Source organism: Pelodiscus sinensis, chromosome 31 (genome assembly GCF_052426305.1).
Source record: "Pelodiscus sinensis isolate ZL-2025 chromosome 31, ASM5242630v1, whole genome shotgun sequence".
In the NCBI taxonomy this organism is placed as follows: Eukaryota; Metazoa; Chordata; order Testudines; family Trionychidae; genus Pelodiscus; species Pelodiscus sinensis.
Window position 1 is genome coordinate 12897673 of NC_143082.1, and position 135175 is coordinate 13032847.

The following is a 135175-nucleotide window of genomic DNA, read 5'->3' on the forward strand; positions in this document are numbered from 1 at the left end:
CCTGTGCGAGGGAGCAAGGGGCAGCTATGAGGAGGGGGCCCTGCATCCCTGGGATCCCCCCACAAGGGGCAGCCAACATCAGAGCCCCTCCACAGCTGGGTGATGTCCCAGCAGCTCGACAGGAATCTGTATTTGCCACACCCCCTTGCTCCAAGAGCTTCTGCCAGGCAGCCCAGTACTCCAGTGTCCCACCTGCAGATGTGGGGCTGGGAGCAGAGGGGAGTGTCTCCGTGGGCCACAGCGCCGCCCCCCCCGCAGCACCTCACCTTCCAGGATCTGCTGGAAGCCCTTGATGGTTTCCTTCAGCGGGACCAGTTTGCCCAAGTGGCCTGTGAAGACCTCGGCCACCTGGAAGGGCTGGGACAGGAACCGCTGGATCTTGCGGGCCCGGGCCACCGTCAGCTTGTCCTCCTCTGACAACTCGTCCATGCCCAGGATGGCAATGATGTCCTGAAGGGACTTGTAGTCCTGCAGGGGGAGAAGTGCTGCTGGCCATCACCAGGCCAACGCCGCGGCAGCTAGCAGGGGCTCCGGGAGGAATAAGCCTTTGGCAGGCAGGTCCCCTGGGCTGCAGCCCAGAGCTTCCCCTTCCCCCAGCGTATGCCTCCAGGGCGGCTGCTCCCAGACCAGCCTGTGGCCCTGAGCAGGGGCCCCTCAGAGCAGAGCCCCCGAGCACGCCCCACTTGTGCTCCTACCCCCATCCAGATGGACAAAGGGACCAGTCCCAGCTCCCATGGCAGGGAACCGGACCCCACGGCCCACTCATGTCCCAAACATTGGGCCTTTAGCCCCCCCCTCCTCTGCCTCGCACCTGCAGGATCTTCTGCACCCCGCGGGCCACGTCGTAGTGCTCCTGCCCCACGATGTTGGGGTCCATGATACGGGAGGTGGAGTCCAGAGGATCGACGGCAGGGTAGATGCCCAGCTCAGCAATGGCGCGAGACAGCACCGTCGTGGCATCCAAATGGGCAAACGTGGTGGCCGGGGCAGGGTCGGTCAAGTCATCGGCTGGCACGTAGATCGCCTAGGAAGGCAGGGAGATGGGTTGCCAGGGCCGAGCGCTGCCAGGGGGGCTGACTATGGGAAGCCTCTCGGCGACCCCACAGAGGCCTGTGTGCCCAAGGGGGCACTGGCCAGCCATTCCCCAGAGCACGGTTACCTGCACGGAGGTGATGGAGCCCTTGCGGGTGGTGGTGATCCTTTCCTGCATGGTACCCATGTCGGTGGCCAGGGTGGGTTGGTACCCCACCGCCGAGGGGATTCTACCAAGCAAGGCGGAGACCTGAAAGGAGCCGAGAGGGGTCAGGTGAAGGCGCAGAGACTCGGGCAGCCTTGCTGATGGGCAGGACCAAGTGAGGCCGTGCCACAGCCAGCCTCAGACAAGTCCCTCCCTCTCAAGGTCAAATCTGCCTGGGGTCTCCCCACAGTGTCTGCAGCTCTTCCCCTCCCTTGCATCCAGGCTAGTCTTAGCCCACCTGACTACCAGAGAGCCAGGGCCACTCTCCTGGAGGGAACCAAACCGGGGGTGGGGCCAGGAGAACACATGAGTGTGGACACTAAGCTCATTGGCCATGGACCTGCCAGTCAGGCTGAGCAGGTGACCTTGGCTCGGGTGCCCTTTGCAGCCCAGTACCTCAGAGCCGGCCTGCGTGAACCGGAAGATGTTGTCTATGAAGAGCAGCACGTCCTGACCCTCCTGGTCCCTGAAGTACTCAGCCACCGTCAGGCCGGTCAGAGCCACTCGGGCACGGGCGCCTGGGGGCTCGTTCATCTGCCCGTAAACCAGGGCGACCTGCGGCACAAAGCGAGTCAGCGTGTTAGCAGGTCCCACCCCGTGGTGAGGGGCAGCCAAGGACCACACATTCCCCCGGGGCGAACGCAAAGCTCTAGGCTTGGCCAGGGCACGCTGCACAGGTCCGGGACCTCGCCTTGTGTCTGGGCGAATCCAGCAGAGCAGCTTGGCCCTCAGAGGCGCCCCCTCACCTTGGAGGTGGTGTCTTTCAGGTTGATGACCCCAGACTCGATCATTTCATGGTATAAATCGTTCCCTTCGCGGGTTCGCTCCCCGACGCCAGCAAACACCGAGTAGCCGCCGTGGGCTTTGGCCACGTTGTTGATCAGCTCCATGATCAGGACAGTCTTGCCCACGCCGGCGCCTCCAAACAGACCTGGGCGAGGGGGAAGTGGGCGCAGCGGGTTAGCACAATCACACCCCGACCCAGCAGCTGCTTTGCCACGAGGCTCTCCCTGTCCCCCCTTTTCCTTCTCAGGAGATTGGCAGTTGCTTCAGCAAACTCAGAAGAACGAAAGTCATCAGGTCACTCATCACTGAAGGAACCAGGGCTGGAAAGGACACAGCATCTGCCCCGGTGACAATGCTTCGGGGTGGCTTCCTAAGCTCTCAAAGGGAGTCCAGCTCCATGAACCATGTGACGGCCCCCTCCCAGGGTCAATTCTCACACCTGGAAACCAGCCCCGTCCCACCTGACCCCTTTGATTGGCCACGCACCAATTTTGCCACCCTTGGCGTATGGTGCCAGCAGATCCACCACTTTGATGCCGGTGACCAGGATCTCTTGCTCTACGCTCATCTCCACAAATGGAGGGGCTTCGGCGTGGATAGCAGCAAACCTGCAATACAGAGACCCAGGATTACGTCCGCTCGACAGGCTGGGAGCCCTGGGAATGGAACAGCAACTGGAAGCACCAAGGGCCAGTGAGGTTTCTCTTTTCGAGGACAGCTCTTAACGGAGGCAGCCCTGTGCCTCCTCGCTGTGCTCCCTGCGTTCATGCAGTATCTAGAGCAAGGGGGCCCGCACCTGGTTGGATCCAAGGCGCTACAGAAACCTAAGGGCGAAAGCCACTGACTTTGGAAAAAACCCCTGAGGTTTGGCAGCAGCCAAACTGAACAAGGCCCCATATCACCATGGAGATGGTGCTGCAAACTCATGACCATTTAAATAGTGTGTCACAACCCCCCCCCGCCCCACATTCCTCCATGCAGCCCAAAGTGCTGTGCAGTCCAGCCCCTTTGTAGGGGCTTGTACCCTGGTATATCCACCCACAAGGCCAGGGAGAGTTTGCACTTACTGTTTGGTCGTTATGGGGCCTCTCTCGTCAATGGGCTCCCCAATCACATTCATGATTCTACCAAGGGTCTCGGGGCCTACAGGGATCCTGATTGGGGCACCGGAGTCCAGCACTTTCTGTCCTCTCACCAGGCCTTCGGTACCATCCATGGCAATGGTACGAACCGTGCTCTCACCTGCCGGGGCAGGGGAAAGGAGGGTGACATGGATGCTACATAAGGGCAATCACAGATAAGACAGCTGCTTAAAACCTGTCTTAACTGACTACTGCAAGCACCAAGGGGGGTGCGGGGTGGGGGGGGGGGTGTTTCTCCTAACTTGGTGGGGCTGCCTGGCTCGTGGTTAAGGCGCTAGGTCATTCAGACCCTGGTTGGACAGGTTTGTATGAGCTTGGCTTCTGGTGTGGGAGGCTGCCTCAGTCCCCACCTGGCAGGTGACATGCACAGGAGACCCTGGGAACTGCTTTCACTGTAGCCCTCCCGGGCAGCCCCAGACCAGCAGCCCCCTCCTCAGATCACAGAATTGGCTTCAGCACGCTCAGAAGAACGAAAGTCATCAGGCTAGATCATCAGTGGAGGGGGGAGGCCGGGCTGGTTGCAGACCCCTGAGGGACTCTGGTGCTTACCCAGATGCTGGGCCACTTCCAGCACCAGCCGGGTGTCTCTGCCCTGCACCTCCAGGGCGTTCAGGATCGGGGGCAGCCCCTCGTCAAACTGGACGTCCACCACGGCGCCGATGACGGCCACGATGCGGCCCGTGGCAACCCCAGCCTTGGCGGCGGGGGCCGTCTGCGCTGCATAGTCCCGTCCTGGAAAGGGGCGGAGGAGACACCAGTCAAGGTCAGACACGGGGGCAGGCAGCAACCTCCCCCGCCCCCCCCCCACACACACAGTGAGCAGCTTTGGGGGAAACAAGCGGCTAGGCAGAGGGGCCCGCCCCCCATAAGAAAGCCTTGTGGGCTCGGCCAGTCTGCAGCCTCCAGGGGGGACAAGGGGGGCTCGCAGGACAGGCCGCAGGGCCCAGTTCGCCTCTCCCAAAGGGGCGGGGGGAGGGGGGGGAAGAGAATCTCTCTCTAGGCCTTCCCCAACCAGGACCCCCCCACCTAGGATCCCCCCCCCCGCGGCTAGTTCCCCCCAATTGCTGCCAAAGCCCAGGTTCCCCCCCGGGATACTCTCCAGCCCAGCCCCCCCATTGCAACCAGTCTACCTCCCCCACAACCCCCACGCGGCCATTCCCCCCGGGTTCCCCCCCCAGCCCTGCCCCTCCCCCCCGGGTTCCCCCCCAGCCCTGCCCCTCCCCCCCGGGTTCCCCCCCCAGCCCAGCCCCTCCCCCCAGCCCTGCCCCCCCCCACGGCCAGTCCCCCGGGATACCCCCCCGCCGGGCTCCCCCCAGCCCCGCCCCCCAATACCCGCGTCCCCCCCCCCCCAAGGTGACCCCGGCCCGGCCCCGCCCCCACTCACGGGCCCCGGCGGCGGCCGCCCCGCGCAGCAGCAGGTCGCGCAGCGGCCCCGCGGGCCGGGCCGGGCCCCGCAGCAGGGAGCCGGCGGCAGCGGCCGAGCAGCGACCCACCAAGCCCAACATGGCGGCGCAGAGTGGGCCCGGCTGCCCGCCCGCCGAGACCAGCGCCGCGGGGGCGGGCCGCCAGGGCCGCACGTGACCCGGCCGGCGCGCGCGGTTGGACGGCGGGCCTGCCAGTCGGGCGGCGCCGCGCGCTCATTGGGCCACAAGCTCCGGCGCCTCCGCTCTGGCGCGCCGCTCTCATTGGGCGCCAGCCCCGTCACTCAGATAAAGCTCCCTCTTTCCCGTTGGCCCGCTCGAGGGAGGGCGGCTGACGCGGAAATTGGCGGTGATTGGCCGGCGGGGCTGGAAAAGGCGGGCTCAACGCTTAAGGGCACAGATATCCCCCCTCCTCCTCCCGGAAGGCGTGACCACGTGTCCTGCTCTGTCCTTGCTCCAGGGCTGGGCCTGGCAGCTGGTTTCTGCTCCAGGGGCTGGTCTAGGGAGGGGGTTAGCCTGAGCCCACAGGCCTTTCCCAGCCCCTGGGAGCCTCCAACCCAGCCAGGCCCTTGGCCTGGTCTTAAGCAGGATGGTCCCTTTTGGCCTGGCCTTGACCCCTGCCACTAGATGCCAAAACCACGCGGGCTGGTGGGCACTATGAAGCATGCAAAGTTCTTTTCCCTGCGGCTGTGCCCTCGGAGCGGGGGATCACCTGATCCACCCTGCCCTGCAAACCCGGCTCCTGCAGGGCTTGTGGGGTTGGCGCTGCCACGCCAAGCGTCAGGGTCCACGCTGCTGCGTTGCAAATCTGGACTTACGACTGCTGGGCCTGGGTTGTTCTGCCAGGCGGTTGTTTGGCCAGGCAAGCCCTTGGGACTGTGACTGGAGCTGCATCTGCACTGCAGAATGACAGCATGGGGAGGGGAAGTGATTTGTCCAAGGTCACACAACAAGGCTGTAGCGCTTCTAGAACAGAACCCAGGAGAAATGACTCTCAGCTCACCCAACACAGATCTGGGGAGACAACCCAGGCATCCTGGCTCCCATTCTCCCTCCTCTCACTGCCTCATTCCCTGCCAAATTAACAGGCTTGATGTATTCGTGCTTCCCTGGCTCTAAGTCATGCCACCATTTTGACTTTTTTTTTTAATTAATAAAAAGGGAATTTTTGTAACTGAAGCCTGGCTAGAAACCACAGTGGTTTGATCACTGTATCTGTGATATGCATGGCTCACAACACCGTGCTCTCCCCTTTCGGGTCCATACCGACTTCAATCTGTTCATCTTTATGGGTACGTCTACACTACATGGCTCCATCGACGGAGCCATGTAGATTTGTTTATTGGGCAAAGGGAAGTGAAGCGGCGATTTAAATAATCGCCGCTTCGTTTAAATTTACATGGCCGCTGCGCTGAATAACGGGGAATAACGGGGCTGCCGACAAAGGGCTTTGATGTCGGCAGGGGAGCGTCCAGACTAGCGCGCTGAGCGGACAAACAGCAGCGCAGCAGCCATGTAAATTTAAACGAAGCAGCGATTATTTAAATCGCCGCTTCATTTCCCTTTGCCTACAACCCTCATCTACATGGCTTCGTCGATGGAGCCATGTAGTCTAGACGCAGCCTAAGGGGCTACAGGACCTCAGTGCTCTTGCACGCCATTAGCCCATGCGTTTTTGATGCCCTGAGCTCCTGTGTTCACTAAAGTTTCCCTGCTGCTTTTTGCATTTTAGAGTATAATGGAGAAGTGAAGTTAACCCACAAGAAGCTCATTACCAAATTGGGGATCGTAATTCTTACCACCACCAACCCACATCAACTTTCAACAGGGTGGGCAGAATTTTATTTTATTAATATAATTTTAAGAGAGCACTTTATGCATTTTTCTTCATTTATTTATATAGTTGCGTGCAAAATTATGGCTTTTAAAGCCTGTTTACATTTTGTATCGATTTTATAGGGACTGTGGAGGTTGAGAATCAAAACATTCAAGTTTGGTAACTGTTAAAACACAAGAACAATTTGTTAAAAATTTGTTAAAACACAAATTGCCAACATCACATCAAAATATACAAAGTAGATCTCCCTAAATCTACTTGCCCACCGCTGCCAGGGGCCCAATGTGCCTCACAATTTTGGAAACATGGCTGGAGGCCGAGAAAGAGCCAGAGTTTGGCTTCCCTGGGCCAGCTTCACCCTCCCTCGTGCGGTGCTGTGTACCAGGGGCAAAGCAATTCTGCTTCAGTAGCATTCTGCTCATGCAGCGTTGCTCCTAAATCCAGGGATCTGTTAAAGCTTTGATGGCAGGCAAGTCTCGACTGCCCTGGAAGCGCCGGATTGTTTTCCCTTTGCTTGGCTAAGATTTTAGAACCCGGAGGTCTGATTTCAGTTTCTGCAGCTTCCCCTTAAATCAAAAGCTCATGTTCCACAAGCAGCATTCTTATGTTGCCGCTGTACATTTCAATCATCGATTGAATTTTGTTTGTTTGCTTGTGGACGTGTAGTGGAACCAACATTTACCAATAAAAAATCCAATTCTTCCAAGCCTGACTTTAGATGCAGATCAAGGGCTTTCCAGCAAACAAAACAACCATAAGATCCTTAACTCTGACCTCTGTGCATGAAATACAGACACTAGAGAAGCTCTGAACAAAAGCATTTCCTTGAAAGAATGGTTATTGGGGACGGATGAGCATATTATTAGTTTTTTCACGATCCTTCATTGTGCTAAAGGAGATCAAATTGGTCTTGGGCCTGGACTGGTAATTTTCATGGGAGTTTTTTTCAAGGTTGATAATTAAAAGATGTTATTTATTAAACTCCTCAGGCTACACAGTTTGATTTTCTTCGCCTGTCTATTGTTTAGCCTGCCCTGCAATTGGAAATGCAGCCACTTTGATAAATGGCCCAAAAGGTAAACTGATTTTACAGGCCCTTCTGTATTGTGTCCTCTATTGAAATGTTACTTTGTAATGTCTACGCCTCTTGTAACAACAACACATTAAGTGAATTTTGTCCTGAGTTTTCCTGGCCCCTTTCTACATCACTATCAATAGCTCCTGCTAAAGAGCAGACCTAAAATTAGAACCGCCGGGCAGCATGTAGAACTGCCCTGCGTTTCTGATGTCTTTTCCGCTCCAATAGTCCCAGGTATGCTCACTTCTCCACCACCCATCCTCACCACACACTTAGAGCAGAGATCAGAAAGGGCAGGCACAAGATGAAGGCAGCTGGCTGGAAAGTGAACCGTGACTTTTGTAGAGGTTTAGCACAATGCACGAAGGGGCTGAGCTATAGCACGCTGAAGTCAATGAAAATAACCCTCCTCCCATGAGGCCCCTCCTCCTCATCTATAGGGCAGTATTCCCTCAATTGGTTTCTACCTGTGTGCGGAATAAATTGTGTTCAATGCACTAAGGCATGTGCAGATGTGCACCACCAGGAGACACGCATGCAGGCAGCTGTATCAGCGGGGCAGCACCTGAATCTCTTCTGGGTGGCTGCCTAAGTGCTCAGCTTACAGGGAACACTGCTATAGAGCCCTGCAAACCCGTGGATATCTACTTTATATCTCGTGGTAAACAGTGTCTGAACCATAGCACACTGGAGTCAATGAGAAGTAACATCCAATAGGCCTCCCCTCTTCATATATAGAACCCCTCAAGTCCACGGAGATCCACAGGTCCCCGCAGCCGCTGACGCGGATATTCGTGGCTCATTTTTAGAGATACAAATGTTGTGTCTAGAACCTTTCAAATGTGTAGATCACTTTTGCAGGTGCAGTGCATGGATGTGGATACCAGTGTTGTATCTGTGCAGGGCTCTATCCATCTGGCACTTGCTAGTTTAACTGGTAAGATTAGCAGGAGCAATAGCCTCAACTGGCTAGAAGTTATTCCGCACTTTTTATTCTATTTTTAGTCTGTGACTACGTGGTGGCAGAGCTGTGGTTATGTAGCCCTAGGTCAGCAAACTGCTACATCTTTTTTATCTTCCTCCTCAAGTTTACAGTACGGCAGGTGGTTCTTTCAAGCTTTCCTTGCAAGCTGCAGGGAGGGAACCACAACAGAGGGGAATTATAAAGGACTTTGCATACGTCTGGAACCCGACCACAGTTCTTTTATGTCTGCCACCGCACAGAAAGAATTAAAGGGAGCGCACATTCATATGGATTCACACTCAAGCAGATCTGGACGAGGGAGGTGAACAGGTAACCCGTAAGTATCACCCTCACCCATACCAGATGATGCTTACTGGATAACGGTTAACCAGACTCCAGCCAGAGTAGTCACCTTCTGGGATCTCACTTAGTCAACTGGTTAAACGTTAGGGTAACCGTACATTTAACCAGTTAACCGATCTATCGGGATTTTACATCCCTAATCTGGACTGAAAACAGCAGTTAATAGAATCTAAAATCAACTCTTTCGGTTACCATTACATACAGGTATACACAGGTCCAAGCTGAACTGGCCCAAGAGGCAGCAGGCCCTTTTGGAAATGAGTAAAAATTATCTCGGCCTGTTGGTGCTTTGGGGATTTCCTGCAACCAGAGAAGTTTGCAGCGTGTAAAGAAACACCATTCGCCTCGGTTCACTTTGCACTCCTCGAGGAATGGCGCATCCCGGTGCTTGCAAACCACAAAACTGTCAGAGGAAAAGGGGCTACCACTCAAGTATTATTCTAATGTCTCCAGAGTCCTGTCCCTGTTTGACACACTGGGACTCCTAGTAAACTGATAAGCTACGTCTACACTGGCATGATTTTCCGGAAATGCTTAAAACGGAACAGTTTCCCATTATAAGTATTTCCGGAAAAAGAGCGTCTACATTGGCAGGACGCTTTTCCGGAAAAGCCCTTTTTCCGGAAAAGTGTCCGTGGCCAATGTAGACGTGCTTTTCCGGAAAAAAGCCCCGATCGCCATTTTCGCGATCGGGGCTTTTTTGCGGAAAAGACTACTGTGCTGTCTACACTGGCCCTTTTCCAGAACAGTTTTCTGGAAAAAGGACTTTTGCCCGAGCGGGAGCAGCATAGTTTTTCTGGAAAAGCAGCTGATTTCTTACAGTAGATCGTCTGTGCTTTTCCGGAAATTCAAGGGGCCAGTGTAGACAGCTCGCAGCTTATTCCGGAAAAGTGGCTGATTTTCCAGAATAAGTGGCCCAGTGTAGACACAGCCATACAGAGCAGTACTAAAACCAGTACACAGAGTTGAGTTCATTGGGGCAGTCTGCCCCTCCTCTCCCCAAGCCTCTGCTGTAATGCAGGACTGAACTGACTTGGACTTTTCAACTTAGAAAAGAAGAGACTAAGAAGGGATAGGATAGAGGTCTATAAAATCATGACTGGTGTGGAAAAAGTGAATAAGGAAAAGTTACTTACTTATTCCCACAATATAAGAACTAGGGGTCACCAAATGAAATGAAATGGACAGCAGGTTTAAAACAAACAAAAGGAAGTTTTTCTTCACTCAGCGCACAGTCAACCTGTGGAACTCCTTGCCAGAGGATGTGGTGAAGACCAGGACTTTAACAGGGTTCAAAAAAGAGCTAGATAGATTAATGGAGGTTAGGTCCATCAATGGCTATTAGCAGGGCTTGACAATTAAGGCAATCTACTTGCCCGTGGCAAGTAGATTTTAGCCTGGCGCGGTCTGCGCATGCGCAGCGTGTGCTTTTGCACGGCTGGCAAGCAGGGCTCGCTGCCACTTGGCGAGCCCTGGCTATTAGCCAGGATGGGGAGGAATGGTGTCCCTAGCCTGTTTGCCTGGAAATGGGTGACAGGGGAGGGATCACATGAGGACTACCTGTTGTGATCCCTCCCTCTGGGGTCGCTGGCATTGGGCACTGTGGGCAGACAGGACACTGAGCTAGATGGAGCTTTGGTTTGACCCAGTCTGGCCGCTCTTATGTATGTTCTCTAGCTGTAGCCATCAGGATCAACATCAGCTGTTACCATTATCTGGTAACGGGCAAAGCAACTTCCCTGTAGCTGTGTAGGCTGCTAGAGTAGCTGAGAACTGCTTTGTCCGAAGGGGCTGCAGCGATCCTTCAGGGGACAGCGCAGACCAGGCCCACGATCTCTCGAGGCAGCAATGCCCCGTGTTTGGGGCACTTCTCTCATAACACAACCTCGAGAGGTTGTTGAGGCCAGAAACCCCGCACCCATGGCAGGACCAAGCACTGTCTAGAACTCTAGATCATCCCTGACAGGTGTTTGTCTAACTTCCTCTTAAAAATCTCCAATGAGATTCCACCTGCCCCCCCAAGATAATTAATTCCAGTGCTTAACCTCCCTGACAGGAAGTTTTTCGTAGTGTCCAACCTAAACCTCCCTTGCCGTAATTTGAGGCTGTTGCTTCTTGTCCTATCCTCAGTGGTTTAGGAGAATTTTTCTCCTTGTAACAACCTTTTAGATACTTGAAAGCTATGCTGTTCCTCTCTGTCTTCTATTTCTGGGTACATCTACACAGCAGGGCTCAAGTCAAATTAAGCTATGCAACTTCAGCTATGTCAACTATGTAGTTTAAGTCGAAATAGCTTAATTCGGCTTTTGGCGTCGGCCACACAGCAGAAAGTCGAAAGGAGAACACTCTGCTTTCGATTTCCCTTACTTCTCATGAAAGGAGGGTTACCATGAGCTGGCGTAAGAAGTCCTCCAGTTCGACATTTCATAATAAAGATCGTAGGCTATGTCTACACTGGCGCGATCTTGCACCAGTAGTATGAAATGAGGCTAAGTGTGGAATATTGCCGAGCCTCATTTGCATATCTAATGAGCCGCCATTTTCATGGAAGAGGCTCTTGCGCCAGAAGGAGCGGTCTACACTGCCCCTTCTTGCACGAGAAAAACCCTCTTGCGCAATGCCTTATTCCTGGCACAAGAGCCTCTTCCACAAAAGTGGTGGCTTATTAGATATGCAAATGAGGCTCGGCAATATTCCACACTTAGCCTAATTTGCATACTTCTGGTGCAAGTTCACGCCAGTGTAGACACAGCTGTAGTGTAGACATAACCTTCCAGACTAAACAAACCCACTTTTTTCCATCTTCCTTCATAACCCAGGTTATCTCGACCTATAATCATTTTTGTTGCTCTGCTCCTGAATAGGTGTGCGCAGGCACTCAATGACTAGTCACCTTCTCAGAACCGGTAGCTATCTGACTTTCCCCCACATTTACCTTCTCTAGTTAGGCCAAATCTTTCCCATTTGTCTTTATTTAGTAGAAGGGTTTGGGCAATTGCTAGTAACCAGCACTGACTCTAATGAAGTGGGTCATTTGGTGCCTAAGCTAGATATAGGAGCTAGATTGCTACTATCCATATTACAATATTTAGGACCACTTTAAAAGGAAAGTTTGCTTAACTAGACAGCTGCATTGAGCAGAGGGCTACATTGCTTGAGACTCCAAGGGACAGTCACATATCTATGACACAACCTGAACCAGCAGGGTCATGGCTCAGTAATCAGCTGCATGAAGCCTGATTTATGGCCTGTGTGGAATAGGCCAGCGGGCTCCTCTTCTGTAGAAGGTGCCAGGTGAAGTTGTGACGACAGCATCAGGCAACATTCTTCAATGTACCTATTGTCAGGTAGCAGCAGCTGTCATCAGCCCTACACGCAGTTCTGTTAATGGTCTCTGGTATCCAGTGCAATCTTATGAGCAAAGCACAGACGACAGGAATGATGCAGAGGGCTGTTCCAGCCTACCCGTGAAGGGCACCAGCAACTCCTTGATAAAGGCATAGGCCTGGGACATTTCCTCCCAGAGCGAGGCTTGCTGACTCCTCTTCAGTGCCTTTTGACAACTCATTACCCCTCTCGCAGCTGATTGCATCAAGACTAAGGCCAGCACCAACTGGGTGTCAGGGCAACTGAGTGATTCATTGGTGTTCACCTTCTCCCTTCTGTGGCATGCTCTCTGTTAAAGGAGCACAGGTTTTTCTTTCCAGAGCAGTCAGCGACCCTTCCTAAGACTGATCCAGCCACATTGATTCATGCTCTTGTCCCAACCTGATTGGACTACTGCAACACACTTGATGTAGGGGGCCAAGATGAGTCTCTGGAAACTTTAACTGGTCCAGAACACAGCTACTTGAGTTCTAATACTCACTATACAGAGTGCATTGTGCCAGTGCTCTGGCAGCTGCACCAGCTTCTGCTAGGTTTGCAGGCACAATTCAATGTCCTGGTTATAACCTATAAAGCCCTAAATGGTTTGGGAGCTGGGAACTTGAAGGACCATCTCCTCCCATATGAACCTGCTGGGGGATTAAGATCAGCTGGGGAGGCCCTGCTCCATGTTCCTCCCCTTCTCAGCTTTTCTCCCAGGCTATGGAATTCCCTCTCTGGGGATAATCAGCAGGCACTGATACTGGCATTGGGGTCTTTCATTCTACTTTTTTATATATTGTGTCTTAAAATTTTAAGCCACCTCCAATATTTTAGAGAGGCAGGGTAAACATTTTAAAATAGGCAATGGGGAGGACACCTTTTGGCAACCCCCCCCCTCTTATGGGGTTGGATTAACCCTGCTGAGTTCTGTCAGTGCAGTAGCATCTTTACTGAAGGGTAACACTATAATTAAGTGTGAGACTGACCCTTTGCCACTGGGAGGAGTCTTGTTTTGAGAAGTAGGAAGCAGGAGCCTCCTACTGGCAATTGGAGAAACTGCTCTGAAGACAAGTTGCTTTTTTGGTTCCAAGGATGTGGACTTAGCAATACCACAAGTAGGGGTGCAAGGCATGCTGGAGCACCCCTAGGTTTTCTACCCTGCTTCCCTGTGCCCCACCACCAGATCCACTGTCCTTGTGTCCTGGCCTCCCCTGGGGGCCTGTTGCCAGCCATCCCTGCAGCTTGCCGGCCATAAGGTCCAGGCCACTGGCCCTGGATGCTGTCTTGCCATTCTGGGTCCTGCCACAAACCTGGACTCTGCAGCTGCTTCCAGCTATGGCTAGGTTGCCAGCTTTCCTGGACTGGACTGACCCCGTTAGCAGCAATGGCATCTGGTCCACAAACCTAGGTGTGACCCCAGCCTGGGGTGGTGAAGGGTGCCAAAAGGTCAGATGGGGGAGGTGACAGCTCAGCACCCTCACCCTAAAATAGTTCCAGAACCCCTGCACCACACTGTCCCCTAAGTCCCAAAGCTGGAGCAGGAGAAAGGCTAAATGCTTGCAGGGTTCAATCTCAGGAGACCAAGTTAGAGCCTATTGAATACGCAAGTGTGCATGGCAACAAGGCTAGGACAAGTATTACACGTGTGCTATAGCCTGCCCTAGGCCTGTCTGCATCAGTAGCAGCACAATCCAGCTATAACGGGGCAAAGCTTTGCGCTTGGGAGTTCAGAGGTAGATCATGACATGAAAAAAATTCACTCAGTATTTTGACAAAGCCCAAGAGCCATTTAAGGGAGCTAAAAAGTGCCAAAACGCAACAGCTCAAAGATTTAGGAGGAGGACAAAACATTGTTTTATTTTAGTCAAATCACAACACTTCTCTTTTTTAAACTGTTGTCAAATTACAGATCCACTTTTTTGAAGGTTTGCTGGGAACATTACAACTTGCCTCCTTCAAACAGCCAAAATAATCCCACACTAGTATTCCAACTAAAAATAAAAATATCCATTCCAGCAAAGAGTAAGAATACATGAAGTTACAGTCAACCAGACAGTTAAAAGGACAGCCATGGAGTCTTCAACAGTTTATTAGAAAGAATGTAGACATTAAAAAAAAAAATCCCCTCTGCTCTGAACACAGATTGAGGTTTTTCAGTCTTGTAATAAGCTGGTCAAAATAAAGGAAACAAAAACCCAATAGTGTATTAACGTTGTCACTCGTTTCCATACCAACAGTGCAAATACAATTTGGTCTAAATGTACAGATCGACAAGCAACAATGTACAGCCAGCCACTTTCACCCCTCTGTATTAAGAGATGTAAAAGCTTGAGGGTCAAACGATACCAAATGTACAGGCTTCACCCATTTAAGTTAGGGGGTCACTAGTTTTAGCTGGGATACATCTGGAACACTAACTAGTGATTAAATAGAAAGTGAAGCTTTTTTCCCTTCCTTTTTTAATTAAAACATTAGTGGAACACACCTGAACACAGCGCAGAGGTACAGCCCGTTACCAGTTTAATTTTGTAAGCCAATTAAAACATTGTTTCAGTCAGTTGAGTTCCAGGTATAAAAATCTGAAATTTTAAATGATCTGTAGTCCACACTGAGGGGAAAAAGGCAAATTTACCATTTAGTGTAAATTGAAAATTTTCCCATTGTAATTAAGTCTTACGATGAGGCAAGGAGGCTCTAAGCCCTTTTTATTGCAACTTGTTTGTAGCGATTGCCTATACCTCAATTGTTTTTTGGAAGTCTGGAAAAAACTTTCATGCATAACATTATTGCCTCATGTGGCTTAAGACTGCCCTGAACAATGGTACACACCAACCATCAGTGAAGCCATTTAAAACAGATTGAAAATGGGTTAAAGGATGCAATATCTGCCTTTAGAGCTACCAACTCAGGAATTCTTCTGTTATGAAATGTTGTGATGAAGTTCTTTCCCCAAACCCTGAAGACGACAGTTCTCCTTACTCCAGATCTGGCATTTCTGAGAATAAAGTTAGTGCGTTAGTGTTTGGGTTTTGTTTTAACACCCAGTACCACCCAGAACTCTTGCTGCACTAGGACCTGTACAAAGGTGATCCCCAGCCCTGTCTTGGCACGCAGCACCGCTCTGTAGGAATGCATGTGCTACAGTTTGTCCACCGGGGCAAAGACAAGTTAGGGTTTCAAACGGGCAGAATTTGAGAATGTGCCCTTGTAATTTCTGCATGATATTCGAGACATCAGTCAAGCAGCACCATGTTGGAGAGGCAAGTCAGCCTACAATGGCTGATGGGAACTGCAGTAGTCTGGGAAGTAACATGCAGCTTTTGGGAAAAGTCTGACCCTGCAACGTATGGTCTAGTGGACTGTCCACCCCAGACAACAGACTTGAGAGTTAGGCCTGTAATACACACTGAAGGCTAACTAGGAATGCAGTGACGTGTGATGACATGCAAAACTCTGCAGTGTGCTGGCAAACTCTCTAAAAGGGTCCTACTTTGGGTGAAAAAAAGCTTACACAAGACCAGAGTACAGAAAAATCTGCATGCTAGAATGAACTTACTTTCATCATCGCTGTCCGGTGAATCCTGGAGGGAGAAGAAAAGTTGGAAAATGTCAGGCAGGCTCTGAAGCGTCTCCTTCTGCCCTGACACTAACCCTGTAAATGCCATCACTGACTTCAAAGGAGGCTGTTTAAGCCATGCTTTGGATCAGATCTACTGTGACGTCCTTCAGGAAGGACTCCATACCCTCTGGGAAGCTTTGCCTACTTAAAGACAATTACCAAAAACTACAGCTTTAGCAAGGCTCGTTCAAGCACAACAGCTCTACTCTGCACTAGTTAGGCCTCAGCTGGAGTACTGTGTCCAGTTCTGGGCGCCACATTTCAAGAAAGATGTGGAGAAATTGGAAAGGGTACAGAGAAGAGCGACAAGAATGATTAAAGGTTTAGAGAACATGACCTATGAAGCCAGGCTTCATGAACTGGGCTTGTTTAGTTTGGAAAAAAGAAGATTAAGGGGGGACATGATAGCGGTTTTCAAATATCTAAAAGGGTGTCACAAGGAGGAAGGAGAAAATTTGTTCCTCTTGGTTTCTGAGGACAGGACAAGGAGTAATGAGCTTAAAGTGCAGCAGGGGAGGTTTAGATTGGACATTAGGAAAAAATTCCTAACTGTCAGGGTGGTCAAATATTGGAATAAATTGTCAAGGGAAGTGGTGGAATCTCCCTCTCTGGAGATATTTAAGAACAGGTTAGATAGACATCTGTCAGGGATGGTGTAGACGGAGCTTGGTCCTGCCTTGAGGGCGGGGGGCTGGACTCGATGACCTCTTGAGGTCCCTTCCAGTCCTATGATTCTATGAGCTGCAGCGGTAAAGCCACTGCCATTTAATGTCACTGCAGAGACACAAAAAGGCTTTCTCCAAATCTGATGTACTGTTTGTGCACAAAGGAAATGAAGAGCAGGAGCCCAGATACTGCCCCTAATTCTAGTTAAGCTTCTAAGAATTCAGAAGTGGTGTTATGAGTTGACCTGAGCAACTTGATACAGCTGCTGAAGACTTAAGTCTTTAAGGAGTTCTCCATAAACTACTTACATCATCTGCTCCATCTACTTCTGGCAAATCTACATCTTCATCTCCACCCATATTGTTCATCATCTGTTGTAAAGGGAACTAGAGTTAAATTGGCTTTGTCTGACATTTTCTCATTCACTCTGTAAAACCCAAGGAATACTGCATTCCAAGTCCAAAACAAGTCCCATTTATCACAAAGCCCTGTTCCACTTGATCAGCCTCCATTGTGCTTTCTGTAAACCCTCCTACACACATACGGAAGTTAATAAATCTTAATTAAAAATATTTCATGGGAAGAGCCCAAGTAGGAATGCAAATAGAGTAGCTAGATTAGTATGAAACTGAACATGCTATATTGATTTTAAGTTACCTGCATCTCAATCTGATGCAAAATCTAATTAATGCATTAGCCATCTACCCCCAGAGAGCCACATTAAGTACAGATTTGATCACAAGCACAAATAAAGTTGGTAATCTCAGAGTCCGCAGCAACACACAACAATGACACTACACAGCTCAGAACTGGCAGTCTCTGCTCTGGAGAAGACATGCCTCTTAGCATCACCCAAGTGCACTTACTCTACAGTGTGAGTGCTGTGTAGGCTTCCCTATGCATGAGGCCTGGCTCTTCAAAGCACAATTAGGGTGCATCTATACAGCATCCTAAACTCAAAATAAGATACGCAATTTGTGTAGCTCAAATTGCGTATCTCTAATCTATCTTGAGCCAACCCTTATCCGCCATGCAACAAGGTTTACTGGGATGGCGAAATAGTGTGCGTGTTATTTCAAAATAACAGGCAACGTGTGTAGATTCAGGGTAGCTATTTCGGGATACCTTTGGTATCCCGAAATAGCTATGCTGTGTAGACATACCCTTAGAGATCATAAGGAAAAATGAAACATACAGAAGAATCAGCTAATGAAATGGTTTTTTTTTTTTTTTTAAAAACTATGATCAACTATAATATGTATGAAGAGGCTACAATTTTAAAACTGTTTTGCTCTATGGAACCTGCCAAGTGACCATTTCATGCTGGCAACAGCTGGGGTTCAAGATGTAATGCGTTTGCATGGCTACTGATGGCCAAGGAGCTACACCAGCTGTTAAGACAACTAAGGAGGCCTCACCACTTAGCTATCAGCTACTGCTTGCTAATAAAACCCAAAAATGGAAGCTAGGCTTCCTAGTTCTCATCTTCCCTCACCTCAGAGAAGCGATCGAAATTGGACAAGTCTTCATCTGAATCATCTTCCCAGTCTTTCCAATTGTTGAAATCCACACTGAGCCAGTTGAGCTACATAGCAATACAAACAGTTATCAACTTGAGGGATGAGTACATGTGTTGGGACAGAGGAAATAAAAGGGGGAAGTTTCCCCTCACACTAGGAAAACGTAGCCAGGTTCTCCAAGAGCTGCCACTTGTTTGGAGAGAGGCCAAATGAGTGCGCAGCTACTCCAAAGCACACAACAAACGCTCAATCTGTTCATCAGGCATTACATTTGGATTCGCCTTAATCCGAGCAGCAGTGACCACTGTTTTCATGAGTATAACTCACCCCTCCACCACTCGGCCCCGAACAGATGCATACCTTTGCCCTCTCTTTTGTTAGCCTGGGCCATGACTGGCCAGATTCTCCTTTTCTTAAGCAACACAAGATAGATCTGTCTGTTCTTTTATGCTTGGATTCCTGGAATGACAGAATTATCCTTTATAACATGATAAAGTCAGGAGATAGGCGCAACTTCATTAAGATTTGCACATCTGCATTCATTTGCCCATTTGAGAGGTCACCACTTAGTTATGTTTGAGAGGATGAATAAAGCACATACTGTAGCTGTCCCCCCCTCATGTGGAACTCTTTAGTTATCTGTTCAAGCATTCATTGTAAAGTCCACTGGAGCGTTTATGGAACATTGCATTGTGATGATCTACCACATACCAAAGCAGTCTGCCGCCCCCACCATTTTGGACTAGTCACAGGATTCAAACTGGGGAGAGGATGATAGAAAGTCATAATCCAAGACTGAAATCCCACACTTCAGCACAGCAACATTTTACAAGCTAGTAAAAAATGTCTGCTCTAACAGTTGCAATTATGCTGAGTGTGTGTGGATTTGGTTTTGGCCCCTGAGGAAAGATGGACAAGGATAAAGGAAGGAGCACTAAAAAAAACATACAACAACAGTGGCAAGATGCACACAGAAGTGTGAGCAGTAAGTACTCAGGAGCAGATTCTGACATGCCACTTAAGTAGCAGTAAAGAAGGGCCAGAGATTCTGTTATCAGACCAATATTTTTTTGAGCACAGCAAGTATTAATGGCGTTTGTGACCCAAAGTCTTCAAATATTTCACATACTGAGTTCTTAATTTTACAAGAAAAAGGGGCACAGGACGTAAGTTCAGAAAATACTTACATTTGGATCAATATAATTAAAAAGATCGATTTCATTTAAATGTTTAAAGTTATCACTTCCGCCAAGACAACTGTAAGAGGAAAAAAAAATTAAGCTAGTTATGTAGCTGGACTTTAAATTGGAAGAATCTCAAAGCAAAGATAGTTGCGATAAAAGTACTTGCTATTTAGTTAGAATACAGATCAGGCCAACATTTAGATATGGAAATCTCTCTTCCACTTGACAATGATGTTATTTACCTGAATGTAAGTTTGGATTTTTCAAAATTTACGTTAACATCTTTACTGTCTTCAACACAAAATTCAATAAAGACATAGTCCCTTCGGTCATACCACTTCGCAGAAGCAGGCTGCCTAGAAACAGAGCATTTAAGAGAAAAAGATCAGAACTGAAAATGCATGCGATTGATTCTCAATGTTAAAAAGAAATTATTTCTTAATTTTAAGATAATTGAACCAAAGCCCAACTGTCCTAATCTAGTGGATTCCAGGGCACCACTCTTTACAACTCCCCCCTTCCAAACCAACATGTCTATTTTCACCATAATAAGGCAAATTTCACCTGCAAGAGAAACTCTTTCAGTTGAGATAAGCTTCTTAGTGCAGCGTTAGTACAGTAAGAGTAGCAGCCTAAATGGGGCTTACGTTGAAAAGTAGACAGAAGCTGAAGAGATATTAAACAATTCATAATCCCCCTAAAGCACTGAAAAGTAGTAACACTCCTTGAATGCCAAAAGTTACCACAGAATGAAAATGAATGAAGAGATCATACATTAAAGCCAGTCAGATCTTTTCTGGCTGATAAGTTACTGCAATACTTTTGAGTCACTGCTAGCACCAGTGGCTCCTACTTAGCCATACTGAATAGATGCCTGTGTTGAAGCAAGTTCTCTAGTTAAAAACTGTATGAAACAGAAATATAATCAGAAAACTCAAGTTCATGAAGAACAAGAGTAAGCTCATCTTAAATTACACGTGAATGCCATTAGAAATTGTAAACAAGAGAACAGGTTTGTAGACAGGAACTAGACAGTTGCCTTTCAAACTTAGCAATGAGGAAATAGAAAAAAACCTGATTGCTATTTAAAGGCACTGAGATTTATTATGAATTAGAAACATCACTTTATCTATAAAACCCTTCCCATAAAACAGCTATTCCTCAGCTCCAGCTACAATATTACAACAGTAGAGACTGGGCAGGAATCATGTACAATTACGAAGAGTTAAACTGAAAGTAAAACAAAATGGGGGCTTGGACAAGTCTCTACAAATGGTATCAATCTGAGCAGACCATGTCAGATCTTGGCCTAAATAGGATAAAGACCTATTCAGTCTTTTACGGTGACCTCAAAGGAACACAGGTGCAACAGGATATGTGCTTGCAATTCAGTTGGTGGAAATGCCCTAGGATAGTACAAAACATATCTGGTTTGCTAAAGCCCTAGCCATTCAAGGTCCATCAAGATCTTGTATCACTTGTGGTACAAACAGCAGCATCAATGAAATGGACAAATTCTGACTAGGGTAATTAGATTCTTCCTCCTTATTTCCTCAGTCTAATTTCTTGTCCTCTAGAGCAATCAATGCTTTTGGTGCACAATGGAAACCACACTACATCCCTTAGACTACTATAGTTGGTGCCCAGGAAGTGAACTTAGTACAGCACACAGCATTCTTTCAGGGGGACAGATTATACAATTTGTTAGCTTTGCTATCAAGCTGTTGAGGTCCCTAAAAGTTCAGTTGCTTATCTGACATTCTATAGGTTAGTCTTAGCACCAGCTCCAAACTGATTTCTTATTTCTGTTCTGCTAGTGCCAGACATACAAGACTTGCACCTTCAACAGAAGTGAGTATGATTTAATGGCACTTTTTGGCCTCATCTGCACTACAAATTCAGTACTGCAAAACATGAGAGATTTTTTTTAAACATGATGTGGTTGTTCCCATGGTTGCTAGCCATGGGCAAGCCCTGGTTACACTGTTCATATAGTTTACAGTTAAGCCTTGGTTCTATGTGTGAAGGTTGAGGAACAGGACAGACAAATACTTGTGACAAGATAGTATATGGAGATATACCATCTCATAGAACTGGAAGGGACCTTGAGAGGTCATCAAGTCCAATCCCCTGCCATTGCAGCAGGACCAAGTACCATTCCTGATAGATGTGCCCCAGATCCCTAAACGGCTCCCTCAAGGACTGAACTCACAACTGTGGGTTTAGCAGGCCAATGCTCAAACCACTGAGCTATTCCTCCCCCCCAAGGTTCCCTTCATACTTATATGCAAGTTGTGTCTCACTAGGGTCACTAAAGTTACACAGGCGCTTTCCACACTAGGGATGTTAAAACGAGTGAGTTTTTTGGTAAATGTGTAACTACTGAATTTGTCAGTGGTTACACGTGGGGGGCAGCTCCACATGCACCAGCTCCTGCAAAGTTGTCCCTCCCCACCGTGCTTGGGAGGAGGGAAGGGAAAGAAGAGAGAAAGTAGGAGCCAGTACACATGGGCGTCCAGCTTTTAAGCTGGCTCCCAGCACACATCAGCTCCCATGGAGCCACCTGCCTCTCAGCCACTCTGCAGGCAGAGTGAGTGAATTTCCATGTAACCGTGAAGGTTAACAGGAGCTCATTAGTAATCTTTTTAATGATATATACTATTATATCCCTTTTCCACACACTTCAGTGCCACAGAAGCAGAGTGGATAGCGAGGCTGGATAAGTAGATTTCTGAATTCTGGAGGGAATACCAGCCATCCCTCTTTGCATAAGCTGCTGTTGCCATGAACTCAATACAGTATTTTTCATAAGGTGCAATGGACTTCGATTCCTTCCTCTGGAGACTTGACAGCTAGGACAGTAGTAACTCAGGGTATGTCTACACTACCACCCTAGTTTGAACTAGGGTGGTAATGTAGGCAACCGGAGTTGCAAATGAAGCCACGAGGAGAAATGGTAGTTCGGAATAGGAAGCCTAATCCGAACTACCTAGTCCGTGCCGCGTGTAGCCGCGGGGCACGGAGTCCGCACTAGCGGACATTTAAAAATGGCGGCGCCCAGCAATATGCAAATGAAGCCCGGGAAATTCAAATCCCGGGCTCATTTGCAACTCCGGTTGCCTACATTACCACCCTAGTTCGAACTAGGGTGGTAGTGTAGACATACCTTCGCTTATGTTACAGAGCGGATCTCAGGTACAGAAAACCACAATCCTGAAACACAAATACAGCCCTGCTCGTGAGTTAAGAACAATGTATTGATACCAGAAACTTTTGAAGTGGTCTCAAGGTTTTATTCTGTAAACTGAAATACTGACAACCTCAATATACTGCCTAAAAGTTTATAATACCACACAAGTCTAGAGAGTTCAGTTGCATCTGAAAGAATGGGTATTTGTTCTTTGTACATACAGCATATGTAACGATTTATGACTGTGTGGAACACTACCTTTTTCCTGCCATTACACAGATGGATTGAGAACAAGATGCTCTGCAGTGTAACCCTCCACGTTAAAGCATCGCAATAACTTGCCAAATAGGGAATCTTAATACAAGGACAAGTTCTCAGACCATTTCAACAGATCACTGCAAACCTTTTGAAAGGTAAAGCTTTAAGATTCTGACAGACTCAATTGACAGAGTTAAGAATGATATATTCTGCAATGTTTGACAAAACCAATAGTCAAGCAAATTTATATGCACCATTTCACATTTAGCAAGGGATTTCCTCCCTCCATCTTCTAATGTAAGGTTCAACAGATCTGTAACAGGTTATTTTATGAATAAATTTTTTAGGTTTAGCACCAAATTGTATTCAAGCACACTAAAGGCAGTGTTTTGGTGTTTAAACTTATTCTTGCTTGAAAGAGTAAAGAGCTGTTCTTTATATACAGCTCTTGTATGCTTCTGTCCAGTTACTGTGGAGGAGTACACGTAAAACTATTCAAGCACTAGTCCAATTATACTAGAAAGCAAAGAAGCCCGAAGAAAACATGTTTGTAAAAGGGAAGCCATTTCATAGATGTTAGACTTTTAGTTCATGCCTTACTTGAGAGGTTCAATCTGAAAATAGACCAATGGTTTCATTTGAGAGTATTCCAGTAGCACAGGTATTTTATGTTGCTAAGTGAGCTGACACAGATGGTTTTAGTCAAAACCTTTATCATGTGTGTCACTTATTAAAATGCCCAAAATCTGATTCAGACACAGATTTTGATGCAGTAGTCATGTCAGTAGTAGTGATGGGGGAGATCAATAGGAGAAAGTGCAAACTCTGAAATTCTCAGACTACTATCCCAAAGGCAGCTTAAAGTTATACACCGTGACTACCACAGAAGAGACGCACCTAATTGGCAATTCTTGCACAAGCTCTACAAAGACTCCTCTGATAGCAGAAATGGCTGGTTTCACAATTATGCTTTTCATTGGAAAAAAGTGTTTCCATTAAGATCTAGTTCCATCTTTCTGGAATGGAGCATAAAACAGTAATGCCCAGGCAAAAACTGAAAGGTTCCCTCCCCCAAGAACAGTGATCTTCAAAATGTAAAAACATACCATTCCTGGATGGATTGTTTGAATGCAAGCAAACCACTCCAATCCACTGGATGAAAAACCAACTGCCTTCTAGAGACACTATTTCCCAGGCGTATGTAAGGAAAGCAGTTTCCTTTCATATTTGTGCTACCCATGCTGGGTAAGTTTAGTAATAAAAGAGCAGCTATTCCCCAAGTTTAATATTTCTAATTCCTTATATGGCCAAAAGCCTCACCCTGCTAAGACTTAAAGACACCTAGTGAAAAAACAAGGATTTTTATTTGCCTAACCCAGCCATCAGACCTGCTGCCTTCGGATGTTATGTTGTACCTTTGTTATTCTCCCACAACAGTATGGGAGATGGCTGATTCTGTGGAATTGATACATTAGTTATCACCCAGAGTTGTTACACAATCAAAAGCAGGGACAGTGATCTCCCTCCAAACACAAGAGTTTTGCTGGACACTATTAACATTAGAGAACATTCAGTGTCAGCTGCCTTCTAACAGTTATATCCATAAGTAACAGCTACACATCTGAGAAAACGCAAGCCATGCCGTAAACATCTTTGCCAAGATTAAGTAGGTCTTACAGGAATAACGTATTGTACCACTATACAATATTTCTTAGACTCTATTTAAAAGATTAGCCACAGAATTAAATGGGGGCTCCCTTCCCAATTATTTGAGCCATATGAAAAAGTGGTATTAGCAAAAGAAAATACACTAGGCCTATGTTTGAAGTCGGAATAATGACCTCATTTTAGATTTACAAACTCTACTGGTCTGGTTCCATGCTGTAGACCTGCAAAACTAAGCAATTCTGTGCAGGAAGAAGTAAATTTGCCACAACCAGAAGTCAAACTCATGAAGTTTTGAGTAACACTGTTGGGATCTCAGGTATTTTGGGACATGCACACACCAGGTATTTTACATCGCTTTTACACTAAGTGCCAAGGCTCAGCATCTTCATGAGTCTCCACTTTACAAACACAGACAGAGAAATAGGGGCATACAAGTAAAGTGACTTGCTCAAAGTCACAAAACATGTCAGAAGCCTAGCCACAAAGAGAATTCAGAGTCCTGTTGCCTGTCCTCCTACACCATTACTAATTCATGGTCTGCCAGAGTAAGATTTTTGTTTCGGTTTCTGTCACATTTTGCTGCTCAAGAAGCATGCTTTATAGGACGATTAACAAAGCCAGGACCTTAAACAGCCAACACCAGTTAATATAATGGTTTGCATGTGTTTTCTCTTAATCTGCAAGAAAGAGAAAGGAATGAAACTGATGTTGTGTGTCACGTTTACACTAGTTTTGGACTGTATTGAAGACTGCTGCACCAGAAATCTAAGTGGCACCATACGATAGCTCAGAGGCTGTCCATTCCCTGAATTCTTGGGGAGGAGGAGAAAGCGAGGGGAGTTACAGGTCTGAAGTGACAACCTCAGGTGCTCCTGAGAGACAAGACACCTGGGAACCCTAGCAAAGGTCTCACCTTAATAAAAACAAGGGCTGCTGTAACATCCAGCTCCTACAGTCCTACTATTCATTCCCTTGGCTGTAGAAGCCTTGTGCGCCCACATATCTCCCCAATCCCACCCTCTCCCACTCCCAGACAGGTGACCAGGACTAAAGGTTCAGAAGGGTTAGCCACGTGAGTCTGTAGAATTGGGGTGTGCCCTCGAAAGCACATGATACCACCTACATTTTATGTTAGTCTCTAAGGTGCATCAGGATTATTATTATTTTTTTTAAGTTTTTTCAGAACTAAAGGGTGAGCGGCTTAACTCGGGGCAACCCATCTCTCCCGGATCCAAGTGCCCCTCCAAAGTTCTACACCTCCTCCTTTGATATCTCTGCATCCCAATCTTCTCAAAACATAGACTGCCTTGTAGACCCCAGCCCCCCCCCACAACCCCCCACCCCTCTCCCCCCAACAACCCCCACCTCTGGGGCCCCCCTCTCCACCCCCCCACACGGGCTCCCCCCTCCCTGAGACCCCCCCAACTCTGAGCCCCCCTCTCCCCTCTAAACCCCCTCCACACCTGGGCTCCCTCCTACTCCCCCTACAACCCCCCCACCCCTCTCCCCCCAACAACCCCCACCCCTGGGGCCCCCCTCTTCCCTCTCCACCCCCCCCCACACACGGGCTCCCCCCTCCCCGAGACCCCCCCAACTCTGGGCCCCCCTCTCCCCTCTAAACCCCCTCCACACCCGGGCTCCCCCTACCCCCCCAACACCCTCCCCCCTCTGGGCCCCCCCTCTACAACCCCCCCCCCCACCCCTCTCCCCCCAACAACCCCCACCCCTGGACCCCCCCCCTCTCCCCTCTCCCCCCCCCCCACACGGGCTCCCCCCTAACCCCCGACACCCTCCCCCGCCTCTGGGCCCCGCCTCTGCCCTCTACACCCCCCCTCTGGGCCCCCCTCTCTACCCCCCCCCTTGGCCCCCCCTCTGCCCTCTACACCTCGCCGCCCCCCCCCCCGCTCCCCCCCCCTGCCCTCTGGGCCCCCCCCGGGCCTCTACACCCCCCCCCCCCCCTTGGCCCCCCTTCTCCCTCGGCCCTCCCGCCCCTCCCCGCTCCCCAGGCCCGGCCCCTCGCTCCCTCACATGGCGAACAGCGGCAGGGGCGGCTCCGGGCAGGCGGGTCCCCGGCGCGGGGCTCTCTGGCGCGGGCGGGCAGCGGCGAGCGGGGCCGGCTCCAACCAGCGTGAGGCGGCGGCGGCTCCTGAGGGCTCGGCCTAGCACCCACAATGCACCGCGCGCTCTCGGGCAACGGCGGCTGCTCCAGGCGCTGGTGACGCAGCAAAATACCCCGCTCCCGCCTCTCGCCGCACTGGCCGCCGCGCATGCGCCGCTGCCGGCTCCCTCAGCGCGCTTGGGCCCTACCGGCCGCAGAGCGCATGCGCCCCAACCGCCTCGAGGCTCTCGGCCTTCCACGCGCGTGCCCAGGGCGGCCTCCCTCCGAGCGCGCAGGCGCGTCTCCCATCTTTTCAGCGCGCAGGCGCATCGCCGCCCCATCGGCTCCGACTTGCCCCGTCCCACGTGTGGCGCGTGCGCTGATGCTTGTCCCGGTTTCCCGCTGTTGCCACAGGGTGTGACCACAGTTCCTGGGCCCATGGTTGCCATGGGAACGAGAGTGAAGGATGCTGGGCCATGTAGTTTTCTTGGACCCTGCTGTTGCCCACTGGAAGGGGAGGGAAGTGGGACCCTCAAACCAGAGGGAGGAGGAAAATGGGGAGCACCTAGAGAACTTGGGGCACACTACAAAGGCCCCTGGGATTGGGGCCTAAAGTGGCTCAGGGAAAGGCAGGGTGCAGGAGAATGACCCCCCCCCCCATCTGTCTGCTGCCCTAAAGGGACACTCCCTTCTTCCTGTGAACCTGCTTTGAGACCCATTGGCAAAGAGGTCACCCAGTGAATTTAGGTGGTCACCCAATTAAATTAACAGACAGCAGGTGTAAAACAAACCAAAGGAAGCATTTCTTCACACAACACCCAGCCAACCTGTGGAACTCCTTGCCAAAGGATGCTGTGAAGACTGAGATTATAATATTGTCCAAAAATAACTAGATAAATTAATGGATAAGTCCATCAATGGCTATTAGCCAGGATGGGCAGGGAGGGTGCCCCAACATCTGTTTGCCAGAAGCTAGGAATGTGTGACAGAAGATGGGTCACTTTTTGACTGCTTGATCTCTCTGGGGCACCTGGAATTGGCCACTTTCACAAGACAGGAGACTGGGCAGACAGACCTTTAGCTTCAGCCAGAATGGCCATTCTTATGTTCTTAAGAGCAGGAATATATAATCTCCTGAATGCCTTTGGAGCCAGAGCACTACTCATCCAGACCTATTTCCAGGAAAATACAGTGTCTGTCAGAAGTAACTGGCTCAGAGCCTCTTCTGTTTTGAGATAAGTGCTGGAAGGCCTTGACATCTATGCAGGGAGCAATATTTGCATTGGAGCCTACGTTCACAACGCATTGTATCCCCAAGAAAGAAACCAACTCTCTACAGCCAGAGGGATAGTGTGATTAATATTACAAGCAAAAAAAAACCTCATTATAAAATAAGGAGCAGAACCACTGGTTCATGAAGAAAATAGCCATGCACATGTTTTGCTATGTATTTATAAAGTCATCTCCTCCTCTACAGTCTTTTTGGAGCATTAAAAAACAGGGTTAGAAGAATTGGATGTTTATTGGTAAATGTCAGTAAATGTCAATTTCCCTATACACACACAATCATGAAAAAATATGCACACATATTAAATTGAAAATGTTAAGACGGGCCTAGCCAAAGGCTGCTTGGGAACTTGTTATAATTATTGTTGGTTCATAACCTACTATAGAATCCTTCAATTGTAAACATTTAGATTAAATTTTGTACAAATAAAGACTCATCAAAATTATGACAAAATAAATATCAAATTCTGCCAATAAACTAAACTTCTAAACTCACCAGAGTTGTCCAGGAGATAGCAAGAAGGCATCCACATTGCAGTGGGGGTGCGCATGTGTGTTTAGAAAGCCTTAACAACCGCATTAACCCAGATTTCCTTGTTCCAAAACAGTGAGAGAAGCCGAGTTCATTGACCTTTCCACTGGATAAAGCTGCATTTTTGAAACAGGACGATATTCAGGGAGCGAAGCAAGGTAATACGCTACCATTCTGAGAAACCAGTCAAATCAGTAATTAAGCCCTATTCATGCATCTACAGGCTTGGAGCAACATCTGGTGGATTAGAATAGTTCCCAAAAATCAGCTCTACCTCACATTAAATGGGATTCTGGATGTGAGTCTACATGGTAAGGCTTAACTCGGAATAAACTACACAAATTGAGCTATGTCAATGGCGTAGCTTATTTCAAAATAGCTTATTTCGAAATAACACAGCACTTCCTTCAAAATAGAGCACTTTTCCTCCAACTTTCCTTATTTCTTGTAGAATGAAGGTTACAGGAGAGTAGGAAGTCCTCCAGCTTGACAATATTTTGACACACTTTCCAAGTAACTGCCTGCTGTGTAGACGTGGACTCAGCTATTTTGGAATAGCGCTAGTTATTTTGAAACAGTGTTGTAGTGTAGATGTATCCTGGGGCTAGGTCTACACTGCAGGCTTCTTGCTCAAGAACTGCCACGCGCTTTTGTGCAAGAGATGTGCTTTTGCACAAGAGCATCCATGGCAGTGTGGATGCTCTCTTGTACAAGAAGGCTCTGATGGCCATTTTAGCCATAGGGGTTTCTTATGCAAGAAACCTGCTGCCTGTCCACACTACTATCTTGTGCAAGAGCTCTTATTCCTTGTGGGGAGAGGAATAACTCTTGCGCAAGAAGCCCTCTGTTCCAAACCCTTACTGTAAATTTACTTGCACAAGCACACGCGTGCAGTGTAGATGCTCTGCAAGTTTTTGCACAAGAAGGGCTGTTCTTGCGCAAGAAGCCTGGTGTAGACGTAGCCTAGATGTCGTGTGGTTTGAACCACACAACACTGGAAGAGCTCTTTTCAGGTTTTACTCCACTCCTACTCTCCATTACCAGCCCCTGAATGCAGCCTACTGGAGTCCTAGGATTTGAAAGTAGCCTATCACTTCTCAGAACTAAAATGATCAAACCCTGTTTGCAGAAACTCTCACTCCAGCATTGGTCCTCTCAGCTCTATCTTACTGCAGCCCCCAAAGGCTTCCTGTAGGAGACTCGGAACTCTGCCGGCTTGGATTTACACAGATTGTGACTAATAGCAATATCTGTAGTGCGGGGCTTCCAGCTAGCAGCTCGTGCTGATGTCATTTGGGGTTCCTTAGTGACTGTATTCTCCGCAGTGTAGCGAAATCAGTTTTAATGAGTTGTTCCACAGCCTAGTTTTTATTGCACAGGGGAAAAAGTGTTACTAAGCAGTGGCACCCTGCCCATTTTCATGACACTTACGATTTCATTGGGCATCGGTTCCTTTCCACTCCCTGCTGGTTGAACCTCCCTCTGGAGCACACTCAACTTTCTGGTCAAGGACAGGTTTGCTTATAGGACTGGGAAATGACAGCAGCAATCGGAGACATGTCTTTTTCGTGACAGGACACAACAATGCCGTTAAAGCTCTCGTGAAGCAGGACTTTAAAATGGCAGGAAAGCAAGTACCGGCAGTGACTCTACCCTTGGAGTTACACGACAGGGTGCAAATAAGAACACCAAGAAAACCTTCCCAACGCTGCCAATCCAAGGAAGTAGTGGAACATCTGCCAGCAGAGCACAGAATTGCCAACTCTTATGATTTTTGAGGGTATTTCCAAAAACTCAAAAGTACTGAAATCAGGAGATCCCAAGGGCTTCTCTCTCCTGGCACCATACAACACAAACACTGTAGCTTGAGAGAGGCCGCTGGCTTGCTGGGTGAATTTGGGCAAGGCACATTCCTCTCTGTGCTCCATTTTGAGGATGATACCTCGTCTGTAAAGCACTTTGAGATCTGCAAGCAGAGAAAATTTCAGACCCATGAAGTGAATATAACGAAAGCCTCATCAACCAGAAGGCAGATCAAAAGAACATGGTTTCTTTTTATAAAGATGTCATGATTTTTAGGCCTCACTCAGGATTATGTTGACATTGCAGTCATTGAAAGTTGGAGTGGACTAGACACTTGAACTCTAGAGGGGGCCACCTTGCATCCCCCCTGGGAGGGAAATGAGGCTTCTCAGATTTTCTAACTTCTGAGCATCAGAATTTGAGACTGAACTTTAGACAGTGGGCATGCAGTTCATATGCCTTACTTCATATGCCCTGGCTTTACTTGCGTGTCACTTTGGTAACATCGGTAGGAAGAAAACTAGGTGGACGTAAACCAGCGGACTCCAGCAACCCTGCGCATGGGCAACAGTACATAAAGTGTCTTTTGCGCCATACATAGAACCAATAGGCCACATGCAGCCTGCAGTTTCCCTGACACTATGCTAGCGTCTGAGTCCTTTGTTGCTTCCTATAGGCTGGTGGATCTTCACAAAGAGGAACAAAATACCAGAATTAGAAGATGAGCTTCCCTGGGAGCAGCAAGGGAGAGATCATATCAGGGCTGGGATCCTATCTGTGATCAGTGTTTATACCTCGTGACCTCAGGGAAAACCAAAATCAAAAATAAAAGGTTTCACCGACAATAAGCCACAACGTTTATTTATCGATAGAAATAGTACAAATGTTAAATTTAGCTGCATTTTACTCTTCTCTGAAAAACCAAACGGTTCCTCCCTTCTGTCGGCTACATCGTCAATTCCTAGAGAGAGAGAAAGAGAGAGAAAGGTTGGATACTATCGCTGGGGGCGGATCTGAAATTTCCCAGAGATTTCACCAAGTTCCAGCCTCCTCTGGCATGCTGATGCAGAAGCAAAAGAGCAGCATGAGCATCAGACTGTTTATCGGCTAAGCAGGGCCAAGCAGCCTTGGGGAAGGCTGTTATGGCTGCTCCGAGGCCAGAGAGCTGTGCGATACACACAGAGGTGGGCGACAGGGGAGGAGGCAGGGGGCCATCTATTCTGCAGATAGTTGTGAGCCATTGGGCCTGTTATTTTGCCCTGTTCCCAATGAGGGACAATACAGATAGCGAAACTGACAGAATGATGCAGCGTGGACAAGTCGAGAAGAGAGGAGGGGGTAAATCGGGATATGCCCTCAGGGTAACTGATCATTAAGCGTCCCCACACATCAGCAGTGAAATGAGCATGCCCAGTTCTTCCCCTCCAGGGAGGATTCACTCCTCACTGTAACTTCTACTTCCCAAGTTTTGGGCTCGCTCAGCTGCCTGGGAACTCCGTTCCGGGGGGCCACTCACCATAATGGCATTTACAATATCGTTACTGTTGTTCTTCAGGGCACGGACAGCCTTTGCCCGGGACACGTTCGCCTGAGACATGACCAGCTCGATGTCCTTCACCTCAACGCCGGTCTCGTCAACCTAAGCGAGAAGAGAGCAGGGTTGTCTCCCAGCCGACGGCACACATCGCTCTGTGCCACGCAGGTAGGGATGGCCCCGTCCCTCTGGGGCCAGCCGCAATCCAGCCCACGCCGCAGCGGGAGTCAGGATCGGATTTCCCTGCTTGCAGACTGAGGAGATGGCTGCTTCCCGCGAGCACAGGGAAGTCTGAGCCAGTCTGCCGTGGTTCCCTGTTCTCCGACAGTGGCCAGCTCCAGCTGCTTCAGAAAAAAGGTGCAGACAGCCTGGCAGGAGGGGATTCTGGGATGACCAGTGCTCAGGGCAAGTTTCTTCTTTCTACCTTAGGGCAGGGAGGTGGAGGAAGGGCCAGGGAATCCCCAGGTGCCACGTCTCAGCGTCTCCAGCACAGTCCAGGGGCAAATGGGCTCAGATGCCGTGAATGGGAATGGTCCTACAGACAGGACCCTGGGGACTATAACAGTGTTGGTGAGACATGCCTGCTCCACAGCGGAGGACAATAAATGTCCAGGGCCTGCCCTCTGCCAGGCTGACCAGAAGATCAGTGTGTTTGATGCTTTGGGCGAGGTGGCATCTGTCCTGCTAGAAATGGGCCGAGACCCTCACCACAACTCGCTTCACAACGGGGTGCTGGACGCCTGCCAGAGGTGGGCAAGAGGCCTAACAGCTAGCACATTCCATTAACCACAGGGGTGCATGAAGGCAAGAGTCCCTTCGTCCTGACCATGGCCTTCCGTCTCAGCCCCGCCAATGATGCGACCGGGCCCTGGAGGCAACGTACCTCCTCTTCTTCGCTCTCCTCCTGTACGGTGGGAGTCTGCGTGTTTTCCTGAATGTTTGAGACAGCTTCTCCTTGCACTTTGAATTTCTCGGCGGCCGCCAGCTGCGCCTGCTGGGACAGATCTTCGATCTGGGGATGGGAGAAACAGAGCACAGTGAGACACGGGTGAACCGGCTGCCATTTCAAAGGGACCCCCAAAGAAAGCCGGACTGGGAGACTCAGACACCCAAGGCCTTTAGGGTCAGCAAGGCTCTCCTGCTACTCGCTGCGTAGAAGAGATAAGAGAAACCAGCCTGCAGAAAGGATTCAAAGCCCACCCACCCCTCAGCGGGGAAGCGGCGATCTAGGAACAGTTCTGTCTGAAGTGCGATGCCACAGAACTGCAAAAGAGGTGGGAAGAGCTGGGTCAGCTCACCTTGGCCTCGCCGAAGACGATGTAAGTGTCTGATGCTGGGCTTTTGTACACGTCTGGCTTCGTGATGACGAAGAGGATGTTCTTGGATTTCCGGATGGTGACTCGGGTTACACCTGTGACCTGGCGAAGACCCAGTTTGGACATTGCCTTAAAAGCAAAGGAGAAAAAACTCATTGAGACGAGGGCTCATCGGCTCAGGACATCCCGCAAAGAAACCTCCGACGTTCCTGCTGCGAGAACCCTCACAGCCAGAGGCAGAGCGGAGAGAACTCAGTGCCAGCTATGCCACCATCTTGCTGTATGAGCTGGGGACCCCACCGTGGAGGAGTCTGCCCAGGCTTCTCTGATTTGACAGTAGTTCTGGCTAAGAAGCAAGGCCCTGTTAAGTCTGATGCTAGCAAGCATGTAGGCGGGTCTCAGCCTGAAGCAAGTACAGTGAAACCTTTGTTATCCTGCACTCTGTTAACCAGAAAACTTTGTTAACCGGCATTGCCCCCAGCCACAGTACTGTCACATCTTCATGCGCACAGGCCTGACTTGGTTTACCATGATTGGCTTAACAATTTTTTATTTAAGAAGTACTAATCACCTTTAACTCAAAATAGAAATGTGAGACCAACTGCCTCACACTACAAAACTACCAATATTAAAAACATGAGTTTTACCATTATTGTCCATTGGTTTTTCCTCGGTTGATGGGACCCTCAGAACCAGAATTTTTAGAGAACCGGAACGTTTAGATAACCGGAATGCCCTAATCCTCGAGCGTGCTGGATAACACAGTTTTTACTGTGTGTGGAAATATAACCTTTTGCCCTTAGTCACAGGGTAAAGGCTTGACCGTAAACTGCTTAAAGTGCTGAAATGGCTACGTTTGTGCTCTTAGTCATTGGGCGAGGTCTACTAATAAGTTGCTTAAACTGCTGAAATCATTAAAAGTGTATACCATTAAAAACAAGCATGATCAAAATTTCCAAAATGATTATGACGTGGGCTATTGAAATAGGGGGCGACAATGTATTTTACAAAAGTGCTAACTGTAAAAGGGGTAAAACAACTTAGGATAATGGCATAAAGACTGAACAAATAACGTTAAGTAAAGTGAGTAGCGTATCTAAGGGTGTTGGAATAAAGAAGCATGTACGGCTGGATCAAGGTGTGGTAACCGAGTCTCGCTTGTATAAAGGATGCTTCTGCACACAGGTGCTTTGGGAGGGAGGAACAGAGAGGACCTGCAAACTCTGTTCACGTAACCAGAAGTTCTTGGCCTGTTCATCCACAGGATGTCTAGGACGTCTCAGCATGCGGGAAGGAATGAGACTGTGACCTCTTGTCTGGGGATTGTTGGGGATCAAGGGTGAACTGTAAGTGCATTAGGCTTGAATATTTTAGTATAGCTAGTTTTGGGTATCTTAGGTTAACCCTTTTAAAAATCTATAGTATATAAGATTACATTGCATAGTAATAAGTTAGCCTATAACGAATCATAGCTGAAGCCTGAACTGTGATCTGTGCTGTGATATGTGTCTTGCATTGCTTATGGCAATTGTATTGACCCTTTTATTTGCAAAGTTCTTTGGTTATTGTAATTGCTCGAATTTTTAATAAAATAGGAAAGTAGTTATGTTTAAATCTCTCTCACTGGTTTGTCCTGAAACAAAAGACAGGACTACGCAGCACTTTAAAGACTAACAAGATGGTTAATTAGGTGATGAGCTTTGTCCTGCGCTTCTGAATCTAAAAATATATCGTAAGAACCATCACACGACAAATTGGCGTCATGAAAAGGATTCAGAGAAACAGGCAGACTTGAGAGATTTGTGAGCTATGCCACTGTTAGAGCGTGGGAAGGGGGAAAAAGATGGGGGAATGATTCCGGGATGGCCACCCAGCAATCACTGGACCGTCCTTGCAAAGTATGTAGCCCTAACTCAACTCAACTGCCGATTTCTCCTGTGAAATGAGCGTCCCTCCCTCGGCTGGATTCTGGGATGGCCTGTGCACAGGGCATGGTTCTTTCTACCATTAGGCCAGGGAATCCCTTGGGGTCGTAGGATTAGAAAGGCAGAGGGTCACACAAGTGCCCACTCAGCTCCGTGCCAGCCTTGCCAGTACAGGGCATCAGGAGGCCTTGAATCAGACAAGCAGCATCGTGCTGGGCACGACAGGGCTCAATTGAAGGAGCCCAATCTCTCGCCAGCTGTGCTGGCTGACTCCCCAGGGGGAGGCACCCACCGGCCATCTTCTCCTACCTTCCGTGCTTTCTTTTCACTCCGACTCTGTTTTGCTTTGCTAACTGGTTCTTCATCGATTTCAGCTGCTGCTGCGAGCTGCAGGGAAAGAGAACAAGGGGGGCCTTAGGAAAGCCAAGGATACAGGCCTCAGGAACCAAGAGCAGGGGCAGCTGTCAGATAGTGCCTCTGTCCCGCTGGAGGGGAGGAGGAGGTCAGGACGGAGATTATGCCACAAGCAGGGTTTGAGAGGCATGGCCAGCTCGCGGTGTGGGGGGAGGGAGGCACAGAACCGCTCAGCCTCCTGACTTTCCAATAGCAGCGTTCACCGCAGTGAGAGTGAGCAGGGATGGGATCTCCAGGGACTGTGTCTAGGTGGAGGAGAGAACAGGGATTCCCAAGGGCCCTCCCCTTGTCTGTGAGTAACAGTGAGAGATGCATCTTCACATCCGCAAGAGGCTGCTTGGGCCCAGGGATGGCGGCCCTACACGGTGCGAAGACAGCAGGTTCTCTTACGTCCAGAAGCCGGGGATCCCGCGACTCACCCCCACCACATGCACCGCGTGACGTAGGCGGCAGGGACCCGGCCCCTTACCTGCGCTTGCTGTGTGGCGGTCTGCGTAGAATCTTGTTCTTCGAGTTCTGGCACCGATTCGTCACTGTCGGATTCTGTGCCGGACCCTAGGGAAACAAACATACATCACGTATCCCAGCGTGAACACCTGGGGGAGTAGCAGGCACGTCTGGTGGAAACAGGAGGGGACAGAGAAGCTGACTTGTTCCGGCAAAGCCTTTGCCACGGGGCTGTTTAGGGTCTGGTTATGCCGAAGGGTAGAAGCTGTTCCATTACCCCAGCTCACACCAAAATGAACATGTATGCAAGGCCTGGTACAGGAGGGATCCTGCCCACCTCCCCCATCCCTCCTGCATAACAAAGAAATGGCCACACATTCAAGGACAACACAGATCAGTAGTAACGGAGGCTTTGGAAGTCCAGTGCCTTGAAAGGGTGGAGGAATAGCCTTTTGTGCAGCAGCAGACAGAGGCCTCGTAGTCAGACTGGGTCAGTCCCGGCTCCTGGTATCCACGAGGCCTATACAGCTGCCATGGGACATTAGATAACACCCATTTTAGTAATCGTGTAACCACAAAACATTGTGTTGACTACACAGTTCCTAAAATACTCCCTGGGGGCGGGGCCGACTGCCAGTGTGTTCCTAGCTCCATGCCGGGGGAGCCCCTGCCATCCCGCACTGCTGCCTCTACCAGAGCTGGTCCAGGAGGGGATCCAGTTTAAAAACTGGCTTCCCATACAGACCAGTTCCTGCCTGCCATCCTGTGCTGCTGCCTATCTGTGGGGGGGAAAGGGGCAGCTCCCTGTGGACAGCCTCCTCCTGTGCTGCTGCCTGTGATACAGAGATAACAGCACGGGGGATAGGGGTAGGTGGCTCCCGCCTCCCCAGCCGCTGCTCTGATAGAGGCAGCAAAGGGCGTGCATGCGTGCAGTCGTTTGGATTAACGGATGAGCGTTTAACCAGCTATATGCCAACACCCCTACAGCTGCCACGGGATTTTGGATAGGGAATCAGAATCCCAGACTACCAGAACTGGAAGGGACCTCAAGAGATCACGAAGCCCAAGGGAGAAGCGTCTGCACCTGATTAGAGGGCCGACCTGGGGCTCTGCGCACATCCTCCCATCTCCTCTACAGTCAGTGGAAGTCACAAGTACTCCATTTTTTCAGGATCTGGCTCCAAGTCTGAACCTCTCTTCATCAGCAGTGAAGTATGTGTTAGGCTAGGGATGTGACCGGCTGCTGGGCCAGCCCGCTGGAGGAACGGTTCCCCGCCTGGGATCCTGCTTAGCTGGTGAACTGGTTAACCACTAGGGTGACCTAACGTTTAACCGGTTTACTGCTCATTCAGGATTTCACATCCCTACCTCAGGCAGGAGCAGATGATACACATTTATCAAAGCGGGTTCGCCAACACTGGGCGAGCGAGTCAGTAAAGCACAACTGGTGTTACCGGGGCCCTAGGGAAAGGGTGGGGACATAACCCCCCCCCCCCCCGTTTGTTTGGGTGACAGCAAAGCAGGGGCCTGCAGCTCAGACCCAGGGAGGGGAACAGGAAAGGATTCATGTTGTGCTCCCAGGGTTGCTTTGCATCTTCACACAAAGCCAGCCCCAGCCCAGCTCTAGTAAAGGGGATGGGATGGCATCAATTAAACCGTTCAACCCAGAGCCTTTGCAGGAAGAGGAAATGCAAATCTGTGCCCTGCCCAGAAGCTGCTGGGGCTTGGGTAAGACTCCGGTTGGCACTCCATGCAAGTCTCCACAGCCGCGGGTGTCGTGAGCTTGCCAGCCGAGCATGGACCGTGCCCGACAGCGCAGGAGTGAAGAAGCAGAATCTATCGGTGCCACACTTGATCCCTCGAGCAGACTGGGGAGTGCGAGTTTCAACCCTCCTCTTGTCTACTAGCGCCTGGCTCAGAAACTAAGAGCAGCTAGGGCACAAACCCAGCCACACCAGAGGTTTCCATATGCCACAGTCTTGCTGGGAGCAGACACAAGGCTTGGTAACCAGACTGACTCCCTCAGCTGGGCCCTCCGGCCCCTCCCTACATGCTGCATGCGGCTTGTTTCGGGTGTGCACAGGACAGGCTGCGGCCACCACTAATGACACACAGCAAACAGGCCACGGAGACACATTTCACGACAAAACTTGCTCCCAGGGAAGTAACAGGGTAACCCCAGCACCTGCCCAAGGCCACTCACAGGCAGACTGACAGTGGCTACGTCTACAGTGGCAGCTTCTTGCGCAAGAACTGTTTTGCGGAAGAGTTCTTGTGCAAAAAGTCTTCCACAAGAGCGCGTCTACACTGGCATGTGCTTTTGCACAAGAGCATCCACGGCAGTGTGGACGCTCTCTTGTGCAAGAAAGCTCTGATGGCCATTTTAACCATAGGGGCTTCTTGTGCAAGAAATTCATGTTGCCTGTCTACACTGCCCTCTTGTAGAAGAGCTCTTGTGCAAGAGGGCTTATTCCTCATGGGGAGAGGAATAACTTGTCCGGAAGAAGTCCTGTCTTACAACGCTAGACTGTACATTTACTTGCGCAAAAATGTGTGTACAGTGTAGACAGCAGGCAAGTATTGGCACAAGAAGCTGCCCGTGTAGACATAGCCGCTAAGTCGCTGGTGATCTCTGAGCTAATCCCCACAAGATTGCTGGGAAGCAGGGAGTTAGGAGGGGAACGGACTGAACACACAGCTGACATGGGAGAAACACCCAAGCAGGAGGCGCCGACTGGGTTTTCAAGCCCCGCGTGGTTCTGGTGACGTGGGTCCAGATGCCACCGAGGCCAACGTCCCCTCTGCGAGGCAGCCCCGTGCTCGGCGTGCGTTCGAGGCCCTTCCGTCAGAGAACCGATTGTAAAAGCTGGTGCCCCACACGGGAGCAGGTGGTGAGCCGGATTCTGTTGCCACGTCCAAGGGGCGTCACCCCGGCCAACGCATGGGGCTCAGCGCGGGAGGATTTCGGCCTCCCTACACAGCCTGGCACGTGACTTTCCGATGCTACTTTGCTAGGCTAACAAATCACGCCAGAGTGAGCGGTGGGCTTCGATGCCCGACAGTCTCCCGGGGTTAGTACTCGGTGAGCAGCCGCTGACACGCCATGCACACAGCAAACCGAGGCGGCAAATACCCTTGTTGTTCTTCGGCGCAGGTTGCTTGGCTGGAGGAAGAACAGCTGGGGCCTCAGCAGGGGCCGCTGAGGGTCTGGGAGAGGAGAGATCCTCAAGGATGGGCTGCAAAGGCAGTTCCCTGGCAGGCCCCTCGGGAGGGATGAGAGGCGGCAGCTCATCATCGTCGAGGGTAGCAGCACAGACAGGGGCAGGGGGGCTGGCTGGCGGGTCAGGCTCGGGACCAGATGAGGAGGGCGGGGATGGCTTAGGGAGCCTGGGGCAGGCGGTTAGCTCTTCAGCAAGGGCAGCGGGCAGAGGTGCAGGGGCATCAGGCTGGGTTTGGCAACTGGCTGGAGCAAGGGGAGGGGCAGGGAGGTCAGTGGAAGCAAGAGGTGAGGAAATGAGTTTCTGGGGAGCAAGGAGGAGCTCAGGGGAGAGGGTGGGAGCAGAGTCAGGGGCAGCAACCTCAGCTACTGCCTTGGGGGCAGGCAGAGAGCCTGGGGTCACCAGACCTGGGCAAGCGGGAGAGGCTGGGGCCAGTGGGGCTGAAGCCGGAGCCCTGGGGCAAGTGGGAGGAACCAGGGGAGAGCCAGGAGTCACAGGACAAACTGCAGCCTCAGGAGGGGCGATGGGAGCTGGTGGAGACGCAGGAGTCAGCAGAGCTGGTGTAACACTGGGAGAAACGGGAGCCCCCAAGGGATGGAGAGCAGCTGGAGCAGGAGCCGAAGGGGAAGAGGAAGGGAGAGGGGTTGATTTGGAGGCTGGGGTCAGAGGAGGAGTGGAGGGGGCTGGAGCAGGAGCTGCTGGGGACTTCGTGGGGGAGAGAGGGGCTGGGGCAGGGGTCTCAGGAAGTGTGGAGGGAGTTGGGGCAGGAGCAGCAGTAGAAGCTGGGGCCACAGGGCAAGGGAGGAGGGTTGGGGGAGAGGCAGGAGGAGTGGAGGAGGCTGGGCTCTTCGGGAGAGAAAGGGGGGTTGGGGGAGAGGCAGGAGGCATAGAGGGGGCTGAAGGAGAGGCTGGGGGAGAGAGGGAAGTTGGGGGAAAGGCAGGAGGCACAGAGGGGGTCAGGGCAGAAGCTATAGGAGAGGCAAGGGTCTTGGAGGGAGGGAGAGAGGCAGGAGGTGTAGAGGGGGCTGAAGGAGAGGCTGGGGTCTTTGGGGGAGAAAGAGGGGTAGGGGGAGAAACTGGGGTCTCAGGAGTGGAGGTGGTTGGGGCAGGAGCTGGGGGAGAGGCTGGGGTCACTGGAGGAGGGAGGGAGGTTGGGGGAGAGGATGGGGTCTTTGGGGGAGGCAGGATGGTTGGGAGAGAAGCAGGAGGTGTGGAGGGGGTCAGAGCAGGAGCTGTAGAAGAGGTGGGGGTCATTGGGGGAGGGAGGGACATTGGGGGAGAGGCAGGGAGTGTAGAGGAGGTCAAGGCAGGAGCTGGGGCAGGGAGGGACATTGGGGGAGAGGCAGGGGGTGTAGAGGGGGTCAAGGCAGGAGCTGGGGCAGGGAGGGACGTTGGGGGAGAGGCAGGGGGCGTAGAGGGGGTCAAGGCAGGAGCTGGGGCAGGGAGGGACATTGGGGGAGAGGCAGGGGGCATAGAGGGGGTCAAGGCAGGAGCTGGGGGAGAGGCTGGGGTTTTTTGGGGGGAGAGAGGGCCTGAGGGAGAGACAGGGATCCCAGGGGGCATGGAGGGGGCTGAGACAGGAGCCACAGGAAAATCTGGAAGAGAGGCTGGGGCCGGAGGGGCAGCAGTAGGGACCACGGGAGAAGCTGAGGCCCCAGGGCATGTGAGAGGGGCCGCAGAGGTAGGGACTGAGATTGCAGGTGGAGCAAGGGGGGCCAGGGGAGAAACAGGAGTTGTCAAAACTGGGCACCAGGGAGAGGCTGGCGTGGCCAGGGGGGAGCTGAGAAGGGCCAGGGACGTGTTTGGGGTAACAGAGTAAGAGGCCAGGGCTGGGCCCACAGGGGATGCTGGGCTAACTGGGGAAGCAGCAGCAGGGGCAGGAGAGCCTGGAGAGGCACAATCGGCTGGGGACTCGAGAGCTGGGGCTGCAGCGGGGGGAGGGGCGAAGGCCACTGGGACGCCAAGAGCTGCCGCTGGGAGCTTCGAGGGAGCGGAAAAGGTGGGGAGCACTAGGGCTGGGACCACAGGTGGGGAGGCAGGGGGAGCTAGTGCTAAGGAAGATGGGAAGGTGAGGGCAGGGGGCTGCTCTGTGGATGCAGCCAGGCCTGTGGGGGCATTTGGAGGGCAGGGCTGGGCAGGGTTAACAGCAGGAGCTAGCGCTGGGAAAGAGAGAGAAACAAAGGGCACCAATGAGAACCAAAAAAGGGAGCAGAGGGCGAAAGGCGAGTTATGCAGCGAGGTCCTGTGTGGGCTGCAGTTCCATTACCTGGGCCAGTGGGCGGCTCATGTCTACGGTACCTGCTGGCTCCACAGGGGCCGATGTATCATGTCCAGGACAGACACAATAAATCGGCAGTCGAGCGCTCGGCTGGGGTACCGGAGTCCACAGGAAAGTGAGAGGCATAGGCAGGGGAGAGTCTGCCATCAGCTCACCGCAGTGAAAACACCTTGGGCAATAGAGCCAAGTACTCACATCGCCGGATCGATGGCCAGGGCAGTGTGGACCAGGCCTCCAAGAGCTCCCCACATACATGCTTCAACCTTCCCCCGCTCCAGAGGGAGACGGATCAATGGATGAGCACAGAGAACCCCCACCCCGAGGGAAAATTCTCCTCCAGTGCCCAGCTCCAGCCCCCCCACTCCTACCCCTCGGGGCACACATGCAATCCCCTAGCCCAGAGTGCTGGCTGCCATCCACAGCCTGCATCTGTCAGGTGCACTTTGGGGAAGAAAGCTGCATCATCTTGTATTCCAGTGCACAGCTTCAGTAAAATGCTCCTGGGCTCCGAGAAAGGCATAAATACAGCAGCCCAATTCCGCGGGGAGTTTGCCTGGCTCTTGAATTCCCCCCTCCCCCTTTTGTGGGGGACGCTCCCCAAAGGAGTCTGGGGTAAGTAACAGTCCCCCCCCCACCATGCTTCACAGAGTCCATCAAAGCTTGGCTCCCGCCGCTAATATGGAGGCGTAGTCTGCAGGTGACAGGCCCCAGCGTGCAGGGCTCCACCTGGAGCCCAACAGGGCAGGATCACGTGCCAGGCTTCGGCTGCACCCCCACATTAAAGAGGAGGCTGGCAGCAAATGGCTGCTTTTAAGGCAGGTTAGGTCAGGCCCTCGGGCTGCTGGCAAACAGTCGATGCAATCTCAGCTGAGCAGAGCATGGGCACGCCACGCTCAGGGCTCGTCAGCACCGTTCGTCTCAGCCTTTGGGATGCCTGAGAACACACCACAGACTGCCGTGCAGTGCCTGAACGCTGCAGTTTCATCACCCCAATGCACCGGGCTCTCACATGCCTCCCATCCTGGGAAGGCAGCCCTCAGATCCTAGGAGCAAACCCTCCCTACTCCTACAGCCCCGTCCACACATGGTACTTGACAAACATGCAACTAAGGGCCTCGCGTACTCCTGGGAGGCAGGTTTTCTTTTACACACAAGGAAACTGAGGCACGCAGCAGGGACGCGACTCACGCCCAGGCCGCATGAGTCAGGGGTGGTGCTGGGAGAAGCCAGGAACCCTTGCTCTCCCAGCTCCTGCCCATTCTTGTTAATGGGACCATCAGCACAGCAAACAGGTTAATGAGCCGCACGGCAGGGACGGGCGTATGTGGAATACCTGACGCTTGAACCGCAGGCTCAGAAACAGCGGCTGCGGGAGCACCGGCAGGGACAGCAGGAGCTAAACAAGCAAGAGCAAAAGGTTACTCCTGACAAGCCCTTCCAGTCAGGAATGGCTGCAAGCAGGAAGGTTCTACTCCGTTTCTAAGACGAACCAGGTCTCGCAAGAACACAGTGCCGCTCACCTCTGACCTGTGGATACCAGAGCTCAAGCCCAGGCTGGGCCACAGTCTGAGCGAGCGAGTGTGGGCAAGGTCCATGACAGAGCTACGGCAGCGTTATCCTGGTGGTGCTGCCTGCCAGGAGCTAGATGAACTGGAAGAGCTGCACAGCAAAGACAGGCAGCGCCTGCCCGCACCGCACACAACCTTTGCTTCTTTGAGCGCTAGATTGGCCCCAAACTGCAGCGAGACTGAGCCCCTAAGACCTCCGGAAGTGGGTGGCAGAACAAGTGAGACTAAACCAGGGATAAGCCTGCTGGTTCCCACCCCAGAGGGTCAAGTCTTCTCCCAGCAGAGCAGTGCTGACTAATGCGGAATGCAAGGCTTGGATACAGCATGGCAGTAACCCTAGGGCTGTGTGGAGCAAGGGGGTTACAGCCTCCACTGACCCGCCTTTTCACAGGGGAAGAGAAAGAGGCTGCAGTGCTGGGACAGACATTTGGGAAGCTGTAAACCCACTCAGCATGATAAACTGAGTGAGTCACCTCCCTGCTCAAGGCGGGAGACTCCCCTTACCTCTTATCTCCTTAACTAAGACATCGGGCCAAACTCTAAGCTCTGAGTCAGGTGAGAGGAGATCCCACATGCTGGCATTTTGAGAGCTGCAACCATGATCCAGTTATGAATGACTGACTCATTTATGAGTCAGCCACCAATTTAGGAAGAAAAGTACAAAAGCCACTTTTGCACAGGTCACCTGACTTAGGGCAGAAGCTTGCTACACACATACTGCCCTGATTCAGCCTTTCCCAAATTGGGTTTAGTGCCAATTTCTCTGCCGCCGAGATCCAGACAGCTAGGCCAAGTCCTGCACTCAGTGGAGGAAGGACTACTTGCTCACATGCCAATGCCTCGGATCAGGGCCCACATGCGGGATGAGCCCCCAAAGACACGCCATCACCCAAGGAACGTGAGCCAGAGTTGGGTTCAAGTGCTAGTGAAATGTAGGGCGATAAAACATGGCAGATCCCAGACTAGTGTCTAAAATTGGAGTCTTGTACCAAGGGGGAAGAAAAGTTCATCACATGATCCCCAGAAAGGTTTCCTAATTCAGAAGCTGGTACTATCTGTGTCTCCAAGGTAACAAAGGGGAGCTCATCTCAGAAAGGTGCTGAGCTGGACATGAACCAGGCAGCAGGGGGCATTCCTCTTTACTCTCCCTGTGACTTTTTTTTTCCGGTCTCCACGAGGCCTCAATCCTTCCACATTCACTGGAGATGCCTCAGACATCATTACTCTGCAGTGTCACTGAGACATGACTGCCATGCAACCTCCAGCTCTAGCGCCCCCCACTGAACTCTGGGGCCATCCCCTGCCCACCCTGCAGGGGAGTAGAATTCCGAGAGGCTGCAAAAAACTTGTTGAAAAAAGTCATGAGGTGACGGCTCACAGTAACTCAGCTGTATTGGGAGAAAATGGAGCCCCATAATGCCGGACGTCAGCACTGCATTATGCTCTTTTCATAAGCTGAGCTACCTCCAGCAGAGACACACTTGGGTGGCAAGAGGTGCGATGAAATCCCCCCAGAGAATAAAACTCTCAGTGTCGTAATCGTATGTTAGCACAGCCCTTTAACCTGCAGCTCCTGTCGGGTCCCACCTGGCCTCGGAAGAGGCTGCTCAATGCAGAGCTGGTATTTCTAATGCTCCACACGAGTCAGATTTTATTTTATAGACAGGGTAACTCTTCATCCCCCCCATTCTACCTTCTGTAGCAACTTGAGACCTACCTGAAGGCTCCAGAGCAGCCTCAGCCTGGGAACCCTCGCCTGCCACCTCAGGACTCTTGGTGGCAACTGCTTTGGTCTGCTCAGCTGCCACCCCTGGGAGAGCTCGACTTGCTTCCCCAGGGACTGGAGGAGGAGTTACTGCAATAGCATCAGCTGTTGAATACACACCGCCTACTACCAAGATCCACCAACCTTTACACAGTCCATGGCATGGTAAGACACCCAAGAGATGAGAAGAATCAACAGTGGGGAAAAAGTGTGAGTTATCCTTGGAGTCTTAGAGAAAAACCCTGCCCTGAGATGCTGCAGCACTGTATTCACCCAGAGGCACAAATGCAGTCTGCAAAGTTACCCTGCCATAGGGATCACATCTACCCTCCACGAGGCATTCCGACAGCATGAACAATACTGCTAGTGAAATTGAGCAACTGACGTGACTCAAGATCAATGAGCACAATTTAACCATCATGCTGAGAGCCGGACTTTTGAAACCCCATTGGGCAATCACAGGGTTATTTTCCTTCATAAACTCTTTCCCTTCTGCAGCATTTTGATCAAATGGTCCATATTTTTCTTGTCGTCCCCAAGTCAAACTCACACTGCCCTTGGGCAGAATTCATCCCATTTTCTTGTCATGCACTGAGTGGCTCCCCCATGCCTCAGGCCCAGTCCCACAGCCATGCAGCATGCCCTGACCCTCTAGCAGAAACACCGCAATCAAAGCCATCCTATTTGCTAACTGGATCTCCGCACCCAGAAAACCTTCACGGGAGACAACTGAGAAGCACAACACACAGTGGGTTTGAAAATCTAAATGACTAAAGTCACAGATGCTGCAAAACACGAGCAGGGTTCTGTTGGTTATTTTTAAAAGCTGCACAAACTTTCAGTTCAACTCCTCTCCCCCTCTAGAGGGCAGCCAGGCGTTCTTTCAGCACATTCATCAGCCGGGTTTCACCAAGCTTGGTGAATGCCAAACTCTGAAGCAACTTTCTGGCTGGAGTCATGAAGCATCATGTGGCTCCCTGTATCCACTTTTAGCCACCCCATTGGAAGAAAATCTGTAACCTTGAAACCTAGTCAGTTGCAAGGAGTTAAAAGAAATCTCAGGTCCTACACCTGCCCTAGAATGCCATGACTCTTTGTACATTTACTGCTACATTTGCCCATGGCTTTAAAATGTTCTTTTCTCCCCCACTGTTTTGTAATACAGGCAGAATGAAACGGACTATACGCAGACTTCCCTCACAGGCACAGAGAAAACAAGCTGAAAAAAATTAGATTTCTCTAATCATCTTCACTTATACGGACCTCTGGTGTTACCTGTATCAACAGTATGTGACACACAAGCTGATGATGTTCCTTGATGCAGGGAATCAGCATTTTACAGAACATGCTACGACCAAGTAGGCTTTTGCAACTCCTCTGTAGGCCATGTAACGCAGAGCTGGATAAACTGGGACGTCTTTGTCCAACTCTGAATGTTACCATATATTTAATAACCTATATCACTGCTGGCATGATGCACTTTTTGAGCTCGCTGAGTGAGAAACACCCAATCATGTGGAGAGGCTGTGGGACAAACAGTTCTGCCTCGCGCAACAGCAGGTGGCCAAACAACGTGTGGTGAAGAGAAAGAGAAAACGCACTGAAAGCAATGAAACCAACATCCAGCATTTCACCTGGTTAGAGCAGTGGAGAGCCAAACACTTGGGTTTCACTTAGTAACCACAGGAAGTCAGAATGCCAGTTAAATGAAAGCAGGCTGGTGTTTTACAATTAGTACTTCTGCACATCACACACTGCCAATGCCTTGGTTGTACCACTGGGCAGCAGTACTGACTGATCCCCTTACTGCCCTTCAAGCATGCTACCACCATTTCCATTCAAAGAGCCCCCTTAACTCATCCATGTGAGCAAGTGAAACCCAGTCAAATTGCCAACACTCAGTCTTACTTCTTCAAGGCTTTTCACTAGACTTCCAAAAGCCACCAATGGTAAAATATTCATGTTTCCCCACCCCACAAACTAGCTCCACCTGTTCTTGAAGTTTAGGCTGGATGAGTTTCAGGATCCTTTCCGAAGGTGTCTAATAAAGCAAATCAACACTAACCTGTCTCAGCCTGTGGCTGTGGCAGCTCCTGCTCTGTGGCTGGGACGGTTTCTGTCGCTTCACCAGGCATTTCTGAGAGCAAGAAAGAAAAACAGAAGCCATCATTAGAGAAGGTCCCTGGGCTGAGGATCTAAGAGGAAAAACATCCCAAGACATGCATAGTCAATGTCTCTCCCACAATCAGAAAAGCCAGAGACGCACTCTTGGGTGGCTACAAGGAAGGAATTCCATACAACTTGTAAAGCAAGCAAGAGAGAAGCTGTAAATATTTCACTGTGAAATTGTAACTAAGCGGTCTTCCCCATTACCAAACCCTTGTATCAGAGCATTTCCTATGTCCAGCAAGTAAGCAAACTCTCTACACACTTCTTCAGAAGCAACAGGTCTGCAATGCTGATCATAGTGGCCAAGAACTTACCAAGATTCAAAATGAAACTGGCTATTCATATCGATATTAAGAAATTCCAGAATTACCAACCATTAATACCAACATAATTAAGGAAAATTATATGATCTTGTGTTTCAAGATTTAAGCCAATCTAACAGAGATCTGGGTAACACCTGTTGCAGGGACCAAATAATCCCTCCTCTGCTTGCTGTGGAGTTCTTATATCTTCTCCTAAAGTTTCTAGTAACAGCTGCAGTCAAAGACAGAATACAGGGCTACATAAAGACCTTAGTTCCTAGACACACTGGCAACCTGTATGTTCCTATGCAACTCAGGAGCCTGGATAAATTTTGGGCCTATATACATAGCACTTTTGACCTGGCTAACAGCTCTTTACAGACTTCAGTCAGCTCTCACTACTCATCAGGAGTTTAAAAAGGGGTGTCCTTCTCTACTTCAGAGGAAAACTTCAGGTATAGAAAGGTGATGAGATTTGTCAAAGACCACATGGTAAGCTGGTGGCAATCAAGGATGGAATTCTTCCTGTCTGATGAACGAAGTACGGGGAAACGATAGGGCCCAAAAGCTTAGGCTAGGGGCACTGGAACAATTTTATATAGTGAGAAGCACCCTCTGAACTTTAGTGCCAGTACCTCTGGTTGTGGGGTCTCGTCACATGATCCCACACGTTCAGTCCAGCACTCGGGATCTGGTTTATCTAGCTGGGCAGGATGAAGGGCTGGGCCACACCCAGGATGTGAAGTTGTGGGGGCTCCAGACAGCCTTAGGCCTTCAAACTTGAGGCTCAGACCCCGCCTGCCCCAAAAGCGCTTAGGAGCTGGGTCTACACCTCACAGCCCTAACGCTATTCTAACAGAGCACCCCCACCCCACCCCCACAAGAAGAGGGGAGGAGTGGGGGGAGACATGGACACCCCCCCATTCCTAAAGGGACATGACTTCCCCCTTCTCCTCTCCCCACCTGGTAAATACCACCCCTCTCCTTCCTCCATTCCTCCCAACCAGGGCCAACTTCTACCCCCACACCCTTGGGGAGAGGGAGCCACTATGCCCCATGGGGGGGCCTCCTCTGGCCCTCAGATCCACCTAGGGTAAGACACCCCCCAAGGGGGCTTCCATTGGCGCCCGGACCTACTTGGGGGGGACACCCCTATGCACCAGGTACCGGGGGCTTCCGGCGCCCCCCCTCCCCGGCGCAGGGAGCAGTCAGCGCCCCCCCCCCCCCCCCCCCCCCCCCCCCCCCCCCCCCCCCCCCCCCCCCCCCCCCCCCCCCCCCCCCCCCCCCCCCCCCGGCGCAGGGAGGCCTCGCAGCAGGCGGTAGCTGGACCCCGAAGCGGGCCCCAGGCCCGGCCCCAGGCTCCGTCCCCCCACGGGCCGGGCCCTCCCCGAGTGGCCCCCACCCCAGCTCCCCCGGCCGGGCCCGCCACGGGGCGGATGGCGGCGGATGGCGGCGCCGGGACTCACTGTGCAGGGAGCCGGGTTCAAAATGGCGGCGGAAAGAGAGACACTGAGCCGGGGGGGCGGCTTCCGGGAGAGCGAGGACTTCCGGGGCAGGGGTCATCGGCCTCCTCCCAGCTCTTCCCACGCTGCTCCCCGGACGGGGAGCTGTTCCGTGCTCCTCCCCCCGGCACAGGGAGCGCCAGCCAGGGGCTGTTCCGTGCTCCTCCCTCCCCTTTCCCAGAGGGTTTCCCCCAGCCAGGGGCTGTTCCCTGCCCCTCCCACTAGGAATAGCCCCCCCCCCACTTTGCCCCAGGGTTTACTCCATGCTTTGAAGGACCCCCATATTGCCCCCACCCAGGGGCTTGTCTATGCCCCCCAGGACCTGCACCCCCAGATAGGGGGTCCCTAGGGTGCCTGCTGTGATCCCCTTACCTCCTAGAGCCGGTCTCAGCCCCTCCTGGCTGTAGGTGGGAGGGGGTCCAGGAGCGGGTTGGGGCTTAGTCTGCTCCCCCCTGGTTATCTCCCTCCCACTGCCCATCAGGGTCACAGTCTCAGCTGGGCTGGGGGGGCCCGGGCTGGGTGACAACTCTGTCCCCGTTTGTAATGAAGGAAGACTGCATCTCCCACCCCTTCCCAGCAGAGCACCCCCGCTCCCCCCACTGTCAGGCACAGTCCCCGTCCGTGGGCACCTGCTGGCCCCACGGCAGCTGAATGGTTGCAACCCCCCCAGGAGATGCTCCAGCTCTGACATGAGAGCAGAGGGCTCGGAACCCATTTACATCCACATCTTCAGCTAAACCAATGCAAACCACCCTCAACCCGGATCTTCCTGACACCTTTCTGTCTTGCCCATCTCTCCGTGCCGGCTAAAAAGGGGGAGCCTTCAACTTCAGAAGTATGTCTGAACCATTTATTTCTGCAGGCAGGCCCGTGGACAGCAATTCCCCCCTACATACACACACAAGCCGTGCCCACCCCCCACCTAACGTTTGGGCGGTGCTACGTCTGTACCGGCTGGTGCCTAGTGAGCTGCCAGCAAAGCCACAGCCTCTGCGTGCCCGTCCAGTAGGGTTGGCAAGTGTCTAAGAACCAAAAGACCTTTGCCCCAGCCAATCCCACCCCTTCTCTGAGGCCTCCCTCTTCCTCTCACTCCATGCCCCTTCCTCCCTCCACCACCAGTCTGGGGCAGGGAGTTGAGGTGCTGGTGCAGGTTCTGGACTGGGGCAAGAGTCAGTGTGTGGGGGGTGGGGGGGTCGGTGCTTACCTTGGGCAGCTCCTGAAAACGACCAGCACACTCCTTTGGCAGCAGCTCCAGGAAGCAGGGGGAAGGGGTCTTCAGAGTCCATGTGTTGCTGCCGGTGGGCACCACACCCACAGGCCACAGCTCCTGGCCAATGAGCGCCATGTAGCTGGCACTTGGGGTGGAGGCAGTGCAAGGCGACACCCCTCATCCAGGGGCTGCAGGGACAGAGCGGCTGCTTCCAGTAGTGCGGGGCAAGGGCAGGCAGGAAGCCTGCTTTACCCCTGCTGTACTGTGGGTGGCAGCCTGGGACCCCAGGCCCTTTAAAGGCCCCCTGGCAATTGCCCCCTTTTCCATCCCGTCGGGCAGGCTTGTCTACACGTACAAAAAACCACCCCTAGCTCTCATCATTGGCCTCTCTTTGAGATCAACTACTGTTGTCCCCATTTAAAAGAGGGGGAAACTGAGGCACAGGAAAGTGACGTAACTTGCCCCACAGAACAGAACCCTCTTCTCCAGATTCCCAGTCTGGTGCTCTGTCCAGTAGGAAACACAGCCTCCCTAAGATTCCTGGAAGAGGGATGCATGACCATCAAATCATTCTCTCTTCCAATTTGTGCCCAGGGCCCGCTAGGTGCTGTACATAGCTACAAGCAGAACGTTCTCTATAGAAAGCTCTAATCTTGCACCTGGAGCCGAAACATGAGATCCCTGCGGCATCATATTGATTTCTCAACTTGGGAGGTTCTTACACATCACGGGTGCATTAAGCGCTAACTTCAGCCCCGTTTCAACAGGACAGCTCCCAAAAGTGAGGTTAAGCCAGCCTGCAGGACACAGGCCCAACTGACGAGCATCCCGTGGGCAGCAGCACCATTTCCACTTGCCGCCAGCTCGTTTTCTCTGTGTGGGGCTTTCCCGCAGCGCAAGGGAGAGGAACAGCACTGAAGGCTGAATCTGTTGATCATGGGTGCGTGCCTACAGACGAAATCCCAGATACCGCAGGGGAGAGCAAGCACCAATGGCCAGATTCACAGGAGATACAACAAGGCTCAGGTTTTTAACAGGGAGGGCGACGGGCTCTTGGAACAAACTCCAAAGGGAAACTCTTGGGGGGTCTTCAAATCAAGAATGGGCTGCTTTCTGGAAGTCAGGTGTTACTCAAACACCTGTTAGGGGATTCGGTGCATCAGTCACTGGCTGAAATTCTCCAGCCCAGTGGTTCTCAAAGCATGATCTGCAGGCTCAGGGATCATCTCCCCTGCAGCAAGCAGCCTGCGCTGGTGCTTCAGCCTCGCAGCCCCCCTCCGTGGGGTTGCAGCACCAGCTTCCCGCTGTGAGGGGAGGAGCCTCGTGGGCCTGATCTAGCTTGCAGGAGAAGGAAGTGGCTCTGCACAGTCACTCCTCCTACCTCCCCCCCCAAGTGGGGTAATGGCAGCACAGGAAATCGCTTGCCTGGAAGTTTTCCTCGCTGCTCCCATTGCCCGGAATCACAGCCAACGGGAGCAGCAGGAAGTGGTGCCCAAGTGTGGGGGGAGGCATGGAGACAGCCATGCCCTGACCCCATAGCCCCATCATTCACCCTCTCCCATTGAGACCCCCCTCACTCCTGCACCCTCCCTCCCATACCCCGACCCTCAGCCCGGCCAGACCTCCACCCTGCTCCTGCACCCTACCTCCCAGCCAGACCCCTCGCCCCCTCCTGCTCCCATTTTGTTATCATGGGTGGTTGGCTGGTGGTCTGAACATAAGAACGGCCACACTGGGTCAGACCAAAAGTCCTTCTAGCCCAGTATCCTGTCTGCCGACAGTGGCCAGCACCAGGTGCTCCAGAGAGGGTGGACCGAAGACAATGATCAAGCGATTTGTCTCCTGCCCTCTTTCTCCAGCCTCTGACAAACAAAGGCCAAGGACACCATTTTATCCCCTGGCTAATAGCCTTTTATGGACCTAACCTCCATGAAATTATCTAGCTTCTCTTTAAACTCTATTACAGTCCTAGCCTTCACAGCCTCCTCTGGCAAGGAGTTCCACAGGTTGACTACACGCTGTGTGAAGAAGAACTTTCTGCATGGAGCGGGGTGGGCCGTGGGCCAGAAAGTTTGAGACCCCCTGCTTTAAATGACTGGCTGCCTAAGAAACTTTTCACCCTAAGCCCTGCACCTAAAGCATCTGTCCACAAGCCTGCAAGGCCAAAGGACTCTGATAGCCCTGGAGTTGGAAGGGGACACTCAGAGGCTTAAACTTTATCCCACTTCTGAGTTACCGTAAATTAGCGCATATAACCCGTGCACGAGTATTACCCGCACCTGCGTATAACCCACGGTTTTCCCTGATTGAGTAAAAAACATCTTGTATACCCCGCGCACATGTATAGCCCACGGGTAATGTTAATGCAAAGCACCTGTAATCAAGTGTTAATGAGCCACAGCTGATAACACCAAGCGCTAAGTAGGGTACCACCCTTATCGCTGGAATATACCGGTAACCCCTTTGAACCACACCGCTTTTCCATTCATTTATTCCTTCAGTGGTTTTAACTTGTATTTTAAACTTTTTAAAGCCCCGTTGAGAAGGGGACAGGGAAGCGGGCGCATGAACTAGCCACGCTTATGTGGCCTCACACCGCCAAACGTGAGCCTGCGGGAGGGAAGCCGCACTCACCCCCAGGTGAGTAAAAATAAGTGTGTATACCCCACGGACAAGTATACCCGCGGGGTTTGTAAAAACATATATAACCTGCGGGTTATATGCGCTAATTTACGGTATGTTTGTTCCTTACTGATGAGCACTCACCTTATGCATTAAAACACCAAGGCTATGTCTACACTTGCGGCTTCTTGCGCAAGAATCTCTAGAGCATCCACGCCACCCGCTTGCTCTTGCGCGAGGAAATTTACAGTACGGCGTGGTGAGAGAGGGCTCCTTGTGCAAGAGGGCAGTGTGGACGCTTGGCAGGGTTTCTTGCGCAAGCCCTATGGCTAAAATGGCGATCAGAGCTTTCTTGTGCAAGAGAGCGTCCACACTGCCATGGGAGCTCTTGTGCAAAAGCACAGCTCGCACATGGCAGTGTGGACGTTTTCTTGCACAAGAACCCTTGCGCACGATGTTCTTGCACAAGAAGCCGCCAGTGTAGACATAGCCCAAGAGCGCAACAACACTAAATGGAAAAGCCAGGGCCCACAGCCTTTCCAGCCTGTACCTAGCTGTAATCCTGCCTCTGTTTTTTTCCCCTGGGGCAGGAGGGCTTTTCAGATCACGGGGTAACTTCCTACCATGCTCAGTGACATGCCCCCTCCCCTCAGCAGCTCACAGCCCAAGCACCCCAGAAGGACACAGGGTCTTTAACAAAACCCTTTAATGGTTTTCTTTTTGCACAAAAAAAGTATAAAAGAGGGATTCACCGAGTGCTCCGACTGGGCCATCGGCCGCAGGCTGCCCGGACACACTGGTGAGATCGCGAATGACGCCCTGCAGTAGGGAGAAATCTACACACGCTGGAGCCAGAACGGAAGAAAGGTAACAAGAGTAGCCATTGATGTCTGAACTAAGTCAGCCGGGGTCCAACTCTGGAAGAGCTGTGCTTAGAAATGACAAAGAGAAGGGACCAATCTCACGCATCTGGGGCTGTCCGGCAGCTTCTGCTCCAGAGGGTCGGAGCTTGGGTGTGTTTTCCTTTTATGCTGGCAGCAGCTTGGACCCAATCTCCACTGACCGGCCGGCTGAAGGATCAGCGTGAGTCTCAGTGGAAGCTAAGGTGCGGCAGGCAGTGGCGTTACCCTGACTGAAAGAAAACACGTGGGTCATTTTTGCAGGCATCAGCTGGGCGCTGACTCCAGGCCTCTGCGCCGTCGAAATCTAGCAGCTGATGAGAATTCCTCCCTTCCTCTCGTATCAGCCAGGGATCCCGATGGCTCGGAGTCAGGTAGGTAAAATTCTGCCTTGCATTTGTTCTAGCAAACAGGGCCCGGTGAGGTAAGCCGCCTGCTGTTTGCAGACGGGGGGAGAAAATAACGCAGCCTGTACCCCGGCTCCCTGCTTCACGCAGAAGGGAGCAGTTCTAAATTCTTGCTGAAAGCCCGCAGTGTTTCAGGGCACGCTGGCCCCTGCAAAATGAACATCCAAACCCTCTCATTCCAGGAAGCAAGAGCAGATGGGTTTCCTTTGCTGGCAGTCTTGCTGGGTAAAGCTTTCAATGCCAGGAAGAGTAAAATAGCTAGAACTGCGTACTGTCCCGATTGCAGCTCTCATAAGGGCTGGCTGGACATACCCGACGTGGATTTCCCCACTGGCGCTGCTGGCCTCTTCAGAAATCTCCTTGTAGGTCTAAAGGGAAGAAACAGACACTCTTACACAACAGAGAAAGCTGCGTCTCCGGCAGGTTATATGTGTCTGTCTTTCTTTCCCCTTACGCCAGCGATACACAGATCTCAGCATGCCAAGACCAAATGAGCAATCTGCATGATCCAACGGATCCACAGCAGTGCGGACTGACTTTCGCTGTTGCGTTAGATCGGGGTTCCCCAACCTATGGGTCGCTATTACATTTCAAAAAGGTCGCCAAGTGTCCCCAGGTGGCTCTACTCCCTCTCTACCCCCGTTTTTGAATTGCCTTGGGTCACCAAGTCTTCCTGAATTGTCAAAATAGGTCCTCATCTGGAAAAGGTTGGGAACCCAGCGCTAGATCTTCACACTGAAAAGGGACGAGGGGAAGCATTTAGGTTGACGTCTGATTCTTGCTGCAAAGTGACGGACCATGTGGTATTCGTTTTATCAACTGCGATCAGTTAATAACGCAGTAAAAGCATCCGGATTGGCTAATCAGAATTCAATCACTCAGTGTTTTAGTATCACGTGTCACAGGAGAGGCACGGAAGAGCCTGTCTGAGTATCGCGGCCGTCACCTGATGTTTCAGACACAACCTCCCATGCAAACATCCCTGGTGTGGCCCCATTCCCTGCTAAGGCGAGCCCGTCCATCCAAAGTTATCCACCAGCCTGTGCAGTCCCCTGGGTCACTGTTATTCACTATTTGCACAACAGCTCTTGGCTGAAATCAGGGTGCGAGGTGCTCTGTGGTGTTTCTGTCCTAAAGAGTTCACAATCAGCTATACAAAGGAAGGGCTGGTATCCCCCTCACAGAAGGGGACCTGGCGTAGAGAGAGCTAACCGGATTTGCCCAAGCTCACAATGAGGAACTGCCTCTGGACCTTCCGAGTTCACCTCCCCCACCAGACCAACCCTTCCTCCTAGGGATGTGAAGGACTTGTCAACTATCCAATAAGCATCAGACGGTCGACAGCATCGGACCAGTCACTTCCCCGTCCTTGCTGCCTCTATCAGAAAGATTCTGGGCTCCACTCTGAAACGCTGCATGACGCCCAGGGCCAGCTGGGGTGTCCCCAGGATGCATGCGGCGTTTCAAAGCAGCAGCGCCGTGTGGAGCTCGGGATCAGCTGGGGACTCCCTGCTGACCCCAGGCTCCATGTGGCACTGCTGCTTTGAAATGCCGCAGGGAGCCCGGTGTCAGGCTGCACGCTAGGGCTGTTGCTACACTTCAAAGGGAGAGGCGCCCTATCGACTAATCCAATAGTCGATGCAAAATGCATCGACCATTCGATTAGTCAATTACTCGATATTTAACTTCCCTACTTCCTCTTGCAATCCTGCTGCCAAACCCACGCTCAGTGGCACGACCCCAAGAGGAAACACAGAGTCTGAATCCTAGTTCCTGCACTTGGTAGCTAAAAATCAGCTCCTTAAATCTAAACTTCATGCGCACACTCTGGTCTGGCTCATACTTTGCCATCCTCTCCGTTCAGTATGGAGGGTTTCACAATGAGCAGCACGGCTCCCTGGCCTGGGGGGAAGGGGTGTTCTTCACTCAGGTTACAACCAGCTGCCAGGACATGGCAGTTCCTCTTCCCTCGGGTGAGTTGCTCGAGTTAAAACCAATGCCTGAGGCTGATCTCGGGAGGCTCAGCTGCGTGAAAAGCAGAGGGGCCGTGTTTTCAGTGCTGGTTTAACCCGTGTGAAGAACACTCATGTCACCTGCAGGGAGGACACAGCTAAGGGAAGCTAAAGGCAGCACAGCTAGTGAGTGGAAGAGAAGCCAGGCAGCTGCGCACAGACCATTAGGCAGCATCACCCCCTTCCACATTTAGAACTCCAGGGCCACATTTCTACAGGGAAACGTTTGGCGCGGTCTGGAAGAAGAAAGGCCCAGGTTTCTCCCCAAGAACTCAGCCCTTACCGCTCTTCTTTAGCAGCTCTCCTTTGCGGGACTTGTCCATTTCCTCCACAAACTGTTCGAAGACTCGCACGTACGGAGCCAAGCTGGTTTTCTTGTAGTCTAAGGGACAGAGAGACAGCTAGAGGATTCTCTGCATCTTGGGGTCTTCAAAGTATTTGAAGGCTTCAATATCTGAGATATAGGTGAGAGGATTATTCTGGGAGGGGTGGGTGAGATTCTGTGGCCTGCACTGTGCAGGGGGTCAGATTAGATGATCATAATGGTCCCTTCTGACCTTAAAGTCTATGAGTCTATGTGCACAAAGGCTCTCCTGGCTGCATGCAGCATGTCCCAGGAGCGCCCCTCAGGCAGAAGGCCGCTATTAGCTCCTCCTAGTACAATCCCTCAAACTCCCATTGAAAGCTCGGCTTTCCAAGCTGGCTTTATTCAGAGGGCGAGGTGAATTCACGGCCGGTCAGGCCTGTATCTCCACTTAGCCTTCATAATTTCAGGCATGCAGAGAAAATTCACCCCTGGCACAGCTGCAGGTGCCCGCAATACCGCGGTGGGATCCTGTGATGGCAGAACAGCAGTGTTGCCTAGTGGCCAGTGCACAGGATCATCACTTGGAAGACCTGGGCTCAATTTCTGTCTCTGCCACCCGCCTCCTGGAATAAGGACCGTCCCCTCCCACGCGTGCCTCAGTTTCCCCATCTATAAAACAGGGATAATGAGACCGAGCTTCTCTGTACAGTGCTTTGAAATTGACTGCTGGAAAGCACAAAAAGAGAACGGTGTTGTTATTAAAATGCCACCAGGCTCTGCAGCAGTTCATTCACGTCTTGTACGTCGCTAGGACTTTTGCTGCTACGGCTGCTAGGGAAGCTCATTTTCCAGGTACGGCAATTTCCAAGAGTGCGTCTTTCCTCCCCCTCGCAGGCGGTGCGGTGCACCCCAAACTCTTTTTTTCCCTTTCCTCAATAACGGCCCCCCGACCCTTTTTACCCCGACTTTTTTTTCTTTTTTCGCTCAACCAAAAAATCCTTGGTGTTCCTCATAAAATAAAAGTATTGTTTGGCATTCCTTGGTCTTAAAAAGTTTACGAAATACTGCTATAGACTAACAGATACATTGGTGCATAAGCTTTCATGGGCAAAGACCCACTTTCTGATGAAGAGGGTCTTTGCCCACGAAAGCTTATGCGCCAATGTATCTGTTAGTCTAGAAGGTGCCACAGGACTCCTAGTTGTTCTTGCAGATTCAGACTAACACGGCGACCCCTCGGATACTTGTTCACGGGCGTAGGATTGTTAAAATGGTACGTTTCATGGTTTCAGCTATTTAAATCTGAGGGTGTTGCAATTGGAGGGTGTGACCCACAAAGGAAGTGAGGGTCCCTAGGTTATTGTAGGGGAGGGTGGCATTGCTACCTTTCCTTCTGTGCGGCTGTTGGCAGCGGCGCTACCGTCGGAGCTGCGCAGCTGGAGAGCAGCGGCTGCTGGCTGGGAGTCCAGTTCTGAAGGCAGCGCAACCAGCAGCAGCACAGGCGGCCAGCTGGCCCGAGATGGTGTTGCTCCCCCGACTTCTGTGCCGCTGCTTGCCGAGCTGGGCCCTTAGTCAGCAGCCACCACCCTGTGGCCGCCCAGCTCTGAAAGCAGCACAGAAGTAAGGGTGGCGATTCTGTGACCCTCCTAAAATAACCTTGTGATCTCCCTGTAACTCCCCTTTGGGTCAGGACCCCCAGCTTGAGAAAAGCTGGTCTCCCCTATGAAATCTGCACAGGATAAGGTAAATGCAGCCCAAAGGCTAGATTTCATGCTGGAGTTTCACACGTCTCTGCATTTGGTAGGGCCCTACGCATAAGCTAGTCTCCCGTTTGCCCAGACGGCGCCTGACTTCAGTTGTCGGAACAGTCTTGCTTCCACAGCTCTACGAATCAAGTTCGGGCCCCTCCGGGCTGGGCGTTGCACAGAGACAGCCTCCGTCCTGAACAGCTAGCAAGCTGAATGCATGAGACAGGCTGGGAGGGAAACTGAGGCAGAGCGCGGCGCAGTGCCTTGCCCATGGGCACAGAGCCCGGGTCCTTTGTCTCCTCAACGATGCTCCCACCCAAAGTCCCATATCCACGTGCTTTAATAAAAGCAGCATCTTTGGTGGCTGCTGCCTCCAGCCACTTACCCCTGGTGCGGCGCTTGGCTCCCGGCTCCGCCTCATTTTCCTTCTCTCCGTCCTCCTCGTTAGTGGCGTCCAGTTCACTGCACAGGCCGCTAAAAACAAGCAGAGCAAGAGGCCCTGAAAGGTGACTACCCAATGCTGCTGGTTAGCCCTGAGTCACAAACAGCCCCCTCCCTGCATGGCTGCTCGCTCCCCCAGCCCACCCTGCGCCGTCCGGATCATGCAAGACAGAGGCCATCTGTCCCACATTCTATAAACCAGTGGTCCCCAATGCGGTGCCCATGGGTGCCATGGCGCCCGCCGGGGCATTTGTGCGCGCCCGCCGACAACCTGGGCTGGCCCCGCCCCCGGCGCGTGGCTCACGGGAGGCGCTGGCCCCAGGCGCGCGACACGCACCGGCGCTGGGTGCGCGGTGCTCAGGCGGCCCCGGGGCACATGTCGGCACCGGGTGCAAGGGCATCCCCGTCCTCTGGCGTGCCACCGGGCGCCCGGCGTGTGAGTGGCCCCACCCCCGGGGCGCCTCTAAAGGTTAGGGACCACTGGGTTAACCCATTAAAGGGGGAGGGCAGGTTGGGGGGGACGGACGTCAGGCTGGAGCAGCCCCTGCCTGCAACGGGCGGCCCGTTGTGGACAGGGGCTGCTCCAGCCCCCACCAGTTAACCTTTCACATCCCTAGGCTGCAGGCTAGGAAGGAAAGCCGTCACCTTTCCTTCTGGCTGAGGTTCAGGGCAAGGGCTCTGTGTACCCGCCATATTCTCTCTTCCCATTGCTTGATCTCTCCCAAAATCAAATGGGTTCTGCCCCTCGATGCCCAAATCCTGGACTCGATCGGCGGCGGCGTTTGGGAGCGGCTGAGACACCCCCCGCCACGCGGAGAGAGGCCGACCACCCGTACCTTATGGTCGGAACGGCAAACGGGTCAAACTGATCCAGGCACTGCAAATCGATCGGGACCGAAACACGACCTAGGAGGAGCAAAACGGCGTCACGTTTCCAGCGGCGCATCCCCAGTGTCAGCCAGAGGCCACGGTGAGGGGCTCCCTGGGGCTGGCAGCCGCCTAAGGCAAGATGCAAGACAACCCCTGGCGGTGAACTCAGTCGGCTACCAGTCTCCGGGGGCGGGGGGCAGGGACGGAAGCGACCGAGCCTAAGCCGGTGATGGGCCTGTCTTTGGACAGCACCGAGCACACCGGGGCCCGTCAGGCCCTACAAATAATCCCAGCCCAGGGACAAGAGGTGGCAGGGGAGGTGAAGGCTGCCTGGATTTCCAAACTGCAGGAGCTGCCCATCAGCTCTACACTCGAAGGGAAGCTGCCGGTGCCAGAGGAGAATCCAGCAGGGAACTTGCTCCCCACCCTGGTCTGAAATGAGATGGGGCTGGTATCCTTCCCAGTGGGTGTGTCACCCAAAGCCCCGCCCCTTCCCTAGGCCCCGCCCTCACTGTCTCTCCCCACCCCTCCCCCACTTCACTTGCTCCTCAGCTTCCATCTGGCGGGTGCTGAACACCCCGAGTATCTTCCCACAGGGGGTTAACGCCCCGGTGCCTATGGAGGGTGGGCCTGGCTGCTGACGGGGCGGAAGAGGGCTGGCCTGGTGGGACGGTTCCGGCGCCGTGCACCCCCTATCCCACAGCGAGGGGCTGGCGGGACCTGTTTTGGGGTGGACGCTGAACGGGCTCTTCAGTAAGTGGCCCACGCCTCTGCTGACGTTGATGTCCAGCCGGGGGAAGCAGTACTGCAGCATGATCTCCCACTCCGTGTGGCAGGCCTTCTTGGAGGATGCCTAGGAGCAGACGCACGGTCGCAGGCGTTTGTGCTACAAGGCCCCGGACGCTCCCTGCTTCTGGGCCCTCTGCACACAAGTCCCAGGAGGTTGCTATCTTGGGTACAGCCTGTGGCCCTTGTGGAACACCCCTGCCAGGAGGTGGTGCTGGGAAGATCTCCCTATAGCACCCCCAACCTCAGAGGGGACCAGCGCTGGACTGGGACTCCGGAATTCCAGATTCCATTCCTGGCTCTCCCCCGGCAAATCCTGCCACCTCACCCTGCCTCGGTTTCCCCATCAATACAACGGGAGGTAACGCCGCCGATCTGTGCAAGGCACTTTGAGGCTGACGGGTGGAAAACGTCAGAGAAAAGCGTGAACAAAAGACCGGACTATGCAGCACTTTACAGACTAACAAGATGGTTTATTAGGCGAGGAAGTGGGTCTGGCCCACGAAAGCTCATCACCTAATAAACCATCTTGTTAGTCTTTAAAGTGCTGCATAGTCCGGTCTTTTGTTTCAGCTACACCAGACTAACACGGCTACATCTCTATAACTAGAGAAAAGCTTGGCATTGTTATTCTAGGGGCGTGCCCAGATCTGTCACATACAGGGCTGAGGCAGCAGCACCATGTACAGTCAATCAGCCCCCCCGACTGTGATCCAAAGGCCACTGACCCCCCCATGCGAGGGGGTGGGATATCAATCGATAGCCTGGACCCAAAGACCAACTGTCCCCTCCCCAAGTCACAAACTGCTTCAATTCTCTCCTGTCCCCAGCCACAGTCTCAGGCTGTTCCTTACCCTGTGTTTATCCATTTTGGTTTTCAGGAGTTCCCAGCGCTGGACCGAATCGCGCTTTTTGGGGAATTCCCGCAGCAGGCTCTCTCGAACCGGTGATCCGCTGTTAAGGGGTTACAACAAGCCACTGCCGGGGACCCACTTAACCCCCATCAGCACAGCTGGGGGGCTGAAAACCTGACCCCTGCAGCCCAGCAAATTGGCAGATACCTGCTTTACATCCACCAATGCATCTGTAAATCGCCCCCCAAGAGATCTCTTGGCGTCATAGTGGCTAGTTCGCTGAAAACATCCACGCAATGCGCCACGGCAGGCAAACAGAATGTTGGGAACTGTTTAAAAAGGACAGAGAATAAGACAGAGACTATCTTATTGCCTCTACAGATCCACAGGACGCCCATATCTTGAACACTGCGTGCAGATGTGGCCACCTCATCTCAAAAAGATACTGTAGCATTGGAAAAAGTTCAGAAAAGGGAAACAAAATGATTAGGACTTCGGAACGGCTGCCATACGGAAGAGAGGTTAAAAAGACTGGGACTTTTCAGCTTAGAAAAGACGAAACTAAGGGGGGATATGAGAGAGATCTATACAATTATGATTGGTGAACTATGGGTCACCAAATGAAATCAATAGGTAGCAGGTTTCAAACAAGCCAAAGGCAGTTTTTCTTCACACAACGCAGTGTCAACCTGTGGAACTCCTTGCCAGAGGATGCTGTGAAGATCAGGACTTTACCAGGGTTCAAAAAAGAGCCACATAAATTCATGGAGGTTAGGTCCATCAGTGGCTATTAGCCAGGATGGGTAGGAATGACGTCCCTGGCCTCTTCTGTTACCCATTTCCAGACAGACAGAGGAACCTGTTGTGTTCACTCCCTCTGGGGCTCCTGGCATTGGCCGTTGCCGGAAGACAGGACACTGTACTAAATGGGCCTTTGGTCTGACTCAGCATGGCCATTCACAAAAGCGAACTCTGGATAGCCACCTCCGAGCTCATTTTTGCTGATACAGACACAGATACAAATTTTGTATCCATGCAGAGTTCTACTTTCCCCCATAAAGGGAGGGCCAAACACTGGACATCTGTAAGGCAGGCGCTGCGTCGCTCTCCGCACCTCGGCGTCTTTGCTCAGGACTGGGCTTGCTAGACACCCCCCGGAGACAGGCAAAGGAGCGCGGTTTCTGGCCAAGGAGCTTACAACGCTGCGTGTGCATCTCACACTCACCCCTCTCTAGCACCCGAGGGACGCAACAGGCACTTTCCATCTTGGAGAAGTGGGGAAACGCAGCTACGCCCCGGGAAAACCAGACCGAACAGCCCCACATTTCTAGCGTGGAAGCCTAGACTGAGATCAAGGCATCATTGAGGTGCACTCGGCTGGGGGGGGGGGGGGGGGGAGGAGGAAGCGGGGTCCCTGGAGATCTCGCTCTGCCCTGCCCCCTGAAACTGCAGAGCCCCAGCGAAGAGCTGAAGGATATGCTCTGGAACAAGGGCAACCACTTTCTCCCAGCTCTCGCTGCTGCCCAGGATATCCTGGCCCACCAGGGCGTAGTCTTCGAAGTACGGCTCCACCAGACTCAGCGAGTTGCTGGGGGGAGAGAGGAGGGGAGTGTGGTGAGAGGGGCAGCCTGCGGAGAGCACAGGCGGCATGACAAGCTGCCAGGCATGTAGGCAGAGGACGGCATCTCAAGGCCTGCACTGAACCCTGAGGCCTCTAATACAGGGGTGGGCAGTAATTTGCGCTGGGGGGGGCTTCTTAATTAATTTTGATACCTGGTCACGGGCTGGCTCCACCCCTGAAAGGGGTGGGGCAGAAAGGGGCAGGGCCGGGGACAAGCTCCCCTCTTCTCCCCCCCCCCCCCAGGTTGGTCTGGGGCCCGGAGGCTTTGAAGTAAACACACCAGAAAAGGGCTCGTAGCTCCAGCCCCTGCCAGGGGAGCACCGTGACCAGGAGCCCTTGAAATAGGATCCTGCTGCCTGAACCACCTCCTGGAAATTCGGTGGCCCGGGCAGCAGGATAGCAACAGAAAGCAGCCAGATGCAGTTTGCAGGCCGGATCTGCGTCTCGGGTCACATCTCGCCCAGTCCTGCTCTAATACCACTTGGCCAGCCTGCCACTCAGCTTCTTCCTCCTTGCATGTAGGGCAAGGGGGCGCAGCCCCCTTTTCCTTCCCTTTCTCCCCCCCCCAGCTCCCGATTCACTTAGGGCAGCCCCAGGGCTGCTCTCACACACACTCCTCTCCCTGCGACTCTTGCGGAGCAAAGCTTAGCCTGGCACGACCTGGCCACGTCCTCACCCGCTCCCTGAGCCAGGGGCTGGGCGCAGAATGGATGCAGAGTCCCTTGCAACCTGCTCCACGCCAGCTGGGGCAGGCCCCCCGGGCAGGGGGGCTCTGAGGGGCCCGAATGCGACGGAGACCCAGTTCCAAGGCATCCCGGAGCACCTGAATACACCCCCCGACGCCGCCCCAGGCCCTTCCGCTGGGATGACGTGCTGGAGATGCCTCCCGGCGACTGACCTGATGAAGGGGTGAATGGAGTCCGCCAGGTTCACCTTCTTCACGCTTTCGGACCCGCCCTGGGAAGCGAAAGAGAAGCCGGTTCGTGCAGCCCAACCCCGCCCCTTCTCCAGAGCCCGGGCGCTGACTGACGAGCCCGGCTCAAGGAACCCAGCGCTCACAGCTCCCGCCGGGCCCACACGCAGCACCTCCGGATCAGCCACAAGCCAGGGTCTGCAGACCGGAAGGGGGAGGACAGCGCTGCCCTGCCTCCCAGACGGGGTGGGGGGAGAAGGCCGGTGCGGCAACCACAGCAGCTGGGGCCAGACGGGCGCCTCCAACCGGCCGGCCCCATTTCTGCCTGGCCCGGCTCAGCCTGGCTTCCCAGGTACCCAGCCCTCCTGGCACTGCCCACGCACCTTCACCAGGGTGAGATACTCCACGGCCGCCGAGCGCAGGGCGGAAGACCACTTCCGGATGGAGTCGTCACACACCCAGCAGTGGACGCCGCGCCGGCCCGAATACACCCACAGACGGTGCTTCACCCCAAAATCCTCTGGAGGGGGCGGGGAAAACAAAGTCAGCGCTGAGCTTGGCAGCAAGGATCCGACGAGGATGGTCAGCTTCTCCCTCCCTCCCGGTTCACACACGCGCCCTCTCCCTGCAACTCTTGGGGAGCAGAGATTAGCCATCACCCGGTGTGATCTGGCCACACCCTAACCCACTCCCTGAGCCGGGGCAGGGCAAGATCGGATGCAGAGCCCCTGACCTGCTCCATGCTGGTGCGGGGGTAGGGGTTTCCCTACACCCCCCCCCGATGGGGGTGTATACCCACCTGAATTTCCCCAACCCCCCCCCCCAGTTTTGTGAACTATGATGCCATACAGCCCACCTTCACCCTCACAGTCTCATGCCTCATGGGCCTTGATATCCCCCCGTCCTCACCCACTCCAAGCTGCTAGATTGGAACCGAGGGGCCCGCCAGTCCCCTAGATTGCTCAGAGGGCCAGGAGATGTTGGGGGCCGCACTGAAGGATTCCCAAGCAGCCGAGCGTGCGGCTGCAGCCCACGGAGACGGGTGGCTCTGCTCCCCCTTTTCACGCTATCATCTGCCAACAGACCCGAGGGAGGCTCGGGTGTTTTGCGTCCTGCAGGCCAGAACAAGCCCCTGGCCCCTGCTGGCCAGCGGGTGAAACTGACCAACGACACGGCGCCGGCCAGGAGCCCCACGGGAAAAGCGCAGCTCAGGCACAGCGGGGCCACCCGTGACGGCGCAAAAGGAACCGGCGCCGCTCTTGCCCATACAGACGTGGCCTTCGTGTCCCAGCCTGCAGTGCTCCGGCTGGAGCCAAGCTGTGCTGTGCACGGGTGGGACGGGGCATCTCTGTGGATTCCCACCACCCCCTGCACGTCAGGCCGCTGAATCGGGGCCCGTTTCACAGAGGCGGCTCGCGGCCAGGGGAGTTCTGGAGCCCGCCGAGCAGACACCCGGGCCACGGTCCGAAAGGAAACCTCCGAGCCCCAGGCGCGCCCTATGGAGCGGGCCAGCCGGCAGCGCGGCGGGTACTTGCCCACGAGCGCACGGTCGATGATGCGGATGGCGATGGTCATCAGGGTCCAGCATTTGGAGCAGATCTCGGCGGAGCTGAAAGGAGAGCGGCACGGAGGCCAGGCTGCAATGAGGTTGAGCCTCCCATCATCTAAGCCCCCCAGGGGGCTGTGGTCAGAACCGTGCCCCGGTGCCTGCTCCTGGGTCATACTCGAGCGGGCGCTCGCCGGGGCAGTGCATTGGATGCCAGCTGCAAAATGCTCATTGCTCTGGGGCCCCACCCAATGCCCACTGGAGTCACCAGCTGCTTGGGCTGGTCCGGAAATAAATCCAACGCATTCAGCACGGACTTTTACGGGGAACATTGTCAGGGGAAGGCCGGTCTTCTGGCTACGGTGCAAGGCAACTCAAGAGGCTTCAATGATCAGACAGACCCCAAAACACGTTGCGCTGCCCTCCCTGCCTCGGTTTCCCCACCTGTAACATGGGATTTCTGTGTCCCTTTCTGCAAGCTCGTTGGGGGGGGCCGGGGATGTCTCACAACCTCCCTGCACGCGCAGGGGTCTTCTGGGAGTGACGGCAGCCCGAGCAATCGGCAGGCCCTACCTGCAGCATCTCCGGACGTCGTCGTAATCCGTCATGTCTATGTCAAACACCAGCTCCTTCTCCTGGGCCTGGAAGGCGCCCATGTGCACCGTGTTGCGCTGGCTGGGCTGCAGGAGGGGTGGGACGGGTCAGTTTCAACAGCTGTGGGGCCCCTCCACGTGTGGCCGCCACTCCATGGGTGAAAACTCCAGGAAAAACCCCAGCAGCCCCGCTCCTTCCCCCCAGCGCATCTCGCCTCGCCGGCCGTGGGCTCTGCAGATCAGCTCCTCTCCCTCCCACCCAGGGAAGAGGGGAAGGGATGGAGTGAGGGTGGGGCTGGAGAAGGGGGATCAAGTCCCCCCTCACCTTTCCGGCTAGAGGGGAGCTCAGCATCTAGAACCACGGGTTTGCCTGGAGTCTCGCAGTTTGACCTACGCCAAGCCAGTGGCGGTGTGTTCATACGCCGCCAGCCGCTGCCCCAGGAGGCCACGTGGATCGGTTTGGCCACCAGCTGCCATGAGGGCTGCAGGTACAGAGGCTTTTGCAATGATCCCCCAGCGCCCAGCTCTCGTTCCCTCAGGAGGTGGGGAGAAAGCAGCGTCGCGCAGACCCTGCACGGCCCGAGGGACTCTGCCACGTGTATGGTGCTGCCTGCACCGGGCCAGGATTCCTGGGTTCTCGTCCCAGGATGGTCAAAAGCAGCGGCCCTCGACCTTGCCAGACGCCTATGCCCCTTTCAGGAGGAGGGATGATAAATATCGGTTAACTAAATAGTCGAGGAACCACGAATTCTTACGGTTACTCAACTATTCTCTAGTTCCTGGGAGCAGGGCTGGCAGCCAGTGCGCTCCAGCCTCACTCCTGAGAAGACCCCTGCCACGCCGAGCTGCTGCGTCTGGATCAGGGGTGCCAGGTGGGAGCTGGTCCGTGAGGGGAGCCAGTTTAAAAACCAACTCCCCTTGTAGATTGGCTGCATGTAGTCTATAGCATCGACTCCCTTTTACATCCCTATTCAGGAGTGGGGTTTGTCTTGCCTGCCACACTTAAAAAACAACTGGGTTACACCACCAGAAATAAACCCCCGGAAGGGTCACTATTCCTGACAGCTTGCTCGCCTTCTCATTGTTGCCACACCGTTGACCACGCCAGTGTCTAGAATATAAACACGGTCCTTTCACTTCAGCATGGTACTTACCACGAAACAGCCGACAGAGCAATAAACAAGCGGTTGTCTCTGTGTCAAATTTCAGTCTGTGCTGACTTTGCTAGGGCTTTTTGTGCACAGCTAGCCAAACGGCTGGCGGAGTTGTGTGCCTACCCCCCAGGAGGCATGGTCGACTGACGCATTCGTCCATCGCCCACGCTGGGTCTGCACCCTGGGTGAGGCTGGCGTAGTTAAGGATGGGTGTGTGTGGGGGGTGGATTTTTACACCCCAGGGCCCCATCACAATGGCTCTTGCTCTAGACTCACTCGATGGGAATAGACAGCGCCCACGTCGATCTTGTAGGGGTTCATTTTCTGCATCTCTTTCTCCAGCTCCTGCGGGCTGTTGAAGGACTGGTACCGCACGTAGATGTCATCGCGCAGCGTGAAGGAGAACTCCCGCCGCTGGAAGTAATTCTTGGCCACTGCGCGGGAAAGAACAGCTGCACGGGAACCGGCTTAGGAGGCGCGGGGAGGCGGGGGGGTTAGGGCATGCCTACAGGTCTAAGGGCCCTCAGTCCTGACCCACAGCCCCCGGCTACCCACACAGGCAGCACCTCGCCTCCTTATGGCCCCTCTGTCCCAGCTGTCCCCCACTAGGGCCCCCACTTCTGGACCTGGGTCTTTTAGACTCTCCCCTTTCACTCTTGTCCTTCCTGCTTCATGCCCGTCTTCCCCCACACTGTACGCAATCCTCCTTCCACCACCACTCTCAAATTCCCCCGCTCTGTGCATGTGTTCCCACGCCCCCCCACCTCATGAGGACACCCCCATCTTCTCCCACCCTGTGCATGTGCCTCCACCGCCCTGTCAGTGCACTGCTCCCATGCTTACTCCTCCCACTGTCTCCATCTCCCTGTACATGTGCCCCCCACCCCTCTCATGCATGCACCAATCTCCCTGTGCATGTGCCCTGACAACCATTTTCCCATGTGTGTCTCCTGCCCCATGCATGCACCCCATCCCCCCCACGTGAATCCCCCCATACTGTGCATTCACCCACCTCCCCTCCCGTGTGCACCCTCTTCTCCCCTCGCATGAACCCCCCGTACCATGCATGCACCCCCATCTCCCTGTACCGTGTATTCACCCCATCTCCCCCCGCGTGAACCCTCCGTGCCGTGCATGTACCCCCATCCCTCTTGCGTGCACCCTCCTTACCGTGCATGCACGTCCATCTCCCCCTACGTGAACCCCCCGTACTGTATATGCACCCCCCGTGTGCACCCCCTTCTCCCCTCGCGTGAACCCCCCGTACAGTATATGCACCCCCCGTCTGCACCCCCTTCTCCCCTCGCGTGCACCCCCTTCTCCCCTCGCGTGCACCCCCCTGTGTGCACCCCCTTCTCCCCTTGCGTGAACCCCCCCGTATTGTATATGCACCCCCCCGTCTGCACCCCCTTCTCCCCTTGCGTGAACCCCCCCGTACTGTATATGCACCCCCCCGTCTGCACCCCCTTCTCCCCTCGCGTGCACCCCCCTGTGTGCACCCCCCTTCTCCCCTTGCGTGAACCCCCGTACTGTATATGCACCCCCCCGTCTGCACCCCCTTCTCCCCCCCTTCTCCCCTTGCGTGCACCCCCCCGTCTGCACCCCTTTCTCCCCTTGCGTGAACCCCCCGTACCGTGCATGCACCCCCATCTCCCCCTACGTGCACCCCCATACCGTGCAACCCCCCCCCCCCCCGTCCGCGCGCCCGCACGGGACCCCCGCGCACCGCCGCCGTAGCTGAGCCAGCGCCCGTAGGGCCCGTGGGGGAAGAGGCGGCGGTAGTAGAGCGGCAGCAGGTCGGGCAGCGCGCCCGGCTCGAACCCGGCCATGGCCCGCCAAACGCAGCGCGGGACCCGGCTCCGCTGCGCGCACGTGGCCCGACGCGGGGCGGCTGGGAGTTGTAGTCCGGGCGGGGCCTGCGGGAGAGCCCCCCCAGGGCGAGCTCCGCGGGCGGCTCGGGCTGCTCCGTATTGCAAAGCCCCTAAGTGGGGCACCCCCCCCCTCGGGGCCCTGATTTGCACCAGAGCCAGGGGGCCCCATATGCTGCCCCCCACCCCAGCTCCGCTCTGGCCCCAGCGCTTGGCCTGCTCTGCCCAGCGCCCCTGCTGGGGGGCTCTCCCCACTTCTCCCCCCAGCCAGGGAAAGGGGGGCGGTGGGGTGGGAGCCCTTGCAGGGTCTCTTCCGAATCCCCCTGACCTGGCTGGAGCATTGCCCCCCACAAGGCCGTCTGGGGTAGATGGAATGGGAACGGCTGTGTGTCAGAGGCCCGCTACTGATCCCATTGCATAGAGATCCTCCATCTGCTGGAAGGCTCTGATTCTCCGTCCCTCCCCTCCCTTCCCTATGCCTTGCACTCTGTGGCAATGAAGTATTTGCCGGGGAAGGAAGGGAGGCCGCTTGAGTTCCACAAATCAAGCGCTGAATGAGGGCTGTGGCCCCGTGGATCCTGTCCCTGCTTGCCCAGGGCCTACAAAGAAGGAGACTGCCTTCCCGGCCTCTCTGCTAACAGGCGGCCAGAAACACATGCTCTGGCTGAATAAACTTCCTTTTTGTGGCAGCGGGCCGGGCCAGCGCTGGTGATCTGCCAGCAGAATTGGGGGAAAGTTGATATTTGCTGGACATTGGGACAGTTAATTATTAGTTTCCCCATCGGAGCTTAAGGTTCCACGGAGGGGAGGGCAGGCTGGCTACGGCGGGGATGGGGAGCAGTGTGGCCCCCACAGTCCAACAATGATCCTAATTTTCATGTGGCAGCTGCACATTTCCACTTTCCGTGGCCCCCGCCACCAAAACAATCAGTTGGACCAAGGAAGAGATGGAACAAGGAACACGAGGGGCGGCCAGGCTACAGCCTCTCCTGCTTCAGGGCAGGATTTGGCTTCTAGCTATCGGGGGTCAGGAGGAAACGGTCTCTGGGAGACCCTTATCCTGGGGGTCCCCCACAAGATCTCTTGGTGCAGCTGGGACTGCCACTCTCTGAGTAGCGGAATTGCAGGCTGTCCTGGTCCATGGCGCGGTGCCGGAGCGTGAATTCCCTGTCTTTGGAACAGATGCTTCGCTCTTCATCTCATTGGCTTAGGCTGGGAGCGCGAGGGATGGGGGGGGTAGGGGCTGCTCAAAGCATGTTGGCAGCCCCCCCCCCCCCATAAGGGGCCCCGCTCTGGGTCGGGGTCTGTGCAGCGCTCTCAGTTTGTGGGGTGCATGCAGCACCTGGCAAGATGGGGTCTTGATCTCAGTTCTGGGATGCAGGGGAGTGAGGAAAACAGGTGTGAGAGGGACCCTCATTTCAGTCCTGGGTGGGTATGTGCAACACCCGGTACAACGAGGCCCTGGAGGAGCGTACAATCAAGCCATTCGGTGGGAGGGGCTGTCACCCCTGCCTTGTACCCTGGGGAGCCCTGTCCAACCAGGACTGCTCAGAGCCACCCCCCCTCCAGCCACATGCAGCTCACTCCCAGGGTATTTGTGTAACCCCAGCCTGCTGGGTACACTCTGACGCTCCCCAGCCTGGGTTACAAGGCAGGGTGACCCACACACACTCCCAGCCTTGGATTTCTCCTGGGCTGCCCAACTTCTCCTGGACAGCGTAAATGCATTCAAGTCTGTTCTTCCTTCCTAATATACAGCAGCTTGTCTCCTTGAACGGCGTCACCCGAGTAAACACTGCATGAGGCAAAACAGTCAAACAAGCTGATTCATTACAAAACGAGAGCTTGCCCATAAGCACAAGCACTGAGGCACACGCATCAGAAATGGCGACGAGACCAATGAAGACACAACGCTTCCTAGTGCCGGACTTCAACTGTATTAGACACAAGCCGAGATTCCCACCGCATGCTTCCCACGGTCATACTGACCAATCTTCACATCAGGCCTGGTCCCCCAGCGTCCAACATCTGCTTCCTTGGTCTTCTCAGCTGTACAGGAGACCCCTTCCTTGTTTTTACCGTTGATGTCTCCTTCCTGCAGGTTGTGCGTGGAAGGTCTGGGGTCCTACACGGTATTCTTGCTTGTGATCCTTTGAAGGGCTTATTAAAAAATCTACATGGCTGAAGATCCAGGCATTTAAGGATAAAGACAAATACACAGACTGCATCTAAAAATCTGCGCTAGACTTTTCTAGAGGTGTGATTTTCTAATCTTCCGCAACACACAAATGAAATATTTTTAAAGACAGTTTTAAAACTAAGATCCTGTACACCATGGCTACTTCACATGCAGCCCGTGGGCCGCAGCCGGCGGCCCGTGGGCCGCAGCCGGCGGCCCATTTATTTGAGGCCTGCAGTGTGGTTTGGTTTTATGCTGGGGTCTGTACACGGCCCGCGGGTGGCATCCTTTGAACGTGGCCTCCACTGGGAACACGCTCCCCAATGGCAAGGCATCTCGGAGGCAAGGTGAGCACTGACAGACGCAAGCGGACGGGCTGGCTGGAACAGATGGGTACAGGGTGTTGGTGTTTTTAGTTCCCAGAGAAGAGGTGCTCCCGGGGCATTGTGGGAAGTGCTTTGTATTCAGTGTGAAAGACGCTATTTGCATATCTTTGCATATATATTTGCATGTCTATGCAACCACACTTACGTTGCAGTCCTCCGCATGTGTGGTGAGTATCATGGTGGCCCCGGGGCATCCAAAGTTGAGTAGCCCTGCTGTAGACTAACACGTTCCTCCTCATTCCAGGAGGAATAACAGGTAGTTCAAACTATGCTTTATTTCGAACTACCGGGTCCCTGCCGCATGTAGACGCGGCCAGTTAGTCCGGACTTGTAAATTTCAAAAATGGCGACCGGCTGGGAAGATGCAAATCAAGCGCAGGATATTTAAATCCCAGGCTTGATTTGCAACTTCGAATGCCGACATTAGCCTCCCTGGTTTGAACTAGGGGGCTAGTGTAGACATACCCTAGAGAAATAGTTTTTCCTAATCTCCAACCTAGACCTCTCCCTCTGCAATTTGAGACGATTGCTCCTCGTTCTCCACCTGCCACCCCTGAGAACAGCCCCTCTCCAGCCTCTTTGCAGCCCACTCTCAGGTAGCTGAAAGATGCACCACATCCCCCCTCGCTCTTCTCTTCTGTAGACTAAATAAACCCAAATCCATGGGCGGCTGGTGCAGCTGGGGCTGGAGGAGGCAGGCCTCAAACCCCATCTGGAGCCCCGCCCCCTCTGCTGAGAACCCACCCCCATGGGGAGGAGAGGAGGCAGGGCAGCGTCCCATGTGCCCCCCCCCAGCGGAGGGGAGGGGGCAGTGCCCAAGCACATCCCAGCCTTGCCAGGGCACCGGGAAGGAGCAGAGGAGTGAGGGAGCATGCGGGCAGCTACTGAACAATGGGGGAGGGGGAGGTGATCGCGTGGTTCCGGCATCCAGCACTGGGAATGCAGGTGCTGGGGGCAGAAACACTCCACCCCCAGGGCGCCTCCAGCAGACGGACTGTGGACGGGGCCAGGCTGGCGGTTTGGGAAGACAGAGCCGTCCCCAGCCTAAGCCAACAGATGCCCAGGCCCAAATCCCTCAGCCTCTCCCCATAGGTCAGCCCACTTGCCTTTGCTCAGGACAGGCCTGTTGGCTGACTTCAGCCTGGGCGCGGCCGTGGGGATTCGGGCGGGGTGAATAACATCGTGCCGGGAACGCCAATCCCATCACGCTGGCTGCTGCCAGGCCGATTGGCCAGCACGTGAGGAGTTATCCAAGGATCCCTCCCAAGGGCGGCCCTTGCACAAAGCCAAGTACCAGACGGCTATTGGGTGTGACCACAGGGGTGCATTCCATCGGGAGAGCGGGGCAGACCCATGAGGCCCCTGTCTCAGTCTGGGGGTGTCAGTGGAATGCCCATCTTGGCTGGGGGCATAACTCTGTGCAGCGCCTGGCACACACAACTCGATCTCAGGCTTGGTCTCCAGGTGACAGTGAAGCGGAATAATCAGAGGATTGTAGACCAGGGAGGAACCTCGAGAGACCATCCAGTCCAGTCCCCGGCCCTCCTGGCAGCACCAAGCACCGTCCAGACCACCCGTGGCAGGTGCTTGTCTAACTTGCGCTTCCAAAACTCCAGCGGAGGCGATTCCGCCACCTCCCAAGGCAGTTCCCTTGGGTCTGTCTCTAGACACAGCCCTTCCAGCCAGTCTGCCCGCCCATGCGGGGCTCCCTGTGCACAGACGAGGCTTGGCTAACCCATGTGACCCTGCGTGAACACCAAGCACCTGAGCACTGCTGGGATTGTGTGTTCTTGGATCCGGACTTCTACACTCCAGTCGTCTGAAGAAGTGGGTTGTGCCCATGAAAGCTCACGCTGCCGTCGACAGGTTTTGTTCGTCTTCAAGGTGCTGCTAGACCATTCGTGGTTAAGTTTTACCTGTTACAGAGTAACTCGGCTACTCCTCTGTTCTTTTTCTCAGTAAGTCTGGGGTCAGCACAAACCAACACCCCCCTTCGGTTTAACCCCAGAGAGAACCTTGCTCCCTGGGGGGCCTTTCTTCCCTTTCCATATTCACCGCCCCCATTCAGTGCACAGACTAAGCCAAGTTCTGCTCCGGGGGCGTGGTGAGTCCTTTCCCAGGGTAGCTGCACTGTGTTCATCCAATCTGAAGCCCAGAGCTCTCTGGAGAGCAGGTGAACCTGGCCGGAGCTGGCAGGCCCCTGGAGATCTTGCTTGCAGGTTCCTGGCTGACGGCAGAGCAGTGGCTTGACGGGAGGAGAGTGGCTGGTGTCCTCGGTGGTGCATTGATACAGGGTAGGAGGCAGGACTGGCTCGGAGCTGCTGGCCCAGGCAGATTTCAAATGCAGCGTGTCCTGGTTTTTTGCAGGCTGGTATTAGTGTTGTCGAGGATCAGTAGAAAAGGGTGGGTACTCCCCTGGCTGGCTTCTTCTGTCGTCTACCTGCATGCCCAGCGGCTGTAAACCGGCCCCAGTTTGAATCTGGTTTCATGCTGGTGTCAGTGGTGACGCACAGCAGGAGGGAGCCGGATCCCAGGGAATGAAGTTAGCAGAGCTCCTGACGCCAGGGCTCTTGGTGGAATCTGGACCCCAGCGGGAACTACTGTGTGCGCAGCACAATTGGAAATATGGCCCGTGTTCAGATCAGGCCGGGGGGAGCCGAGACCCTGGAAAATCCGGCTCTTTTGCCCCCCAATCCTGTATTTTTCTGGTTGCAATTGAATACATTGGGCCGTGGTGCTCATGAATGATTTGGCTGTTGCGTGCATGCTTCTAAGCACTCTTGTGTTACACTACGCTGTTAAACAGCTGTGCCGACTCACCCCAGAGTGGGCTGTGTTCCAGTCAAGCCTTGTCCCATCTGCTGGGTTGGTTGATTCGTTTGCAGTGTGGGAGCATGTGGCTGTACCTGGCTGCCCTACTGGGGCTGTACTTCCTGCGCCGATGGTACCGGGAGCGGCAGACTGTCGAGGGGCTGTCGGAGAAACACGTCCTGATCACCGGCTGCGACTCTGGCTTCGGGAACCTGCTGGCCAGGCAGCTGGACGCACGGGGGCTGCGGGTGCTGGCGGCTTGTCTCACCCCGCAGGGAGCAGAGCAGCTGAGGCAGGTGACCTCGGAGCGGCTGCAGACGGTGATCCTGGACGTCACCCGCAGCGACAGCATCGCCGCCGCGGCCGCCTGGGCAAAGGCGCAAGTGGGGGACAAAGGTGGGGTCTTTAAATCCTCCATCTGCCCCATTGTTTTCTCTCTGCCTTTCCCAGAGACAGCTCTGAGTTCGGCTGTGCTAATGCCAGAAGCAGAAGAGTGAAAGGTGGAGAAGAAGAATTCCTGGTTTCTATTCCCAGCGTGGGGGAAGGGAGTGGGGTCTAGTGGTTAGAGCGGCAGATGCTGGGAGCCAGCACTCCTAGCTCCTATTTGTGTCACTGAAAGGAATGAGAAGGGGGGTGTATTGGGGGCTGGGAGCCAGGACTCCTGGGTTCTAGTCCTGTCCTGGGAGAGGCGTAGGGGTCTAGTGGTTTACAGCAGAGGGGCAGGGCCCAGTGACACAGGCAGGAAAGCCACGATGCCGGATAAGCCCAGCACGAGGCAGATGGTCCCGGGCCACACACAGAGAAATGGCCCTTTGGCATCTGCCCCACGTGGGGGAGCGAGGCCGGGATGGGGGTGGGTTTACTTGCCAGGTGTGGATGAAAATTGGTGCTGTGAGGGGATTTCAGATCCAAAGGGACCCTCCCCCATGTGCTCCTTCGTTGTCCCGTGCTCCCAGGGCTGTGGGGCTTGGTGAACAATGCAGGGCTCCTCCTACCCATGGCCCCCAACGCGTGGCTGACCAAGGACGACTTCCTCACGGTGCTGAACGTGAACCTACTCGGCCTCATCGAGGTGACCCTCAGCCTCCTGCCCCTGGTGAAGCGAGCCAGGGGCCGAGTTGTCAACGTGGCCAGTATCATGGGCCGCCTGGCCTCCTACGGAGGGGGCTACTGCCCTTCCAAGTACGGCGTGGAGGCGTTCTCCGACAGCCTCAGGTACCCACGCGAGCCGGCCCCACCTCGGCCAGCAGGGGGCAGGCGTTTCCATAGTGATTTTGGGGACCTCTGCCTTTGAGGGCCTGTCCTGAAACCCCTTTAATGAGCCCGATTCCCAGAGACCTGGGGAGCGGGTCCTTTGAGGCAGGGGCGTGGGGACACTGTTCAAAGGGGGGGGTGATCTGTCCCTTTGCCCCTGTCCAGACCCATCCCTAGCAAAGCCCCAGCATGTGAGGCTAGGAGTCGTTATCCCAGTGCTGGGCTCTCGGCTGCCCGCTAATCTGGACTCCAGCACGCAGGACAGAAGTCAGGAACGTGACAAGGATGCCAGGACTCCAAGCACTAGGCTGGGAGACCTGCGGTGCTGCGGGACCCCCACCTCTCTAGTTCCGATATCATCCCCCCAGTTCCCTGGTCCACCTGTCCCTTCCGGGTGCTTTGACTGGAAGGGGCCCCACTCAAGAAGTGTTGGGCCTTGTTCCCAAAAGTGGAGTTGAGAATACCCCAAAATCAGAGGTGGTCCCTAGGGGGCTCCAGGAATCCCACGGCCAGCCCTGGCTGGTGGTGACGGGCTCGTTCCGTTCCAGGCGCGAACTGCAGCCCTTCGGCGTGAAGATCGCGGTGGTGGAGCCGGGGCATTTCCGAACGTCCATGATGGATGTCCAGCGCATCCTGGAGTCCGTGGAGCAGATCTGGCGCCACCTCCCTCCCGAGACCAAGGAGAGCTACGGGCAAAGCTACTTCGACAGCTGTGAGAGAACGGGGCACCTCAGCGTAGGGCCTGGGGCAGAAGTATCCAGCCCAAAAGCCAGCCCACACGCTGTGCGGTTGTGTGCGGCAGACCCTGCGCTGTTAGTAGCTAACGGCGACGCTCTGCAGGCAGGGCTTTTGGGGCCAAGAACACTAAGGCGGGAAGGTGTCAGTACCTCTGAAAATGTTAGCCCCTCCCCAGCGAGTCAGTCCTTTCAACTAGGAGATTGCTCACTGTTATACCATGATATGGACTGGAAATTTAGGTTCCAATGAGTCATCATTATGTTTCAGAGTTAACAGGCCAATGATTTGTCTGGAGGCAGAGCTATGGATGCAGGCTCCCTGCAGACTCCTGAAGGCAGCTCTGTGCCAGGTTGAGCCTTGGGTCCCTGTCGGAGCATTTCTTCGCAGCCGTACACCTAGAATCTTAGTCCTCTTCCCCTCACACAACTGGCTGAGTCCTGCTGAATAGGAATCTGCCACCGGGGCCAGAGAAGTACCCCAGGTGCAGTATCCAGCTGCAGTGCCCAGGCTGGCGGCCCTGCCTGGGGGCTCTGGGACTGACCTGTGCCCGTTCTCTGCTTACAGACCACAAGGTCCTCAGAGAGGCCCTCGTGACGAGATGCAGCACCAACCTCTACCTGGTCACCGACTGCATGGAGCACGCGCTGATGGCCCGCCACCCCCGCACCCGCTACTCCGGGGGCTGGGACGCCCAGTTTTTCTTCATCCCCCTCTCCTACGTGCCCACCAGCTTGGCGGACTGGGTGTTGACCCGGGGCAGGCCCCGTCCCGCCCAGGCCATATAAGTGCGAGGAGGAGAATGAAGAGGGGGCAGGGAAGGGGGCAGCCCGGGGGCTGAAGGGGAAGAAGCTGGGGAATTGAGAAAGGCCCAGGTGCAAACAGCAGCTTTCCTGGGGCTGCCCCGACTGCCTGTCTGCACCTGACGTCTGTTGCTGTAGAGTGGCAGCTCCTCGGGGCCGGGTGTGTCTCTTTGCTGTGTGTTCGTACAGCTCCGAGCACCGGGCAGTTTGGTCCTTGAGTGAAACCCCCTTGGGGCACCCCTGGAATAGAGCGAATAAAGACATTTCCCGTTTACTCCTCACTCTCCCTTGGCTCCTTGGTTCCTTCTCCAGATTGCAGCATTTGCTGCGCTTTAACAATGCAGAGCGGTGGGGAAACTGAAGCATGGGAGGGAGGCGGGCAGAGAAAGGGATGACTGGCCCAAAGCCATGCAGCAGCCCAGCACCCAAGTCCGGAATAAAATGCAGCCTTCCCAATGCCCCGGGCAGCGCTCTAACCAGTAGGCTGCACTCCCAGGTAATGCCCCTTCCCCGTCCTTCAAGCAGGACCTTAAAGAGTGCAATCATATCTCCCCTCAGCCTTCTTTTGGCTAAGGCAAACAAGCCAAGCTCCGAGCACCGGGCAGTTTGGTCCTTGAGTGAAACCCCCGGGGGGGCACCCCTGGAATAGAGCGAATAAAGACATTTCCCGTTCACTCCCTCACTCTCCCTTGGCTCCTTGGTTCCTTCCCCAGATTGCAGCATTTGCTGCGCTTTAACAATGCAGAGCACCAAGCACCATCCAGACCACCCGTGGCAGGTGCTTTTCTCACTTGCGCCTTAAAAACTCCAGCAATGGTCTTACTGCTGGGATTGTGTGTACTTGGATCCGGACGTCTATACTCCAGTCGTCTGAAGAAGTGGGTTGCGCTCACGAAAGCTCATAGACTCATAGGCTACGTCTACACTGGCATGATTTTCCGGAAATGCTTTTAACAGAAAAGTTTTCCGTTAAAAGCATTTTCGGAAAAGCGCGTCTAGAAAGTGTCCGTGGCCAATCTAGACGTGGTTTTCCGCAAAGAAGCCCCGATCGCCATTTTCGCGATCGGGGCTTTTTTGCAGAAAACAGTACTATGCTCTCTACACTGGCCCTTTTGCACAAAAGTCTTTAGGAAAAAGACTTTTGCCCGAATGGGAGCAGCTTAGTATTTCCGGAAAAGCACTGATGATTTTACATGAGATTGTCAGTGCTTTTCCGGAAATTCAAGCGGCCAGTGTAGACAGCTGGCAAGTTTTTCCGCAAAATCAGATGATTTTGCGGAAAAACTTGCCAGTCTAGACACAGTCATAGACTTTAAGGTCAGAAAGGACCATTATGATCATCTAGTCTGACCCCCTGCACAGTGCAGGCCACAGAATCTCACCCACCCTCTCCTGGAATAATCCTCTCACCTATATCTCAGATATTGTAGTCCTCAAATGATGGTTTGAAGACCACAAGATGAAGAGAATCCTCCAGCAAGTGATCCGTGCCCCATGCTACAGATGAAGGCGAAAAACCTCAGGGCCTCTGCCAATCTACCCTGGAGGAAAATTCCTTCCCAACCCCAAATATGGCGATCAGCTGAACCTTGAGCATGTGGGCAAGACTCACCAGCCAGACACCCAGGAAAAAGGTCTCTAATAGTAACTCCTATCATCCCACCATTGGCCTATTTATCACCGATAGTGAAATGCCACTTAGTTGCCAAGATCATATTATCTCATCAAACCATCCCCTTCATAAACCCATCTAGCTTAATCTTGAAGCCAGATAGATGTTTTGCCCCCACTACGGTACTTCCCTTGGAAGGCTGTTCCAGAACTTCACTCCTCGAATGGTTAGAAACCGTCATCTAATTTTGAGTCTAAACTTCCTGATAGCCAGTTTGTATCCATTTGTTCTTGTGTCCACATTGATATTGAGCTTAAATAATTCCTTTTCCTCCCTGGTATTTATCCCTCTAATATATTTAAAGAGTGCAATCATGTCTCCCCTCAGCCTTCTTTTGGCTAAGGCAAACAAGCCAAGCTCCTTGAGTCTCCTTTCATAAGACAGGTTTTCTATTCCTTGGATCATCCTAGTGGCCCTTCTTTGTACCTGTTCCAGTTTGAATTCATCCTTCTTAAACATGGGAGACCAGAACTGCACACAGTATCCCAAATGAGGTCTCACCAATGCCTTGTATAACGGCACTAACACCTCCTTATTTCTACTGGAAATACCTCGCCTAATGCATCCCAAGACCGTATTAGCCTTTTTCACAGCCATGTCACATTGGCGGCTCATAGTCATCCTGTGATCAACCAGGATTCGGAGGTCCTTCTCCTCTTCCGTCACTTCCAACTGATGTGTCCCCAGTTTATAACTAAAATTCTTGTTATTAATCCCTAAGGGTATGTCTACACTACCCTCCTAGTTCGAACTAGGAGGGTAATGTATGCATACCGCACTTGCTAATGAAGCCCGGGATTTGAATTTCCCGGGCTTCATTAGCATAAGCGGGGAGCCGCCATTTTTAAATCCCCGCTGCTTCGAACCCCGTGTAGCGCGACTACACGGGGCTCGAACTAGGTAGTTCGGACTAGGGTGCCTATTCCGAACTACCGGTACACCTCGTTTCACGAGGAGTAACGGTAGTTCGGAATAGGACCCTAGTCCGAACTACCTAGTTCGAGCCCCGTGTAGCCGCGCTACACGGGGTTCGAAGCAGCGGGGATTTAAAAATGGCGGCTCCCCGCTTATGCTAATGAAGCCCGGGAAATTCAAATCCCGGGCTTCATTAGCAAGTGCGGTATGCATACATTACCCCGCTAGTTCGAACTAGCGGGGTAGTGTAGACATACCCTAAGTGCATAACCTTACACTTCTCATTATTAAATTTCATCCTATTGCTATCACTCCAATTTACAAGATCATCCAGACCTTCCTGTATGATATCCCGATCCTTTACTGAATTGGCAATACCTCCCAACTTTGTGTCATCCGCAAACTTTATTAGCACACTCCCTCTATTGGTGCCGAGGTCAGTAATAAAAAGATTAAATAACATTGGTCCCAAAACTGATCCCTGAGGATCTCCGCTAGTAACCTCCCTCCAACCTGACAGTTCACCTTTCAGTGTGACCCGCTGAAGTCTCCCCTTTAACCAGTTGGTTATCCACTTCTCAATTTTCATATTGATCCCCATCTTTTCCAATTTAACCAATAATTCCCCATGAGATACTGTATCAAATGCCTTCTTGAAATCGAGGTCAATTAGATCCACTAGATTTCCTTTATCTAACAAATCTGTTACTTTCTCAAAGAAGGAGATGAGGTTGGTTTGGCACGATCTACCTTTTGTAAAACCATATTGTAATTTGTCCCAATTGCCATTAACGTCAATGTTCCTAACTACTTTCTCCTTGAAAATGTTTTCCAAGACCTTGCATACTACAGATGTCAAACTAACAGGCCTGTAGTTACCCGGGTCGCTTTTTTTCCCTTTCTTAAAAATAGGAACTATATTAGCAATTCTCCAGTCAAATGGTACAACCCCTGAGTTTAGAGGTTCATTAAAAATTTTTGCTAATGGACTTGCAATTTCATGTGCCAGTTCCTTTAATATTCTTGGATGAAGATTATCTGGCCCCCCCGATTTACTCCCATTAAGCTGTTCGAGTTTGACTTTTACCGCGGATATGGTAATATCTACTTCCATATCCTTAGTCCCATTTGTTATGTTACCACTATCCCTAAGCTCTCCATTAGCATCATTAAAGACTGAAGCAAAGTATTTGTTTAGATATTGGGCCATGCCTAGATTATCCTTAACCTCCACTCCATCCTTAGTGATTAGCGGTCCTACTTCTTTTTTTTGTTTTTTTCCTATTTATATGGCTATAAAACCTTTTACTATTGGTTTTAATTCCTTTTGTAAGGTCCAACTCTACATGACTTTTAGCCTGTCTCACTTTGTCCCTACATGCTCTAACCTGAATAAGGTAGCTTTCTTTGCTGGTCCCTCCCATCTTCCACTCCTTATATGCTTTCTGCTTTTTCTTAATCACATCTCTGAAATGCTTGCTCATTCAGGTTGGTCTAAAACACCTGCCTATAATTTTTTCCCTCTTTCATGGGATACAGGCTTCTGACAGCTTCTGCAACTTGAACTTAAAATAATCTCATGCCTTTTTTTAAGAAGAAAAGGCTTTATTTTCCGAAAGATCCGCGTCTAGACTGGCGCTTTCTTCCGGCAAAGCTCCGAGCCGGAAAAAAGCGGCAGCCATGTTTATGCAAATGAAGCGGGGGGATTTAAATCCCCGCTTCATTTGCAATTGCGATGTGTCTAATTTTCATCCCTTTTACAGAAAAGTGATGCAGTCTAGACACAGCCTTAAAGTCTACCGCATCATTGATCTACAATGCTACTCCACCACCTTTACCTTTATTTCTGTCTTTCCTAAACAGCACATACCCTTCAATACCTGTACTCCAGTCATGCCTAGTATTCCACCATGTTTCTGTTATTCCTATAATATCTGGTTTCATTTCCTGGACCAGTAGCTCTAGTTCCTCCATGTTGTTACCTAGGCTCCTCGCATTGGTGTACAAACATCTTAATTTTTGCTGTTTGGCCTCACTCACATTCTTAACCCAATTTAGCATGGACGTTGTACCTTCAATTTGACCTATTAGACTAGTATCCACTCTACCCTTCCTCCTTATGTCCATTCTCCTACCCCTGGCTATACCCTTTCTTGCTGTTTTCCTCCCTCTCAATGCTAAGATCCGGCGTAGAGATTACCTGGACGTCTCCCAACCGTCTCCCCCAAATTCCTAGTTTAAAGTTCTCTTAATCAGTTGTGCCAGCCTCCATCCTAGAAGTCTATTTCCCTCCCTACTTAGATGCAGTCCATCCCGAGAGAACAGTCCTCTCTCCGTGAATGCCTCCTAGTGGCCATACATCCCACAGCCCTCCTTATAGCACCACTGCCTGAGCCATCTATTGAACATCATAATCCTATCACACCTTAGTTGCCCTTTTCTAGGAACAGGCAGAATCCCACCGAAGATCACCTGAGTCTCGATTTCCTTAAGCGTTTTCCCCAGCCTGGCATAGTCTCCTTTGATTCGTTCCAGCGAGAATCTAGCCATATCATTTGTTCCTACATGAAGGATGATCAATGGATTCTTTCCTGCTCCTGTTAGGATCCTCTTCAAACTCTGTTCAATGTCCTGTATCTTAGCACCTGGCAGACAGCACACCCTTCTGTTCTCTGGATCAGCTCTGGTCACGGGCCTGTCTATTCTTCTCAATAAGGAGACCCCAATCACGTAGACCTGCCTTTTCCTGGTCACGCTGCCATCAACAGGTTTGGTTCGTCTTCAAGGTGCCACTAGACTATTCGTGGTTAAGTTTTACCTGTTACAGATTAACTCAGCTACCCCTCTGTCCTTTTCCCCGTAAGTCTGGGGTCAGCACAAACCGAACCTTGCTCCCTGGGGGCCTTTCTTCCTTTTCCATATTCACCGCCCCCATTCAGTGCACTATGCCAATTTCTGCTCCAGGGGGCATGGTGAGTTCTTTCCCCAGGGTAGCTGCACTGTGTCCATCCAGTCTGAAGTCCAGAGCTCTCTGGAGAGCAGGCGAACCTGGCTGGCCCTTGGAGATCTTGCTTGTAGGTTCCTGGCTGACAGCAGAGCAGTGGCTTGACAGAAGCAGAGTGGCTGGTGTCCTTGGTGGTGCATTGATACAGGGTAGGAGACAGGACTGGCTCAGAGCTGCTGGCCAGAGCAGATTTTGAATGCAGTGTGTCCTGGTTTTGTGCAGGCTGGCGAGGGTCAATAAAAAAGGGTGGGTTCTCCCCTGGCTGGCCTCTTCTCCGGTCATCTACCTCCATGCCCAGCGGCTGTAAATTGGCCCCAGTTTGGATCTGGTTTCATGCTGGTGTCAGTGGTGACGCAGAGCAGGAGCAAGTTGGCTCCGAGGGGGTGAAGTTGGCAGCGCTCCTGGCGCCAGAACTCTTGGGGGAATCTGGACCCCAGCAACCCAGTGGGAGCTACTGTGTGCTCAGCACAATTGGAAATACGGCCCGTGTTCAGATCAGGCTGGGGGGAGCCGAGAGCGCTGGAAAATCCGACTCTTTTGTCCCTCAAGCCTGTATTTTTCTGGTTGCAATTGAATACGTTGGGCCGTGGTGCTCATGAAATCATTTGGCTGTTGCGTGCATGCTTCTAAGCACTCCTGTGTTACAATACTCTGTTAAACAGCTGTGCTGACCCACCCCAGAGCTGGCTGCGTTCCAGTCAAGCCTTGCCCCATCTGCTGGATTGGTTTGTTTGCAGTGTGGGAGAATGTGGCTGTACCTGGCTGCCCTACTGGGGCTGTACTTCCTGCGCCGATGGTACCGGGAGCGGCAGACTGTGGAGAACCTACGAGAGAAACACGTCCTGATCACCGGCTGTGACTCTGGCTTCGGAAACCAGCTGGCCAGGCAGCTGGACGCACGGGGCTTGCGGGTGCTCGCAGCTTGTCTCACCCCGCAGGGAGCAGAGAAGCTGAGGCAGGCGACCTCGGAGCGGCTGCAGACGGTGATCCTGGATGTCACCCGCAGTGACAGCATCGCCGCCGCGGCCGCCTGGGTGAAGGTGCAAGTGGGGGACAAAGGTGGGGCCTCTAAATCCTCCATTTGCCCCATTGTTTTCTCCCTGCCTTTCCCAAGGACAGCTCTGAGTTCGCACAGGCTGGGGCGATGCTAATGCCAGAAGCAGAAGAAGAGAAAAAGATGGACAGCGAGAATTCCAGGCTTCTATTCCCATCCTGGGGGGAGAGAGTGGGGTCTAGTGGTTAGAGCAGCAGGCGCTGGGAGCCAGGACTTCTGGATCCTAATCCTGTCTCTGGAACGGATAAGAAGGGGGGGTGTATTGGTTACAGCAGGGGAGGCTGGGAGGCAGGACTCCTGGGTTGTTCCTGTCCTGGGAGAGGCGTAGGGGTCTAGTGGTTTACAGCAGAGGGGCAGGGCCCAGTGACACAGGCAGGGAAGCCATGATTCCGGATAAGCCCAGCACAAGGCAGATGGTCCCAGGCCACACACAGAGAAATGGCCCTTTGGCAGATGCCCCACGTGGGGGAGCGAGGCCGGGATGGGGGTGGGTTTAATTGCCAGGCGTGGATGAACATTGGTGCTGTGAGGGGATTTCAGATCCAAAGGGGAGCCCCCCCCACATGCTCCTTCGTTGTCTCGTATTCCCAGGGCTGTGGGGCTTGGTGAACAATGCAGGCATCGGCGATCCCGTGGCCCCCAACGAGTGGCTGACCAAGGACGACTTCCTCACGGTGCTGAACGTGAACCTGCTCGGCCTCATCGAGGTGACCCTCAGCCTCCTGCCCCTGGTGAAGCGAGCCAGGGGCCGGGTCGTCAACGTGGCCAGTGTCATGGGCCGCCTGGCCTCCTACGGAGGGGGCTACTGCCCTTCCAAGTACGGCGTGGAGGCGTTCTCCGACAGCCTCAGGTACCCGCGCGAGCCGGCCCCACCTCGGCCAGCAGGGGGCAGGCGTTTCCATAGTGATTTTGGGGACCTCTGCCTTTGAGGGCCTGTCCTGAAACCCCTTTAAAGGGCCTGATTCCCAGAGACCTGGGGAGCGGGTCCCTTGAGGCAGGGGCGTGGGGACACTGTTCAAAGGGGGGGTGTTCTGCCCCTTCGCCCCTGTCCAGCCCCATCCCCAGAGCACGTGGGGCAGGAGCCGTTATCCTGGGGGCTGTGTTCTCGGCTGCCCCCTAACTTGGGCTCCAGCACGCAGGGCAGCAGCTGAGAACGTGGAGAGGCCATCAGGACCCCAAGTGCTAAGCTGGAAGCCCTGGGGATCTGCCGGGCCCCCCCCTCCAGCCCTCTAGTTCCTGTTCCTATGCTTCCCGTCATCCTCTCTAGTCCATCTGTCCCTACCGGGTGCTTTGACTGGAAGGGGCCCCACTCAAGAAGTGTTGGGCCATCTTCCCAAAAGTAGAGTTAGGGGGACCCCCAAAATCGGAGGCCGGCCCAAGGGGGCTCCTGGAATCCCGCCGCCACCCCTGGCTGGCGGTGACGGGCTCGTCCCGTTCCAGGCGCGAACTGCAGCCCTTCGGCGTGAAGATCGCAGTGGTGGAGCCCGGCTATTTCCAGACGTCCATGACGGACCTCCAGCGCAACTTGGAGTCCCAGGAGCAGATCTGGCGCCGCCTCCCTCCCGAGACCAAGGAGAGCTACGGGCAAAGCTACTTCGACAGCTGTGAGAGAAGGGGGCACCTCTGGGCAGAGACCGGGGTAGAAGCAGCCAGCTCATAAGAAATCTCGCCATCTCCTCCGAGGAGCGCCCGGCGCTGCTGGGCTGGGGGGTTGGCCTTTGCATGCAGCCGAATTTCTGCAAAGGGCGCTGGGTGGCTGGAATGAACTCACCTGCTAAGTGTTAGGGCGGGGAGGCTGCCCCCTGTAGGACGAGCACACGCTGTGTAGTTGTGTGGGCAGAGCCTGCGCTGTTGGTAGCTAACGGCGACGCTCTGATTGGCGGGGCTTTTGGGGCCAAGAACACTAAGGCGGGCAGGTGTCAGGACCTCTGAAAATGTTAGCCACTCCCCAGCGAGTCAGTCCCTTCCACTAGGAGATTCCTCAGGGTTACACCCTGATATGGACTGGAAATTCAGGTCCCAAGGAGTCATCATTATGCTTCAGAGTTAACGAACCAATGCTCTGTACGGAGTTAGAGCTATGGATGCAGGCTGCCTGCAGACTCCTGAAGGCAGCTCTGTGCCGGGTCGACACTTGGGTCCCCGTCGGAGCGTTTCTTTGCAGCCGTACGCCTAGAATCTTAGTCTCCTCCCCTCCCACAATTGGCTGAGTTCTGCCGAATAGGAATCTGCCACCGGGGTCAGAGAAGTACCCCAGGTGCAGTAGCCAGCTGTAGTGCCCAGGCTGGTGGCCCTGCCTGGGGCTCTGGGACTCACCTGTGCCTGTTTTCTGCTTACAGGCCAGAAGCTCTTCCGAGAGGACTACATGACGAGGTGCAGCAGCAACCTCTATCTGGTCACCGACTGCATGGAGCACGCGCTGACGGCCCGCCACCCCCGCACCCGCTACTCCGGGGGCTGGGACGCCCAGTTTTTCTTCATCCCCCTCTCCTACATGCCCACCAGCTTGGCGGACTGGGTGTTGACCCGGGGCAGGCCCTGTCCCGCCCAGGCCATATAAGTGCAAGAAGGAGAATGAAGAGGGGGCAGGGAAGGGGGCAGCCCGGGGGCTGAAGGGGAAGAAGCTGGGGAATTGAGAAAGGTCGAGGTGCAAACAACAGCTTTCCTGGGGCTGCCCCGACTGCCTGTCTGCACCTGACGTCTGTTGCTGTAGAGTGGCAGCTCCTCGGGGCCGGGTGTGTCTCTTTGCTGTGTGTTCGTACAGCTCCGAGCACCGGGCAGTTTGGTCCTTGAGTGAAACCCCCGGGGGGGCACCCCTGGAATAGAGCGAATAAAGACATTTCCCATTCACTCCCTCACTCTCTCTTGGCTCCTTGTTTCCTTCCCCAGATTGCAGTATTTGCTGCGCTTTAACAATGCAGAGCGGTGGGGAAACTGAAGCATGGGAGGGAGGCGGGCAGAGAAAGGGATGACTGGCCCAAAGCCATGCAGCAGCCCAGCACCCAAGTCCGGAATGAAATGCAGCCTTCCCAATGCCCAGGGCAGCGCTCTAACCAGTAGGCTGCACTCCCCGCTAATGCTCCTTCCCCGTCCCTCAAGCAGGACCTGCGTCCCCGGGAGCATGAGCCGCTGGGAGGTGGGAGCCCTGCGCGTGCCGTGGTGCACAGACCCCGTCCCAGGGAAGAATGTGCGGAGCTGGGCACTGGGAGCCACCGAACCCCTCAGTCGGATGGAACCACTGCGCAGGGGTGGGGGGGAGGAGAATCACTGCAAGATGGGGGATGGGGGGTGGAACCCCTCGTTGAAAGGTGAAAGTAGCAGGTGAGCCGCCCCAGAAAGAGACTGGCCTCCTGGGGGCGGGGCTCTGGGTGCTGCTGGGACCCTGGGAGGCGTGGCCACAGCAGACCCAGGCTCCAGGGCTGGTTGCTCGGGTGCCCAGGCAGCAGGGTTCCTGCCTCCCCAGCCCGTCCCGGGGATGCAGTGACAGCGTCGCCCAGTGGCGGCCCTCCAGCCCCGAGTTCCCCTCCCAACCCCTTCCCAGACTCCTGCATCCCCCCATTTCCTTGCGCATAGTCCCCCCCAGCACCTGCGGCCTTGACTCCTGCACTTCCCACCCCCCGCCACATACCACCTGCCCTGATCCCGCCACACCTCCCACCCACTACTACCTACTCTGATCCCCCACACCTCCCAGTCCCCCTGCCATATACCTCCTACCTCTCTCTTCCCCCCCCATGCAGAGAGAGCTGCAAAGGGGGGGGAACTGAGGTACACACATACATTACAGCAGTGACTGTAACAGCACCCCCACTATGTCACATTTGCATATATATTTGCATGTCTATGTAACCACACCTACCTTGCGGCCCTCCGCATGTCAGGTGAGTATCATTGTGGCCCCCGGGGCTTCCAAAGTTGAGTAGTCCTGCTGTAGACTAACGTGTCCTGAGTAAATTATTACTATAAGGCATGACCCTTTTGGTCAGTAGACACAGAAACAGTGTGTACCCTGCCCTGGGCAAACGCCGGTTGAATGGCTGCGTGACCACTGGAACGGCTCTTTCCCAGTTGCAGTGTCGAGCTAGCTCACCTGGTAACCTGGAAGGCTTTCTCGTTTTTCAGTTATAGGGCGTCCCCGCTATGAGTCGCCCCGGTAACGTCACTCACGCGTGAAGGAACGGACACGTTGTACGTCCTCCCATTCCCCGCTCTTAAGTCGCACGCACGCAAAAAGCAAAACCAAACACCACAGTGTGCGCAAAAGTCAGGCAGCCGCAGGAAAGAAATTCCCCACTTTCGGGTGTTTTGTCCAAGGTTTTGCAACGTATCTTGGACTCATAGTGAGGAGGACGGCCTGTACTAGATCCCCTGCAACAGCCAGTTGTGGGGGAGCCCACAAGAAGCATCAGAGCAGTGATAAGGAGAGGGAGAGGGGGTATTAAGACCCAGAATTTCGGGTGACCTACACAGCGGCCCATGCCTCTCTGGAACCCGCCTTCAGATAGCTGAAGGCTGCATCAAATCCCCCCTCCCTCTTCTCTTCTGTAGACTAAAGAAGCCCAAATCCATGGGCGGCTGGTGCAGTTGGGGCTGGGGGAGGCAGGCCCTCAGCCCCACCTAGAGCCCCGCCCCCTTTGCTGAGGCCCCGCCCCCACGGGGAGGAAAGGCGGCAGGGCAGTGTGCCGAGTGTGCCCCCCTCAGGGCAGGCGAGGGGGCAGCGCCTAAGCACGTCCCAGCCTTGCCAGAGCACTGGGAAGGGGCAGAGGAGTGAGGGGAACCTGCGGGCAGCTGCCGGAGGATTGGGGGAAGGGAGGAGCCCGTGTGGGTCCAGGAACACAGGAAGGGCGGGCATGGGGGGCAGCAACGCTCACCCCCCGGGCGCCTACAGCAGGCGGACTCTGGACGGGGCCAGGCTGGCGATTTGGCTGCTGCCAGGCCGACTGGCCAGTAGGCGGGCTCCACCGTCCGCGAGAGGCCGCGCCGACTCCCTCCAGGGCCCACAAGTTCGGACCTTGGCCTGGCCTGTGGCCGAGGGACAGTTTATAGGGCCCAGCCCTGGGACAGGATGGGCAGGCAGACAAGGGGTTCACACAACCCGTCAATAGTTCCCGGGTTAAGACGCTGCCCTGGGTTAGGGCGAGACGTGTCTCCCACGAGCGGTGTGGCAGTGATCCGGTCTCCTCGCTCCCGGAGAACTGACAAGCCAGGGGATATTCCCTTAGAGGGGGAACCCGCCACCCCTAGGGGAGAGGTGGCAGGGGGGACGCAGGCCCGCCCGTATCACTGCGTCTCGGCCCAGGGCCCTGAGAGTGGCGGCCTTGAAGCCACTAAGTCGGCGGGAATCCGGGCCGTTGCAGGACGACTACGTCGAGGGGTCAGCGGGGTTCCAGGCCACAACACGCTGCCCACCCGACCTCCATCTGCTCAGCCGTCCCAGGCTCGGCTATTCCCGGGACCCTTCCCAGTTCCCCCTGGGGGCCTACCAGGCTCTGGCATTGCTCCGGAGGGTCTGCTGGTGATGGAGGCACTGGCAGAGTATCCATCCGTTTGGGCTCTGGCAGGGGTCCAGGTGTGCTGGACCAGACATCTGGGCCTGGCAAGGGTCCTGGCAGGTTTGGCCCGGCCTCCAGCGGTGGCCAGGACCTCGGGAGCTAGGGATGGGGAAGTCAGCAGGGTCCTGGCGGTGCAACCCAGTCCTCTGGCTGGGGGCAGTGCGGCCGAGCCCTGCGAGGTGGGAGCTGGAGCCAAGCGTCTGCCCTGGTCGGCTGCCCGGCTCTGACTGAGCTCCCAGCTCTTATACTGCTAGCTAGTCCCACCCACTGGCTTCTGGTGGGCGGGGCTAAGGGAGGCTGGATCCGCCCACCAAGGGGTCTTAGAGGGCACTTCCTCTTCTGAGTCAGAGGGTGGCCATGGTGCTGTCCCGGACTCATTCCAGCCAGCACGTGAGGAGTTATCCAAGGATCCCTCCCAAGGGCGGCCCTTGCACAAAGCCAAGTAGCAGACGGCTATTGGGTGTGACCACAGGGGTGCATTCCATCGGGAGAGCGGGGCAGACCCATGAGGCCCCTGTCTCAGTCTGGGGGTGTCGGTGGAATGCCCATCTTGGCTGGGGGCATAACTCTGTGCAGCACCTGGCACACACAACTCGATCTCAGGCTTGGTCTCCAGGCGACAGTGAAGCGGAATAATCAGAGGATTGTAGACCAGGGAGGAACCTCGAGAGACCATCCAGTCCAGTCCCCGGCCCTCCTGGCAGCACCAAGCACCGTCCAGACCACCCGTGGCAGGTGCTTGTCTAACTTGCGCTTCCAAAACTCCAGCGGAGGCGATTCCGCCACCTCCCAAGGCAGTTCCCTTGGGTCTGTCTCTAGACACAGCCCTTCCAGCCAGTCTGCCCGCCCATGCGGGGCTCCCTGTGCACGGACGAGGCTTGGCTAACCCATGTGACCCTGCGTGAACACCAAGCACCTGAGCACTGCTGGGATTGTGTGTTCTTGGATCCGGACTTCTACACTCCAGTCGTCTGAAGAAGTGGGTTGTGCCCACGAAAGCTCACGCTGCCGTCGACAGGTTTTGTTCGTCTTCAAGGTGCTGCTAGACCATTCGTGGTTAAGTTTTACCTGTTACAGAGTAACTCGGCTACTCCTCTGTTCTTTTTCTCAGTAAGTCTGGGGTCAGCACAAACCAACACCCCCCTTTGGTTTAACCCCAGAGAGAACCTTGCTCCTTGGGGGCCTTTCTTCCCTTTCCATATTCACCGCCCCCATTCAGTGCGCAGACTAAGCCAAGTTCTGCTCCGGGGGCGTGGTGAGTCCTTTCCCCAGGGTAGCTGCACTGTGTTCATCCAATCTGAAGCCCAGAGCTCTCTGGAGAGCAGGCGAACCTGGCGGGAGCTGGCAGGCCCGTGGAGATCTTGCTTGCAGGTTCCTGGCTGACGGCAGAGCAGTGGCTTGACGGGAGCAGAGTGGCTGGTGTCCTCAGTGGTGCATTGATACAGGGTAGGAGGCAGAGATGGCTTGGGAGCTACTGGCCCAGGCAGATTTCAAATGCAGCATGTCCTGGTTTTTTGCAGGCTGGTATTAGTGTTGTCGAGGATCAGTAGAAAAGGGTGGGTTCTCCCCTGGCTGGCTTCTTCTGTCATCTACCTGCATGCCCAGCGGCTGTAAACCAGCCCCACTCTGGTTTCATGCTGGTATTAGTGGTGACGTGCAGCAGGAGGGAGCCGGATCCCAGGGAATGAAGTTAGCAGAGATCCTGGCACCAGGGCTCTTGGGGAATCCAGACCCCAGTAGCCCAGTGTGCTCAGCACAATTGGAAATACGGCCCGTGTCCAGAACAGGCCGGGGGGAGCTGAGAGCGCTGGAAAATCCGGCTCTTTTGCCCCCCAATCCTGTATTTTTCTAGTTGCAATTAAATACGTTGGGCCGTGGTGCTCATGAATCATTTGGCTGTTGCGTGCATGCTTCTAAGCCCTCCTGTGTTACAATACTCTGTTAAACAGCTGTGCTGACCCACCCCAGAGCTGGCTGCGTTCCAGTCAAGCCTTGCCTCATCTGCTGGGTTGGCTGTTTCGTTTGCAGTGTGGGAGCATGTGGCTGTACCTGGCTGCCCTGCTGGGGCTGTACTTCCTGCGCCGATGGTACCGGGAGCGGCAGACTGTCGAGGGGCTGTCGGAGAAACACGTCCTGATCACCGGCTGCGACTCTGGCTTCGGGAACCTGCTGGCCAGGCAGCTGGACGCACGGGGGCTGCGGGTGCTGGCGGCTTGTCTCACCCCGCAGGGAGCGGTGCAGCTGAGGCAGGCGACCTCGGAGCGGCTGCAGACGGTGATCCTGGACGTCACCCGCAGCGACAGCATCGCCGCGGTGGCTGCCTGGGTGAAGGTGCAAGTGGGGGACAAAGGTGGGGCCTCTAAATCCTCCATCCGCCCCATTGTTTTCTCCCTGCCTTTCCCAAGGACAGCTCTGAGTTCGCACAGGCTGGGGCGGTGCTAATGCCAGAAGCAGAAGAAGAGCGAAAGATGGACAGCGAGAATTCCAGGCTTCTATTCCCATCCTGGGGGGAGAGAGTGGGGTCTAGTGGTGAGAGCAGCAGGCGCTGGGAGCAAGGGCTCCTGGCTTCTATTCCAATTGTGGGGAGAGGGAGTGGGGTCTTGTAGTGAGAGCAGTAGGAGCTAGGAGCCGGAACTCCAGGTTTCCTTTCCCATCCTGGGGGAAGGGAGTGAGGTGTAGTGGTCAGCGAGTTGGAGCTCGGAGCCAGCACAGCTGGATCCTATTCCCGTTTCTGTAACCGGTGGGGAAGGGGGTGTGCTGTTTAGAGTAGATGATGCTGGGAGCCAGGACTCCTGGGTTCTAGTCCTGTCCTGGGAGAGGCGTAGGGGTCTAGTGGTTTACAGCAGAGGGGCAGGGCCCAGTGACACCGGCAGGGAAGCCACGATGCCGGATAAGCCCAGCACGAGGCAGATGGTCCCAGGCCACGCATAGAGAAATGGCCCTTTGGCAGCTGCCCCACGTGGGGGAGCGAGGCCGGGATGGGGGTGGGTTTAATTGCCAGGCGTGGATGAACATTGGTGCTGTGAGGGGATTTCAGATCCAAAGGGGAGCCCCCCCCACATGCTCCTTCGTTGTCTCGTATTCCCAGGGCTGTGGGGCTTGGTGAACAATGCAGGCGTCGGCGATCCCGTGGCCCCCAACGAGTGGCTGACCAAGGACGACTTCCTCACGGTGCTGAACGTGAACCTGCTCGGCCTCATCGAGGTGACCCTCAGCCTCCTGCCCCTGGTGAAGCGAGCCAGGGGCCGGGTCATCAACATGGCCAGTATCCTGGGCCGCCTGGCCTTCAACGGAGGGGGCTACTGCATTTCTAAGTACGGCGTGGAGGCGTTCTCCGACAGCCTCAGGTACCCACGCGAGCCGGCCCCACCTCGGCCGGGGGGGAGGGGTAGGCATTTCCATAGTGGGTTGGGGGACCTCTGCCTTTGAGGGCCTGTCCTGAAACCCCTTTAAGGAGCCTGATTCCCAGAGACCTGGGGAGCGGGTCCTTTGAGGCAGGGGCGTGGGGACACTTTTCAAAGGGGGGGGGGTTCTTCATCTTTGCCCCTGTCCAGCCCCATCCCCAGAGCACGTGGGGCAGGAGCCGTTATCCTGGGGGCTGTGTTCTCCGCCGCCCCCTAACTTGGACTCCAGCACGCAGGGCAGCAGCTGAGAACGTGGAGAGGCCGTCAGGACCCCAAGTGCTAGGCTGGAAGCACTGGGGAGCTGCCACCCCGCCCTCAGCCCTCTAGTTCCAGTGCCTATGCGTCCCCTGTCATCCTCTCTAGTCCACCTGTCCCTGTCGGGTGCTTTGATTGGAAGGGGCCCCACTCAAGAAGGGTTGGGCCTTGTTTCCAAGCGTGGAGTTGGGGGGACCCCAAAAATCGGAGGCCGGCCCGAGGGGGCTCCTGGAATCCCGCGGTGTAGCCTGGCTGGTGGTGACGGGCTCGTCTCGTTCCAGGCGCGAACTGCAGCCCTTCGGCGTGAAGATCGCGATGGTGGAGCCGGGCTATTTCCGCACGTCCATGACGGACGTCCAGCGCAACTTGGAGTCCCTGGAGCCGATCTGGCGCCGCCTCCCTCCTGAGACCAAGGAGAGCTACGGGCAACGCTACTTCAATGGCTGTGAGAGGATGGGGCAGGGACCGGGGCAGAAGCAGCCAGCCCATAAGGAATCTCACCCTCTCCTCCGAGGGGCACCCGGCGCGGCTGGGGTGCGGGGTTGGCCTTTGCACGTAGACGAATTTCTGCCAAGGGTGCTCGGTGGCTGGAATGAATTCAGTGTTCATGGAGTGTTGGGGGGAGAGGCTGCCCCCTGGAGGACGGGCACACGCTGTGCGGTTGTGTACGGTAGACCCTGCGCTGTTAGTAGCTAACGGCGATGCTCTGATTGGCAGGCGCCAAGAACACTAAGGCGGGGAGGTGTCCGGACCTCTGAAAACATTAGCCGCTCCCTAGCAAGTCAGTCCCTTCCACTAGGGGATTTCCCACTATGAGGGGATAAGTTTAATGTGGATAACTGCAAAGTAATGCATGCTGGAAAAAATAACCCCAACTATACATACGACATGATGGGGGCTAATTTGGCTACGACAAATCAGGAAAGGGATCTTGGAGTTATCGTGGCTAGTTCTCTGAAAACGTCCACACGGTGTGCTGCGGCGGTCAAAAAGGCAAATAGAATGATTAGGAAAGGGATAGAAAATAAGACCCAGAATATCTTACTGCCCCTGTATAAAACTACGGTATGCCCACATCTTGAGTAATGTGTACAGATGTGGTCTCCGCACCTCAAAAAAGATATTTTGGCCTTGGAAAGGGTTCAGAAAAGGGCAACTAAAATGATCAGGGGTTTGGAACGGGTCCCATATGAGGAGAGGCTAAAGCGACTGGGACTTTTCAGTTTAGAAAAGAGACTGAGGGGGGATATGATAGAGGGATATAAAATCATGAGTGGAGTGGAGAGGGTGAATAAAGAAAAGTTCTTCATTAGTTCCCATAATATCAGGACTAGAGGACACCAAGTGAAATTAATGGGTAGAAGGTTAAAAACTAATAAGCGAAAGTTCTTCATGCAGTGCATAGTCAACCTGTGGAACTCCTTGCCAGAGGAGGCTGTGAAGGCTAGAACTATAACAGAGTTTAAAGAGAAGCTAAATAAATCCATGGAGGTTAGGTCCATAAAAGGCTATTAGCCAGAGGGTAGGAATGGTGTCCTTGGACTCTGTTTGTCAGAGGGTGGAGACAGATGGCACGAGACAAACCCCTTGATAATTATCTTTGGTCCACCCCCTCTGTGGAATGTGGTGCTGGCCACTGTCGGCAGACAGGCTACTGGGCTAGATGGACCTTTGGTCTGAACCAGTACGGCCATCCTTATGTTATTATGCAGGCCTGATATGGATGGGAAATTCAGGTCCCAACGAGTCATCATTATGTTTCAGAGTTAACGGAATGATCTGTCTGGGGGCAGAGCTATGGATGCAGGCTGCCTGCAGACTCCTGAAGGCAGCTCTGTGCCAGGTTGATCCTTGGGTGCCCGTTGGCGCATTTCTTTGCAGCCGTACACCTAGAATCTTAGTCCCCTTCCCCTCGCACAACTGGCTGAGTCCTGCCAAATAGGAATCTGCTACTGGGGCCACAGAAGTACCCCAAGTGCAGTAGCCAGCTGCAGTGCCCAGGTCAGTCTCCCTGTCTGGGGCCCTGGGACTCACCTGTGCCCGTTCTCTGCTTACAGACCTCAAGCTCCTCAGAGTTTTCCTCGTGACAATATGTAGCACCAACCTCTACCTGGTCACCGACTGCATGGAGCACGCGCTGACGGCCCGCCACCCCCGCACCCGCTACTCCGGGGGCTGGGACGCCCAGTTTTTCTTCATCCCCCTCTCCTACATGCCCACCAGCTTGGCGGATTGGGTGTTGACCTGGGGCAGGCCCCGTCCCGCCCAGGCCATATAAGTGCGTGGAGGAGAATGAAGAGGGGGCAGGGAAGGGGGCAGCCCAGGAGAGGAAGAATCCGGGGAATTGGGAAAAGCCCAGGTGCAAATAGCAGCTTTCCTGGGGCTGCCCCGACTGCCTGTCTGCACCTGACGTCTGTTGCTGTAGAGTGGCAGCTCCTCGGGGCCGGGTGTGTCTCTTTGCTGCGTGTTCGTACAGCTCCGAGCACCGGGCAGTTTGGTCCTTGAGTGAAACCCCCTTGGGGCACCCCTGGAATAGAGCGAATAAAGACATTTCCCTTTTACTCCTCACTCTCCCTTGGCTCCTTGGTTCCTTCTCCAGATTGCAGCATTTGCTGCGCTTTAACAATGCAGAGCGGTGGGGAAACTGAAGCATGGGAGGGAGGCGGGCAGAGAAAGGGATGACTGGCCCAAAGCCATGCAGCAGCCCAGCACCCAAGTCCGGAATAAAATGCAGCCTTCCCAATGCCCCGGGCAGCGCTCTAACCAGTAGGCTGCACTCCCAGGTAATGCCCCTTCCCCGTCCTTCAAGCAGGACCTTAAAGAGTGCAATCATATCTCCCCTCAGCCTTCTTTTGGCTAAGGCAAACAAGCCAAGCTCCTTGAGTCTCCTTTCATAAGACAGGTTTTCCATTCCTCGGATCATCCTAGTGGCCCTTCTTTGTACCTGTTCCAGTTTGAATTCATCCTTCTTAAACATGGGAGACCAGAACTGCACACAGTATCCCAAATGGGGTCTCACCAATGCCTTGTATAACGGCACTAACACCTCCTTATCCCTACTGGAAATACCTCGCCTAATGCATCCCAAGAGCATATTAGCCTTTTTCATGGCCATGTCACATTGGCAGCTCATAGTCATCCTGTGATCAACCAGGACTCCGAGGTCCTTCTCCTCTTCCGTCACTTCCAACTGCTGTGTCCCCATCTTATAACTAAAATTCTTGTTATTAATCCCTAAGTGCATAACCTTACACTTCTCACTATTCAATTTCATCCTATTGCTATCACTCCAATTTACAAGATCATCCAGACCTTCCTATATGATATCCCGATCCTTTACTGAATTGGCAATACCTCCCAACTTTGTGTCATCCGCAAACTTTATTAGCACACTCCCATTATTGGTGCCGAGGTCAGTAATAAAAAGATTAAATAACATTGGTCCCAAAACTGATCCCTGAGGACCTCCGCTAGTAACCTCCCTCCAACCTGACAGTTCATCTTTCAGTGTGACCCACTGAAGTCTCCCCTTTAACCAGTTGCTTATTCACCTCTCAATTTTCATATTGATCCCCATCTTTTCCAATTTAACCAATAATTCCCCATGAGGTACTGTATCAAATGCCTTCCTGAAATAGAGATAGATTAGATCCACTGCATTTCCTTTATCAAACAAATCTGTTACTTTCTCGAAAAAGGAGCACAGGTTGGTTTGGCACAATCTACCTTTTGTAAAACCATGTTGTAATTTGTCCCAATTGCCATTAACCTTAATGTCCCTAACTTCTTTCTCCTTGAAAATGTTTTCCAAGACCTTGCATACTACAGATGTCAAACTAACAGGCCTGTAGTTACCCGGGTCGCTTTTTTTCCCTTTCTTAAAAATAGGAACTATATTAGCAATTCTCCAGTCAAATGGTACAACCCCTGAGTTTAGAGATTCATTAAACATTTTTGCTAATGGACTTGCAATTTCATGTGCCAGTTCCTTTAATATTCTTGGATGAAGATTATCTGGCCCCCCCGATTTACTCCCATTAAGCTGTTCGAGTTTGGCTTTTACCTTGGATATGGTAATATCTACCTCCATATCCTTAGTCCCATTTGTTATGTTACCATTATCCCTAAGCTCTTCATTAGCCTCATTAAAGACTGAAGCAAAGTATTTGTTTAGATATTGGGCCATTCCTAGATTATCTTTAACTCCATCCTTAGTGATTAGCGGTCCTACTTCTGTTGTTGTTGGTTTTTTTCCTATTTATATGGCTATAAAACCTTTTACTATTGGTTTTAATTCCTTTTGTAAGGTCCAACTCTACCTGACTTTTAGCCTGTCTCACTTTGTCCCTACATGCTCTAACCTGAATAAGGTAGCTTTCTTTGCTGGTCCCTCCCATCTTCCACTCCTTATATGCTTTCTGCTTTTTCTTAATCACATCTCTGAGATGCTTGCTCATCCAGGTTGGTCTAAAACACCTGCCTATAAATGTTTTCCCCTTTCTTGGGATACAGGCTTCTGACAGCTTCTGCAACTTCAACTTAAAATAATCCCAGGCCTCCTCCGCCGTTAGATCCATAAATTCTTTAGTCCAATCCACTTCCCTAACTAATTTCCCTAATTTATTAAAATTAGCCCGTTTGAAATCAAAAACCCTAGTCTCAGATTTCTTTTTGCTTATCCTTCCATTTAGTTTCAACTGAATCGGTCCATGATCTCTCGAGCCAAGGTTGTCCCCTACAACCATTTCTTCTATGAAGTCCTCACTACTCACCAAAACCAAATCTAAAATGGCATCCCCCCTTGTTGGTTCAGCAACTACTTGATGAAGGAATTCATCAGCTATCGCATCTACGAAAATCTGAGCCCTATTATTATTACTAGCACTTGTTCTCCAGGCTATATCTGGAAAGTTGAAGTCTCCCGTGATTACGCAGTTTCCATAAGTATTTACTTCATTAAAAACATTAAAGAGGTCTCTATCCACATCCAAATTAGATCCCGGTGGTCTATAGCACACCCCAAGCACTATTCTAGGGGAGGATCTAATAGTTTTCTTCCCCAATGTGATGTTTGCCCAGATAGACTCTGACTTCTCCATTCCATCACTTTTTATTTCTTTACAGTCTACCTCATCATTGATCTACAATGCTACTCCACCACCTTTACCTTTATTTCTGTCTTTCCTAAACAGCACATACCCTTCCATACCTGTACTCCAGTCATGCCTAGTATTCCACCATGTTTCTGTTATTCCTATAATATCTGGTTTCATTTCCTGGACCAGTAGCTCTAGTTCCTCCTTTTTGTTACCTAGGCTCCTCGCATTGGTGTACAAACATCTTAATTTTTGCTGTTTGGCCTCACTCACATTCTTAACCCAATTTAGCATGGACTTTGTACCTCCAATATGACCTATTAGACTAGTATCCACTCTACCCTTCCTGCTAATGTCCATTCTCCTACCCCTGGCTATACCCTTCCTTGCTGTTTTCCTCCCTCTCAATGCTAAACTCCAGCGTAGAGATTACCTGGATGTCTCCCAACCGTCTCCCCCAAATTCCTAGTTTAAACTTCTCTTAACCAGTTGTGCCAGCCTCCATCCTAGAAGTCTATTTCCCTCCCTACTTAGATGCAGTCCATCCTGAGAGAACAGTCCTCTGTCCGTGAATGCCTCCTAGTGGCCATACATCCCACAGCCCTCCTTATAGCACCACTGCCTGAGCCATCTATTGATCATCATAATCCTATCACACCTTAGCTGCCCTTCGCTAGGAACAGGCAGAATCCCACCGAAGATCACCTGAGCCTCGATTTCCTTAAGTGTCTTCCCCAGCCTGGCATAGTCTCCCTTGATTCGTTCCAGCGAGAATCTAACCGTATCATTTGTTCCTACATGAAGGATGATCAATGGATTCTTTCCTGCTCCCGTTAGGATCCTCTTCAACCTCAGTTCCACATCCCCTATCTTAGCACCTGGCAGACAGCACACCTTTCTGTTCTCTGGATCAGCTCTGGTCACAGGGCTGCCTCTTCTTCCCAATAAGGAGTCCCCAATCACGCTGCCATCGACAGGTTTTGTTAGTCTTCAAGGTGCTGCTAGACCATTCGTGGTTAAGTTTTACCTGTTACAGAGTAACTCGGCTACTCCTCTGTTCTTTTTCTCAGTAAGTCTGGGGTCAGCACAAACCAACACCCCCCTTTGGTTTAACCCCAGAGAGAACCTTGCTCCCTGGGGGCCTTTCTTCCCTTTCCATATTCACCACCCCCATTCAGTGCACAGACTAAGCCAAGTTCTGCTCCAGGGGGCGTGGTGAGTCCTTTCCCCAGGGTAGCTGCACTGTGTCCATCCAGTCTGAAGTCCAGAGCTCTCTGGAGAGCAGGCGGACCTGGCGGGAGCTAGAAGGCCCGTGGAGATCTTGCTTGCAGGTTCCTGGCTGACGGCAGAGCAGGAGCTTGACAGGAGGAGAGTGGCTGGTGTCTTCGGTGGTGCATTGATACAGGGTAGGAGGCAGGTCTGGCTCGGAACTGCTGGCCAGAGCAGATTTCGAATGCAGTGTGTCCTGGTTTTGTGCAGGCTGGCGAGGGTCAATAAAAAAGGGTGGGTTCTCCCCTGGCTGGCCTCTTCTCCGGTCATCTACCTCCATGCCCAGCAGCTGTAAATTGGCCCCAGTTTGGATCTGGTTTCATGCTGGTGTCAGTGGTGACGCAGAGCAGGAGCGAGTCGGCTCCGAGGGGGTGAAGTTGGCAGTGCTCCTGGCGCCAGAACTCTTGGGGGAATCTGGACCCCAGTAGCCCAGTGTGCTCAGCACAATTGGAAATACGGCCCGTGTTCAGATCAGGCTGGGGGGAGCCGAGAGCGCTGGAAAATCCGGCTCTTTTGCCCTCCAAGCCTGTATTTTTCTAGTTGCAATTGAATACATTGGGCCGTGGTGCTCATGAATCATTTGGCTGTTGCGTGCATGCTTCTAAGCCCTCCTGTGTTACAGTACTCTGTTAAACAGCTGTGCCGACCCTCCCCAGAGCTGGTTGCATTCCAGTCAAGCCTTGCCCCATCTGCTGGGTTGATTGATTTGTTTGCAGTGTGGGAGCATGTGGCTGTACCTGGCTGCCCTGCTGGGGCTGTACTTCCTGCGCCGATGGTACCGGGAGCGGCAGACTGTAGAGAACCTCCGAGAGAAACACGTCCTGATCACCGGCTGCGACTCTGGCTTCGGAAACCTGCTGGCCAGGCAGCTGGACGCACGGGGGCTGCGGGTGCTGGCGGCTTGTCTCACCCCGCAGGGAGCAGAGAAGCTGAGGCAGGCGACCTCGGAGCGGCTGCAGACGGTGATCCTGGATGTCACCCGCAGTGACAGCATCGCCGCCGCGGCCGCCTGGGTGAAGGTGCAAGTGGGGGACAAAGGTGGGGCCTCTAAATCCTCCATCTGCCCCATTGTTTTCTCCCTGCCTTTCCAGGGACAGCTCTGAGTTCGCACAGGCTGGGGCGGTGCTAATGCCAGAACCAGAAGAAGAGCGAGAATTCCAGGCTTTTATTCCCATCCTGGGGGGAGAGAGTGGGGTCTAGTGGTTAGAGCAGCAGGCGCTGGGAGCCAGCACTCCTGACTTCTATTCCAATTGTGGAGGGACGGAGTGGGATCTAGTGATTAGAGAGTTGGAGCTGGGAGCCAGCACTCCTGGCTCCTATTTGTGTCGCTGGAAGGGATGAGAAGGGGGGTGTATTGGGGGCTGGGAGCCAGGACTCCTGGGTTGTTCCTGTCCTGGGAGAGGCGTGTGGGTCTAGTGGTTTACAGTAGAGAGGCAGGGCCCAGTGACACAGGCAGGAAAGCCACGATGCCGGATAAGCCCAGCACGAGGCAGATGGTCCCAGGCCACGCACAGAGAAATGGCCCTTTGGCAGCTGCCCCACGTGGGGGAGCGAGGCCGGGATGGGGGTGGGTTTAATTGCCAGGCATGGATGAACATTGGTGCTGTGAGGGGATTTCAGATCAAAAGGGGAGCCCCCCCCCACATACTCGTTCACTGTCTCGTATTCCCAGGGCTGTGGGGCTTGGTGAACAATGCAGGCGTCGTCCATCCCGTGGCCCCCAACGCGTGGCTGACCAAGGACGACTTCCTCACGGTGCTGAACGTGAACCTGCTCGGCCTCATCGAGGTGACCCTCAGCCTCCTGCCCCTGGTGAAGCGAGCCAGGGGCCGGGTTGTCAACGTGGCCAGTATCCTGGGTCGCCTGGCCTCCTACGGAGGGGGCTACTGCCCTTCCAAGTACGGCGTGGAGGCGTTCTCCGACAGCCTCAGGTACCCACGCGAGCCGGCCCCACCTCGGCCAGCAGGGGGCAGGCGTTTCCATAGTGATTCCGGGGACCTCTGCCTTTGAGGGCCTGTCCTGAAACCCCTTTAATGAGCCCAATTCCCAGGGACCTGGGGAGCGGGTCCTTTGAGGCAGGGGCGTAGGGACACTGTTCAAAGGGGGGTTGTTCTGCCCCTTTGCCCCTGTCCAGCCCCATCCTCAGAGCACTTGGGGCAGGAGCTGTTATCCTGGGGGCTGTGTTCTCGGCTGCCCCCTAACTTGGACTCCAGCACGCAGGGCAGCAGCTGAGAACGTGGAGAGGCCGTCAGGACCCCAAGTGCTGGGCTGCCGCCCCCCCGCCTCTAGTTCCTGTGCCTATGCGTCCCCTGTCATCCTCTCTAGTCCACCTGTCCGTGCCGGGTGCTTTGACTGGAAGGGGCCCCACTCAAGAAGTGTTGGGCCTTGTTCCTAAAAGTGGAGTTGTCGGGACCCCCAAAATCGGAGGCCGGCCCGAGGGAGCTCCTGGAATCCCACGGTGTAGCCTGGCTGGTGGTGACGGGCTCGTCCCGTTCCAGGCGCGAACTGCAGCCCTTCGGCGTGAAGATCGCGATGGTGGAGCCGGGCTATTTCCGCACGTCCATGACGGACGTCCAGCGCAACCTGGAGTGTGTTGAGCAGATCTGGCGCCGCCTCCCTCCCGAGACCAAGGAGAGCTACGGGCAACGCTACTTCGACAGCTGTGAGGGAAGGGGGCACCTCTGGGCAGAGACTGGGGCAGAAGCAGCCAGCCCATAAGATCTCACCATCTCCTCCGAGGAGCGCCCGGCGCTGCTGGGCTGGGGGGTTGGCCTTTGCATGCAGCCGAATTTCTGCAAAGGGCGCTGGGCGGCTGGAATGAACTCACCTGCTAAGTGTTGGGGGGGGGGAGGCTTCCCCCTGTAGGACGAGCACACGCTGTGTAGTTGTGTGGGCAGAGTTGCGCTGTTGGTAGCTAACGGCGACGCTCTGATTGGCGGGGCTTTTGGGGCCAAGAACACTAAGGCGGGGAGGTGTCAGGACCTCTGAAAATGTTAGCCGCTCCCCAGCGAGTCAGTCCCTTCCACTAGGGCCGTGGTCACCAACCAGTAGATCGCGAGCTACCGGTAGATCTCAGGGGCTCTAAGAGTAGCTCTTGAGCCCTCTCTGAACTGTGCACCTGCGCAGGACATTTACATTAGATTTCCTCATTTGAGGAGCAGCTACTCACTGAGCAACAACACAGGTGAGTAGCTGCGAGGAATGGGGGGAGCTGGGAGGTCGGGAGGGCTGAAACACCCCAGCCAGCTGACTGTGGCTTTCACAGCTGGAGCTAGGCGCAGCCTCCCTGGGCTGAGCGCAGGGCAGCCGAGCTGGAGGGAAGAGAAGCAGCTGCCCATCCAGCTGGCCATGGCGCTCAGCCAGGGTGCACCACGCTCCACATGGGCTGGCGCAGAGGAGAAGCTGCCTGGCCTGCTGGCTGTGGCATTCAGCCCAGAGGAGGCTGAACCGCGCTCCAGCTGATTGGGCGGCTTCCCCTCTGCGCCTGCTCACGTGGAGCTTGGTGGCACCCTGGCTGAGCGCCATGGCCAGCTGGCCGGACAGCCGCTTTTCTTCGCTCCAGCCCGGCTGCCCTGCGGTCAGTCCAGAGGGAGCGCGGGTCGGAGGCTTCCCTCCGTGGCTGGTGTAGGGAACTCCCTGCCCCCAACCTTGTTCCCTCTCCTCTGCCCCAAACTTGTCCCCCGTCCTCCTGGCCCCCTGTTCCCTCTCCCTTGCCCCCCCACTCTGCTGCAGAAACCTGCCCCCCCCCCCGCAGAAACTTGTCCCCCAGCATCCTGCCCCCCCTGCAGAAACCAGTTCCTTCTGGCACCCTGTCTCCTACTACAGAAACCTGTCCCCCTGCTCCCCTCTGCAGAAACCTGTCCTGGCAACCTGCCCCCTCTCCCCTGCCCCCACTGGCACCCTGTTCCCTGCCCCAGAACCCACTAGCACCCCTCCCCAATACTGTGTCCCCTGCTCCCAAATGACTTTTCTATGGGTCAGTGACCCCTGACTCAAGGCAGGCTCCCTGCCATTCTCATAAATAAAGACAATGCAGAAACTTTTTGTGTTTAACACAGTATTCTATTTAAAAATGAAGCCTGGCCAACAAACTCCCAATTGGGGCCAAGCCCCCATCTGGCCACAACCACTCCTGCACTTCCCCTTCCCCAGACCCTAGCTCTGAGCCTATCAAACACTGGATCCTCCTGCCCTCAGCCCCTCACCTACCCCAACCCAAATTCCTGCACCCTCACATCCGCAAGCCTGTGGCTTGCTTAGTATCCCGACACCGCCCAGCCTGGAGCCCCCTCCCCGAGCCAGTGTCCCCTTCTCCACCTCCTCCTGCATCCAGATTTCCTCCCAGAGCTTGCACCTCTCACCCCTTCCCACACTCAAATCCCTCATTCCCACCCCAGAGCCTACACATCCTGTCTCAACGCAGCAAGGGTCCAGCTAGACTGCAGGAGTTTTTCAGGATTCTGCAGATATCCCAGAAAAACTCTTCTGCATCCAGCGTTGAGTTAGTTCTTCCGCTTTTTTTATATTCCTCTTTCCACAAGGAATAAGGTGGCTTCCAAAACAAGGTTTTTTTTTCTGACATTTGGTCCAGTGTAGACAGGCCAAATGTTGGAAAAACCTCTTCCTACAGAATAATAATAATAATAAAAAAATAAGTAGTAGTATAAGGATTGGGGATAGCAAGAGATGGAGAGGAGGAGAATAGAGAGGGCGGGGCTTCAAGGAAGGGGCGGGGCGGTAGATCTTGGCTTGGTCTGTCATTTAAAAAGTGATCTTGGGTGTAAAAAGGTTGGAGACCACTGCATTAGGGGATTCCTCAGTGTTACGCCCTGATATGGACTGGAAATTCAGGTCCCAAGGAGTCATCATTATGCTTCAGAGTTAACGGGCCAATGCTCTGTACGGAGTTAGAGCTATGGATGCAGGCTGCCTGCAGACTCCTGAAGGCAGCTCTGTGCCGGGTCGACACTTGGGTCCCCGTCGGAGTATTTCTTTGCAGCCATACACCTAGAATCTTAGTCTCCCTCCCCTCCTACAACTGGCTGAGTCCTGCTGAAGAGGAATCTGCCACTGGGGCCACACAAGCACCCCAGATGCAGTAGCCAGCTGCAGTGCCCAGGCTGGCGGCCCTGCCTGGGGCCCTGGGACTCACCTGTGCCTGTTTTCTGCTTACAGGCCAGAAGCTCTTCAGAGAGGCCCTCGTGACGAGATGCAGCAGCAACCTCTACCTGGTCACCGACTGCATGGAGCACGCGCTGACGGCCCGCCACCCCCGCACCCGCTACTCCGGGGGCTGGGACGCTCAGTTTTTCTACATCCCCCTCTCCTACATGCCCACCAGCTTGGCAGATTGGGTGCTGACTCGGGACCTGCCCCGTCCCGCCCAGGCCATATAAGTGCGTGGAGGAGAATGAAGAGGGGGCAGGGAAGGGGGCAGCCCAGGAGAGGAAGAAGTTGGGGAATTGAGAAAGGCCCAGGTGCAAACAGCAGCTTTCCTGGGGCTGCCCCGACTGCCTGTCTGCACCTGACGTCTGTTGCTGTAGAGTGGCAGCTCCTCGGGGCCGGGTGTGTCTCTTTGCTGCGTGTTCGTACAGCTCCGAGCACCGGGCAGTTTAGTCCTTAAGTGAAACCCCCGGGGGGTACCCCTGGAATAGAGCGAATAAAGACATTTCCCGTTCACTCCCTCACTCTCCCTTGGCTCCTTGGTTCCTTCTCCAGATTGCAGCATTTGCTGCGCTTTAATAAAACCGAGCAAGTCACGCCCTTAGAGCACAGAGCACTGCGCAAAGGAAGAGTGGGGCAAGATCCCACTTCTACGTAGGGGAAACCGAGGCATGGGGGGGAAGGGGAGACTCCTGCGCTTCTGTAATTCAGGAGGTTCTGAGAGCTCCACCAAGTGGGTCGAATCTGGGTAAATTGCTTAGTGACAGTGCGACTTACAGGCACCAAACCCATCACACTGAGCGTTTCTGTTCACCACATGAGTGACCAAGACTTGATATACACAGTTCCCTCAGACCCTCCAGTTCTCCCCTTCCGCTCCCAGCACTGCGCTTACACAGATGAGAGGCGAGGAAATCCAATCTCACCAACTCCGCACAGGTTCTCCCGATCCCAAGAGCCAGCCGCAATCCCAGGTCAACGTGTACCTCGGAACTTACCCCACAGAGCCCGCCGGGCCGATCCTTTAGACTCGAACATCTCAAGGTTTATGAATGAAAAGGAAGAAGAGGTGGAGAGTCAAGTCATGAAAGGAATCACGTTACCTGCAGAACTGCAAAGGTCTCAGTGCAGGCTTGTGGCTGAAAAGGGCGAATCCGATGGCTTAAAACAAGTCTCTGGATACATCCTCTGGGAGGATGGGTCCTCAGCCCTTCCAGGCGTCCGTTGCTAGCAGAGATCCTTCCGCGGGGATTCGCCAGGTTGAAGACCAAACGGAGGAGCCTTGAGGGCCTTGTTGATCCACTGGCCCATGTGGAGGGAATCCCATTGTTCCGGCTGTGGGAAAACATGTGTTTGTCACATGAGCAAGTGTGACGGACCAGGCCGGGTCTGGGCACCGCTGTGAGCATCCGCTCAGGGCGAATTCCTCAACTTCGGGGCTCCTTACAGCCCCCAGACTGGAGACCTTCCCAAATAGGCCACAAACCAGTCCCACAGAGCGCTTCAGCTGCCTGCCTGAAGCCTCACGAGCAAAACCCCTCCGACACCCCAGCAATATCCGTGCCCCAGATGGCCCCGGGCCTCATACACCGGTGAGGGGTTTTAGAGCCCAATCCCACCGACCCCGAACAAGTTCTGTCCAGTTCCAAGAAACTAGCCACGGATCCCAGGTCAAATTATCCTCTGGATCTTACCCACACGATCACGCTGAGCCAATCCTTTAGAATCTAAACTCTAAGGCTACGTCTACACTGGCCCCTTCTTCGGAAGGGGCATGCTAATTTTGAAAGTCAGAATAGGGAAATCCGCGGGGGATTTCAGGTAGGAATAAGAGATCCTCCGGAAAAGGGCTTTATTCCGGAGGATCGGGCCAGTCTAGTCGCTTTTTTCCGGCTTTTCCCCAAGCCGGAAAAAAAGCGGCGGCCATGTTTATTTAAATCCCGCGAGGGATATTTAAATCCCCCGCGGATTTCCCTATTCTGACTTTCAAAATTAGCATGCCCCTTCCAAAGAAGGGGCCAGTGTAGACGTAGCCTAAAGATTTATTACTACAAGAAAGAAAAGCAAGAGAGTAAGGTTGTTAAAGTATCCTACATTACATGCATCGAATCTCCCAGTTCTCGATGCAGGCTCGCAGTGGAGATGTTATGACGGCTGGCTTAAAAGTCTTTGGTGTACATCCCACATCAGGATGGGTCCACAGTTCTTTCCGGCTCCTTGCTCCCTGCACTCTTGCCTCTGGGATGAAGAGCTGAGCTGAGCACCAAGATGGAGTCGGCCACGTGGCATATTTATATCCCCTCCTGGCTTCTTCCAAGCTGGAGAGAGTCACTTGGCCAGTGGCCAGGTGTGTCTTTGGCCTCCAGAAGTTCATTGTTCCCTGGAGCTTTGCTCGTTAGCAGGTCCATGGGCAAACATTCCCGGCCCATTGCTTTGCCTCAGAGAATCTTTCAGCATCAACGCAGAGTACATATTTCTAACTTCACACACAGACATTACACAGGTATATGAATAGCATATATAGAATCCACAGACAATAAGCTTTCGTTTGACACCTTACATGGCCCCCTTTGTATCAATTTGTGGGGCAAACACCCCCCCAAGGGGTGCAGCAGTGATCTGGCTGCTCCCCTTAAAATCCAGAAACGTGACATCAAGTCTCCTGTCCAGGCAGGACTCCGCGCTAGTTAGGCAGCCGCCGTCCCTCCCGTGCTGCTCTGAACATTCACAAGTCCCGCCGATGTGGCTCGGCAGCACCAAACGTGCATTGTCAGTCAAAGTAGGTTCCCGTCAGAATCCAATAACGTCGCCACCTCCTCAACCCAACCGCTGCCCTGTCTCCTGCACCCTCCCCGCATCCCCAGTCCCTGCCCCGAGCCCTCCACGTCTCTCAGCTGCCCATCCTGAGCCTCCAGCATTTCATCCCACATTTCTTGCAGGTACTTACATTTCTTGCAGGTACTCTCCTCTCGCCACCCTCCCCCTGCATCCTGTGCCCTGACTCCCTCCCTGCAGTGGAGGTACCTGTAAGAGATTTACATTACTTTCACCCCTGCCCTAGTGCCAGCACCTATGCAGTCTATGCTGTTGTGAAAGTAGAAACAATTATACTGTAAGAAAAAGATGAATTGTGCTGTAATAATGGAATAAGTTGAAGGAATTCTGTTTGTCTTTTTAAGAGGAAGAAGAAAAGTATGTTAATGTTGATTGTAGGTATGCAGATCAAGGTGCTAGCCAATTTGGGCCTGAGTTTAACAGGAAAAGAAACATTAAGTGTTAGGAAACAATTCCAGATAATCAGGGAGATATAGCCAGGAGATTGCTGTGTGCTTAATATTGAAATGAAGAGTACTTGAGTAGCCTCACACTAATTATGTGAAGTTTTGCCCCCCTTTTAATCCTGTTAATTTTGGCTTCCTTTTGACTGTATAAAATCAAGGGGTTTGAACCTTGTAGGGTTCTCACATTTTCTCCATGCATTTTAGCAAAGCTTTGCTGAAATAAACAGAGCAGTCTGCCAAATCTGTGAGTCCTGTCTGACTTTGACACTGTGCTTCGAACCCTCAACAGCTTCCGCTGAGCAGACACCGCCCCCCTGCTCCTCCGAGGCTGCAATAGAAACCCCTCCAGCAAGCTCAGTTACCGTGCGATGTTGTGACCCGCTTGCCTGTCGTGCCACACGGACTCGTCGGCTGCTCACCAGGGTTACGCTGCAGGAGCGCAGAAGCAGGATGCGGCTGCACGTGCCAAAGGGCTGGGGATGCATTCGGAAGCTAAGGAAGCAGGGCCAAAATGCAAAGCCAGCCGGCTGGGGCCTGTCAGATCCCAGGCTTGGCCATAGGGTTGAGTCATGCTTGACATGAGTAAGTGACCGAGGAATGTGCTGCTGCACAGACCGACGGGAAAAGACGTGATGATGGGGTGTAGTGTGAAAAAGGAGCCACAAAAGTCGTTTTCGTGACACATACCTGGTAGTCACCCCTTTCCTAGTTGCGGGCTATTTGTTGTGCAAAAGAAACTAGGAACAACCCTTGCAAACTAAGGATGGTAAGGGACAGGCATTTTGCTAATTGTGTAGTCGATACAATTTGTATCATAGAATCATAGAACTGGAAGAGACCTCAGGGGGTCATCAAGTCCAGCCCCCTGCCCAAGGCAGGACCAACCCCAACTAAATCAACCCAGCCAGGGCTTTGTCAAGCCGAGACTTAAAAACCTCTAGGGATGGAGAGTCCACCCCCTCCCTAGGGAACCCATCCCAGAGCTTCCCCACCCGCCTAGGGAAATAAACTGGCCACTGGGATTGTGCTGGAGGCGGGTGCAGTGGCTGAATCTTTCCCTCTCCCTGCCGGACTCATAGGCTGTGTCTAGACTGGCAAGTTTTTCCGCAAAAGCATGTGCTTTTGCGGAAAAACTTGCCAGCTGTCTACACTGACCTCTTGAATTTGCGCAAGAGCCCTGACGATCTCATGTAAGATTGTCAGTGTTCTTGTGCAAATACTATGCTGCTCCCACTCGGGAAAAGGCCTCTTGTGCAAATTCTTTTGCGCAAGGGGGCCAGTGTAAACAGCTAAAAACTGTTTTGCGCCAAAAAGCCCCGCTGGCGAAAATGGCGATCAGGGCTTTCTTGTGCAAAAGCGCGTCTAGATTGGCACGGTGCTTTCGCGCAAAAGCATCCGTGCCAATCGAGACGCTCTTTTCCGCAAATGCGTTTAACGGAAAAACTTTTCCGTTAAAAGCTTTTGCGGAAAATCCTGCCAGTCTAGACGTAGCCATTAAGAGAAAGCGCCCCGCAGCCATGTTTCTGAGGGGCACGCAGGGCAAGTTTGGCGGGTCAAATCCCGCCCACGGGCCATATTTTGCCCAGACTTGTTCTATTCGGATGTCAGATCGGGAGGGGGGGAGGGAGGATCTCGTGTCAGAGCCTGCTGGGGTCTTTCCTAGGCGGCTTTGCCATATGGTCAAGAGGACAGCACCAGCCCAGGAAACATTCTAGATTTACAGCCCGTCCCGCCCATTCCCGGGTTCGCCGCGGGAAGGGTGCCACCAATAAACACGGCACTGCTGCCCTCCCAGGATGCAGTGAGCCGCTGTTCATCACAGGCAGGACTTTGCCCCTGGACTTTCCACCTCCAGCGGGGACTCAGCCTCCAGCCAAGGTCCCCCTGCCCGGCTGGGCCCCGCAGGGAGGCGACTGTGTCTCACCAAGTGCCAGATTCTTCCAGTTTGATTTCTAAAGTCAACAGTTCCCCAGCGCACAGGCTGACCGGGCTGGGACTCAAGATAAGCGGAGACTTTGCAGGTAAACATTCCCCGTCCCTTCTGGATCCTGAGCTGCACCTGGGAGTGGGCCTGGTTCCTGCTGTCCCCCCTTCCCTGGGTTGTTTTTTCCTTGGCAGGCCCACCAATGAGAGAACAATTTCCCGGGGGCCCAGGTGGTTGCAAAGGGCCGTGGGGCTGCTGCTCCTCACAGCAGGGCCGCCCTGGCTCCGGGCTGCACCCGCCCGCACCGTCCCTGCGGCCCTGGGGAGCGGGGTGTGTGTGCGACTCTCTTTCCCTGCGCTGAATCCAGGACATCCGGTTGCATTCTAGCAAGTACAATGGCAAGTGAGCGCACGGTTCTTCACATTAACCTCGGGTGGCCAGAGTCCTACGTTCTCTTTACGGCTTTCGGGTTCAAACTGGGTGGGTGTCACACACACACACACGCTCTCCCCATCGTTCTTGGGGTTCACCCCAGAGTGTGGCCAGCAGCAGCAGGTGAGCACTGGGCAGGAGGGGAGGGGAGGGGAGTCGATTCCAGCCACAGGGAAAGAGGTGTGGGGAGGATGGTCTTGTAGGGCCCATCTCTGCCCCCTCGCCCCTGCTCCCCTGTGGCTGGAAGCAGCTTGCTCCTCTCCTGCCCACACAGCGTCAAAAGGCAGCGAACCCCCTCCAGGCTGCTGCTGGCCACCAGTGTCACCCAGCTGCCTCCCGGGCAGTGGCTACGGCGCAGGCAGGAAGGGGTTAAGCTCCAGCGGGGTGAGGATGCCTAGGGGCCGGAGGGGGCCGGTGAAGAGGGTGCTGAGCCCCTGGCCCCGGGCGGCGGGGGAGGCTGCAGGTTCGGGGTGTGAGCAGGCTGGAAATCGCTCCCCCCTCCTGCCTGCTGCTCCAGAGCTCAGCTGGGGGGCAGAGGCTCCCCCGGGCCAGCGCTGTGTGGGGCTGGGGTGCCAGCGCAGCCAGAGGGAGTGCGGAAGGAAGGGGGGGGGCGGCCAAACCGTTGGCGAGCTCAGTGTGCCAATCGGGGCCAGTTCTCCCTGAGCACGGGGAGAAGACGGTGCCTGCCGGTGGGGGCGGGTACGGAGGAGCAGCAGAACCCACCAGCTCTGACGAGGGGGAGACAGAAAATACGGGACAATCTGCCCGTGTTTAAGAAAAAGTCAGGCTATCGATGGGGGGACGGGACGGGGGGGGGGTCTTTAACGAGACATCGGTCACCGTGGGGTTTTCAATGCTGCTTGTAAGTCTTAGAACTGGAGCACGGGCTGTTGGGACTCTGGAAGCGCAGGAGGCAGGAAGGCCGGGGGAGGAGATGGGCCAGGCTGAGGGAGGCTACAGAGGGGAGCAGCAGCAGCTTTGGAAAGGGGTTTCGCCTTTGGTAAATAAAGGCCTGCTGAAGCGTGTTACTACCTTGCTTGCGTGATACAACAGTCGCCCGAAGGGGGGTGTCTCCCACGGTGCCCCCACCCAAATGCCGACTCCCAGCTTTTTGTAGCAGGAAACCGAGGCCAAGGGGAGCTGCGGGGTGTGGTCTGTGGGCAGGGGTGTGTGGCGACCGCCCCATCCCGCCCCCTGACCCCCTCCTGCACCCTGCACCCCGAATCCCCTCCTGCACCCCCTCCTGCACACTCTCAGAACCTGCACCCCCCACAGCCAACCCCCTTCCTGCACCCCAAACCCCCTCCCTGAGCCTGCACCCCACACCCCTCCCTTTGGTGAAAGTGAGCGAGGGTGCGGGCGTACAAGTTCTGGTGGTGGGGGGGGATGGAGTGAGCAGGGGCGGGGCCTGAGAAAGGGGCGGGGTCAGGGCCCTTTGGGTTTGCACAGCCAGACAGTTGGCACCCCTGCCGGGCAGACACGTACTCTGCTGCGAAAGCCTCACGCAGCCGGTCTGCCAGCAGCTCGCTGGGCACCAGCCAGGGCAGGTGCAACCCAGCCAAACGCCTGGCGGATGGCCTCGGCACGGGGGGCAGCTTGGACCGTGCCCCCCTCGGGGCCTGGCATTGCCTTTGGCGCCCTCCTGCCCCCAGCTCCCCTTGGCCTGGCCCACGCCAGGTCTCCCACTGCCAATCCACACGGGGGGCTGTGCCCGCCTGTCTCCCGCTGCGAGGCTGCCAGAGCTGCCTGACACAGGCGGCAGCAGCCGCCTTCCCTCTCTGCTGTTCTTTTCGCCCCCACCCTTCTGGGTGTGCCCACCTCGTGCGAGCCCTCCGAGACCTGCTTGTGCTGTACGCGCAGCAGCAACCCCGCAAGCTCCCACCGCCAAAGGACAGGGAGCGGCCCCTTTAAGGCCAGCCCAAATACCATCCCACAGGGATTGTCTCCTGCAGAAGGGAGACGGGGAAAAACCTCCCTTCTTTCCTCCCGGCCTCTTCAATTCCTAGGAACCCTCCCCGGCGTGGGAACCCCACACTAAGTTGCATTGCCGAGCGCTGACACCTGGGATTAACACCCGCCCTTACCCCGTGGGGCTTCATCCGCGGCCGGCACCCACCTGGGAGCATGTGGCTGTACCTGGCCGCCCTGCTGGGGCTGTACTTCCTGCGCCGATGGTACCGGGAGCAGCAGACTGTGGAGAACCTCCGAGAGAAACACGTCCTGATCACCGGCTGTGACTCTGGCTTCGGGAACCTGCTGGCCAGGCAGCTGGACGCACGGGGCCTGCGGGTGCTGGCGGCTTGTCTCACCCCGCAGGGCGCGGAGCAGCTGAGGCAGGCGACCTCGGAGCGGCTGCAGACGGTGATCCTGGACGTCTCCCGCAGTGACAGCATCGCCGCGGCGGCCGCCTGGGTGAAGGCGCAAGTGGGGGACAAAGGTGCGGCTTGGACCAGCGGGCTGGGCTGGCATCCTGCCCCCTCTGCCGGAGGTTTCCCCAGCCTTGATTCATGTCCTGCCGGCGGCAGAGGCCACAGCGGGGCAGCGGGTAGCACAATCCCCAGGTTTCAAAAGACGCGGGGTGGTGGGTTTGCCACCAGAGCTGCCCTGGGGGGCTCTGTATCAGGGTGGGGGTGGGAGAGGGCAGGATGGAAGGTAGGGCCCAATACTCCAAGCGCCCCAGAGTAGGGATGCAATGGGGCCCTAGGTACCTTCCCCCGGGCCCGGGCGCGTCAGTTTCCGCTGAAAACCCCGGAGAGCAATTGGGTGAGGGAAAAGTTCCCCATGTCCTCCTGCTCCGGGGAGGCTGGGAGGAGATTTACCCCTCACTCTCCCTGTCCCCTCTCCCAGGGCTGTGGGGCCTGGTGAACAATGCAGGGATCATGGGCAAATCGGCCCCCAACGAGTGGCTGACGAAGGACGACTTCGCCACGGTGCTGAACGTGAACCTGCTCGGCCCCATCGAGGTGACCCTCAGCCTCCTGCCCCTGGTGAAGCGAGCCAGGGGCCGGGTCGTCAACGTGGCCAGCGTGATGGGCCGCCTGGCCCTCTTCGGAGGGGGCTACTGCCTGGCCAAGCATGGGGTGGAAGCGTTCTCCGACAGCCTCAGGTGCGAGCGATTCGGAGCCAGGCCCGCCGCCCTGTCCTCCCCGGGGGTGGATTTGGCCCAGGAACCCTGGGGCAAGTCCAGTGAGTCTCTTACAAAGTCTGATGCCCTGGAGAATGGGGTGGGAGGGGGAGGGCACTAAGGGGGGGAGCAATATAGGAAGGGGGGAGTATGGTGGGGGGGCCAATATGGAGGGGGCTGGGCCTCAGCAGGGGCGGGGGCTTTCTTAGCCACGTCTGACAAAGCGGGGAGTGTGTTCGTTCTGTTCGCTTGTGATGCGGCATGTGATTTCCACTGCCCTGCTCGGTCGTAACTCAGCGTGCCTCAGTTTCCCTGGGCACGCCGCCGGGGCCCGGGTTGCGATGGGAATTCGGGGGGTGACTCTCGCTGAGGGGTTATGAGCCTGGGAGGGGAGGGTGACCGCTTTTGCTGGGGGAGCCGGGCCCAGGAGGGGGCTGGAGCCGGTTGCTGAGTGTGTGAAGGAGTCTCAGTTGGCTCCGCCCCTTCTGCCCAGGCCATGCCCCCATCATGGAAGAAAGCAGGCGCTGGGGGGGCAGCAATTCTCCACCCCCAGGACACCTCCAGCAGGGCCAGGCTGGTGCTCTGGGGGTGGAGCGTGGGTGCTCTGGGGGCGGAGCGTGGGCACTCTGGGGGCAGAGCGTGGGCGGGGCCAGGCTGGCGGTTTGGGGGCGGAGCGTGGGTGCTCTGGGGGCGGAGCGTGGGCGGGGCCAGGCTGGCGGTTTGGGGGCGGAGCGTGGGCGGGGCCAGGCTGGCGGTTTGGGGCGGAGCGTGGGAGCTCTGGGGGCGGAGCGTGGGCAGGGCCAGGCTAGCGGTTTGAGGGCGGAGCGTGGGCGCTCTGGGGGCGGAGCGTGGGCGGGGCCAGGCTGGCGCTTTGGAAAGGCAAGGCCTCTCCCTGCCTAGCATACCGGCCGCCCATGCCCAGGGCCCTGGCGCTGGGCCTGTTCTCCCCAAGATGGATAGCACTGACAGCTCCCGGTGCCTGTGCTGACAAGTCTGCTCTGTGTCCCTGTGAATTAATCAACTTTCTGTTCTCCCTGCCGGCTGAGTGGCGCCTCTGGGTGCGGAGGGGGGGTGCAGGGCCCAGGAACCCCCCCACCCCTCAGTGACACCCCGTCGTTCTGTTCCAGGCGGGAGCTCCTTCCTTTCGGAGTCAAGATCAGCATCATAGAGCCGGGCGCCTTCCAGACGCCCATCCTAAACGTCCAGAAGGTCACGGACATGATGCAGGAGGTGTGGGACCGGACCCCTGCCGAGATTAAAGAGGCGTACGGGCAGTCCTACTTCGACACCTGTGAGTCCGCCGGGGGAAGGTGCCGGGGCTGGACGAGGGCAGGAGACAGACGGACAGGGGGCGGGTGGGGCTAGACCATGGGTTCCCAAATTGGGGGGCATGAAGAAATTCCAGTGGGGACACGGGGCAACCCAGCCCCACACACCGCCATCAATCTCACCCCAAGTTTTGCTGCTATTTTTGGGGGGGGGGGGCGTGAGGGTTTCCCAAAAATCAAAAAGGGGGCGTGATGCCGAAAAGTTTGAGAACCACTGGAGCTAGACATTTCTAGTCCAATGCCCCTGGAAATCTCCTGGCAGCTCCGGATCCTTTGCCCTTCGTGCGGCTGAGATTTCGGCGCCGGGGGTGTGTGTGCGATTTCAATCTCGCGTGCTCCCCGCCCCTCTGGCTGCCCGTCCCCAGGCCTGACTGTTTTCCCGTGTGTCTCTTCCCGCCCACAGATCGCAAGGAGATTCTACAGCTGTTCACCACCGCCAGCCCCAACCTCTCCCTGGTCACCAACTGCATGGAGCACGCCCTGACGGCCCGCCACCCCCGCACCCGCTACTCCGGGGGCTGGGACGCCCAATTCTACTACATCCCGGTCTCCTACTTGCCAACCTCGTGGCAAGATTTCCTGGCTACCCGCCAGCAGCCCAAGCCAGCCCACGGCATCTAGGGGGCGTCGGCCGGGAAGACGTCCGCGAGGGGAGGGGGCAGGATACTATGCTTGAAACTTGCGTGGCGCTAGCATGCTGGAATCAGCTGTGAAAGGACTTAATTCCCTGGCTTCAATGAGGTGCTGCCATGTGAAGGGGGCTTCCCGGAGGTGGCCGCAAATCGCAGGGTAACGTACCAGCTTCTGAGCTGCGGCATGTGATGGGCTTGGTCATAAAGATCCCCTGGAGACTGTCCCTGCATGTGCTGGAAGTACCCCTTAGCCTGGCTACCAGCCCGCAGGGGCGACCCCTCCCCTCTCTGTCCTGCACAGAGATGGGGGGCAGAACCCACAGCAGAGGCTCAGCCATGCCCAGCGGGACGAAAACTGCAGCTAAATCCATCTGGCCCTGGATAAAGCTTACACAGCGCACCGCTCATAGGCTACGTCCATGCCTCTGCCGGCAGAGGCTTGTAAATTAGACTTCCCGACATAGCCAATGAAGCAGGGATTTAAATATCCCCCGCTTCATTTAAATAAAAATGGCCGCCGCGCTGTGCCGGCTCAGCTGATGGTCGGCACAACGCGGCAGTCAAGACGCGGATCGGTCGCAAGGAAAGCCTTTGCCGACCGATCCCTTGTGCCTCATGAAACGAGGTTTACAGGCTCGGTCGGCAAAGGCGTTCCTTGCCGACGGATCCACGTCTTGACTGCCGCGTTGTGCCGACGATCAACGGAGCCAGCACAGCGCAGTGGCCATATTTATTTTAATGAAGCCGGGGATATTGAAATCCCTGCTTCCTTGACTATGTCGGGTAGTCTAATTTACATGCCTCTGCCAGCAGAGGCATGTAGTCTAGACATACCCATACTGTGCACCTGCTTCCTTACGTCCAGCGAGCCCTGTTACAGTGACAGACACTGGGTTTATTAATAAACAAGAGTATACAAAGCAGGGTGAAAGTGGCTGTAAGCAGCAGCACACCGGGCAAAGTAAGTTACTCAGCAAAATAAAACAAAACGCACCAGCTCCGCTCACCACTCTAAGACACCGGTTACATGGACTGTTTCTCCCGAATTCGGTGTCTTTCGCAGACTGGGAAGCCTCCCCATCCTTCCCGGTGTTCAGTCTTAGAGGGTTCCAGCAGGCATCTTGGGTTGTCAGCAGGGGTGTCCTCCATCCGGCAGCTGCCCCGATTGTTTGGCTTCCTGCCTTTATAGAGATTTTGCCCAAGGCGGGAATCCGTGGTGGTGATGTTGAACTTTTCTCACTTTCAGTGGGAAAGTGCAGTGCCCAAGAGGGGTCCCAGGCAATGTTCCCCTTTCCTGTGCGGTATAAATGTTGATCCGTGCACCGAGGCATGTGCAGATGCGCACCACCTGCAGAAACACCGGCTGCCGGTCGCTGTGGGCTCTCTGCTAATCAGTTGGGCGGCACCAGAATCACCCCTGGGTGTCTGCCCAAGCAAACAGCTTCCAGGCTGCCGTGGAGAATGTCCTTGGAGGACTCTCGGCCCCTCGGAGGGACAGGGCCAGAGGAAAACCAGCCCTATTTACCGATCTGTGACGTTCTCAAGGAGCCGTCAAGCTTCTGGGAGGCCCCTCCCAGCCCTCACCCTGCATGTCTACAGCAATAGCACAGGTTGAGGGTTCGCTAGGGGGCTGCACCCCTCACTGTGCTTGGCAGCCCCCCTCCTGCGGGGGTAGACAACCCGGCTCTCCCCCCAGCCACCAGGGAGAGCCGGGCTGCAGCCACGCCACCCCGGGCCCTTTCTCCCTCCCCCCCCTGCCAGCCTGGGCCCCCTTTCTCCCTCCCCCCCCTGCCAGCCTGGGCCCCTTCTCCTACTCCCCACTGCACTAGCCCAGTCCCCCATTTTCCCTCCTCCTTTCTGCCCCTAAGGTTAAGCGCTGACCCAGGTTACCAAGGAAGCTTGGCGATGGGTATATATGTGTGTGTGTGTGTGTGTGTAGGGGGGTATGTGTGTAGGTGTGTGTGTGTGTAGGGGTGTGTGTTTGTGTGTGTGTATAGGTGTGTGTGTGTAATTGTGTGTGTGTAGCTGCATGGGATGTAGGTGTGTGTGTGTGTAGGGGTGTCTGAGTGTAGGGGTGTGTGTGTGTAGGGGTGTCGCTGTGTGTGTGTGTGTAGAGGTGTGTGTTTTGTGTGTGTGTGTGTGTAGGTACATGGGATGTAGAGGTGTGTGTGTGTGTGTGTGTTAGTGTTTGTAGGGGTGCGTGTGTGTGTGTGTAGGGGTGTCTCTCTGTGTGTGTAGGGGTGTGTGTTTTGTGTTTGTGTGTGTAGGTACATGGGATGTAGAGGTGTGTGTGTGTGTGTTAGTGTGTGTAGGGGTGCGTGTGTGTGTGTAGGGGTGTGTGTTGTGTGTGTAGGGGTGTGTGTTTTGTGTTTGTGTGTGTAGGTACATGGGATGTAGAGGTGTGTGTGTGTGTTAGTGTGTGTAGTGGTGTGTGTTAGTGTGTGTAGGGGTGTCTGTGTGTGTGTGTGTAGGGGTGTGTGTGAGTGTGTGTAGGGGTGTGTGTTGTGTGTGCAGGGGGGTGTGTGCGTCAGGGGGGCGGCTCCCTGCCCTGGGCGGTTTCTAAGACCAGGTAGGACCCACCCCTCCCAGGTAGTCCCTTGGCGCCGCCCCCGCCCGGGGTCTCACTAATTCGCAGGGTTCCAGGCACCTCCGTGCATGTCCCTGGGGCTGGCTCGTGTCTAACCAGCAAGCAGCCCGAGTCGAGCGCCCCAGGACTCCCAGCCGGCGCCTGTCTCTGGGGCACAGACCCAAGGCGTGCCGGGCGGCAATGGGGCAGAGCAGAGCAGGCTGCTGGGGTAAGTGTGGGGAGGGGGGTGAGTTTCTGCTGTTGCCCCCAGCAGCCCCCTTGGGATTCCCCAGCTAGAATTGCTCAGGTGAGGGGGCAGGGAGCTTGGGGGAAGCGTGGAGAGGGGGCGGGGTCTGTAGCGGAGAGTTGCCCTTGGCCCCGCACTTGGGACGTGGTGGGGGGGTGGCCCCAGGCCCTGGCCCCCCCAAGGGCAGCCCTGTCTGCGGCTATACAGCGCATACCCGCACATTGACAGGGCCGCGGCTCTCTGCAAAGGGGATGGCTGCGGGTTTGCAGGGCGCCGCAACGCAGCTGCTAGCAGGTCGCCCGCAGGGGGCGAACCAGGGCGGGGGGGCTGGCCACGTGGGGCCGAAGCAAGATCGCCCCGGGGCCCTCGCCCGCCCTGCGTGGCCGCAAGATCACCGCCCCTCGCCGCGGACGTGGGAGGCGGACGGTGCCCGGAGAGAATCATGCAGCTTGGGTGCGTTTCCCGGGAGGGATCGGTACCGGCAGCTCCGGGCCCCAGGGCGGAACGGGCCGTGCCCCCCTGCCCCTCCCCCACGCCCGAACAAGCCCCATGCCTGGCCTTTGGGCTGTGCCGCGCCCGCCCTGGCCCGTGTCCAGCAGCACGGGATGTGCGTGTCTTCACACCCGCCTGGTAGGGCTGCCAGCTGCCTAATCCCCTGCTCCACCCTGCCCCTGAAGCCGGGGCCCCGCCCCTGCTCTGAAGCCCCGCCCCTGCTCACTCCACCCCCCCTCCCTCTGTCCCTTGCTCGCCCCTAGCCTCACTTACTCTCCCCAGGTTGGGGTTGGGTGCAGGGGGACCGGGATCAGGCCCAGCTGGGGGACTCCAGATTCTGCATGCGGGGTGTCTCCATCGCCCTCTATGGGGGAGGGGGTGTCTCCAGCAGTCTCTATGGGAGTAGGGGGGGGTCTCCATCGCTCTCCAAGTGGAGACAGTTTCCATACTGTAGCCCAGTAGGGCTCTCGGTGGGGCTCCCCCCCTCTGGGTCCCCCCTAACCCTCCCCACTTACCTTGTCAAATCTTTTTTAACTTTTCTTTTCCCTTTGGTTTTGCGTCGTGTCCGTTTCACCCGGCCCGGCGCCTCTTCGCTTTCTCGTGCATCTCTCCTGCGGCCTGATTGCACCCTGCCGGTTCCCAGGGAGGCGGGTGAGAGCCCTGCCAGTCACGGGGAGAGGGCGGGGGCTCTGCCGGAGCTACTGAGGGGCAGCTCACACATTGTTCCTGGCTTTCCCTTACGGATGCTGGCCCGAGACAAGCTATCGCCTGGCTCATCCCGCACCTCGCCCAGCGGCCGTAAGGCACCCCGCAAACACCAACCAGACCCACAGCGACGCGGTGCTGGGGCCGGGCCTCTGGGCTTTATTGACTTTGTTCCTATGCTACACTGGACTGTAATCAATCCCTAAGCTACAGCCGGTGAAATTACCGCTGGTGAATTTCACCCTGACCAACCGGCATTCAAGGCTCTTCTTTATCCCGAAATGTACTTTTAGGACACTTGGCATTACAAACCCGCTCGAGTGATGCGACGGAGCATCATTTGCTCTCCGCCACCTGAGTCGGTCCTCCCCACGGTGCATCCTCTCCAGCAGTCCTCTCACACGGAATAAACCCCGCCCTGCAGCTTCCAGTAGGGAGGGCTCTCAGATTTATTTAAAAAAAAAAAAGAAAACACCCAGGGGTGTGTATGTGGAGGGGAGGGGCAAAGAGTTTGTATGAGAAGCTGTCATAGAATTCTCGAACCACAGCATCCTAGAACTGGAAGGGACCCTGTGAGGTCATTGAGTCCAGTCCTCGAGCACTGTCTCTAGACTAGTGTTTCTGTGGCTCACCGGCAGATAGTCGGAGGTGTGCCGCGGAGAACAGAATTCAAAATGGCCACCCTTAAAGGGGAAGGCGACCTTTTTTTTTTTTTTGCTCAACCAAAAATCCTTGGTGTTCCGCATAAAAAAAATTATTGTTTGGTGTTCCTGGGTCTCAAAAAGTTTAAGAAACACTGCTCTGGACCATCCCTGATAGATGTCTGTCTAACCTGCTCTTAAATATCTCCAGGGATGGAGATTCCACAAAGAGTTTAGGACTTCCCCACAAAGGCGGGCTCTCGCTGGATTTCAGCCACTGAACCCAGACGCCTCAGTGTCCCGTCTGTAAAATGGGCACAGTCATTTTTCATTTCTCCCACCCTCTGTCAGCAGGCTCTGTTTAGCAGGCCCACGTGTCGGTGCAGGGTGCAACTCAGCATCTGTGCAGGGCCCAGCCTGTGGTCCCACAACAAGCAGTGGCAGTGGCTACGTAGGAATTTGTCTGCCGGAGATGGAGGCTGGCTGGCTGTGAGTTCTGGGGCCTTTGGATTTAGACAGGCTGCTTCCTCAGCTAGAAATGTGGCAGCTGGGTCTCCCGACACAGGGATGCACCAGCAGCTAATAACGTCTCGCAAGGGCCTCAGGAATGGCTGAAGACATGGGGAGATTCGTGGTGATTCTGACAGGATCTGTTACGTGCTGGGTTAGGAAACCATATTCCAGGCCTGGGCACACAGAAGCGGGGATGCCGGTGCAGCCAACTGGTTCCACAGAGCCAGGACAGATCTCCGACGCGCTTGGCGTTGATTAAACCCTTGTAATTAAGAAGTGATTTGCAGAGCCAGCAGGCAGTCCCATGCCAGGAGACACGTCTCCCACCCGCCAGGAATTCCGGCCCCGCGTGGCAGCCACGTGTCAAAGTCAGACACGCAGGATTCACAGATGTGTCAGACCGCTCTGTTGATTATCAAAGCCGCTCTGCTAATACGCCCAGAAAATGTGAGTCCCATACAAGGCTCAAACCCCTTTGATTTATACAGTCAGAAGAAAGGCAACTTAACAAGATTAAAAGGTGGCAAAACTTCACATGATCAGGATGAGACTAGTCAAGTATCTTCATTTCCACATCAAGCACACAGCAAGCTCCTGTCCATATCTCTCTGGCTACCTCAATTACTTTCTACCTAACACCTAATGTTCCTTTTCCTGTCATCCCAGGGACACCTGGTTTCATTCTGATCCGCATACCTACAAACATAATCATCTCTTTCCTGTTCGGAGACAAACAGTATTCCTCCAACTTATTCAATTATTACAATATAATTCATCTTTCTCGTACAATATAACTTTCTACTTTTACGCACCCTTCTCCGGGCGCTGTGCGGAGCCCCGCCACGTGCGCCTACGTGGCTTTCTGGGCCACAGGCGGGTAGGACCACGACAGCACGAAGTCGGCGAAGGAGGTGGGCAGGTAACTCAGCGGGAGGTAGACCAGCTTGGCGTCCCAGCCAGCCGAGTAGCGGGTGCGGGGGTGACGGGCCGTCAGCGCGTGCGTCATGCAGCCGGTCACGATGGACAGGTCGGTGTTGCAGGCTTTCTGCATGTCGTGGGTGCTACTGATAACTGCGTGGGCAAAAGCACAGTCAGGCCACGCTGGGGGTAGAACCAACCAGCGCTGGACCGAGAGGCCAACGGAGGCGGACAGACCATGAGACCAACTTCACACCGGCTGCCAGCACTGGGAGACCTGCAGCTGGATTTGGAAACCGGGCTCCTGGGGGGGGAGGGGCACCAGCCGAGCGACTGGTGCCAGGGGCCAGATCTGCAAAGGGCTGGTGGCTGGGGACAACCTCCTGGGCTGCATCTAGCTTGGCATGATTTTCCGGAAATGCTTTTAACGGAAAAGTTTTCCATTAAAAGCATTTTCGGAACAGAGCGTCTAGATTGGCTATTTTTGCGAACGGGGCTTTTTTGCGGAAAACAAATCTGAGCTGTCTACACTGGCCCTTTTGTACAAAAGTTTTGCACAAAGGGACTTTTGCCTGAACGGGAGCAGAATAGTATTTCCGCAAGCAGCACTGATTTCTTACAGTCGGAAGTCAGTGCTTTTGCGGAAATTCAAGCGGCCAGTGTAGACAGCGGGCAAGTTTTTCCGGAAAAGCGGCTGATTTTCCAGAAAAAACTGGCCAGTCTAGACACAGCCCTGGAGTGTTCAAAAGCAGTGAGGGGAATTTGGTGCCTAAGTCACCTGGGCGCCCAGCTCCATGAAGCTTTCGGCCGTGCTGTGGTCTGTGCTTGGCCCTAGGTGCATTTTAGGTGTCCGGTATTTTCTGAATTTTTTTTACCAGACAGGAGGCGAAAATATCAAACTGTCCGGTTCAATACCGGACACTTGGCAACCCTACCCACATGCACATCCAAACCTCTCAGAATGGTGCATTCCCGTTTACCAACGGGCTTTTCAATCCACGTCAGCCAGCGGGGCTGAGCTACCAGGACTGGAACAAAACCACCCAACTACCTCCCTGCATAAGGCCTAAGTGGCTGCCCGGACACAGGAACGAACCGTCACAGCGTGCACAGCGTGGTGTCATTTGCACGAGTGCAAGGTGGGGGTGCAAAACCGCTCCGGGACAATGCACAGCAGCTGAGACTCTGGCCCGGTAGCTGCCCTGTGTGCTGTGACACGAAGGCGGGGCGACGGGATTGGATTGGGAGAGGAACATACAAACATGATTTGAAGTTAGGAGTGTGGACTCTGTACTTGTCGTTCAAATATTTGCTTCTGGGAGCCATCATAGAAATCCTAGAATCCCGGGCGGGCAGAGATCTCAGGAGTCAAGTCCAGCCCCCTGCCCAAAGCAGGACCAACCCAACTCAATCATCCCAGCCAGGGCTTTGTCCAGCCAGGACTTAAACACTTCTAGGGATGGAGATTCCACCCCCTCCCTAGGGAACCCATCCCAGTGCTTCCCTCCCGCCTAGGGCAATAGTTTTTCCTAATCTCCAGCCTAGACCTCCCCCACAACAACAGAAGGCTTGGCCAGCCTATTGTGAGAAGACGGTTGGTCAAGGGAATAGCAGCTCTTGACTGACAATGCACATTGGAAGGGGGGGGGGAATGCACATCTGAGGAGCTTTGCCGCGAACATTAGGCCAGCACGTGAGGGACGGTGGCTGCCTAGCTAGCGCTGAGTCCTGCCTGGACACGAGACTTGCTCATGTGACAAACCCCGGCTTGGGACATGCTTTCCCACAGCCGGAACAATGGGATTCCCATCAACAAGGCTCTGAGGGCTCCTCCATTTGGACTTCAACCTGGCGAATCCCCACGGAAGGATCTCTGCTAGCAATGGACGCCTGGAAGGGCTGAGGACCCTGTCATGATTATGAGGGTTAGCCAGCAGCCTGGGGATTAAGTGGTTAACTACACCTAGCCAGGTGGAGTGACCAATAGGAATGTAGGTGGGACTTTTCAAACTGGGACAAAGGAATTTGGGTTTTTTTCCTTTCTCCCTTTTGTGTCTCTGGGTATGTTCTCTGCAGCTACAGAGAGGGACAAGCATGTCTCTCTCTCTCTCTCTCTCTCCAAGACACCATTCTTCATTTTCTGTAAGTAGGGTAAGGTTTAGGCAGTTTCGTTAGGTTTTATTGTTTTAAGGATTGGGTATGGGATCTGAGATCTGGCACTGCTTAAAAGATGTTTTGGCTTTTCTTTGTAACTAAGTTCTAGGCCCACGGAGTTTCTCCATGAGTATATTTTGTTACCTTCCTCTCTAGTCATTATACTTGCAACCGGAATATTGTTGTAATAATAAAAGTTCTTTCTTTTCTTTTTATTAACCTGGCAGTGGTTAATGGTGTGCCCTGATTTTTGCTTTAGGGGTAAGATTTCCCAAATGATCTTTCCCCTGATTTTTTTATCAACATTTGGGTGGCGGCAGCGGAAGTTTTATTCCCAAGATCTAGGTTTTTAAGATCTTGGGGGGAAGTTTTATACCAAAGCCTGGTAGATAAGGCTTTGGGGTACTCTTGCTGGCCCCCACTTCTGCATTTATCATGCCAGAGTGGGGAAGAAGCCATGACAGACCCATCCTCCCAGAGGATGTATTCCAGAGACTTGTTTTAAGCCATCGGATTCGCCCATCTCTGCCACAAGCCTGCACCGAGACCTATACTACTGGCGTATGTACCGTGATTCCTTTAACAATTTCAGTTCCCATCCATTCCTTCTTGGCGTTCATTAGTCAATCGTTAGATTGTAGATCCTAAAGGATCTCTAAATCCCGGTCTCAAAGCAACTCGCCCTGATTTGACCCTCATAGGCTTCGTCTACACTGCCGGTTTTGCCAGCAGTGAGTATGCAAATGAGGTGTGGATTAGCATCTCGATGCACCTCATTTGCATATTTTATGCACACCGTTTTTGTGCAAAGGGTTTTTGCAGAAAAAAAAGTAGTGTGGACTTTTTTTTTGGCACAAAAACCCCTTTTCCTGAAAGACCCTTATGAGGCATAAGGATCTTGCAGAAAACTGGGGGTTTTGCGCAAAAAAAAAAAAAAAAGTGCGCATAAATTATGCAAATGAGACATGACAATATGCTAATCCGTGCCTCATTTGCATGCAGTGTAGACGTAGCCTCAGTGTTACAGGGGGCTCTGCTGCCATGCAGGCTGGGGAGTAGGGAAGGGTATGTTTTAGCTGCCGGCTGCTGGGGAAGGGAATGGGAGCCGTACTCACAGCCTTGCAAGAAAATCTCCCCGTAACTCGCTTTGGTTTCCTCCGGAAGCTGCTCCCAGAGGCGAGTGAAGTTCTCCGTGACAAGCTTGGCGTTGGTGATCGCGGTGCGGAAATAGCCTGGCTCGATCATACACACCTTCACCCCGAAGGGCAGCATCTCCCGCCTGAAACCGGAGGACGCAGGGTTAACCGGGAGGGGGTCCAGCCCCTCCCCGGGGCCCAGGACGGGGCCTGAAACATGCATCTTGGACCCGGGAAGCCACGTCTGGTGGCTCCTACCACCCCCGCAGACACAGCTGCACAGGGATAAAGGTGCTTTGGGGGTTGTCTACACTCGGACGTTAATGTGGAGTGAGGTAGATGCCAATGAAACACAGAGGAGTTATCCTGAATCCCTCCACATGTGGTTCCGTCTGCCCGGCCCCTTCCCCTATGGGGAAACTTTTCTGGTAGGTCTTTGTGACCGACATAACGGCCCGGGTGCGAAGGAGTCTGGTCCCCAGAATTGGCTCTTTTGGGTAAGCTGGGCTCTGCTTTCCCGATGGCCTCCCTCTGCAGGATCAAACTGGCTTCCGGAGCTGGTGCCGGTCCGGTCACAGGACACAGGCGAGACAGGGCGGGGAAGGGTTCCTCTCTTGCATTGGTCATGAGAGGGCCAAGCTTTCCCGTTGGCACGGAGCTCTTCCAAAGTGGCCTGGGAAAAGGCCGTCAGGCTGCGGAAGCATCTCACATGCTGCTTGGCAGCTCCGAGACCTTCCTGGGACCCGGGCCAGCTTGAAACCAGACCCGTGCACCAGGCTAGCCACATCAGGGAGACGGGTGAGACCAGCATCCATGTGCTTTGTGCTTTTTTTGCAGGCCGGTATAAGCTATACTACCGAGAGTTGCTGGGAATTGAACCTACGCTAGCAGGGTTTCCTGCCACTGGGAGCAGAGCTGTGGCCTTCGCCCTGGGATGAGCCCAGGTGGGGAAGGACAGCTTGGGTCCTAGTCAAGGAGACTTCCTCTCCCCTCCTGCATCCCTGCTCCTGTGGCTACGGGGTATGGATTGACCCCAGGACAGGGTCGTTAATAGGGATGGAAAAACTTAAAGCCACGATGAATAGTCCTGCCGCACCATAGACAGTATGATGGACTCCCGTGGGTACAGCCCACTTCTTCAGATGACTGGAGTTAAAGGGGTCTAGGTTCCAAATCAAGAGCAGAGAAAGAGAAGAGACGGGGAAGGAAAGGAGAGAAAATGGGAAAGGAATCGTCAGTTAGAGCGACCGTGCTAAATGAAGCTGATCGAGAGGTACTTTTAAGTACCTGGTGCTGGGCTTTCTATGTCATTAGGCTGTGGAATGTAGCGGGTGATCCCAATAAGGTCTTTGTTTAAACCTCTGTTGTGGGTATCACACTTGGAAATGAAACTGCAGCTTCCCTTTCATGCTGCGTTTTGAAACGGACCATTTAAACGGCCAACCCATAAGCACCAGCGTATCGGTTTCTGTTACATTACACGCCAGTTCCTGGCTCCACTCCCAGGCAGCCGGCTGCTGCCCCAGGCCGCTGGCTCTACAGCAGTTGCATTATTAACCGTTTTTTTACATCCCGAGTTGCTCCCAGAAGCTGGTTCATACGTAGGGTCGGCCTTTCAGATGCTGGTTTGGAAATGGCGCCCCAGACACACGCCCGGGGCCGGACGCACCCAGGAAAGTCACACCCGTATAATTTGGGGTCTGAATTCAAACCAGCTTTGTTAGTCCGGCGCCCTCCCCCCTCCGTGTGCTCCGGCTTCAGGAAAAGGGCAGCTTAGAGTGGGGGTGTTGAAACCGGCTGGAAGCACTTGGTGTAACGCCTGAGGGACATAAACACCAGCAGCGCTCCAGTAGAGACAAGGCCCTCGCAGCGGGCACATGGACAAAGAAAAGTCTCCGTTGAGGCTCTCTGCGCAGCGAGCCGGGTGTGGATCTGCAGCTCTCGGAGAGCCGAGGCACCGTGACGTTACATGCGGCCAGCTGGGGCGCGGTGGGTTCACGCCCGGCCTCGCCGCGCCGCCACGCCCGGGAATCACTCCACAACCCTACCTTTCGGACGCGCACGGCAGCCCGAACGAGAAGGCATGAAGTCCTGCTCCGGGCCAACAGGCCAGCTGGCCGGAGGGAGACACACCCTTCGCCTACAGTCACCAACTTTGCTTCTGTTTCCCCTTTCCTTCCCTACCCTGACTCACCAGGGCTAGGCAGGGTGCCAGAGTCCCTTCCTCGCTGGTGGGAGGCCGCTAACCTGCCCACAATGGGCACGTTTTTAAGAGCCCAGGGTGACGGAACGAATCCTCACCCAGCCACGAGAGGGAGACAACACGCAGGTGCATTTTGTGCATCAATACACACGTGTCACGTCTGCGCCGGGCCTCAGGTCCGTGTTCTTTGCGTGCGGCCAGGAGTACTTCCATGTGCACATTCACTGATTGGCCCCTGATGACTCAGTGTGCCAGGGTGAGTGTGTATGTGGGGGGGGTGTCCAAAGACGGGGGGACACTGAGGCCGTGCCCACGGATGACTCACCGGAGGCTGTCGGAGAACGCCTCCACGCCGTACTTAGAAGGGCAGTAGCCCCCTCCGAAGACGGACAGGCGGCCCATCACGCTGGCTACATTGACGACCCGGCCCCTGGCTCGCTTCACCAGGGGCAGGAGGCTGAGGGTCACCTCGATGAGGCCGAGCAGGTTCACGTTCAGCACCGTGAGGAAGTCGTCCTTGGTCAGCCACTCGTTGGGGGCCACGGGAAGGGAGATGCCGGCGTTGTTCACCAAGCCCCACAGCCCTGGGTAGAGATGGGGTGGGGCGGGGCGTATAAGTGAGGGATCTTATCCCCTCTCCTGTCCCTCCTAGGGGTGTCAGATATCATGCAACTGAACAGGCGTGTAACCGCGTGAAATCTCAGCGGTCACACAAGTATTCGATAGTCCCCGGGACAGCCAGGGCACTCCGGCCCCACGCCCGGGGAGCCCTCTGCCACCCACGCTGCTGCCTCTGCATCAGAGGCAGCAGCACAGGGAGGCAGGCAGAGCTGGTCCGCAAAGGAAGCCAGTTTAAAAACCAGCTCCCCGCACGGACTGGCTGGCTGGCTGCCGCCCCGCGTTGGCAGCAGCCCCCGTCCGCGGTGCCAATCTGCTCGGAGAGCTGGGTCCCACAGAGCCGCTCCTCTCCCGCCACCTGCAGCTCGCTCCCAGATCTCCCCACGGCTGGGCGGGCTGTCCTCTCCAGAGCTGTGCCGCACCCCCCACCCCGGAGCCAGTAGGGGAGGTCCGGAGGACACCAGCAAAGCTCTCACTCGGCTCTCTGGGAACAGGGCGAGTCACATGGTCTGTGGACTCTGCGCCCCACACCGCCTTGGCATGCAGACCCCAGCAGGCTAGGCCCAAGAGGAAGGGCGGCCTAGTGGTTAGGACTTGGGAGGCGTGGCTTCAGTTCCCGGGCACGTCTGAGCCTGTCACAGCCTGTCGACCCTGTGGGGGCAGCTTAATCCAGGGGGACATTCAGGGGAGCAAAGCGCAGCGAAGGCCTTTGCCACACACCCTCTGCCCCCAGCTAGGACGGCACTCAACGCCCGTAATGAGTCTCCAGCAAGGGGTGTGGCCCGGGGCAGGTGAGGGACGGGCACAGCCACACCTGGGCCCCACCTTTGTCCCCCACTTGCGCCTTCACCCAGGCAGCCACCGCGGCGATGCTGTCACTGCGGGTGACGTCCAGGATCACCGTCTGCAGCCGCTCCGAGGTCGCCTGCCTCAGCTGCTCCACTCCCTGCGGGGTGAGACAAGCCGCCAGCACCCGCAGCCCCCGTGCGTCCAGCTGCCTGGCCAGCAGGTTCCCGAAGCCAGAGTCGCAGCCGGTGATCAGGACGTGTTTCTCCGACAGCCCCTCGACAGTCTGCTGCTCCCGGTACCATCGGTGCAGGAAGTACAGCCCCAGCAGGGCAGCCAGGTACAGCCACATGCTCCCGGGGGGGGTCGTCTGGGTGGGAGAGGAAATAGAAGCTTTATAGGGCACCGCCTTTGTCTCAGGGGGTGTCCGACGGGCTGGTGGACTCAGGAGAACCGGCTCAGATGTAGGGATGTAACAGTGGAGTCGATGAACCCATTAACGCATGGGTTCCCAAACTGGGGGGCGTACCCCCTGGGGGGGGTGAAGAAATTCCGGGGGGGGGGGCGAGGCGACCCAGCTACACCCCCCCGTCAATCCCACCAAGTTTTGCTGCTATTTTTTTGGGAGGGGGCGGCATGAGGGTTTCTCAAAAATCAAAAAGGCGGCGTGATGCCGAAAAGTTTGGGAACCACTGGATTAACGGATACGCAAAAGCTAATCGGCTTATGCTGCAGGCTACACACATTTCCCTCCCCCGCCCAGCCAGTACATTTTTAGCAGGCTAGCCAGTGGCCCAGCTCAGTCCTGGCTCGCACTGGGTCCGGCACCCACCCCCGCTGCGGCTCTGCAATTAAAGTGCGGACAGGCAGCCTGGCTCAGTTCCGGCTTGCGTGGGTCCGGGAGCTTAGATCCACCCCCTGGGCAGGGGCTGCTGCCACCCCGCCCTGCTGCCTCTGTATTTTTAAAGCAGCTCCCCTTGTGGACCAGCTCCTGCCTGGCACCCTGTATCAGAGGCAGCAGGGCAGAGTGGCGGGGGCTCCTCGGGAGTGGGTCTGGAGCGCCCTGGCTGCCAGCCCCACCCCCAAGGACTATAGAATAGTCGAGTAACCATTAAGAATTCGTGAGGTTAATCGACTATTCAATGAACTGATATTTAACATCTCTAGTCTGATTCCCAGCTCTGCCACCGATTCCTCATGCAACCTTGGGCAAGTCACTTGCTTACCCAGGCCTCAGTTTCCTCATCTACACAAAGGGGATAACCCTCCTCCTTTTGTAGGCAGTGACTGGAAACTGGTTGGGCCAAGGGTCTGTCTCTCAATTTGGGCCTCTGGAGCCTGTCCGTTGCCTCCGGCTCAGGGATGGGTTATCAACAACAGGGCTCAAACTTTCCTCCTACTCCCTGCACTGGACTTCCCCTGGGTTTAGTGCCACTCAACAGCCCTCCCTGACAGCCCCTGCTGTCCCAGCAGGAGTTGGGGATTTTCCTCTGTAGTCAGGATCCCTCCTGGCGGCTGCTAAGCACTGCGGGATCGGGGTAAATCATTTACCCGGGTGCCCAGGTTAATTGGCCTTGTTTGCCTGGGGTTAGCCTCCTCCCCTCCTTCAAAGAGCCCCGGCTCTTGCAACAGAGCCCCGGGAATCCAGCCAGCAGATCCCTGCCGTTAGCCAGAGGGGCCTAACGGGCTCCTTCCCTCCTCCTTTCCCATGTCCCAAAAGAGATCCTGGCCCCCCTCCGAGGCAGACGGGCACAGACAGAAAGCAAGACCAGCCAGATTTTAAAGGACATTCAGCCACCTCACCCTGAGACTTAAGGAACTGCAAAAACTGGGGCCTTGAAATCTATTTTGACAAAGGGAGGGAGGGGAAATTGAGGCACAGAGAGGGGAAACTGAGGCACATGTCACAACTCACCCAAGATCACCCAGCAGGTCACTGGCAGATTGGTGGAGTGGGGTGTGTGTGTCTATTTCCGGCTCTCCTGAGGCCAGCCCAGCGCTAGATCCACTCCTCTCCTGTATCCTCTGTCAAGAGTTTTTCATGGGTCACATGACGCGGATTCCCCCAGAGGCTTTTTTTCCAGCCGCCCTGCCACTGCTGATCACACGTTGACCTTTGTGCCAGGGAGCAAAGAGCCCAGGATTAGCCGGGAGGTGGGATGGCCCCGGTGTGGGACGGGTTTCCCCAGACCTGGATGTGCAGGAGGCCATGGGACAGGACCGAGGGACTTGGCGGAGCCGTGCGGAGAGGACATCTAGGAAGTGGGGGTGAAAAATACCCATCGGGGAGGGGAACTGCCGGAGTGGTGGGGGGTGGGGCTCGTCCAGAGCCTGCCTCACCCCACTGGAGTCCATGGGGCCGGGTGCTCTTGCAGCTTCGGGTGGGGGGTAGGAGGCAGGCCAGCCCATCCCACGGCAGCAGCCCTCAGGAACTTGCTGTGCTGACGGGGTGGCGGTGGGACCAGCGGCGGGGCCGGTCTGCACCGCACCTCGGCTGTTCGCTCTCCGGGCCGAGACGCATGGGCGGGGGGGCAAATTCCCGCCGTGAAACCGAGAGTTGCCAAGTGTGTACCCTCAGCACCAGGATCTGTCCCCCCTCCGCCCAACTGGGGTGAATCCGGCGGACGCGCTGCTGGGGGAGCAGCCTGGAACTCGCCCCCTTACCTGGGGCCCCGCTCGGCTGCAGCCTCCGGCGCTGTCGGCTCCTGCCCTCTGCCCAGGTCTCTCTCAGCCTGACCGAGAAAACATTAGGCCGCGATTGGTGGGATGGACGGGTCCGTCCCCGCAGAACGTCCAACCAGAGGAACACCCGACGCCCCACAGCAGAGCCAACCTCTACCCAGAGGCCGGAGCCAGAGGAGAAGAGGGGGACGCCTCTGCTGGACTCTCCCTCCGGACAAGGCCGGGGGATGCTGCATTGCAAAGCGGGACCCTCTTCCTCCCTGCAGGGGTCTGAGAGGATGCGGGTGCAAAGGACGCCTTTGCCGGGGGCGGCAGGCGTATGTCTCTTTTAGGGCAGGCTCTTCCATCTGCTTGGGCTTCCCCCTCGACCCGGGGGCTGGAGCTGGCCCCAGGCTTGCCTGGATCTGGGCCCCGCAGCTGGGGGCTCCCCACCCCCAGCATTGGGGACCCCGCACCAGCATCGCCCAGCTCCGCACCCCTACCCCGCTCCTCCTCCCCAGACTCCCAAACTCTAACCTGCTCCTGCACCTCTCCCGCCCGGCCCCAGTCTGCTTCCTGGCAGCCCCCCACACACTGAACCCCTCATTTTGGCCCCTCCCCAGAGTATAGGGGACCCCACAAAAATCTACTAGCCTGGTCCCCCCAGGCTCTGGTGTGTGAGGGGGATGTGGCGGATTGTCTTTCTGCTCAGTTGGGGCCTCATCAGTGAGATTTTTTGGTTTGGTTTGGTTTTGCTTCTCGCTTTTGTGCAGCCCCCGACCGATTTTTTTTTTGCGGGTCAGCGGCCACCGATCCATAAAGGGTTCAAGTTGCAGTGGGGGAGGTCTAGGTTGGAGATTAGGAAAAACGATTTCCCTAGGCGGGTGGGGAAGCTCTGGGATGGGTTCCCTAGGGAGGGGGTGGAATCTCCATCCGAGGTTTTTACGTCCCGGCTTCACAAAGCCCTGGCTGGAATGATGGAGTTGGGGTTGGTCCTGCTTTGGGCAGGGGGCTGGACTCTGACTCCTGAGGTCTCTTCCAGCCCTAGGATTCTAGGATCTCCCTGGTTCTGCATCCCTGGGTCGCATTAGCCCTTTTGGTCATGGTGGTGCACTAAGAGCTCCTGATCAGCTGATTCTCCATCAGCACGGGAAGGACCAAATTTCCCGAAGCTGAACCCGGGTGCCCAGGTTAATTGGCCTTGTTTGCCTGGGGTTAGCCTCCTCCCCTCCTTCAAAAAGCCCTGGCTCTTGCAACAGAGCCCCGGGAATCCAGCCAGCAGATCCCTGCCATTAGCCAGGGGGGGCTAACTGGCTCCTTTCCTCCTTTCCCACGTCCCAAAAGAGATCCTGGCCCCCCTCCGAGGCAGACGGGCACAGACAGAAAGCAAGACAAGCCAGATTTTAAAGGACATTCAGCCACCTCACCCTGAGACTTAAGGAACTGCAAAAACTGGGGCCTTGAAATCTAGTTTGACAAAGGGGGGGAGGGGAAACTGAGGCACAGAGAGGGGAAACTGAGGCACGTGCCACGACTCACCCAAGATCACCCAGCAGGTCACTGGCAGATTGGTGGGGTGGGGTGTGTGTGTCTATTTCCTGCTCTCCTGAGGCCAGCCCAGCGCTAGATCCACTCCTCTCCTGCATCCTCTGTCAAGAGTTTTTCATGGGTCACATGACGCGGATTCCCCCGGAGGCTTTTTTTCCAGCCGCCCTGCCACTGCTGATCACAGGTCCAGGATTAGCCGGGAGGTGGGATGGCCCCGGTGTGGGACGGGTTTCCCCAAACCTGGGTGTGCAGGAGGCCATGGGGCAGGACTGAGGGACTCGGCGGAGCCGTGGGGAGAGGACATCTAGGAAGTGGGGGTGAAAAATCCCCATCGGGGAGGGGAACTGCCGGAGTGGTGGGGGTGGAGAAGGACCAAATTTCCCGAAGCTGAATATGGGACCACCTGGTAAAATGACTCGTAGTCAAGCAAGTTCAGCCAGGCAGCGCAAATGATAAAAGGAACTGTGAGTCGACTGAGCCCCGTTAAAAAGAATGTCGCATAGCTGGGGTCTTTTTAGCTTTAAGCTTCACTTGGGGAGAGATGACACATTCCTGCTTGCCTCTCACATGGGCATAGAGAGGGGGACTGTCTGACCTGATCCAATGGAGTAAAAAAATCCCTATTTCTTCTGTTGAGTAATACAGCCTCTTCCCGACTTACGAACCGGTTACGGACCAAGCAATTGGTCGTAACTCGGTCCGTTTGTAAGTCGGACCCCATTGAGTTACACGCAACCGCGCTGTTCGTAAGCGCGGATCACGTTTGTAACTCGGGGTCTGCCATTGACGACACGTTTGGTCGTAACTGCGAAGAGTCGTAAGTCGACCGTTTGCAACTCGGGGACTGGCTGTATTCTAAGCCTACAGGAATGGTAATACAGGCAGTCCCCGAGTTACGCGGATCCGACTTATGTCGGATCCGCAGATACGAACGGGGATTTTCTCACCCTGGAGGACTGGAGCGGCAGGACGCCTGGTCCCGCCGCCCGCCTCCTCCGGGCGAGAAAAGCTGCTCCCCGTCTCCCTGGTCTGCTGCGGGAGCCAGCAGACCAGGGAGACGGGGAGCAAAGCGGCGCAGGACCCGGGCCGGACCCGCAGCGCTTCCAGATCAGCTGGAAGCGCCGCGGGTCCGGCCCCGGGTCTTGCGCTGCTTTGCTCAGCGTCTCCCTGGTCTGCTGGGGGGGACGCAGCTAGTGCCCCCCTCAGCAGACCAGGGAGATGTGGAGCAAAGCCCGGGGCCTGTGGTAGAGCAGGTGGGGCGCTGCCGGTTGGTTCCGCAGCACCACTCCTTGGCACTACTGGACCAACCCGGCAGCACCCCAGCTACTCTGCCCCAGGAGTCCTGATTCAGCCGCTGCTGATCAGTTTCAGCAGTGGCTGAATCAGGACACCTGGGGCAGAGCAGCTGGGGTGCTGCTGGGTTGGTCCAGTAGCGCCGAGGAGCGGCCGTGCTACTGGACCAACCCAGCAGCACCCGAGCTGCTCTGCCCCAGGCCCAGTCGAGCGCTGCACAGAAGTTTAAATGGATCACATCAGCGCTGTCACCTGTCCACATTGATAACTGAGTTAAAAATGAACTCTCAAAGCTTCATCTAGGGAGCAATTGATATTCAGGATCGGGGCCGGATTCAGACATGCTGAGGCCGCGAGCTATGTCCCATTTAAGAGGCCCCATAGAAACACCCCACCCCCCAAAGTGGATTATTTGGACAGAAAGAACAATGAGAATAGAAATGATCAAGTTTTATATTTACCTCTGTACCGGCAGCGAGGGAAGGATGCAACAAAAAGGGAGTCGTTTTTGTGTTTGGAGGCCTGGAGCTGTATCTTCCTTAGTTTGTGCGGAAATCCGGCCTGGAATTGGCTTAGCCTGCGCATAAATCTCTCCCTGATGTGGAGAAATTGGAGAGGGTCCAGAGAAGAGCAACAAAAATGACGAAAGGTCTGGAGAACACGAGCTGTGAAAGAACTGGGCTTGTTTAGTTAGGAAAGGAGCAGACTGAGAGGGGACGTGATCGCGGTTTTCAGGCATCTAAAAAGGTGTCACAAGGAGGAGGGAGAAAAATTGTTCTCCTTGGCCTCTGAGGACAGGACAAGAAGGAATGGACTTACACTGCAGCAAGGGAGGTTTAGGGTGGACGTTAGGAAAAACTTCCCAACTATCAGGGTGGTTAAACACTGGAATAAATTGCCTGGGGAGGGTGTGGAATCCCCATCTCTGGAGATGTTTAAGAGCAGGTTGCACAGACACCTGTCAGAGATGATCTAGAGACCATGGGGTGTGCCCCTTTTGGGAGGGCATGAAGAAATTCCAGGGGGGGCACGAGGCGACCCACCCTCCCCTCACCAATCCCTTCCCCCCCCCAAGTTTTGCTGCTATTTTTGTTTTTCAGCCATGGTCAGTTCCTTTTTTTTTTTGCTCAACAAGCTTCGCTGCTATTTTTGGGGAGGGGGCAGAGACTGAGGGTTTCTCAACAATCAAAAAGGGGGCGTGACGCTGAAAAGTTTGGGAACCCCTGGTGTAGACGATGCTTGGTCCTGCCGTGAGGGCAGGGGACTGGACTCGATGTCTCTCAAGGTCCCTTCCAGTTCTAGGAGACTGCGTGACGCGCTGTGAGACTCCCTGCTTGCTATGGGATTTGGGGACACCTCACCGCAGTGCTCCCAGGCTCCCAGGAGGTGGCGCTGTCTCCCAGGAACACACCGCACCATGCAGCGGGGCTGTCCAGCACAGCTGGCTGGCACAGTCCGACTGCTGCATAAAACATACCACAGAATCAACAGGGTTTTGGCCACACCCAAAATTGTGCCATTTGAATTCTCCTCCCAATGCAGTTAAAAGGGGGCATCCTCCTCCAGGCGGAGCAGCTCTCTGGGCAGAAAGGTGCTAATACTCTTCCTGAAGGAGACTCAAAGGTCTCTCTATTTTGTTCCCCTGTATGTGCAGAATACATTTTGTTCTGTGCACCGAGGCCTGGGTGGATGTGCACCACCCACAGGAACACCTGCTGCCGACTGTGGGCACTGTGGGTGCTCTGCCAATCAGCCAGGTGGCGTTCGAATCTCTCCTGGGCGTCTGCCCAAGCGCTCTGCTTACAGGGAACATTAGACTCAACCAACCTGATACAAGACACCTTTGTCAGGGTATGTCTGCTTCCATGCCAAGTATAACCATGCGGGAAACATTCACCGTCCTGGCCCGGGATACCAGGACAAAACTGGCGTGTAGCCTGCCACCCGATGGCGCTCACTTTCCAGGCTGCCTTGGCTCACCTTGCCCGCTGCCCAGGGGATTGGCACAGCGGCGGTTGCATGTCCCGATCCTGTCAGCCATCACCTTGCCGTGCGGCAGGGTGCGTGCCACAGAAATCGCAGCGCCTGTCAGTCCACGGTGCCCCCGGCA

General features: G+C 54.7%; 10 protein-coding genes and 2 non-coding genes across 24 annotated transcripts in view; 5 read left to right on the forward strand and 7 right to left on the reverse strand.

Annotated features, from left to right (window-relative positions):
- Positions 1-4706, reverse strand: part of ATP5F1B (ATP synthase F1 subunit beta) — a 4938-nt gene extending 232 nt beyond the window's left edge. Inside the window, exons 1-10 of the mRNA XM_075901861.2 lie at positions 4550-4706; positions 3715-3897; positions 3091-3265; positions 2510-2631; positions 1984-2168; positions 1634-1792; positions 1160-1282; positions 812-1024; positions 267-468; position 1 (exon numbers count right to left, since the gene is read on the reverse strand). The exon at position 1 is cut by the window's left edge and continues 232 nt beyond it. Coding sequence (XP_075757976.1) covers position 1; positions 267-468; positions 812-1024; positions 1160-1282; positions 1634-1792; positions 1984-2168; positions 2510-2631; positions 3091-3265; positions 3715-3897; positions 4550-4670 — 1484 coding nt within the window. The 5' untranslated portion in view covers positions 4671-4706. The remainder of the gene's footprint in view (positions 2-266; positions 469-811; positions 1025-1159; positions 1283-1633; positions 1793-1983; positions 2169-2509; positions 2632-3090; positions 3266-3714; positions 3898-4549) is intronic.
- Positions 2262-2335, reverse strand: LOC112547137 (small nucleolar RNA SNORD59). The gene has a single exon (XR_003090884.1). It is a non-coding gene; the product is annotated as a small nucleolar RNA SNORD59 (small nucleolar RNA).
- On the reverse strand, positions 3594-3667 carry LOC112547138 (small nucleolar RNA SNORD59). The gene has a single exon (XR_003090885.1). It is a non-coding gene; the product is annotated as a small nucleolar RNA SNORD59 (small nucleolar RNA).
- A 9321-nt stretch (positions 4707-14027) lies between the features above and the next one.
- Positions 14028-26637, reverse strand: PTGES3 (prostaglandin E synthase 3). Its single transcript, XM_089774629.1, is given in 9 exon segments — positions 14028-15192; positions 15754-15778; positions 16791-16853; positions 17978-18067; positions 18363-18461; positions 19190-19259; positions 19429-19542; positions 26340-26353; positions 26356-26637. Coding segments are annotated over 9 exon segments (711 nt in total). The 5' UTR covers positions 26572-26637; the 3' UTR covers positions 14028-15172.
- Positions 26638-30855: 4218 nt separating this feature from the next.
- NACA (nascent polypeptide associated complex subunit alpha) lies at positions 30856-48580 on the reverse strand. 9 transcript variants are annotated; one of them, XM_075901852.2, is made up of 11 exons: positions 48425-48580; positions 46553-46624; positions 44440-44577; positions 42488-42550; positions 38792-41035; positions 35681-35766; positions 35107-35184; positions 32855-33001; positions 32440-32568; positions 31539-31661; positions 30856-30983 (listed from the first exon to the last, which is right to left on the reverse strand). In XM_075901852.2, exons 1-11 carry the CDS (start codon positions 48519-48521, stop codon positions 30969-30971), a joined length of 3192 nt encoding a protein of 1063 aa, XP_075757967.2. In that variant the 5' UTR covers positions 48522-48580; the 3' UTR covers positions 30856-30968. The 9 variants fall into 9 exon arrangements, with proteins under 9 accessions (XP_075757967.2, XP_089630704.1, XP_075757968.2 ...); XM_089774578.1 differs by lacking the exon at positions 48425-48580 and adding an exon at positions 47594-47806; XM_075901853.2 differs by lacking the exon at positions 44440-44577 and having other exon boundaries at positions 48425-48579.
- Positions 48581-52981: 4401 nt separating this feature from the next.
- PRIM1 (DNA primase subunit 1) lies at positions 52982-68327 on the reverse strand. Its single transcript, XM_089774684.1, has 14 exons — positions 68170-68327; positions 66720-66877; positions 65270-65376; positions 64686-64759; positions 63534-63670; positions 63136-63194; positions 62095-62204; positions 60617-60708; positions 59697-59829; positions 58943-59012; positions 58051-58139; positions 55894-55992; positions 53911-53966; positions 52982-53424 (listed from the first exon to the last, which is right to left on the reverse strand). Exons 1-13 carry the CDS (start codon positions 68270-68272, stop codon positions 53947-53949), a joined length of 1251 nt encoding a protein of 416 aa, XP_089630810.1. The 5' UTR covers positions 68273-68327; the 3' UTR covers positions 52982-53424; positions 53911-53946.
- A 4702-nt stretch (positions 68328-73029) lies between these two features.
- LOC102444001 (17-beta-hydroxysteroid dehydrogenase type 6-like) lies at positions 73030-76756 on the forward strand. Its single transcript, XM_075901847.2, has 5 exons — positions 73030-73170; positions 73762-74083; positions 74644-74902; positions 75490-75653; positions 76244-76756. Exons 2-5 carry the CDS (start codon positions 73771-73773, stop codon positions 76462-76464), a joined length of 957 nt encoding a protein of 318 aa, XP_075757962.2. The 5' UTR covers positions 73030-73170; positions 73762-73770; the 3' UTR covers positions 76465-76756.
- LOC142818928 (17-beta-hydroxysteroid dehydrogenase type 6-like) lies at positions 73032-85982 on the forward strand. Of its 3 annotated transcripts, none has more exons than XM_089774686.1 (5): positions 73032-73170; positions 82808-83129; positions 83716-83974; positions 84565-84728; positions 85464-85982. In XM_089774686.1, the coding sequence occupies exons 2-5, from the start codon at positions 82817-82819 to the stop codon at positions 85682-85684; spliced, it is 957 nt and encodes a 318-aa protein (XP_089630812.1). In that variant the 5' UTR covers positions 73032-73170; positions 82808-82816; the 3' UTR covers positions 85685-85982. The 3 variants fall into 3 exon arrangements, with proteins under 3 accessions (XP_089630812.1, XP_075757952.2, XP_075757953.2); XM_075901837.2 differs by lacking the exon at positions 73032-73170 and adding an exon at positions 82074-82219; XM_075901838.2 differs by lacking the exon at positions 73032-73170 and adding an exon at positions 82079-82219 and having other exon boundaries at positions 82733-83129.
- A 3954-nt stretch (positions 85983-89936) lies between these two features.
- Positions 89937-94896, forward strand: LOC102444241 (17-beta-hydroxysteroid dehydrogenase type 6-like). Its single transcript, XM_075901844.2, has 5 exons — positions 89937-90122; positions 90705-91026; positions 91765-92023; positions 92617-92780; positions 94393-94896. Exons 2-5 carry the CDS (start codon positions 90714-90716, stop codon positions 94611-94613), a joined length of 957 nt encoding a protein of 318 aa, XP_075757959.2. The 5' UTR covers positions 89937-90122; positions 90705-90713; the 3' UTR covers positions 94614-94896.
- A 3772-nt stretch (positions 94897-98668) lies between these two features.
- On the forward strand, positions 98669-104387 carry LOC102453351 (17-beta-hydroxysteroid dehydrogenase type 6-like). The gene is made up of 5 exons (XM_075901842.2): positions 98669-98837; positions 99417-99738; positions 100373-100631; positions 101199-101362; positions 103876-104387. The coding sequence occupies exons 2-5, from the start codon at positions 99426-99428 to the stop codon at positions 104094-104096; spliced, it is 957 nt and encodes a 318-aa protein (XP_075757957.2). The 5' UTR covers positions 98669-98837; positions 99417-99425; the 3' UTR covers positions 104097-104387.
- A 4631-nt stretch (positions 104388-109018) lies between these two features.
- On the forward strand, positions 109019-115599 carry LOC102454079 (retinol dehydrogenase 16-like). 3 transcript variants are annotated; one of them, XR_012896620.2, is made up of 6 exons: positions 109019-109165; positions 111507-111937; positions 112348-112606; positions 113752-113915; positions 114356-114994; positions 115400-115599. XR_012896620.2 is itself a non-coding variant. In XM_075901849.2 (5 exons), exons 2-5 carry the CDS (start codon positions 111625-111627, stop codon positions 114571-114573), a joined length of 954 nt encoding a protein of 317 aa, XP_075757964.2. In that variant the 5' UTR covers positions 109019-109165; positions 111507-111624; the 3' UTR covers positions 114574-115599. The 3 variants fall into 3 exon arrangements, 2 of the variants coding, with proteins under 2 accessions (XP_075757964.2, XP_075757965.2); XM_075901849.2 differs by having other exon boundaries at positions 114356-115599; XM_075901850.2 differs by lacking the exon at positions 109019-109165 and adding an exon at positions 109269-109470 and having other exon boundaries at positions 114356-115599.
- A 4608-nt stretch (positions 115600-120207) lies between these two features.
- LOC102453846 (retinol dehydrogenase 16) lies at positions 120208-129624 on the reverse strand. The gene is made up of 5 exons (XM_089774685.1): positions 129479-129624; positions 127603-127933; positions 126485-126743; positions 123936-124099; positions 120208-120819 (listed from the first exon to the last, which is right to left on the reverse strand). Exons 2-5 carry the CDS (start codon positions 127913-127915, stop codon positions 120599-120601), a joined length of 957 nt encoding a protein of 318 aa, XP_089630811.1. The 5' UTR covers positions 127916-127933; positions 129479-129624; the 3' UTR covers positions 120208-120598.
- Between the last annotated feature and the right edge of the window lie 5551 nt (positions 129625-135175).

Bases quoted from the DNA above. Each gene is read 5' to 3' on its own strand.
- LOC102453846 (XM_089774685.1), bottom strand. From the start codon at position 127,915: ATGTGGCTGTACCTGGCTGCCCTGCTGGGGCTGTACTTCCTGCACCGA. The intron at 124,100-126,484 runs GTGAGTCATCCG...CTCCGGTTTCAG, and splicing joins GCGTTCTCCGACAGCCTCCG to GCGGGAGATGCTGCCCTTCG. The intron at 120,820-123,935 runs GTGAGTACGGCT...TTGCCCACGCAG, and splicing joins GGAGATTTTCTTGCAAGGCT to TTATCAGTAGCACCCACGAC.
- LOC102444241 (XM_075901844.2), top strand. From the start codon at position 90,714: ATGTGGCTGTACCTGGCTGCCCTGCTGGGGCTGTACTTCCTGCGCCGA. The intron at 91,027-91,764 runs GTGGGGCCTCTA...TCGTATTCCCAG, and splicing joins GGTGCAAGTGGGGGACAAAG to GGCTGTGGGGCTTGGTGAAC. The intron at 92,024-92,616 runs GTACCCACGCGA...GTCTCGTTCCAG, and splicing joins GCGTTCTCCGACAGCCTCAG to GCGCGAACTGCAGCCCTTCG.
- LOC102453351 (XM_075901842.2), top strand. From the start codon at position 99,426: ATGTGGCTGTACCTGGCTGCCCTGCTGGGGCTGTACTTCCTGCGCCGA. The intron at 99,739-100,372 runs GTGGGGCCTCTA...TCGTATTCCCAG, and splicing joins GGTGCAAGTGGGGGACAAAG to GGCTGTGGGGCTTGGTGAAC. The intron at 101,363-103,875 runs GTGAGGGAAGGG...TTCTGCTTACAG, and splicing joins GCAACGCTACTTCGACAGCT to GCCAGAAGCTCTTCAGAGAG.
- PRIM1 (XM_089774684.1), bottom strand. From the start codon at position 68,272: ATGGCCGGGTTCGAGCCGGGCGCGCTGCCCGACCTGCTGCCGCTCTAC. The intron at 63,671-64,685 runs GCAAGTACCCGC...CGCCCCCTCCAG, and splicing joins CATCGACCGTGCGCTCGTGG to AGGATTTTGGGGTGAAGCAC. The intron at 60,709-62,094 runs ATATCCTTCAGC...ACAGCGGATCAC, and splicing joins GGTTGCCCTTGTTCCAGAGC to CGGTTCGAGAGAGCCTGCTG.
- LOC102454079 (XM_075901849.2), top strand. From the start codon at position 111,625: ATGTGGCTGTACCTGGCCGCCCTGCTGGGGCTGTACTTCCTGCGCCGA. The intron at 111,938-112,347 runs GTGCGGCTTGGA...CCCCTCTCCCAG, and splicing joins GGCGCAAGTGGGGGACAAAG to GGCTGTGGGGCCTGGTGAAC. The intron at 112,607-113,751 runs GTGCGAGCGATT...GTTCTGTTCCAG, and splicing joins GCGTTCTCCGACAGCCTCAG to GCGGGAGCTCCTTCCTTTCG.
- LOC102444001 (XM_075901847.2), top strand. From the start codon at position 73,771: ATGTGGCTGTACCTGGCTGCCCTACTGGGGCTGTACTTCCTGCGCCGA. The intron at 74,084-74,643 runs GTGGGGTCTTTA...CCGTGCTCCCAG, and splicing joins GGCGCAAGTGGGGGACAAAG to GGCTGTGGGGCTTGGTGAAC. The intron at 75,654-76,243 runs GTGAGAGAACGG...CTCTGCTTACAG, and splicing joins GCAAAGCTACTTCGACAGCT to ACCACAAGGTCCTCAGAGAG.
- NACA (XM_075901852.2), bottom strand. From the start codon at position 48,521: ATGACCCCTGCCCCGGAAGTCCTCGCTCTCCCGGAAGCCGCCCCCCCG. The intron at 41,036-42,487 runs GTATTCCACATA...TCTCTTTCCCAG, and splicing joins GCCTGCGGTTCAAGCGTCAG to CGCTAGCTCCTGCTGTTAAC. The intron at 35,185-35,680 runs GTAAGGGGCCGG...CTTTCCCTGCAG, and splicing joins CCGCCACACAGCAAGCGCAG to CTCGCAGCAGCAGCTGAAAT.
- LOC142818928 (XM_089774686.1), top strand. From the start codon at position 82,817: ATGTGGCTGTACCTGGCTGCCCTACTGGGGCTGTACTTCCTGCGCCGA. The intron at 83,130-83,715 runs GTGGGGCCTCTA...TCGTATTCCCAG, and splicing joins GGTGCAAGTGGGGGACAAAG to GGCTGTGGGGCTTGGTGAAC. The intron at 83,975-84,564 runs GTACCCGCGCGA...GTCCCGTTCCAG, and splicing joins GCGTTCTCCGACAGCCTCAG to GCGCGAACTGCAGCCCTTCG.